This window comes from Diadema antillarum, unplaced genomic scaffold (assembly GCF_040938485.1).
Source record: "Diadema antillarum isolate AM-2024a unplaced genomic scaffold, OU_Dant_1.0 scf00000046, whole genome shotgun sequence".
In the NCBI taxonomy this organism is placed as follows: Eukaryota; Metazoa; Echinodermata; class Echinoidea; order Diadematoida; family Diadematidae; genus Diadema; species Diadema antillarum.
The window spans coordinates 852,332-996,510 of NW_027270935.1; the positions used below are offsets into that span (position 1 = coordinate 852,332).

The window sequence follows — 144,179 nt, forward strand, 5'->3', positions numbered from 1 at the left end:
TGCTTTTACTTTCGAAAGTAGATAGCAATAACATTCGGCTCTGGAAGATGTTAAAATAAAAATAATGTCATGATGATTGCTTTTACGTTGGAAAGTGAATAGCAGTAATATTCTGCTCCGTACGAAGCTAAGATAACTTTCGGATGTTTGCTTTTAAATTTCGAAGTGAATAACAGTAACATTTAGATGCATTCGATGGTAAAATTAACGTTTCATGTTTAATTGCTTTGACGTACGGAATGAATAACAATATAGTATTCAACTCCGTACGATGATAAAATATATGCCGGATGTTTGCTTTTCCGTTCGAAATTAAATAGCAATAACATTCAGCTCCGGAAGATGCTAAAAGAAATGTCGAATGATCCCTTTGACGTTTGGAAATGAATAACAATAATATTCAACTCCGTACGATGATTAAATAGAATACAGCTCGTTATTCCGAAGGTTCGTTGAAGGCTCTTCGGTACGAAGATTCGTTATTCCCAAGGTTCCCGGCGTTGTTCCGAATTTCATTTTCTGATTAACTATTCTTCGGAATAACGAACCTTCGGAATAACGCCACAATTAATGTCCAGATTAAAGAACCCGTTTTCATTTTCGGATTAACGAACCTCTAGGTATCATCCTAGCAGGGAGGTGGAAGAAAGACTTTGTGTGTTTTGGATTAACGAACCTTTGGAATAGCAAACCATCGGAATATCGAACAGCACCCATAAACTAAATGTCTGATGTTTGCTTTTATGTTCGAAAGTAAATTGCAATAACATTCATAATAATCTATAAGCCTATTTGCTAAATCTTAGAACTCAGAATAACAGTAAGATGATTGAATGTTCTATTCATTTATTTTCGACATGACGCACTTCAGTAATATTTGATATTTGTTTTTCTTTGTAGTAGGACCGATGTAGTTTTTCTTAAGTTTTTCTTGATTTTTTTTTTCGGGCCACCAGAAAGTTAGTGTGGAGCCCTGATCAAGGTCATTGGCATGTTAGCCCGATCGGACGCCGTGTTTTTACCAAAGAGTATAGAAGCGCACGAATGTGATTTTTACTACGACTGGGCTGTGTATAGTTATGCCACTTGATAAATGTTGATGTACAGCGAGAGTTATCAACATTTAAATTATGTAGGAAGCGTGATCGTTCGTATTTTGTCATGAGGGTATTTAAAATTCAGATAAACATCTCATTTCTCCCATGCCGTGTGGCGGAATCCGAATGACTGTCATTCGAGTAAACCTATCAATGTACCCTACCACGCCACACTACATACATTGTAGCTAACACGAGTCCATGAGAGTAATGCGTTGCCATGCATCCACGTGCGTCCGTACTACCAGTGAGCGGTCAGTGCAGGTGCGCAGAGCACTTGTACAAAGTGATGCGTGCACCTGATACTCTGGCGTGAACCATGCAGGGCCGTATAAAGAGAGTGGCCATCTCGCTTTTTGGCTTATGTGTTTTAAAGCCTGTGATTGGTCAAAAGCTGGTCCCATGATCTACAGGCGCCATGTCGTTACTAAAGTGCGCTCATAATGCAGTGCCCACTGTTTACGACCCAAAGAGATTTTCCGCAGTGGTGGGGAGGAGAAAAATCTCTTTGTTACGACCACAGAACTCTGTGTTTACGACCCCTTTGGCTTCGTTATTTTGTTACGTCTGAGCGTACACGCTAACCCTGTTACGTGTAATACGCGCGGTAACGACATGGCGTCCAAATTAGCAGTTGGCCAGACTCTCTTTATATACGGCACTGGCGTGAACCTTAAACTCCTTCCACATGGATGAGAAGACCGGACAAGATCGACGCGACGGGTACAAGTGTCGATCACAAATCAATTAAAAGATGACTAGTATTCACACTGATTATGCCTGCATGGATAAGAATTTCAGCACAGCCTTTTTATTCACTTCCAATATGGGGTCTGTAGGCCTATATATTTCCGAAGTATACTTTCTCTCATGAGTCGATGGAATACTAGTACAAACTTACATGTATTCGTTTCTCTTTTCAGGCACAAAGAGAAAGAGGGAGAGAGAGGGGGGTGGGAAACAAACAATCAGAATACTGTTAGCGTTCGTTTAATATTGTACATTGTAGTTTAATACATTCTTAACTTGAAGCTATAATTTCTCGAATATTAATTCATTGCCTTTCCCAAGGCCCTCAGAAACTAAAGTTCATGAACTTGCGGTGTGTCTTGTTTATCATGTTTGGCACGTAAGGAATGCGCGCATACTACTAGACAGGGCGTGTATTCTTCTGCCATTTCTTTCTTCGAAGTCTGAAATGTAATAACCGTCGAGTAGGTTTATTTCATGTGCTTCACATGTTAATCATGATGCACGCATGCCTGAGAGCGTTCGTTCGTCGTGAACCTTCGAACTTGCTCTATACTCCGACAATAATTTCGGGAATTTCCAAGGCAACTGAGTAATATTTCTTTTTTAAAACCATTAATAAGAGCAAATGTAACCTGCTAATTGCTTATCGATAAATCGATAAAGTTAAAACTATCGTTCTTGTGCCTCACAGTGGTGTGGAGCGTATGCCGTTGAAACGTTCTTTTTAATGATGGAATAAAAAACAAGAACGCAGTTTGGTCGACCGTTCACAAGTCACCGCGGGGCAGCAAGATTTCTTGGGTTTAGCATGCTGTTCGCGCCAATATTTGTGTCTTGTGTCTTTCTTACGTGCGAAAAAGTTTGCTAGCGGATTACAAATCTCCCGAGTTTTGTAACCTGCTAATTTGTATGCGTGTATAAGAAGACATTGTAGGCTTCCTGCCAACCTCTTCAGAATATTAAACATCGTTAGAAAATATTTCAAATATTCCACCAAGTGTCTATACCAGATTGTTGTATTTCATTTCTAAAAATGCAAAAGCTCCCCCGTGTGAGAGGGGGACACCCCCTTCTCCACACATTACTAGTATAGACTTCTCTTCACTCACATAAAGTTGGTTACAGTGAAAGACGCACACGTCCATCAGAAGATGGTTGTAGCCATTCTCATTGTTCCCCGATCGATCAGTACACATTTTCTTTTCTCTTGTTTTTTTTGTTGTTGAAAAAGAATAAAAATATTGTAACAAAGTGTGAATTAGATCGTTGAAATTCAGATCTCGATACAAACTTTCCTCGCACCTTTAATCACCATCTATAAAGTTCTTACTCAGTGACAGACGCGCACGGGACTCACGAGGTGACAGAAAAATCACGATTTTATAGCCATGCCCACTGTCCCAGAGTATTAAATTTCTTACATTTTCTTTAAAAAAAAAATGTGTACATGATGAATTCCATAAAAATGGTGTTGAATATCATATCTAAAAATACAAATGCACCCGTGATGGTCTGTCACAAGCTCTGTGCTCTCTATTATGCTCCAGCTCTCCCTCGATTACGTGCTCTTCCCCTCCCGCACACGTAAATATGGATATAGTGCCTATACCTGTTACATGTATCTTTGGACACTGTTCCATACGAGGGTATGATTAACCCCCCCCCCCCCAAAAAAAAAAAAAATGCAATCATTACATGGAGTTTCCGCCAGATGTTGCTTACGCTATATGAATAAAAAACCGCGTAGATAAGTAACAATTACCATAGGTACTCTCTTAAATTAAGCTCTTACCATAGAGGTCACATCAGTCGGGTCACTAATAAAAAGAACTGTTCATAGATAATCATAATATAGGGGCCAACCCCGATTTGTAAAGCCTGATGTTCTTTTTTTCTATTTTGTTTGCATTTAATTTTACAAACGTATACAAACTGTTTCTTGACATAAAAGCCAAGGTGCTCCCTGCCCCATCGTAGGTTGTTTAACAATGACCCGGATATTCATTAACTCCTTGCGGCTGGAAGCTTTTGTGCTTGATGATGATATCAAAAGGTGGAACGGCATTGAGTCGCTGAGCTGCGCATGCATGACCAACGATGACCGAGCTGTGCCGATATAATGGGTCGGTTTGGAGATGGATCTTTTCCACTTCCCTGGTTCGATGTAGAAGGTAACATGGACATTATAGTTCACTTCGTCGTCAGAAAACGACTAACAGTTATTTACTGTTGATCACCAAATCCTCGAAGTAGTATTCAGAGTAATTTCACAGTTCAAAATTTAACTCCCTTTAATCTCGTAAGCAGTTTATTACATGCAATTCGGTAAAACGTGAGATCGTATGGGTTTTGCATTGTCATGATCATGTTGTTTATATCACTCGAAAATATCAATAAATGAAATTCTTGCCTCGTATTGTTTTCATTACAACCGATTGAAAATTTGTTTTATATAGACGTAAACTGTGAATTCGTGAATACAAATGAAAATTACTTGACTGGACATGCATGGGCACTTAAAATCTGATCTATCCACAAAGAATATACATGAAGATTATCCCGTATTAATTCTATCAAATTTTGTTAAGGACAGAATTGCATTATTGTTGATAACGGAATTCATGATGCCGTAATTACGATAATTTACCTTGCACTGAATCGTAATATTGCTGTTAATGATACGGAATGTTGCTATAATCAGAATAACGAGTGCCGCTTAGTTATTTCCGCGTGCAGTATATGTCGTATATGTTGTTTGTAACAATACTCCGTCATATTTTGAACGGGCCAAGACACAATCACTCGCCCTGCGTATTATACTGTACATAATTATGACATAGTTCACGATATCCCGCTCGATAAAATGATTGGATGAAATGAGCGGCAACTTCTTAGCACTTCTGATTCTTGAGCAGATATATAATTTTCTTTAAGAGAATATCCATATCAGCGTTTTAAGCTTCATGATTTAAACTACGGAAATTGTTCTGTCTGTAGGCTGTGTTATTAACAAGGTTCTATATCTGAAAGAGAAATTGCAAGAGACTTTCAGTTTGCCACTGCTCTGCGTGGAAGTTTCGTCCGCATTTGCACGCTGTCAGGGGCCGAATATATCACTGTCATTATCGTAACACCTCGTCTTCATCATTATCACAAGCGCCCTCGATCCATCATTATCATCATCAAAAGCATAAAAAAAAATTTCAACGTCATAGGGCTCGACACTAACGGTGGCCCGGGGCCACCAAAAACACACGTCGGGCCTCTAAAATTTCAGAAATTAAGATTTTGGTGGCCCGATCGGGCCACTAAAAAAAAGTCGGATGTTTGCCGATACTTTTGAAAATGAACAGCGGTAACAATCAGCTCCGTAAGATGCTAAAAAAAAAAAAAATGTCAGATGTTTGCTTTTAACTTTGGAAATGAATAACGGGAATATTCGACTCCGTATGATACTAAAACAAATGTTGGATGTTTGCTTATACTTTTTGAAATGAATAACGGTAAGATTCGGCCCCGTACGGTGCTAACATTAATGTCAGATATTTGATTTTGCGTTCGGAAATGAAAAGGATTCTTAACATTCGGCTTCGGAAGATGCTGAAATAAATGTTGAATGTTTCCGTTGCCGTTCGGAAATAAATAAGAATGATATTCAACTCCGGATACGATGATGAAATAGATGCCGGATGTTTGCTTTTATACGTTCGAAAGTAAATAGCAATAACATTCAGCTCCGGAAGAAGCTAAAGTAAATGTCGAATGATCCCTTTGACGTTTGGAAATGAATGACAATAATATTAAACTCCGTATGATGATAAAATAAATGCCGGATGCTTGCTTCTACGTTCGAAAGTAAATAGCAATAACATTCAGCTCCGGAAGATGCTAGAATAAATATCGAAAGATCCCTTTAACGTTCGGAAATGCATACCAATAATATTCAACTACGTACAATGATTAAATAAATGTCGGGTGTTTGCTTTTACTTTCGAAAGTAAAGAGCAATAACATTCGCTCCGGAAGATGCCAAAATAAATATCAGATGATTGCTTTTAGGCCTACATTCGTTTGGAAGTGAATAGCAGTAACATTCTGCAACATACGATGCTAAAATAAATGTCAGTATTTTGCTATAGCATTTCGAAATGAATAACAGTAACATTCAGTTGCGTTGCACGGGAAAATAATGTCTGATGTCTGCTTTGACGTTCAAAAATGAAAACAGTAACATTCGGCTCCGTATATACGATGCTAAACAATTGTCACATTATTCATTTCACTTTCGGAAGTGGACAGCAATAGCATTCGGCTCCATGCGATAATGAAATAAATGTTGAATGTTGACTCTTAAATCTGGAAATGAATAACGGTAATATTCTGCTCCGTACGATGCTAAAATAAATAACACATTGTTGTTTTTACATTTGGAAATGATTAACGGTATCTATCGGCTCAGTTAGGTGCTAACATAAATAGCGGATGTTTACTTTCACGTTCGGAAATGAATAGGGCCTAAGGATAATATTCAGCTCCGTAAGATGCTAAAATGAATGTCGGTTCTTTGCTTTTACATTTGAAAATGATTAACGGCAACATTCGGCTCCGTAAGGTGCTTAAATAATAGTAAAATTGGATGATTGCTTTTAATACAATTTTGTTTGTTTTAGGCTTTCAATACCGATGTAGAAATAAGGACGATACGATAAAATTAGAAGCTGAATGAATATTAAACGACATGTCTCACGTCCCGCTCAGGCATCTTGCACTTCTTTAATTTATGGTCTTGGTAAACACGACACGTGGTACGCGCCTGCCGCGATATAACGCATTGAAGAACCTGCATGGTAACGTACATAAACACGCATGCGATTTGTCGTAATTAATGTGGTAGCGAACGCAGGGATTTACGAAGACGAACACAGGGATTTACGAAGACGAATACACATGCTTCGTTGCATGTCTTTTCATGCTATTCTAGGTGCTCGCGTCGATCGACGAAACCATACTATACTGTTACAAACGACATGAACAATGCAAGTGGAGCTTCGTTTGTTGTATCGAAATGGATAAACAAGGTGCAGGAACCAAGATTATCAGCGGATTATCAAACTTTGCAACGCTCCAGAAGCACTGAAACAGCTAACCGCAGCAGCGACCCCATACGGACAAATACGTACCGTAAAGGGGTCGCACCGCAAGGCCTATCCTGTCACGGAAGCACCTGATATGGCTTAGCATTTAGGTGACCAGAGACCAAAATACAGGGTTTTATACTGAAATTTGTAGCCTTACTCTTAGATAAGATACTTACAATCACAGCAGGCGAAGTCGATTTACAATATGATCTGTTTTGAGAGCCCTGTGAAAGAGTTTATCCGAGGGTTTTAAAGTCCTACCGCATTTCGTATTGTGGTACGACTTACACAGCGCATGCGCGAATATGGATAAAACGTAGCACATACTATAATACGCAATGTATGCGTGTGGAAAAAAACCCGGACGGCTCGCTGAGATCTGAAATGAATATTCATGAGATGTAACAAAAAAGAACGCATGTTGGGCGCTGATTTACTATCGGGCCTACCGGCACTTATTAATTTCGTTTTTAAAGCACATTTTGAATGTGTGGTTCATTATTTATTTGCAATAAAGGAAGTGCACACATAATGAACATCTGGAGATATGACGGATTAAGAAAATAACAGGTGATTTTCATGATAGAGGGTATGTTTGTTTCTTTGTTTGTTTCTTTATTTATTTGTTTTTTCCCAGTCTGCAGGGGCAATGTCCCAGATGTCTCATCTATAAATCAAGTTTCCTTTCACACTGTAAAATGTTGTACATTCACAATGGGCTCCACTCACAAGCTCTGCTTCTTGGGGACTCATATTCATTTTTGCTTCATGTTTATTATCTGCTGTGATTTGATTTGAATACACTTCTGTTACATACATGTCTTGTCTATTTTCAATGTTTCAGGATTGTTTGATTATTTATTAAAGAGACCTTTCTTTTTTCAAAGACTTCCACCGTATGGGAATCCTTTCCTGTCTTTTTCTTTCGGGCATGTCACTTGCTGTTTGATTGTGTGTGTGTGTCTGCACGCATGTGTGTTTAATGATTATTTGTGTGTAACAAGTTGGATGAACTGGAAGCTAAATTTCTATGTACTGTGATATACAGATCAATAAAGTTGACTCTGAGTAGTCCTTCATTTTCTTCATTCATTCATTCATTCATTCATAGCAACGGGACAAGGAGTGTCTTCCGAAATTTTTATATCAGAATGTCATTATTTCCTTTTTTTTTAATCTGATTTTATCATTTTTGCAGTGTTCTCCTGGATTTTTTTTTTTCATTCTCATGAAATATAGATAAAGTTTTAGACTGGCTTTCATCTTAACGGTATGATGGATTGGTTAATGAAAAACTAGAAAGTAACCCTTTCAGATCCATCCATATGGTCATGGGGATTGTATTCCACTGCTCCCTATATATATGTCATTTTCAAAACATTTAGTGTCTTTTTTGCACTATTATCGACACTATATCTAATAACACTATACACTCAATTATAGCTTCATATTGATATTGTTATTTATACATACGAGTGTGTGATTACACCTTTTATGTATTGGTGATGGTAATGTACAAGCATATTCATACACTTATTCTCTTCCTTCTCATTCGCATTAGGAATAAAATAAGCACTAAATTATTATGTCATGTCCCTAGTACTCATTCTCATGATCGTGATACTATATACCTGGGGAGGGAAGGTGACAATAATGCAAGCCCAGTGTCACTTACATGCACACTGTATGAGTGCACTAATATGCTGTGCCTATCAGAGGCAATGATCTTAGGTCAAGGTTATACTACAAGTCCACCATTTTCCCAACATCTCTATATATATCAACATGTACAATTTCTGAATTTATTTTCATGAAACTACATGTACACATTGAAAGTATTATCAGGTAAAGGTTGATTCTGCATATAATAAATAAAGTTTGAGGCCATGCAATGGGCTAAAGATCAAAGGTAAACATTTTGCACCATACACGTATATATATTATATATATATATATATATATATATATATATATATATATATATATATATATATATATACATTTATATATATAGTTATAATGTACATAATAATATTTTGAAAAATGCTCAAGACATCCTTAATAAAACAGCACATATACATGTATTGCTTGATGATTTTCCCGAGAGGTTTATGTCATTAAGACAAAGTTCAAGTGTCAATAGTCAGTTTATAATGCAAAGATTATACCTATAGAACTGTGAAATTAAGCTAATTTATCCACACAAACATGTACCTTAGACATTGACAGATGTTTATGGACTAATTTGAACATATTCTGGACAAAATGATACGATACGGGAAATATTTCCGCTCTGAGTTGAAAGTCTAGATGAAACGCCAAAATGTCACTTTTTTCCGTCTACCTTTTAAGAATGGCTGAAAGTATTATTGTCATGAAAATTGGTGTACGTACAGACTGCAGAGTGTGATTATTTGCTTGTCATGAAACCACCTCACATTGGCAATATGTTGTGTATAGACAGTTTTGGAAGAGCGGGGTATACCGTTTTCATCATTGCGACATTTATGTTTTTTTCCTGTCACATATTCAGTATGTGCTAACCGCCTTAGGCTTGACTAACCACGTGCATGCGTTCCCCAGGTGTAAATCCACACTTGCGTAACTTTTGCGCTCCCTCCTCGTGTTTCTAGGCTGTATGAGATCAGCTAAGTTCGTCGCTCTGACCAAAGCTGAGCTAAAGCTGCACACGATGGCGGGAAAACTTTTTAAATCAAATGTAACAATTCAAATTCATAATTGTTCTGTCAGAGCCGGGGCAGGTAGCCAGGGCGACTGGCATGCTGCGAGTGCCCACTGTTCTTCTTCTTGGCGAGTGGTCACAGTCAACGAGCTGATTTGTCACTTTCAAAGGAGTTTCGTTAACTTGTACCGGTATGCGGTAATTAATGTCCGACTGTTAAGTGAGGTTACATTTTGTTTTAAAGTTCTGTAACTTAGCATAGCATGGCATAATCCAGGCTAGGGCAGATCCAGGAATTCCTTCAAGAGGGGGCGCCTTTACAAAATCAAAGGGGACGTACGCATCCCCTTTTTTCTTTTGATTTCTTTTGTTTTACATGTGTAACACAAAAAAATAAAGGGGAGCATGCTGCAGGTCACCGAGTGCGCTCCCCCTTGCCCTTCTTACTTGGATCCGCCAAGTACTGTAACTTAGCATAGCATGGCATAATCCAGGCCAGGGCAGATCCAGGAATTCCTTCAAGAGGGGGTGCCTTTACAAAATCAAAGGGGGCATACGCATCCCCCTTTTTTCTTTTGATTTCTTTTGTTTTACATGTGTAACATGTGTAACAGGAATTCCTTCACCAGGGGGCGCCTTTACAAAATCAAAGGGGGCATACACATCCCCCTTTTTTCTTTTGATTTCTTTTGTTTTACATGTGTAACACAAAAAATAAAGGAGGAGCACGCTGCAGGTCACTGAGTGCGCTCCCCCTTGCCCTTCTTGGATCCGCCAAGTAATCTGAGTGATTGAACTGCACAAGGAATCTGAGTGATTCTAACTGGACGTAGACTAGATCTAAATAAATTGGTAATCATGTAGAAATGCACACCTACCGTTCGCTTCGCCGTTTGTCAATAAAATTTTGTGCAGCTATTGGAGATGCTAAATTGAACCATATCAGAGAGTTTTCATGGAATTAGAAAGCCGAAAAGGTAAGAAAAATGAGAAATTGGAGTTGAAAAGTATGTCGGTCGCGAACATACAGTAGTCTACGATGTAAGCAGTCTAGCAGTGCACCGATTTCGCTGAGAACGATGTCAACAATTATAATCGATTCTGGTAGTCTCTAATTAGCCGCTTACTAACAATATCGAACTTGACTCGTGCGATACGTGTAGCCCCTATTTTCTTTTTCGTATTTTTTTAGTTAGCTCACCTGAGTCGAAGGTCCAAGTGAGCTATTGTGCTAGTTCTTTGTTTTCATTGCCACTATCATGATTATCACTTTTCAAATTATTGATACAGATTATTCATACCAGGATTTAGACATCAATCCTTTCTCTAAATATTGTGGCAAGTATTGATTTTATCATGACAAAAGTTGATAATAATAACTTAATTTGAATAGTGTTGAAGGGAATAGAATGAGGTTGAAGGAAAAGTGGAAGAAAAAGGTTAGGCTATTTATTACGGTATTTGGAGGGAGAGAGAAAGAGAAAAGATGAGAAGGAAGTTGAATTCAAAGGGGATTTGTTTCTAGTTATCTACATAATTTATAGGCCTAATTTGAATAATAAATTAATGAGAATAGTATTACAAAAAGTGCATGTTATGTTATACAATCGTGTATTAACGTTAATATTGTGGACTTCTCATAAAGTGCTCATTTTACCTAAAAAGAAACAGAATATTGAAATTGAAACAGTAATTTGTTTTTAATTGATAGGTTCAACTTATACAGTAGTAGAAAGTAATTGTCTTTATGATAGTATTTACTTTTCCCATTTCATTTTTTTAAATTATGTATACAAAAACTGCAACCCCAGTATTTGCTTTTGTTTAGTAGTAAAAATCTATTTTATTGTGCAATATTCATGATGGATAATTCCCATTATTTCATATATCTTTTACTGACATTTTGTACACATATTATTTGTCCATCATTTAGTCAGCAAAAATGTTGACAGATATACAGTCACACGCAGGAGAAAATTAACTAAAACGATAAAAAAACAGACGCATCAAGATCACTTTCTTTCTTCCACATTTTACTGTCGAGCCGACGTAATTATTGTGGTTAAACACCAAACAAGCGGCTGTATCACAGACTACTACGATCGATTATCATCGTTATATCGCTCTTCCACATAATCGATCATCCATCATGCTACGCTGACACAGCCATCGATCGGCGTACTTTTTAGTCAAAATTAGCTACTTTTCTTCTGTAATTGACTATGAAATTTCATGAAACCGTCAGATATGGTCCATCTCGACATTTCTGATAGCTACAAGAAGTTTTCATTAACAAATTAAGGAAGGAAATGGTAGATGTGCATGGTGTGCATTTCTACATGATTACCAATAAATTGAGAGTGCAAAGTCTTGCATCTAAATGAAAAGAATGGGAAGTTCTTCATCAGAGTATGTACATTAATAGCAGTACAGCAATTTACCCAGTGGCGTGATGACACAGGTGATGAGATGGGGATATGGTCCCACGACGGCCACGCGCATGCCGCCCTGCTGTTGCACAGCAGTACTTACTGCTAAACTCAACAAGTACAATTACAGGATCGGCCCTCGTCGAATCAGTAGATACTTACATGTGTTCGACGTGATTTCCTCTGCCATGCAAGGCAGGTACATGATGTCGACAGGTGCGAACTCGGAGTATATTGCTGCTTTATGTCTCCGGTATTGGGATCCCACACTGATATTCTGCCATCTGCACTAGAGATGGCAAAACAGCTTCCATTTCCAGAGAAGGCACAGCACCTGTGACCAGACGTCGCCATGTTGGTTCGCAAGATGAACCACGTTCAGATTATATCCCACGTGGCCGTGAATACGCATGCGTCGCCCAAGCAGCTGAGCGCTTATTACCAGCGGTAGCGAAAGACTCCTCAACCTGCTCCAACCAAGTAGCCAACGCAAGATGGACCCTGCTCTGGTTAGTCCCATGCTTACTATATAGTATTATAAATTACCCTGAATTACCTGCGACGACGCCCAGTAAGTTGAAAACTTGTAGAAGGTCATTCAAAAGATTCAATCCTGAGCCTAAGGAGATCCATGTAAATGTCTTCATTTAGCTTTCTATCTTCGATATAATGGAAATACAATGTATATTAAAGTGTAAATGCGCTGCGCCGGAGGAGCAAATACGAGTATACCTCACCAAAAACTTCATCCTATTAAACTAAAGGTCAATATTGTCATGATTCCGGGCATTACGAAAATTGTAGTTTACGCAGTTATTACATTTGGTAACTCTACACAATCAATGAATAATTTATGAATCAAGTTTATAACTATGGTTATAATTAAAAGCCTACAAGACAAATCAATCCTTCGCTGTTTGCTTTTAATCATCATTTTTATTCTAATTTTTAGTTGTTTATGCGTATGTACCACTTAATTGTTAGGCATGCCCAGAGAGATTGTGCTATACATTTTTTCTTTTAGGGGTGGGGTCCGATAAAAGCTGTGTGCTTTTTGGTCATTTCCGTATATGAATATTCATCGTGTGTATAGTGGGTGAAGGAAATTGATATATACTTTGAATTGTGAGTTTGATCTCTGAATGAAACCTTCCCACGGTGAGCAGTGAGCAGGGCCGGCGGAGCGTTTTCAAAAGTGGGGGGGGGGGGGGGGGGGGGGGGCACTTCCGCACTTCCGGGGTTTGAAAGGGGGGGGGGGCAAAATGGTATATCACCTATGTATTCCTTTGTGTGGTGCAAAAAAAAAAGTGCCCCCCCCCCCCCCCCCGGTTCCGCTGGCCATGGTGAGTTATTGCAAAGGCTGATTAGAACCTTCACCCATCAGGAAAGAAGAAGAAGAAAAAAAAAAAAGGTGAAGACCAATCCAATCGCCGGGTATACTAAGATAGTTAGGGTCGCTTATTTTCAAACTACGATTGATGATTTTTAGTTTTTGCTCTCTCTTTCTTATATAATCAAAATTATACCAAAATCCTGTTTGGCGATTGACGGAAGACTCTCGTCACATGTAAGTGCAGGCAGGAGCTAAAAGAGGGATGGGCGTGGTCGGCATTTTAGACCTGGTATCAGCGTTTTTACCAAAACTCAACTTATCTATAATTCTATAGGCTTTAACACGCCGGAATACTAGGTGAAATCAGGGAGGTTTTGTCTCACCTCCCTGGTGAAATAAGGGTTCTCAGAAGACTCAGAGGGGACTCGATCGACCGAATGTAATCGCAGTCTCTTCCATAGCAGATTGTAATTGGCAGGCTATATAAAGAACATTCCTTGAAATTGATCCGGAATTTTCACCGCAGTGATGATCACATATCATGAGAATCCTATTGTATTTTACAGTTCAACTGGTCTAATTGTTAGTGAACATCCGACATCGAATGCTAAATCATCTGAATTAATTATGTGTCAGTGTATCAACGTCCGATTCATATCTATAAAACAGCGCAGCTCACCTGTGGAAATTTGAGAAATTTAGGGAATTTCGCAAATAACAATTATTCTGCATGCAGAGTAAAAGCCTGATGCTAACAATTCTAAAACTTGTATCTATGACGTTCGCAGACGAACATAATTTCCTCACATGTTACGGAAATATGTATATTTTTTTGTTGGGTCTATACATCCGCACTCGCTATAAACAGCTTTAGAGCTTCACGGAAGAGAGAAAAGAAAGAAAAACCTGTTTATTCGTGCGTGCAAATCAATGATAGGGCCTATACCACAAACTGAACATCGAAGGCAAACTGTCGGCCTGTCTCTGCTGTGTCATGGTTCCAGTGCACTGCAGTTGCTGGTGCATTGTTTGTCGTGATCACAGAACGTATCTGCTCGCAGAAACAGCCTTTTACATTGTCTACAATCGACAGTATACTGTAGTTACTGGCGGGGCTGGAAGTACGTTTGTGAATCCTGCACTAGCCAAAGTGCATTTATGGCAGATGCTTTATTGCTGTGCATAGTACTTCTGAGGTAAGATTTTTGATTACGCTTTCAGTGAAGGTCTGATGCCGACGTTGAACACTCAGGTCTTTAAGCAGGCATGATAGCCTTTAATTAGACCTATAGTCGGTGTTGCAAATTTCGCAGTGGTGGTACTGTTACATGTTCATCACAAGATAATGATGATGCATGCTATACCAACTCAATTTGATCGCACTTCGCGGTCATCCTTTCGAAAGGCATGAGTTTTTGCTATCTATTTATGTTTCTATTTTGGAACATCATAATACCCTAAATTATATAGAAACTTTGCCCTGAGCCCTTGGCACACCATGGTATGAAGTCTATTAGGGATCCTTGAGGTACTATTTACATATCTCTGCCTCGACATATTTATTATACACGAAAATGTGGACAGCGTCGTTCATGGATGTTTATATAGTTATAGGGTATATAGATCCTCATTGACCATACGGATCTGTCTTCATTGACACTGTCCTCGTTATATTTTAGTCATGCTGATATAATATATGAACTTGATGAACTAAATTAAGGGACAGAGAAGTTTTATAAAACTGAGCAAAGTTCTATAAGCCGGTCAGTATAGGTTGCATCAACTGGTGACATGCACAACGGCAGATTATATATATATATATATATATATATATATAGTATCATTGTATTGATATACAGATATAATTCTTCTTATAATTACAATAAAATATACAGATAGATTATAGTTAGTACACCTCGTAGTAATGAAGACAGCATGGTGAGATTCCTTTGACCGCCGTCTACCTTTTCTGTGGCCGTCGTTTTTCAGTATAAGCCTCTTTAAGTTTAGCCCACAAAGTTAGAAATGCGGCCTCATGAGATTAATGTTCAAAAGGCACAATTTTGGTCACCAAGCGCATTTAGGAACAAGAAACGCTTCGATTTATGTGTGTGTTTGTGTGTTTTTTAATAGTATGTTATTATCGCAGTGTTTTGATGTACTGTATACTTCCACACTACATGGTGAGCAAGTTTGATGAGTAACCCGCTGTCCTTGACGTCACCGTTGCGCCACAGTAGCGAAGAAAAAAACAACAACCCCAAAAACAATAACACAAAAGGTTCAACGAGGTGTCCAACAATGAGGAAGAGGAAATGACGCGCCAAAGATTTGTTGCCAATGCTTTGCTGGCTCATGATTACAGAGTGTAATGTCATGCTGATACGTAAATGAATTAAAGGGGCAGAAATCGCTCATTCGCGAGTACTCCCGAACCCGGTCTAGTATACTCTCTCCATCTGTCACATCAAGGCTTTCGGAGATGATGATAATTAAGCTGAGTTTATAGTCACCCATTGTATGCGAAAATGAGTCCGCACTGAGAAAAGTGATTCTATCTGTATTCTGAAGTCGATCATTTAACAAAGAACTTAATCCAAGCATGTGATAGCTGATGGAACTCACAGTGACGAATGCGAAAATGTTTGCAATGAGCCTCGGGTAAAGCACGTATTTAATTCGTAATATTTGTGTCTGAATCACACATGGTATTGTAATGTAATGTGATGCTAGTCATTTGTAAGTCTGCTATATAAAACGTACAAAGATGACAAATTATACGACAGGGTGTCACGCGTAAACATCAATCTATAGTACCCATGAAAATGTCAAAACAATAAAAGTCCATTTCTGTATATAATATACCTTAATGCACTATTAAAGAGGACTCATGAGTCCTCATGAGAGGATTCATGAGGAATGGTCAAGAAATGCTTATCCGATTGTTGCCATTTTTGTACCATTCTGTAGGAAATATTTTTCTCTATCTTACGAAGTTTACTTATTTTTTGGGGTGGACTTCTTCTTTAAGAGCCTGGTGCCATAATATTTGATATTACATAAAACGGTTGGTCTCCGTGAGTAATGATTTTATACTAGTAATCATATCGCTAGCTCGGTTTATAGAGGAAAGGGATTGTATAATATTGGTGGAGACGAGAATTGGGCTTTTAAATTTTTGTGAGATACCAAGAAACCACTTATGAAATAGTATACAGAGCATACCATTTTAAGAGGAATTCAAAGTTTATTAGATTAAAATCGGTTTTGGAATTGCTGAGACATCCAAAAACAAAGTAAAACAAAGCGATCCTAATAAAAGGTGGGTCCCGCTTTTTGTTAGGAATGCTCTTTTTTGATATCTCAGCCGTTTTAAACCGATTTTCATCAAATAAATGTTGTATATCCCTCTTGGAATTATTATGCTCTTTCATATTTCATGAGAGGTTTCTCATGCAATGACTGCCTCTGTCATGCCTGATATGTGCTGTAATAGTACAATGTGCAATGAAAAAAATATTTTTCACATTTCTTATCTTTCAGGGCTAAAGACACCTCTCCATGACCAGAAATGGCGGTCACTATAGCCTGGCTCATCCTAGTGCTCTGTTCCGTCACTATCCTGGGACATCCCCAGTGTTTAGACTTCTTCCCCCCATTTGAACTTAACGCAGAGAGTGACCCCTTTTGCAACAGCTATAAAGATTTTGGGTGTTGCACCTTATCACGAAATAACGAGATTGAGCAACTGTACAGATCGCTCAGGGATCAGTTTTCTAGAGATGTCTCATCGGAGTGTGCAACGTTTCTCAAGGATGTACTGTGCCAGGAGTGTTCGCCATATGCAGCTCATCTGTACGATGCGGAAACAACACACCGCAAGGCGCCTTTACCCGGACTGTGCGGGGAATATTGCTCATCTCGTTACCAGAAATGTTCCGTAATGATTCCACTGCTAACAAGTAACGCAAACCTCCTCGACGCATCCCGCCAGGGAGAGGAAGCATTCTGCAGTGCTGTACAAATCACTGATATGGACTACTGCTATCCAAACATCCTTGACGATTCATTTCTTAATGACGAGGCACGAAGGTATCAAACGGGTTCCGGGGAAGGGTGTGTTTGCTTCGAAGAATTTGCAAACGGGCTTCGTAACCCCGTCCTGGCAATTCATGCTAACGACAACACTCACCGGCTCTTCATCGCTGAACAGGTGGGTATAGTGCACGTGTTCTTCAGGAATAAAACCAGGATTAACCAGCCTTTCATGGACATTCAAGATGTGATTTTAACTTCGAGTAGAAGGGGAGACGAGAGGGGATTCCTTGGCCTTGCTTTCCACCCAAGTTTTGTCGATAATAGAAAGTTGTATGTATATTATAACACCATGAGCTCTTCAACTCATGTGACCAGGATAAGCGAGTTCCAGGTGATGTCCGACGATCCAAACAGGGTTGACATGGCAACCGAAAGGGTCATCCTGGACGTGGAGCAGCCAGCATCTAATCACAATGGGGGTCAGATACTCTTCGACGACCAAGGATACTTGTACGCTTTCTTAGGTGATGGTGGCAGAGGAGGTGATCCGTTTGGAGAACATGGAAATGGACAAAATCTGTGAGTTTATGGGTAAATGGAGTCATTCCCAAGGATAAAAGTTGTCTGTTAGAAGAGAGTAACATAAATATGTGCTAGAACATCAATGATACCTTGAGTGTTGATAGAATCAGGCAAATGTCGAGAAAGTGACAAAGCGAATGCTAGAAGAATGTCAGACAAAGGCATTCTTTGAAGCTGCTGAGGTTCTGATTCTTGATATCAGGAAGCATAAAATCAAAGAACTCCACCAGCTTATACTTGCATCATATGGCAGTCTGATACATTCCTTTCGTTTGTGTCACGGCTATTTAAAAATGGCCATATGAATGCATTTTGTAATTAATGATGCGTGAATGGCCTTGCGTTGTTTACTCTCTCTTGATAATGGCGATAGAAAACGTGACTTATACTGAACAGTTCTGATACATAGCACTGATAACCATACATTTTTATTATCACTGCGATATTTTTATACTAGTGCTATGTATTTGCGGAACTATTACCAGATCAAAATTATTTTTATCATCACCATGCACTGTAAAAACATCGGTGTTAGATTTAACACCACGGGTGTTAAATCTAACACCGATCAAACTTCAATAGAGGACCACACCCACAGGTGTAGAAAATGCACTGTGATGGTGTTGAAAAGTGTTCACCTGACACTTCGTGGTGTTAATTTGACACTGTACCTGGTGTTATTTTGACACTGTACTGGTGTTAATTCAAAAATGACACCACATGGTGTTGATTTGATATTTGTTGGTGTTAATATCAATGGTTTAACACCCGTCCAGCTTCAATAAGAGACCACACCAGCTGGTGTTACTTTGGTGTAAATTTATTTTCACATTTTTTCAAAAATCTAGTATTTTAATGTAAAATTATTCATGATCGTCTTGTTTAAATTAAAAATCAACAAGAAATGCAGTTACTAAGAAACTCTTCAAAAAACAGTTTAAAATTTGGAAATGACACCCGGAGTTGTTAATTTAACACCATAAATGAGCACCGAAAATTTAACACCAGCTCGGTGTTTACTATCTAACACCGGACTTTTTGCAGTGTGGTGATGTGAGCAATCCCATGCAACTATTATCATTAAGGAGGTGAAAGTGTAAACCAGCGTCTGTATACTTGCGGGTTTTTTTTTTTTTTTTTTTTTTTGATCGCAGGGAAAAGTTACTGGGATCTGTCATCAGAATAGACGTTGATCGTCAAGAGAATGGTCTCCAGTACGCCATCCCGAGAGACAATCCCTACGTGAACGACTCCAGCAGTGAGAGGCGCCACGAGATCTTTGCCTACGGAGCCCGCAACATGTGGCGGTGCTCGGTGGACAGGGGGGATCCCCAGACGGGTCATGGAAGGGGTCGTATTTTCTGCGGAGACGTGGGACAGTCGAGTTATGAAGAGATTGACATAATCGTAAAAGGGGGCAACTACGGATGGCGGGGAAAGGAAGGATTTGCCTGCTACGACCAGTCATTATGCAATGAGTTAGAAGGTAAGTCGCGGACGGTGAAATATTGTACGAAAGAGCTAGAGGGACGTATCTACAAAGAGAATAAATTCGTCATAATATCTGAGTCTTGATGGTAGCCAAGGAGTTAATGACGGTAATGGTTACGCCTGATGACCCGATGCAGTAACGTTCGACAATCTTGACTGTATCATTATGTAAATTCCAGAATACATTTGCGGCATGTCTCATTATGCGCACCCATAGTATCACTCGTACGCTATCATTCATCGGTCGCTACAGGCCGTTAAACATGACAGTTTAGTCAACGATGCCCTGCTGTAATGTCTTCGTAATCTGATTTTTGAACTGAAATTCCATTTTAAGAAAAATAACAACCTTGCTTGGTTTTAATCACAGTTTCTATTAATTATAAACAAGATCAGCTCATTCTCCAACACTGAAACTTTAACCTGTTTCCACATATTAATATACGTACAAGGGCACAACAGATACCAAAGTATTTAGATATGAACTTTGACATTGTTTGTCTTTCTTTTTCTCTACCCCCCCCCCCCCCGCTCTGACGCGTTTATCAGAGGATGAAGTTCTGCCAATTCATGCCTACCCACATTCAGTGGGGAAGTGCGTGATAGGCGGCTACGTCTACAGGGGCTGCCAATATCCCAATCTCCATGGGAAGTACATCTACGGAGACTACACATCAGGGTGTGTACTGTCAACTGGGTTCATACTAAGTTAGTTACGTAATGATGATAATATCAATGATAGCGGCATTGGGTAAAACATCTTGTCTATAAAATAGTGGACGTATAATAGGCACTCGGCGGGATTCGACCTCGGGACATCCGATTGAAAGTCAGCAGGAGTCTTATCTTCTGATGAGGCTCTGCGGGTGCCACCAAACCGCCACCATAAAATAATTTATTTTGGCGCCACAGCAGTGCATGGCGCCTCTTTCGGTGTTGATGTGTTTGAGAAAACGGAAAATCGTGATAGCGAACACAGATTGGTTGTTTTGCCTATACGCAGTCACCGATGTTTTTGTTTGTCGAGATTGTATCATCTGACTAAAACTATGCAATGATAACTTGCTGTATCGTATGGTTACCAATGTATCTATCAGGTGCAAGTGTTTCTGTACTGTGTGTACTGCTGTGTTTGTGTTTGAAAAGACTCAATAACTGATCGCGACCATTCTCAATGTCAAATTGACTTTTTAAACAGTGAAAAAGTCTAGTTACAAACAATGTTATGCTGTTTGTCAAGATCGAAATTATCGAATACTCTCATAACAGTATGGTATAAATCGTAACTAGAATTTAAAAAAAAAAATCTTATTGATTCTTGTATACAAGCGCGTTTTGCGACATTCTAATGCTCATAAGTTACAGTGACAGTCTCAGCAGTCAATATTTGTCAAAATCAGTCAAAATTCTGCACAGACAACAACATATCATCCGTGCCTTTATGCCTACTTGCTAATTCTAATATTACTTTCACTGAAAGTAATAAACAATGCAATTTTTAACATTCTGTGTTCTTGTTTTCAAAAGGAGACTCTTTGAGCTGACCGAAGATTTGACGTCAGGTGAATGGAATAATAAGGACTTATGTTTGGGCGACAACACAGTGTGTACTGGAAACATGTTGGGTACTTTCCCCAGAAATATCCTCTCTTTTGGAGAGGACGAAATGGGTAAGTTCATCTGAATTACTTTTGTGTGCTCGGTATTTTTATCTATCCATCGCTCAGCATTGGTCAATAACGTAAAGTGCACCAAGACGACACTCGACAGTCAATTTCTAGAAAGAGCAAATATTTTCACACACACACACACACACACACACACAAACAAACAAACAAACAAACACATGCTGCACGCATTATACGATACCTTGTCTTTTGTTCATGTTCCTGCACACGCGGACATGCCATCACACAGTGAGAAAATACCTGCTTACCGACATTATAAATTAACTGAAGGAGTTCATGTCTATCAGCTCGATACATGGTATTATCTTACAGAGCAGGAGTTGTATTAACACAATCAGTATTTCGCAGTTGACCACAATTACAGTATCACCTCTTTCCACCAGAAAGACATAGATCACTATCTACCTATCTACTTCCTACATACAGTTTGTCATGGATGTAACATTGTAGTAATCGCGAAAAACGCGAAGTGAGATTGGAAGTGCGGTCCTTGGGAATCCGAAATCGTGTTTTTGTTTTTGTTTTCATCATAGGTGAGATCTATCTACTGTCAACTAGCTCTGCTCGTACAAACGTTGACGAAGGAAAGGTCTTCAGAATCATAGATCCTAGAAAGTGAGTATGTCTTCCTCCGTTTAGGGAAACAGCATAGAGTATATGAAAAAGTCAGTGAAATTAATATCACGTTACTGTGTTTTATTGAGAAAGAACATTGTCTCTACATTTGACATTGAAAAAGGGAAGTATGAATGACTTCAAGTATATATTATGTTTCCATGTGAAATAATTCAAGAAACATACAGTACAAAAATACAGTACAATTCACATACTTCATGTACGTGTACATGCACAATCAGTGTGTAATACTGCTGACGAGAGAACAGAAGCACAACATACAAAGTTTTGTTTATTGGATACCTCTCCGAAATAGTCTTGCAAAACTCTGCGTTCATTATACTTGTACTTTGACTATTTTCGCCTTTTACCTCATTATAAAATTATATAGGTATGCATTGATATAATTTTCTTTGTTGGTGATCTTTATTGAGTCTCTTTGTATGATTTGATGGTGTGCTGTATGTTTCTTTGCTAACTGTCAGACGGGGAAACCCCGAAGAGTGCCTAAATGATATCAGGGAAGTGCCTGTCTTCGGTCCGACAACGCCGTTCGAACCTACTCAAACAGGTACTGATTAAGACGAGCACACATTCACATGTGAACCGTCAAAGTTCAACTCATAGATTAAAGAGCTTTTTTTTTTTTCATTTTGAAACGTATTCATTAATTCTTGTGTGCAAATATTGGAAAACCAATGAGAAGTTATTCCTTAATACTCGTATTCTTGTATATTATAACACTGGCTATAATATATAATTTTCTTTTAAAGCAATAGTTCTCTTTTTAACTGTTTTTGATACATAGATACATGCCTTTCATCATGACGGTGATGTCTATTACCGTCAAGACGTAAGAAACAAATTTATTACTGTATCAGAAAAAAAGTACATTGTACAATTTTCCTGGAAACACGATCTTCACTCAATAGATATGAATCCATATGCATGTATACAACATGACTCCGAACTCTGAAAACTTGTACCATAAACAGCGTGAGTTAAGAATGCAGATGTATGATATCTTGCCCCGCATTCAAAAAGTCATGCGTATTATTCATTTCCATCAGCTCCTGTTATCACTTCGACCTCCTTTCATCTTATCTCAACTCCTGCAACAGGCAACTCAAACCACGTGACTCCGATGTCCTTGATGTGCGTTCTCTTTTTATTGGCATACATCGCAAATTGCGTATGACCTCGCATCAATTTATGATCTTCAAGTCATCTTTACCACGGAGCAGGGTATCATTTACATCAGTTGTCACTTCCGATAGGGTAATATTTTGCTGCATCTTTGGTATTCATTTACTGTTTGTTTGTTTGCATGCTTGTTTGTTTGTTTGTTTATATACAATTATTGTAAAGTGATGAAGGATTTTTGTTGGTCGTATAGTGGTGAACTTCGAAATATATATAATAAAATTTAATACAGTGTATAGCATTTGCATCATGCGATCAGTCAGCGTTAAGCCCCTACACTGATATGATTTATAAAATTATAATTGCTGATTATCATAACACAGAAGAATCTGTTGGTAATAGTTGAAAATTCCCGTGCATTTATACTGTAATGTGATGATGGATAACTTCTATGTGTGAAGGTTTTCTAATTATTACCATTATACTATTATCATAATACTGTTTTCATTGCTTTTAATTGTCTTGAAATCTTGTCTTGAAGCAAACAGTACTGTGTCAACTTTCGTAATGTGTTTGTCTCTTGTGAATATTTAATTTTCTTTTCACATAATGATTTTGACCAAAATGATAATGATTATGTGTACAATATGTTTTGCGTCACTATATTTCTTCAAATTGGTGACGCGGATTCAAGTCCATGCAAGGCTATATAGTTCCTTCTTTTTCACGATTCGTCTTGGTGTAATGATATTGATTATACAGATTGAGCATAAGATCTTGTCGACTGAGAGTAACAGAAAAACCCAAGAACATCTGTAACTATACACTGTCATTCATATTGTTCTGAAAAACAAATATGGATTTATATGCATTGTAGTACACCTACTTGAATATTTCTGTCTGTGCAGACTTGATTTGGAGATTTTAATCGCGTTTACAGCATATAAGTTGGCTCCTTAAGCAGGTACTAAGGGTCAACAACTTTGTCGGTTTGTCCAACGATTTCGCGGTTTTCTCCATTACTGATGAAATGTGCAATTGAGAAAGAGGTAAAACAGTACAGAGGAAATAAAAAGTGAAGTAAAATGACATGACTTGTGTACGTAATGAGTAATTCTTCCTTCCCTCCATCATGTTTGTTGTTATTCATTCATCTATTTATTCGTTTAGTCTTGTTCATAGGTTGGCTCCATCAGTGAGTTGAACTACTTATTCGTGGTGGAGGCTCTGTATGGACAATAAAGACATGTTTTCATAAACTAAAAAAATAGCATAATATCAACAAAAAAAAAACATATACATAAAATAACACACACATATAAATTGAAACAATACATGTTGGATTTAGGATTGAATTTATTTATTCAATACTCCATTAAAAAAACACACAAACAAACAGAGAAAATACACAACATATAAGTACAAATACATTGTATTCAAATTCATGTCGTCAAGTGTGTACAAAGTAACTGACATGACTGCAACGGATACAAAAAATAAACATCAACCTGAGAAATTATGAAGCTTTCGGAACTTGACAGGAAGGCGGTGCCTTAACATGAATCCAAGTCCTTTAACATGTACCAAACGAATATCATATAAATTACAAAGTTACAAACAGCAGCAGCAGCACATTATTATCTAATCATTTAGAATCTGTGACTGCAAAACATGACGGTGTATACACTGTAAAAAATTTGTTTAGTTTCTAAACACCTAACTAAACACTTTTCTGTGACAGTTTAAAAACACTGCGACGTGTTTATATATTAAACATGTTTATGAACTAAACACATGCTGTGTTTATTTTCAGCACACCCTAGGTGTTTATCACACACACATGTTTATGTTTTAAACGGTTCTGATGTTTAAAAACTAAACACCTGCTGTGTTTATAGCCTAAACACCAAACGTTTACACCGTAATCACTCACAGTGTTTAAATACTAAACACCGCACAGTCACATAATCACCCACAATGTTTAAGATCTAAACACTGAACCAAAAAATAAACATGACGCACTGTTTACAATGTAAACACTGCGACATGTTTATTTGCCATTTTAGTGTTTATTCTCAGAACACATGTCTGATTTTTTAGATCGATCACAAAATTGCATACACTAAACATGTGACATGTTTACATATTAAACATCGCAATTTCTCAGTGTTTATATGATACATGTTTACACCTTATACATGCTGAGTGTTTATATGAGACATGTTTACACATCATACATGGTAATTTCCACGTGTTTATATGAGACATGTTTACACATCATACATTCATACATGCTAATTTCTACGTGTTTAAATGAGACATATCATCATGCATGTTAATTTCCATGTATTTATTAATGTAAAGTGGATTGTTTCCACTTTTTTTGCATGGAATAAGATAAACGCATAACATTATATAGAATTTACCCAGTATGTACCAAATCATCAGCACACTTACATCGCATAATACCAGGGAAGACCTGGGTTAGCTTTCACAAACATTTTGGCTACAAGAGTTAAAGGCAATTCTCTGAATGCAAGTTATCAAAACATCAGTCAAAGCTTGGGCAATATCTGATGAATAATAAGTTAAAATCCTTTAAAGGGGAAATCGAGTCCAATAAACAAGTCTGATAAAAAAGAGTAAAACCTTACCAGTTTAACAGTAAAAATTTGAATGAAATCGGATGAAAAATAAGGAAGTTATCAAATTGTGAAGATTTGCTAATTTCTGCAAAGCAGTTAAAAGTGGATATGAATATGCAAATGAGTGAGTTGACCATGCCATAACCTCACAATTTTCCGTTGATCGCGTACCCTCCAAAAAATGATGAAATTCAATGTTTATGTTAATGAAATGTGAAACATTATGGTATTGCTGGTTGAATAACTTCAGAAAAGTGATCAATTAGATATATCAGGACTTGAGCCTCGGGAATAATTGCGTTTGAATGAAAAACTTGAAATTAAGTAAGTTGTGAGGGGATGACATGCCCACGTTGCCATTTGCATATTCATATCAACCATTCAAGAACTGTTTCCTCAAAAATTAGCGAAACTTCAAAATGTCATAACTTCCTTATTTTACATCCGATTTCGATCAAAATTTTTTTATTCTTTCTTATCAGACTAACTTGTATTTGGACTGGATTTTCCCCTTTAAATATTGCCATGTTACTGCTATACGACACAATACCGAGTTAAATGCAAGATACCTGGGAGTCACTGGCCTGTACACGAAGACGTAAATGGAATTCTCTCCTATACACACAGTAAAGTTTGTATTTGCAGGAAATGACACATAACTCATTCTGGAGAAAAAAAAAATATTGCATTTAACAATTACTTTTCAGTCACATGTAATTCTTAGCCTACTTTCAAGACTTGCCGTCTTTCTACTGTATTCAGAACTAATTCTTAGTATTGTAAAACAAACGAATAAACTTGTTGATTGTGAATTGCAACTCAACGCTTCGGAAGCTTGACATGTATGTTACACCTCCAGGAACATAACTGCAGTCTGTGAACAAATCGATGCCGACCTCGAAGATTGCATCAATTATTGACAAAGTGCTTTGGGGTGTACCCGAACCAAATTAGGCTCACGGCAAATTATACCATGCACAACACTATGGTCGTATTGGTACTGATCAGGGAGTGTAGATGATGCACTCATCATAAAGAGACCTCCCCCCCCCAAAAAAAAAAAAAAAAATAAATAAATAAATAAATAAATAAATAAATAAATAAATAAAATAAAATAATAGTAATAATAATAAATAAATAAATTAATTAATTAAAAAAAATAATGTTTTCACTGTATTTAGCCTGTGGTGAACATCTGCACTCCCTGATCAGTACCAATAATGGAACTTAAATACATACATGATATTGTTCTTTTCACTGCGACGTTCATTGAAAGTACATGTAGGCTAACAGTACTGTATTGATTTTTCACTTTTGCTATTTCGAGAAAAATCTTAGAATGTTAGTGGTTTTCAAAAGGTGAGTGAGAAAAAACTTCTACCTTGCTAGAACCTTGGAGAAAGAAGTCAAACTCTATGGGTATACATGAATAGTCTATTAGAGTCTAATCAGTCTCATCATACTCTGCATAATCATGGTATGGAGGGCTACTTTCAATCTCGACACAGCAGAATTTTTGGTAAAGACAAGAGGATAATAAATGAACAAAGAAAAAATAATGCATTGCAACTGGAGGTGGGAGGGTATGCAAGGCTGTCATGAACACGCGATGTGATCAGCAAGACTCCTCCCTTGTCAATTTGTTTGTCAGTCAGTTGCAAGACTCCTCCCTATTCTCCATGCATGTTGTACTACATTTCTGATACCTCTCTCCATGTGACCGATTTCAAGAATATCTCAGAAAGAAAATATTAACTACCGAATGCTGCATTTCCTATCAGGTCTACAAGAAAATTGCACAGAATTCCAAACAAATGCAACTACTGGCCTCTTATTTGCGTCCAATATCTGCTGATTGTATTTTAAGCACCTGAGGGAAAAAAAATGAAATGGCTGATATTTTGATTTGATTTGTTTTGATTTCTATATTCCTTTTTGCACAAGAATATAATAGAAAGCCAATAGAACAAAGTTCTTGAGTAATATCTTAACAGTGAATTACAAGGATATTGGTTGATGAATAAAATGAAGTGAATAAAACTGTTTTTCTTAGTAGTGCAAAACGATTTCGAGCAAGTGTCTTTACATAATAGATAACATTACAATTTTACGTACCAGCTGTTAAAATAAGACAATTACACATATCTATGAGCAATAAGAATACAGGTGACCATTATCGTAAGCACAGAGGACAATAGAATCGCTTTGTTTTGGATATCCCTGCCATTTCAAAACCAATTTTCATCAAATAAGCATTGAATTCCTCTTCGAATTATATAGGCCCCCTACCTTCATATTTCTTTAGAGGTTCATCATTATGTAATACACGCATACACGCACACGGAGAACTGAAGCCCCAGCGCATTCAAAACCCTATCAACCCCCATATGATTTACTTTATTCTAGTATACAGGTTTAGATGCACACTGTCAGTGAAGAAAAAAAAAACAATAGAAAGGTTGCTCTAACAGGTGGGATGCTTCCTAATAGGCCTGTAGTGCATCATGACGATGTGAGACATCACATGGCTAGCGGGAAAAAGATTATTAACATTCAAAATCATTATCCATGGTTCATTTCCTTCATATGGCATGTAGGCCTATAGATATACTGTATATCAGTATATCTTGCGATGTCCTTGTAATCCTCAGATGTTTGCACTTTTAGACGGGTTGTATAGAAGTAAGCGCATGCATCTTTCATTCTAATCCAGACAGGTTTGGCGTGATCCCCGATCAATTCTTCCATGACGTACTGGTGCTGGTAAAAAGAAATGATTACACAAGGAAAACAAGTCAGTTGGCTTTGCAATACAATGGACTTAACTGCTCCCATAGATTCTGAAAATGAATGGATAGCAAAGAAGTTGACTGAATCCATAAGCAAGTTCAAATTAAAAGGAATGACAGAATCCCTTCATCACATTAGCACATAGTGTCTTGCGTCAGTTTTTACTTACTTTGCTGAATTTTCTGGAAATAATTCAAGTATTTTTTGTTGTTGTTGTTTCTTCTTTCTTATTCATCATCATTATCAAGCAGAGTTACGACCATACTGTATCCTTTGTCTCTTGGGTGAAGATTTTCACATCTGTAACTTACACTTTCAACAATATTTGCAATAAATAAATTTTCCATGTTTATTTTAGCTAATGGATTGAATTCGGGAGTCGGGAGTAGGTAATCCCCCCCCCCCAAAAAAAAAAAAAAAAACACACACACACACACACACACAAACAGAAGAACTTAAAGCATCTAAAATCTGCATTTTATAGAAACTCATTTACATGCCCTTTAAGTACATAATATTCATTGATTTGGCTCTGCAATTTTGAGTACTTACTTGATTTCCAATTTCCACATGGGCAGTATACAGTGATGTACTATCCCCAGTCGATTTACTCTGCTGACTACACCATGCCTCGTTCTCTGCCAGCAGAGGTAATGTCTTGCAGGATTTATACAGTACACGTCAGGACATCATCGTCACCCACTTTTGTGCCATCGCCATCCCCTTCCAAGACATCCAAATGGGCTTTACATTCAATTTTCACCACCTGTTGAGTGAAGAATTTACAGGGAATAAAACTGAATTTCACTCAAAATATAGTCACTAACCCATCGTCATTCACATGAAAGATACTAGTACTTCATAACTTCGTAAAATTAAGGTAGATACAGTGAGTTTACCCGCTAGGCCGAGTTTACCCATAACTACGGTACCGGTAATTTGCAGAGTGTAGGCCTAGATATTGTAACGTTAACAACACTAACACGTTACAGTTAGAGCGTTCCTCGTTCTAACGTAACTTAGGCCTAGTCGTTAGATTTAGAAATAGAAAACTAAAACAAACGAGCAAAATCTTTAAGGGCGTAGCTTATTTCCACGCCTACAACAGTTTTACATTAAACGAGGGCGATTTTGCAATCAGTCTTGTTATTCACCGACTTAGCAGACTTAGCAGACTCACCGCTTTCATGCAGGCCGGCCAGGCTAGAACTTTATCCCTTCGACGCCATCTTAGCTAGATCCGCTCCTTTATGCAGTGCATGTAGCTCAGTCAGCAGTGCAGTCGATTGATGGAGTCGTAAGTGCAGTGTACGTGTGTGGACGACCGGCAAGCCTAGAACGAATGCGCACGTACTGTAGGCCTACGCACATCACGCTGCTGGGGCATGCAATCGCAGCACCAGCCAGCCAATCAGACAGATCCATCCGTACAGGTACGTACGCGCGCGCACATCTCCTTTCCCGCCAATTGTGCATTGATTATGGTCATAATCATGCATAGCACGAGTGGGCGCTAGAAGCGCACGCACAGGGCACCACTGCGTGCGTTGTGGCCGCGGCCGTCATGTCACACATGCGCTGCTGACTTGTAGAGTAGGGGAGAGCGGGGAGAAGTGGGACATTATTTCAAGTTCGCCGATTTTCTTCTTATATCTTTTTATAGAAGAGATGATTACACTTCCTTTCGGGCTTGCATGAAGGTTCATATGGTAGGTAACATAAAGAGCTATAAACTGGGGGTGGCACTGTTTTCAATTTTCTGCAGTTAATAAAAAGAAAAAACCTTATTTTGGGGGAGAAGTTGACCCACCCGTGGGTCAAGTGGGACAACGGCAAGGGAGAAATGGGACGGTGTTTGTAAAGTGTGTCATCCTATAGAAATGTCGGAAATGCCAAAGTTGGAAGGCGTAATGAAACATTGGTAATGAAAACAGTCAAACATGCTTTAAAATGATCTTTATTTTAACAAAACAAGTTTGAACAACATGTTTGAAAATCTGAACTGTTTTACATGTAATGCTATTATTAGGGACAAATGGGACACGTTGTCCCAACTGTCCCTCACATGGCATATACATGAATATGTACGACTGCTCAGTAACCACGCAGGCATTTGTCAAAAACAAGTTATATTAGTTGCATATCAATAAGGCTCACCACCAGCTTCAATTGTGTCCTTGAAATCATGAATACAAAGACAACAGGTTAATTAGCCTGATTTCAAAAAAATGTCATATTTTGGGGAAAATTTTCAATAGCAATTTATACATACTTAGAATTTGCCGAGCTGCATGGCTTTCTTAGTGTGATGTATGGTTGCTAGGGGCTTATTGTAGATATAAGCCAATCGCTGATTGGTTGAACAGTTTTTGATTCAGAGAACGTGTCCCACTTGACCCACGTCCCAACTCACCCCGCTCTCCCCTACGAGTATCACAGTGTTTATGTTAAACATGTGCGGTGTTTAGAACGTGTTTACGAGGCGTTCTAAATGTAAACGCGTCTGTTTATCCTGACAGTAGAAGTGTTTAGGCCTAACCAACGAACATTTGGGTAATGCCCTTAACCATGGACGAAATCATTAGCAAAGGCAACTCCCATTTTTTTCTAGCAGTTAAAATATAGGACTGTACATGCGAAACCAAAATATAAATTTATTACAGTTGTATTACATATTTTTAGGTTATCCTTTTCCCTAATTGATTAGGCATTTCCATGAAAGACCTAAAACATGAATTATTTCATAGTGCATCTTGATGTCGTAACAGTTTCCACTTTCTCGTGATAAAAGGAAACTAGAAATTGCAATTTACACACCATTTCCAACACTTCTCCATATATATATGGGCATATTGAGATTAACATAACGTGACCAGAATAAACACTCCAACTAAACACTCCAAGCTAAACACTTTAACTCTCAATACTTTACACGTGCTATACACACCGGGTGTTTAGATGTTAAACAAAGTGTTTAGATTTTTAACACTGTGTTTAGTTCATAAACATGTCGCATGTCGCATTTTTTACAGTGTATGATTTGATTTGAATTCTACATTTGATGAATGTAATGTGACTCCCATGCTTTGGCAAATATGTTTTATCTTCTGATCAGACCCAAAACCCGCAGAAAAAAGTTTCTACAATGCTATGATGTCGAAAGGCACGTCACGAGGTCGACTCCCACGAGTTTAGGCCTATACAGCCCATGTACTCGACACTAAAGACAAAATAGGCCCATGAGTCGGACACTAAAGGAAACAAGGCCCACAAGTTCAATATTATGAACAAAAAGACACACAAGACCGATACATTAAGCCCCATGATGATAATGTCGGTCCCATGGAACTTAATATTTCATTTATTCATTTATTTTTATTTTTTATATGTTTGTTTTGTTTTGTTTTGTTTTTTGTTGTTGTTTTGGGGTTTTTCTTTTTGCCTAGCGTCGAACTCATGGGCCTTGTTTGCCAAAGTGTCGGACTCCGTGTCGGACTCATGGGTCTTATTTGCCTTGTAGCGTCGAGTTCGTCGGCTGTATTTGACTCGTGCCTGGGTCTCGTGAGATGACCCTGTTTGTCAACGATGTTACCTTTTCAAATACTGCTTTAGGCTTATATCATTGCTTCCGGATCATCCGTGTGTGTTTGTGTGTGTGTGTTCCAAGGAACCTGAGTGATTATTGTTATTCGAGATCTGTACATATTCAACAGAGCAATAATATAATAAGAATTTCTTTATTTCAGTGGCGTATCTAGGGAAAACGTCGCCCGGGGCAAGCGCGAAGATTTGCGCCCCTAATTTCTGAAAAAGTGTTCAGCCCCAACCCCATCCCGGTAAGGACTTTAAAAAAAAAGTCCACGTGATATGCTTTTTCAAGCACTTAAAAGGGGTCTTTTGAGGGTGATTTAAATGTGATAAATTTTAATAAATTTTGGCGAGCGAGCGCAGCGAGCGAGCCGAAAATTTTTGTATCTCAGCTTACAAAACATGGGATTCTTGTCATTTTTTGTTTATTAAATCTTGCAATTCTAATCAATATTTGCAAGATACAGTATAGTGACGGCCATGTACATATAACGATTTATACTAACAAACTGAGGACTTGAAAAATACTCTAACATAGTACGCGCGAGTGAGCCGAAATTTGTATATTTCGGAGCCATCATCACGTTTTGTTCTTATCTTTTTTTTTGATAAATTTTGGCTAGCGAGCTTAGCGAGCGAGCCGATTTTTTTTTTTTTTTGTATTTCAGCTTACAAAACATGGAATTCATGTCATTTTTGCTTATTAAATCTTACAATTCTTATCAAGATATAGTGACGGCCTTATATACACTCAGCAAAAAAGAAAAAAAAGAAAGTAAAAACTATTTCAAGTTTATCTTTCTCATAGACTATATCAGGCTATAAATGGTGTTTTATACCACGTTAAAGGTACTTTAATTAGCTATTAACCTAGTAGGTCAATGAGAATGTTAACTTTACGCATGAGTGAACACCTTCGTTTTTCTCTTCCAAGGCACAAAAGTAAAAATTGCAAAATGGACAAGTTGTTATTCAAGCGTATTTGCTCTTCCATATAATAACGAGAACAAAAGACAAATTCAGCACAATAGAAATGCAAATTAATTTGCAGAAATTAACCTATGATCTCAATAATGTCTCTGAAACCTCCAAAGATAAAGAAAGACCAAAAAAAATAATAATGGAGGAAAATGACGAATCTTCTGTCAAATCCGCAGTCAAAAGACATAAGACAAAAATTATGTTTACAAAAAAAAGTTAAATTTGAAAATTTATTCCAAAGTTAAGAAAATTTGAAATAATATTTGGTCCTTGAATTTGTCTCGTGCATTCTTAAATTCCTTAATCAAAAGGTAAAATGAAGAAATTCTGTCGATTTTATCACCTTTACGGCTTACTCTCTATGTCATTCAAAATTTGAATTGATGGAAAGTGCTTATATTCCACCTTCAGGTTCCCCATCATGTTTTTGTTTTGAATATGCAGGGAAACAAGGGAACGGAAACTTTGCTGTTTCATTCATGTCTCTCATTGCGTTAAATTGGTCTTTTTTATCATTTGCTATCTTGGAGGGCATTTGCAAATGAATTTCAATATGTCCAATTCTGCAATTTTTACTTTTCTACCTTGGAGGACAAAAACGAATGTGTCCACTCACGCATAAAATTTCCCTTTGTATAAACCTACCAGGTTGATAGCCAATTAAAAAATCTTTGATATGGTATATGACAAATTGATTTTTATCAAAACCTTCTATGAAAAATATTAACTGGAAAATGTGTTTACTTTCTTTGTTTGCTGAGTGTATAACACTTTTACCAACAAACTGAGGACTTGAAAAAATACTCTAACTTAGTACGCGCGAGTGAGCCGAAATGTGTATATTTCCGAGTCATCATTACGTTTTGTTCTTATCTTCTTCTTCTTCTTCTTTTTTTTTTTTTTTTTTTTGATAAATTTTGGCGAGCTGGCGAGCGAGCTGGCGAGAGAGCCGAAATTTTTTTCAATTTCAGCTTAAAAAACATGGAATTTTTGTCATTTTTTGCTTATTAAATCTTGCAATTCTATAATCAAGATATAGTGACGGCCTTATAGAATTTATGCCAACAAACTGAGGACTTGAAAAAATACTCGTAGTACGCGCGAGTGAGCCGAAATTGGTATTTCCGCGTCATCATCACATTTTGTTATTATCTTTCTTTTTTAAGCGAAAATTTTTGTATTTCAGCTTACAAAACATGGAATTCTTGTCATTTTTTTGGTTTACAATTCTTATCAAGATACACGGTATAGTGACGGCCTTATAGATAACGATTTACTCTCTAAAAAGAAATCGAGTGAAAATTTTCACTCTAAAAAGAGTGAATACAAAAATAGTGAATTTCGAGTGAAATTGGAGTGAATTTTGAGTGAAAATGCTCATTTTCACTCATTTTGGAGTGACGTCAGGGATCACTCGAAGATTTTGGAGTGATCCCTGACGTCACTCCAAAATGAGTGAAAATGAGCATTTTCACCCACTCCAATTTCACTCGAAATTCACTCTTTTTTGTATTCACTCTTTTTAGAGTGAAAATTTTCACTCGATCTTTTTTAGAGAATATACCAACAAACTGAGGACTTGAAAAAATACTCTAACTTAGTACGCGCGAGAGCCGAAATTTGTATATTTCCGCGTCATCATTAAGTTTTGTTCTTATCTTGTTTGATTTGGTCTTTTTTTTGCCCCCCCCCCCCCCCCCCATGTTCGAAACCGTTGGCGCCCTCTTTTGATCCAATCGGCGATCGCTTTAGAACGAAAGAAATTGCAGCCGCTGCTCAGTGTAACATTTTGCCTGCTAAATATAAAATGACATGTATGAACACAATATACATTGTCATTTTGTTCGTGTCATCATCACGTTTTGTTCTTTTCTTTTTTATATAAATTTTGGCAAGCGAGCGCAGCGAGCGAGCCGAAAATTTTTGTATTTCAGCTTACAAAACATGGAATTCTTGTGTGAACACAATAAACATTGTCATTTTGTCCGCGTCATCAAGTTTTGTTTTTATCATGTTTGATTTGGTTTTCTGCCCCCCCCCCCCCCCCCCCCCCCCCCCCGGTCCGGGCGAGGTTTTTGCTTTCTTCTTCTTCTTCTTCTTCTTTTCTCTTTTTTGTTTGTTTGTTTCTTCTTCTTTTTTTTTCTCGTTTTTTCGTTTTTGGCGCCCCAAAGGAGTGGCGCCCGGGGCACGTGTTCCCCTTGCCCCCTCCCCCCGATACACTGCACTGCCTTATTTTTACGCTGAAGACACTTGAAAGGATGTGTTGCTTCACGGGGACAAATCGTTGTAGACTGTTTGCAGCCTTGGTAAACATAGGTATATTAGCCAAAACTGTCGCCCGAGTGTACACGTGGAAGGTGATAGAAATCACCCTGCCGAGTGAGACCTGTACGAACTAAATGGTTTCTTTTTCGCATGCATTGTGTCGAAAAAGTTGTTTACAATTCATACGCAGGTTAAAGGTGAACATAAAAATTTCAACGTTGAAAACATCGCGATGGGAACTGTAAATAGTGTGGGCGTATGCTTCATTGCTTCTCGTTAAACTCAGTTGTTAGTGGGGAAAAGAAAATAAAAGAAAAGAATAGAAAATGTCTCGCTTCATGATGCGAACCATCTATGCTATTTGAAAAGAGCTTGATTCTTTATCATAGGTCAAATGTGCATTCAGTATACTTGGCAAGTCTGGTATACACTGTACATGGTTCCTCGTATAGAAGCCTACATTGTCACTACCGCAGGCTTTTGATATTGATATTATCATAATGTAAAGGATGATAGAGGTGCCCGACCATCATTGTATAAACAGCATTCCGTGCTGCTACTTGGGCTTCGCTAGGTATTAGAGAAGACGGCAGAGATCATTGTATAGGAAAACGCCGCACAAAATGATTTGATTTGATTTGATTTCTTTTTTGTATGCCATTTTTTTTTCAAATACATAAACTTTTTGCAATTTCATTAACATAGTACAAAATAACGGGAGTATACTTTCAACATTTATCATTATTTTCATCAATTATACAATACACCTGTAATATAATTACATGAGTTACATCTTTTGCTCTTTGATTCGTTTTTTTCTGTTAGTAGAACAAAACAAAGTCCAACGCCACAACCCGGGCTGTATACTTTTTTGTAACCCATCATATAACACAAAACACGCATAATGATGAACAAGAAAAACTTAAAGATATATCCAAGAATATTTCACGATAACACCCAATTGAACAACTGCTCTTTATTTCTTTTCCCATCGTTTCCCTCATTTCTCATGGTAGATGTAGGTGCCTTGATTATGGTAGGTGCCTAAATATGGTAAAAAATGGTACATGTAGGTGCCTAAATATACTCTCAAATGGTGATTGTGAACACTAAATCTGACAACTTTCAATCGTGCGGGCTGCTGGTAGGCAGAACTTTTGCCCGTACGTGCCGACCGAAATGCGACACGTGGAACGTGAGAGAGAGCAGGGAGATGTTCTCTTCCCACCTCCCTGGAGAGAGTCAGCGGCCACCTGTTATAGTCACTTGGAGACAACGGCAGACATTTTACGTCGGACACATCAGTAGCTATCGGAACTTTTAAACGTCATATTTTTTGGCCACCCTGCTATCACAGACTGAGTTGAAGTTTTGGATTATTGCTGGTGCTAGTGTCTGTCTCTTTATCTTTTCGTAAGAGGACCTGCGAACTATTTTCTATACAGACCGATGCAGTACATGTACCAAGCCTATAGATCACTTTACTTTTTTATAATTCTTTATTCGAATTCCGTTCAATTTCATATCACAAAATTCACGTTCACAGAAACAAAAACAAAACATTATACAAAGACAAACTGTATTATACACAACACTGTACCAATTAAATAATTCCAATCTTACACTATATGCTATGACAAAATGCAGTGACACAAACTTTGTGTAAAATAATGTCAAATGTACATTGTGACTCTTTTTAACCGAAGAAACGAAATCCGCTTTTTGTTTTGTTTTTTTTTAACAAACATAGGCCTAATTATATTCTCGCAAATGCCCGCAAAACGGGGACATGATAATTTGCTTAAAGATTAAAACAACTGTGCATATTCCATTGTTTCTCAAAAGAAAAAAGAAATCGAGGCCATTTGCGAGAACACACATGCACACACACACACACCACCCATACACACGCCAACATGCAAGTGACTAATTGACAAACACACACACGCATGCACATGTACACATACACAAGTCATGATTGTAAAGTATGATGTCAGAATCATACATTAAAAGGGTATAAAATCAAAGTAAGAGGGTATCGCGAATTTATTATCGTCTATACAGTATTATGACGGGCCAGTTTAATTTTTAACAATATCTCCTCTTCTTTGTCCACACAAAGTGGATAGTATAGGTCAGTGATTCTGATGATCCATTTTACTCTATCGTGCTTTATGAGAATACAGGGGAAAACTCTTCACCAGATTTTCTGGTGATTTGTTTAGATTTATTCTTTTTCTGTCCGGTCATCGACTTGGTATACCACGTATATAGGCTACACTTGGATAATAGTCCTTTGTGTTTGTTTATTCCTTTGTCAGTTTGTTTGATTGAGAGTCTCTCAACCTCTGATTTCTTTGCCATCAAGCTGAACTTTCATTTTTCCTCAGGTAACCCTAACATTTGTTTGATTTTTTTTTCATGCCTTCTACCATATAATTATGCTGAATGGATAAGTAAGGGGAACTTGCTATTCTGTGAAAAAGACACACTTTATTTATCAGTTATAGACTAAATGTCGTCGTGAACAGTTTGCAAACGAATATTCTTTTTGGGCATACAATATTAACAACAAATTAAGAATCAGGCCAATGTTCAGTTGTCCCCCTTTCCGTATCAGCACATTATAGGTATACGTGCATGTTATACTCGACATGAACAACTGCCATTGAATTTTTGGGAATATTTACTTGACATTCAGCCCAACGAAAGATTGAATAGGAGTTCATTGTATATTGGAATTCAAGCTAACCATTTACATTACAAAAAGACTTTTCAAGGCATGGGTACAATTTCTACATGCTTGGATGGACCACGGTGACCTGACTAAAGCATTTCAGTCGCTGTATTGCTGCATTCATTTACCTCCACTACCACCAGTTTGCGCGGAACCTGCAAACGAGGTTATGCCTTTCAATCTGCTCGTCTGCACATCTGTATCCATAATCAGAATTCTACACGCCATGACTGTAAGTTTGGTTTCGTTAAGGATCACCTGTAGGGAGAAGATTTTCTGTATTCTTACCGCCTATTATTACTCTGTGTGTGTGTGTGTGTGTTGTGTGTGTGTGTGTGTCTGTCTGTCTGTCTGTCTGTGTCTGTGTGTGTGTGTGTGTGTGTTCGTGTATGCATGTGATCTATCGTTATTGTGAGAGAAAGAGAGAGAGAGAAAAAAAAAAGCAAGAACATACTGGTACATGATATGTATTATTATTATTGCATCAAACGTTCGTGGCGCGTCCTGTATTATGGATAGTCACGGTGACAAGTTTTGCCCTAAGTGGGAGTAAACCATTCATGTTACATGCACATGTTTTCGATACTACACGAGAAACAAAATCGAAGCTGTATTTCCTGTAGCTAAAACTTGATTATGATAATCGAAGGCACCAGGTTGATACGTGGTGTGTATGGTTGATGGAAGTTTGAAATGCATGTCACGCGGAGTTTGAGCTTTGTATAAGTCTGAAAAATCATGTTTTTAAAAATAATTGTCATTCAAGTGCAAGATATACCTATGAAAAACTGACATAGATTTGCTAGCCCTAAGGGTGCCTTGATGTAAAGTCTCTGGCTGTTTTGGATTTCCAAATGTACGAATAGCCCAATAAAATCCACGCATGATGCTTGAAAATGTTAGCATAGTAGACCTAACGTCTCTTATAAGAGGCACGAAAAGGTGAAACAAGGAAAATGCAGTGGCACTATGCTAACATTTTAAGGTACGTCAAACTTTTCACCTGCATCCAACAACTGACGCAAAACAATGATGAGGGCGATAATAATAACAATGATGATAATGATAATAATGATAATGATTATAATGAATTAGTAATGATAAAAATAATAATAATGATGATGATAATAATAATAAAATGATGATGATTATAATAATGATAATAATAATGATAACGATTATAATGAAATAGTAATGATAATAATGAAAGTAATGAAATGAGTAGATGAAAATTGTCGTTAAATTTTCTAACGATTTACACTGAATTTCACTGTCTCCGATAAACATTATTGCATTTTTATGTGATACCCGCTGTCACCTTTCTAACAGCTGCTCATGCTGCTTTTTCACTTAATGTCTCGTCGAAACAAGATTTCTCTGCTCATTTTATTCTGGTATAGACGAACCAAGTTCTCCGGAAAACATCTAACATGTTCACCCTGGAGTTGGTTGTTTTGGCGCTTTGCTGGACTTCTGTATGGGGTCATCCTCAATGTCTCGACTTTTACCCTCCCTTTGAACCTGAGAAAAATATAAAGTCTTTTTGCGACAGCTACAGCGACTTCGGTTGTTGCACTGTGTCGAGAAACCGGGAAATTAAGAAGTTGCATGAATCTCTGAAGGCACGTTTACCACGCGGTATCTCCTCAGAGTGCACGGATTTTCTCAAGGATGTATTGTGCCAGGAGTGTTCGCCATATGCAGCTCATCTGTACGATGCGGAAACGACGCACCGCAAGACGCCTTTACCTGGTCTGTGCGGAGACTACTGCTCCTCTCTTTACAAGAAATGTTCTAAGATCATTCCTCTGCTAACCGATGACGATGCCATTCTCAACGCATACAATAAGGGTGAGGCAGAGTTTTGTAAGGCTGTGCAAATCACCGATATGGACTATTGCTATCCAAACGTCGTGACAGATTCTTTCCTTAGTGGTGAAGCGTGGAGCTCCCAAACAGGTGGCGGCGAGGGATGCTTGTGCTTTGAGGAATTCGCAAGTGGACTTCGCAATCCGGTATTGGCAGTTCATGCCAATGACCACACCCATCGCCTCTTCATAGCAGAGCAAGTGGGCGTTGTGCATGTGTTCTTCAGGAACAAGACTAAGGTCAAGGAGCCTTTCTTGGACATCCATGATGCAGTGCTGACGTCAAATAGAAAGGGTGATGAGAGAGGGTTCCTTGGTCTTGTATTCCACCCCAAGTTTGTTCAAAATAGAAAACTGTACGTGTACTACACAACCACTACGAAGAAACCGTCGCCATTTGTGGTGAGGATCAGCGAATTCCAGGTAATGATTGACAATCCCAACAAGGTTGATATGACAACCCAAAGGATCATCCTAGAGGTTGAAGAGCCGGAACCCAATCACAACGGAGGACAGATGCTCTTTGACGACCAAGGATTCTTATATCTCTTCCCAGGCGATGGTGGCAAGGGAGGGGATCCACACGGAAAAATCGGGAATGGTCAAAATTTGTGAGTAGAATGGTTCTTATTCCACCTTATATCTTTGCTTGCTCTCCCTGTTAAATTTTTGTTTATGTTGCGCAGACCAAAATTTCATCCAAGCAAGGGTATAATAGATGAGACACTACTGAAATTTTCTCTCATTATAATAGATGGTTATATGACTGAATCTTAGAATCTCGTGAGTTCGCTACACCTGCAAATATAGAAGATCATGATTAAAGCAGTGGTAACAATGGGTTATAATCATATTAGAAGAATTAGCCCTCTTCACTGTTTAAATAGATATAATGAGATTACTTTCATATATGTATATATATATAATTATGTATATATATATATATATATCGATATATATATACATATATGTATATATATATATATATATATATATATATATATATATATATATATTATGCAAGTAATCCCTCCCTCCTATTCTCCTTCCGATGTATATTGTAATTATGTATGTACGGGGGCTGCACGTAAATCAAGCCACGCTTATGCTGTAGCCCCACTGTATTATTCATTGTTGTATGTTTGTTGTACATTTTGCTGTACATTGCTGTGCAAAGGCAATGAAGGAAGAATATTCTGTGAACAAATTATATTTATGTTTGTATTATGAATGTGCATGTGCAATGATGACACAGAAACCAATAAATCAAATCAATATATATATATGTATATATATATATATATATATATATATATATATATATGTATATATATATATATATATATCATATTTATTGTGTTGAAACACTATCCAAGCATTGTCGTTGTCCATTGAAGTGTAGGCCACTCCTATTTCTTGGTAAAGGGAAAAACGACCTCATATCAATTTCTTTCCCTTGCAGAACTATGCTGCTTGGCTCTATCCTTCGAATAGATGTTGATCGTCAAGAGAATGGTCTCCAGTACGCCATCCCGAGAGACAATCCCTACGTGAACTACTCCAGCAGTGAGAGGCGCCACGAGATCTTTGCCTACGGAGCCCGCAATATGTGGCGGTGCTCGGTGGACAGGGGGGATCTCCAGACGGGCCATGGAAGGGGCCGTATCTTCTGCGGAGACGTGGGACAGTCCAAATTCGAAGAGATTGACATTATCGTGAAGGGAGGGAACTACGGATGGCGGGGCAGGGAAGGATTTACATGCTATGATGATAAACTATGCGACCACATGCAAGGTATAGAGATAACAAGCTGTTATATCCGTATGTCGAGTTTGGAAAAATCATTTGATCATGATCGGATGTCATCATGTGACCTTGTGTAGACATCGTATTTTGCTTCTACTCTTGTTTGGTTTTGAACCAAGTTCGGGACCAACTTCGCACGAAATAGAAAATTCAATATTCGTACGGTCATCTTGTGTCAATTTCGGGACAGTGTGACGCCACAAAAAACTTGAACAAAATGGGTATATAGGTGCAAAGCTGTGGAGATGGTTATTGCTTTCCTGAAAATTAATTTTACTCATTTATGATTCTTTTTGAATGGTTGAGGAAATTGTTTGGATCAGGGAAATCTTAAACTAATCGACATGCTTGCAATTCAGAACATAAGCTTCAGTATCAATGATATCAAAATATATTCGAATACCATTCACAGTATATTGGAAAGCGACGAACAACACGAGTGAAATCATTATACAAATTGTATTCCGAAATTATCCATATCTATATTTAGATGAAGTTCTACCAATCCATGACTATCCACATACTGAGGGAAAATGTGTGATAGGCGGCTACGTCTACAGGGGATGTCAGTATCCCAATCTGCAAGGAAAATACATCTATGGAGACTATCCCACAGGGTGAGTATAAATGTATTTTTTTTTCTTCCGAAGAAATCACTTTGTGGTGTCTAAGGCATCATTATGATATTTGAATTGACTCGTATACAAATACACGCACATACATGAATGTAATTATGATTTATGTATATATACATATACACATATGAAAATTCTAATGTTCTTCATGTTGGGTATTTATTTCCTTAAAATGTAAACATTCGCACGTTTCCATATACATGTAGTCTTACATCATGAAAGGAATGCATCATGACATACACGCAGCAGCATACTGTTTCACAAGAAGCATTCAAAAATACACTAATGTAACTAATCAAATTATTTGGTGTTTTTTAATCAAATTCAGTTTCTGATCTCTTCCAGTTGCACTTCAAACGTACGTTAAGTCTGATTTCCTCTTTCAAAATTGAACAGTCTTTTGTTGTTTATCTCCTTTCGTTGCGCTCTTTGACTTGATTCATACAGAAAATGAACTGACCGTCTATTACGTGCTGCAGTTGCAATTTATTTTCTTATGATCAAATATGAAACACTTAGACATGTGCTAATTTCCTCTTTTTGATATTTTGAATCAACTCCTCCATGACGTTATTCTCCGTCTGGAAGGTGTGAATAATAATGATAATGATCAACAGCGCTTAGCATAGCGTATAAAGCCCCCGTTCCACTATCACGATTTGGACCCCGATCTGTCCCGATCTAGCAGATCGGGAGAGAGCGGCAAAAGCGTACGGGGATCGGAAGTATCGTAGCAGCAGCGTGTGGAGGTCGGGGTTAGAGCGGTGATTTTTTTCAGATCGGGAAGAAATTTTGAACCGGTTCAAAATTTCTTCCCGATCTCCCCGATCAAAATTGACATATTTTTAATCGTACGACAAGCGGGGAGAGCGTAGTGACAGCGTAAACGCAGCGGGGAGAGCGTAGTGACGGCGTAAACGCAGCGGGATGAGCGTAACAAGGTCTTTCTGAGCGTAGTAACATCGGCATAAGAACGGGAAGTAATTTTAGCTGTAATTTTCGAAGAAGAAGAAGAGATGAAGAAAAAGAAGAGAAGAAAGCAGCAAAGCAGCTACCCAAAAGGCGAAGAAAGAGAGACTGCACGTGATGCTGAATGAGGAGGAAGGGGACATAGCAGAATTTTGAAGAATATGAAATCATCTACAACAGCTGGAGGAAGACGGACTATAAAGCAAGGACATCAAGAAAAAGCCTTGGAAAAATCAGCACGTCTTTGTTGATACAATGCATTGCTGCAATAGAACCGTGAGTTGAGGAGCCTCTTCGAGGTCCACAGTTTATTTCTTCGGTTCTGCTGCAGACCGACAGTCGAATCGGGGTACATCGGGGCACATCGGGCACTTTTCAGCTCTCTGAACAGGGTTAAGCGGGGTTCCCACTATCGTGCGATCCATTGCGAACGCCACGATTGGACATTCGTAACTGATCGTGGAAAATTTGTTGAACCCGTCTGAAATTTCACGTTTGGATACGAGGTTATGCGAGTCAATACGTGTTGGTACGCTTTGATGCGATATGGTCACGATTGGTCTATTTCAAGCGATACGATCTGTCACGATCTGGTCTGCCGTTCAAATACGATCCGACAGGATTGTCCGGATTGAGTTCACGATTGGTACCGATCTAACATGACCATTACGATCCCCGACCTGGTAGGTGCAGCAACATACTGATACGTTCCAATACGAACACCGCGAACCAATACGGGCTGCTGAGATAAGATACGATATCTTTTACGATCGGGATCAGAAGCGACCCCCATTTAAGGCGCGATTGGACCCGAATGGGAATATTATAGTCCGGCTGACGATGGATTTCACTGTTTCCCTTATTATGCAGAGTGATTAGGCCTATTAATTTTATCCACAACCATTGATGATGGCAAGGCTTGACAGGTTGACGATGATGACAACGTATAACCTTTGCAGTATTGCTAATGACGATTGTTATCAGAGAGAAAGCAGCACCCAGGCCAGCCATAACCTCAGATATTCCCTCGTCTAACATTAAACGTAAAGAAATTTATAGATTATTAAATCGATATGCTCACTCTCCCCCCTCACAAAAAAGAATGAAATAACGAACCCAAATACATAAGATCAGATGATTACCCCTCTTCCCCAGAAAAAAAAGCAGCAAGACAAAATGACCTTTCTCTCCAATACATGAAGAAAATAATTATTTGATGAAATGGAAGCTAAGAAAGAGGATGGGATCATTTTAAATATTATAACATAGTATTATGTGTTATATACGCTCGATATAAGAAAGTTGGCCGAATGGATAGTATTGCTTAAGTGTTCGATTACATATTCGCAAAGTGTATGTATCATATGCCTTTTTATTTCAAAATGTCGCGATCTCATGGGTTATTAAAAGTTTGGTTTATTCGGCTTGATTTACTGTTTTACTTAACAATGTTTAACATAACTGATACATACACATAACAGAAAAGTGACTCCCTAATCAAAATGATGTCACTTTCTAACAAAAAAGGAGGTTTTACGCAAAATTATTTCGCAGGGGTATATTGCTACACTTATTGAATAACTAACTGTGAAAAATAATAAGAGTGATCTTCATTGTCATAATCATACGGGTAATCTCACATCCACGACAATGGTCACTTTTACATTTGCAGTAATAATGAGAGTTGAAAATAACCATTTTCCTCTAAAATTATGCTCTACCAAACATACAAAAAAGACATTGAATAGTGTCAAAATATATGCAATGGGGTCAAACGATGGCTGATGAAACAACAACTCTTAATTACTATGTACAATACACAAACAGCAGGATACTGCACCCCCAAAAAATAGTCTGTAATATACTTTTACAAATTAACCATTTGCCTTTGATATGTACCCATTCAAGCACGATTCATTAAATTATTCTCATCTTTGTACTGACGTTAGTCAATACGTGCAGACAAACAATTGCCATTTTATTTTTGCTCATTTTTTTTTGTTTTCGTTACAAAAGTTATCCCATATGCTGTTTTGTGTGTCTGTATAATGGTAATAACAACTCATTCATGAAAACATCATTAACATAATGTGTGAAAACATCTAAAAATCTGTAATACAACTTTCATTTTATGAAATCATTAAAAAAATGATTTTGATAATGTACCTTAAAAATTACGACAATTAAACCCCACACCGTCATAAAATTTACCGTTTGGAAATAATAATCTAAAGATGCAGGCTACCACCTATCAGAATACAAAATAAATCAATTTATGAGTAAAATAAGGGTAAATGGGCCAAAAATGACAATAATAATAAGCGGAAGTGAAGTGAAAAAGTCGATCCCGATCAACACGATTAAGAAGCACGATTAGAAGAGATTTGCTGCGTTTGGATACGATCCTAGACGATCTGATGCGATGATCACGATCAAAAACTAATCGTGTTAATCGTAGAAAATTTTTGAACCGTCCAAAATTTTCCTACGATTAACGCGATTGCCACGATTGACCTTAAGATCTGATACAATCTGATAAGACCATCACGCTTGCTGCACGATTAAGACCACGATTGCAATCGTGGCGCCAATCGTGATAGTGGGAACCCCGCTTAACAGCGTGATAAGATCGTATAGATCTTTCAGAGCGTAGATACAGCATGCTAACACCGTCCAGATCGGCTCGGGTTTTACCCGATCCTTCCCGACCTGAGAAAATTGTCAAATCGTAGCGAGAACGGCATAGTGGAACGGGGGCTTAACACATCATAGTGCATAATCGTCTCTTTGTTATGCGCTTATGACCCCTCCCCCCCTCCCCCCCCCTCCCCCCCCCAAAAAAAAAGTTATTCTATAAACATTCGGAAAGCAAATATACACCTTGGTTTCCTTCTGCTTCAGAATTGGTACAATGCGTTTAATTCTTCCCTTTCGGAATTCCACCAAAAAGGAAAGAAAAGAATCTACAACGCTATTCACCATTGTGTAGGATTTTCAAGGATACAGAATTACCTCACGACTGCCTGACTGCTCTATACACACTTATGAAATGAGAAGTGAATGCGTGATTCACTCATTCATTCAATCAACTTCCATCTCTAACAAAAGAAAAAATCCACACAAACAAACGGTTAATTCTTCCCTTTTGGAATTCCACCAAAAAGAAAAGAAAAGAATCTACAACGCTATTCACCATGTGTAGGATTTTCAAGGATACAGAATTACCTCACGACTGCCTGACTGCTCTATACACACTTATGAAATGAGAAGTGAATGCGTGATTCACTCATTCATTCAATCAACTTCCATCTCTAACAAAAAAAAAACCCACACAAACAAACATGTAAGTATGTTTTTCTTTTTAATAGAAGACTAGTGCATACATTGACAGTTATGTGCAAACAATTATATGCATGATTAGCAAGCAAGGTGAGAGGAAAAACAATAAAAAGCATTTTTTAGAACGAGAAAGAATGCTAAAAAGCGATGCTTGTAGGGTGCATTTCTCATTTCCAATATTTGATTATTTTAGTCAACTTTCGTATAACAAAATCTTTCCATTTTCATAAATCTTCAAAAGCATTCCTTTTTCACATTTAGTATACCTTCTGAGTTGAGAATTTTAACCTCTTTGTAATCTTTCCCGACAAAAAAAAAAAACCAAGATATATTTCATGCTATATTCTGTGAAATATGATTCCCAATGTTCAAACCATTAATACTAAACCTCACAATATTATAAATTTGTGTTTTAGCCAATCATATTTGTGACAAGCATTTTTGGCAAAAATGGTATATCATTACTTCATTTAGCAAATAAGAGATTCAGCAGAGATAGCAGAATCACCTGCAGATTGAATTATAGAAGTCTGGATTATTCAAATCAGTGTTGGATACTTAGATACCATTTTGGATTTTATATAATATATTCTATCACGATGCACCTCGGATCTGTAACTCTCCTTTCTATGGCAATAAGAATAACAACAAAAACTAGTACCGATCTATAAATACGAGCAATGAATTCAAAATAGTCCATATTCTTCTGTCTTTTTTTTTATTTGGATGCTCATTACATTCGCAGAGTTATCATCAGCTCATTAATTAGCATGGAATGATGAACAAGATTATAGATATCTGAGGAATTGAAAAGTGGAAACAAAATCATGCCAGTTTCTACCCAACTGGAAATTTGGAGTATAAGTGTACTAGGGCTCTCTATGAAGGTATATAGAAAGAGGACAGCCGATCAAAAGAACAATTTGTATTGCATTCTTATTCCCTGTTGCATGACAGAAAACTGTTTGAACTGACGGAAGATTTGAAGACAGGAAAGTGGAGTAACGAACAATTTTGTCTCGGGAATAGCTCGATCTGCACAGGGGATTTGAAAGGCTCTTTCCCTCCGATCATACTGTCGTTCGGGGAGGATGAAGCAGGTGAGATGCGTTTAATAGCCCCCCCCCCCCCCCCCAGCAATATTATCATCATCATCATTATTATATTTGGCAGAAGACATACAGTATAAAATCAAATACAAAGATAAAAATAACTAATCATTGCAATAACACAAAATACTTAGACACTGGATGCACCTGACAGGGCTGCCAGGCATTGGGCAAAGTTAACCTATAATTACTAAAGACCACGGACCGCCCTAATCTATATCCCATGCAGTCAGGTGCATACAGTGTTGCAGATTTATGTAAAATGGATAATCATAACATAACATAACACAACATAACATAACATAACATAACATAACATAACATAACATGACATAACATAACATAACATAACATAACATCACATTCATGGCCATATCTTTTCAAAAATTACTCAGACCAGAGTACAAATTGTGTCAAAACGAACGCTTCGATATTTTCACGAATGTTGAATCGCAATCTGGTTACTCGTTACTACAACATTATGAGTGGCACATTAATATTGCAAAACATGCAGATCGCTATCACTCCTCCCCCACTCCCCTCCCTCACACACTCCTATACCCAGGTTACGAATCCACAATCGCGAGGGGAATTACCCCCTCCTCTGGCATCAAGTCCCCTCACAAAAATATACGGTCAACCCGTGATGCGGACTTTTCATTATTATCCTTTAGTTATTCTAGTTGTTGTTCTCATTTTACGACTTGAATTGCTGAATGTGATAAGAAATACCTATACGTCCGTCAGATAGAATTTTGGAAAAAAAGAAACAAATAGGCCTGCATCAATAACATCCTTAATATCATTTTATTTTTCATTGCTATATTTTGTATACACAATTCTTCGCAAGGGGTCTTCTGTAAGAATGATAGCCAAGTTGTGACTGTAACCATTCTTATATAATTGGAGTACATATTGGGTTGGCATGTTATAATTCAACTGAAGCAATGCAGGATACCGGACCGAATATGAAAATTTTGAAATTGATCACTATCATTATGCGGTATTATTTTTATTGCAATCCATTTTGGTTTAAACTTCCCTCGGTAATACAGCCCCCCCCCCCCCTTCTCGAACCAAATTACGGTGCTACAGTGCAACAATGTATAGAAAGGATAGACAAATCGGTTACAGCTCGTTATATTCCGAAGGTTCGATATTCCGAAGGCTCTTTATTCCTAAGATTCGTTATTCCGAAGGTTCGTTGTTCCGAATTTCATTTTCGGATTGACCAATCTTCGAATTAACGAACCTTCGGAATAACGCCACAAATTTTCGGATTAACGAACCCTTTTTCATTTTCGGATTAACGAACCTGTATAGGTATAGGGAATTTACGTGTTTCGGATTAACGACCCTTCGGAATAACGAACCTTCGGAATAGCGAACCTTCGGAATAACGAACAGCACCCGACAAGGCTTTGTCTAAAGAAGAATCTTGTGCTGGTGTAGCTTGGGTATTTGTTTTCTCTTTCAAAAGGTGAAATCTACTTATTGTCAACTGCTTCTGCGAAAACGGATACCAACGCCGGAGTAGTTTTGAAGATAGTAGATCCGAGGAAGTAAGTTATGTAAGGCTTATGTTCAGCTCCAATTGCCTGCACATGCATTGATGTTTCTTGCTCTTACTTTGCGATGAACATACCAGACGCAAATATATTGCAAATGTACATTTTGACAGAAGATGAGGGGTCACAGCAATTATTGATATGAAAATAATGACACCTCCTTTTATAATCAAAAGATCAACTTCTGTTTGTTAACATGATATTTTATTCACGTAAATTATTTCCTTTTGAATCCATTGAACACCGAAGGAAAATATGAACGCCGAATATTACATTTCTATTGCGTGTCAAAATCTAAAGAATTATTGATTAAAATTATCGCTTCAGCCACATGGTAAATCAATAAACAGTGAGTGAAGCAAAGCGCTTTTGTAGCTGATCTCTACCATTGCTCTCTGGCGTCAACAGTTCTTATTGTCCCATTACGAGTGCTGAAACATGTTACGACTGTACATTTTGCCTTATTTTTTTTTTAATTTCCTGTGGATCAACAGGTGTATATTGACAAGATATTAGTGACCGTGATGGGGAAAAACACACACAAAAATTGCATATATATATAGATGTCATTCTCGGTCTATACTGCCTTTTATTTAACCCCATCGAAGGCGAGGAAATCCAGAGAAATGCTTAGCAGACCACGACAAGAAAGCAGTTTACAGTTCCTCTGCTTCAAGTGAACTTGGTAAGTTTTCATTAATTTCCTCTGTCAAGAACTTAAAGAAAGAAATAACTCAAACAATGATAGACTCCTACATCGTTAAAGGTGTGCCACAGTGGGTTCGTTTTTCGGCGTATCTTACGATAAAATCAGAAGAATAATTTTCTAATATTCTAATACCCAGATTAACCTGTACAATGTTAACTCTGCTCTACCACATGGTCACTGATCATTACCCCAAGATTAACCAGGTATACAATGATGATATTGTGGGTAAATATTGTATGCAAGCCTGAAGGGAAAATGTCTTGCAGCACGTCTCAAATAGGATGTACAGCATTTGAATTCTATTGATTTCAATATTTCAGTTCAAATTTATTTCATATTTCCATTTCTCGATGATGAGATTACAAAATTATTGACAACAAAACAAGAATACAAAATATATACAATCATGTCTTTTGATTGTAGAAGAAAAAGAAAAAGAAAATATACTTGACACTAGTAATGTACATGGTCATATCGTGTGAAAATGTCACTAGTAAGTATAAGAAATATGATGGGGCCTACATAAAAGCTTTAAAGCTTGTAAAACTGTAGGTATATTGAATCCGGGACAATTTTGTGCAGTACTACCGTAAAATGTGATTTCGTAAAAACAAAACAAACAAACAAAACCCTCCACATTCGACCGTTTACACAATTTACCAGCACCGTCACATGTCAATTGAAGAATCTTGCAAATATTATTCTCTTCAGATACAGTATATTTTCGCCAATGCTTTGCGAACCTGTACACGGAACACTGTAGGACGGTAATGTCTTTCTCACAATCTCGATCAAGTTATATCGATTCATAGAACAACTTTAGATAACATTCATCATCAAAATCATTTAGGAAGTGCGTTTATTGTATCTTTGCAGTCTCAGGTGGAAGAGTACTACTACCTCCTGATGGTGGCTCATCCCCGGCTCGTTATTACCACCAAGGGTGGCTCTCCCATTATACATGCGCCCTCATTGTTTCAGTCTGTACACTGTTTATTGTCGTTTGCAAGCGGAAAATTTGTTCAATAATTTGTCCTGTAAGGTCTCGTTCTTCGATGGGTAAAACATACAAGCGAGTCGAGAATTTGAAGGGAATTAAATAGAGTGCCCTTTGCACCCTCATATATCAAATTCATATCGAGAAGATATAATTCTTATATTTTAGAGACTTACATGACCAACATACACTTACATGGAATAGGGCGTAATGATATATCGAATTGCAAAGTGAGTTATTGTTCCGGTTTAATGACCCATGTTGCAATGTGAATTGTGTCTTTCATCGTACTAAAAACGTATCTGAAAGAAAAGTTAGATTTCTGTGAATGTGCACGAAAGAACCAATGGTTACTTATATGCAAAAAGTTATATTCAGCTTTAATTTTACCTTATCTTAATTATGGTATCATAACTTGGGGGAACAATCATCCAACTTATCTTCCTTCGAATATAATTGCCACATAATATTTGGAGAGATCTCACACCCATGTTTTGTTTTGTTTTGTTTTGTTTTGCGATCTTGATCATTATCATCATGACCAATCTATGTACAAACTCATTAATGATTATTATCGTCGTTTTCACCAGCATGTTTGCGAAAAACCACTCCGTCTATAAATACCCAACTCGTCATTCTGATGAACTTTATTTGCCTTTAACTAGGACTATTTTTACACAATCTGTATTTGATAGACTTGATGGACTTTAATATCGGAATAACCTCTGTGATATAGTTAAAAAGTGTCTCCAAGTTTAAATTCTGACTTGTGAGAAGAATTTAAAGAAAAACTTTTTGATCATTTACAAGAATCTATCCGAGTCTCATCACCGAAATTAATGTCTTTGTATATTAAAATCATGGAAATAATGGTAAAATTGTGCTGGAAAATTGATTTTCTATTTTCTGTCAAATATCAAGCAATCACTGCTGAGCGGCTCCAACCATCCATTATCCACCTAGGCAAATTTCCTTCTTTTTTTTTTGCAATTTGATTTTTTTTCTTTTTTTTTCCCTCATGAGGGGACTGCATACTACAAGCTCTGCTTTTTAACAATTTTGTTTCTGCCTTTACCATAATGATATAACATTTATTTGTATCATTGTTGATAATTTACTTGTGTCTTTATTACATGTTATTATATCGCATTGTTGTACTGATTTCCTGACATCTGTATATACGAACATTTCATTGTATTCCTAATTTTGTTTATTGGAAATGAAACAAATCAACTTGAACTTGAATTATAACTCTTATATTGTTATAATCTTCCATCTTTTATCTTTATCTTCACACCACGTAATTATTTTTTTTTCTCTCTCTTTCTTCATTCTCTCTTCCTTCATGACAGTGACTTATAGTGTATAGGGATTTGTCCAGGGTGTTTGTTTCGGGTTAGTTAGGTTTCCATATCGTAGTTTCTCTTGTAATTCCGCTTTTTATGTATAACAGTATAAAATCAATCATTATGATTGTGTGCGTGTGTGTGTGTGTGGGGGGGGTTGCACCCTATACGAGCATTGCTTTTTAGCATATCTCTCCATTTCCACCATTTCTGTATGCTTAAAATATCATGTAAACTAATATTGTGATGTAATTTGTGCATTCAATTTCTGTTAAATATTTACATATTTCTGTTGGAAATGGAACAAATAAATGAAATGAAAAAAAAATGAAAAAAAAATGCAAACACGTTATACGGGTAAGGCGTGCCTCCCACATTGAACATCAGCCGGTCTTCCACACTTTATCTTATATCCGGATGTCATGCCATGTCATGTCATGTCATGCAATGATTGTAACGTATATAAGCAAATACCAGGAAGGTGAATACCGATTAACTGCACATTCAAATTTATTATGTAGAGTTGAGTGCATTGTGTGAATAAAGCTTGCATTTTTATTAAATCTTTTACACTTTGTATATGTGATATTACACAGTCTTCTCTCACCGTGCCTTTAATGTTATGCAGCACATAATTCTTGACTTCTACTACTACTCTGAAAGAAAATGATGATAATAAGAAAGAGAAATGGCGGATTTATAAAGGAAATAACGGTGTATTTTGGTACATTGCACTGCCGCATGTGCAGTCCAATCGACAAACCGCGAACGCTATACTTCTACACAGAATGCAAAAATAACATCACTATATTATACACTTGACAGGTATAAAAATCACTGGCACTTGACTCGTAATATCACAAGAAACCAACGAATATATTTTATCTGATATTTTGATATCTCCAAAAAAGCTTTTATTTCCAACGAAAATTTTAGCAAACAAATTATATATGAACAATGATCGTAATCATGATAATGATTATGATAATGCCATAGTAATAATGAACATTAACCGCGCTTGATACAAAGTTTCTAAGCGCCTTACAAAAATACAATCAAACATATAAATTTCAAATATTAAGATATAACTGAAAAAGCTTTCTAAAACTAAATTTCTTTTACACATTGTAAAATAATCATTGCACTCAAAACCAAACAACATTCAATAATATTCAATACCCCCCAAAAAAATAAATAAATAAATAAATCACACGTTATTATCATGCGTACATCAATATAATTTATTCAGGATATAAGAAGAAAATGTATATCTTCGTGACACACCTTGGAAATTGGCAATCTAAGAAAAGCGGTATAAGAAATAATGACTTTCGTGTAATAGTCGAGCTATTCAATACACTGTACATAGTGGGTTGATATACATTCCTTTCACATGATTATTAGTAAATTTTAGATTATAACCATAAGTTCAAACAAAACCCTTTCTTCTAGATACTCTGCAAATAAATCGGGTCAAACATGATCCTCTATCAAATATCATTGTTTATACGAGCTTCATATGATTATGATATCATATACTCTCTGCCTTGGGAGTTTCTGGTTAAAACTATAATGGACAGAGGCGACTCCAAAATAGTACTCAACTTCGAGTTCACTGAGGGTGCAGCCGGAACTGAATATTATTGGAGGTACCGAGGCCCATATACATAGATAAATTATATTATTATAAACATTCCTACATAAAGTATAGCAAACGAGGAAGAGGACCGTGCAATGTGGTCGGTATACAAATCATCGTCACCACCATTATCATTATCATTGTCATCATTATCATCATCATATGGAAGGGTGTAGATGGTTCTGACTTCCTGTCGTTCCTTCACATAATCCTACCTATAAACTTGTAAGTGCTTGTCCAACCTATATACTTGAAAGTGATTAAGCCGAGATTACTGACGAAATAGCTTATATAGGCCTGGGTATGAATATACGAATTGACACATCCATTACCAGGGTCCGATATCTATTCGCAAATTTGCAGTACATACATGCATGCCATGACGTGGAGTAACACTCTTAGGCCTATGATAAAGCAATACCATCTATACATATTACAGACAACTAGCTTCAGATAGTGCCCTATAAATCCTATTCAAATCATCTCGCCGAAAAAAAAAAAACTATCGAAACGACCAAAACAAAACAAAACACCAAACATTCCCTATACACTAACGGTATACGAGATTTCATAACTGGGACAGAACATGAGAATGATTATGTACATAGGTCCTTAAAAAGGGGAAATCCAGTCCAAAAATAAGTTAGTCTGATAAAAAAAGTAAAATCTTACGAGTTCAACGGTAAAAATTTGACTAAGATCAGATGAAAAATAAGAAAGTTATATGACATTTAGAAGTTTTGCCCATTTCTGCAAAACAATTCTTGTACAGGGGATATGAATATGCAAATGAGTGAGCTGCCCTTGTCATAACCTCACAATCTGCCATTGATTGTGTATATTTATACCTCCCCCCCCCCAAAAAAAAAAATAAAAATAAAAATAAAAATAAAATAAAATGAATAAATAAATAAGTAAAGAAGAAGAAAATGACGAAAATTCAATATTTCTGTCATTGAAGTCTGAAACGTGATGTTATTCCTATTGAAAAACTCTAGAATTAGTGATCAGTTAGAATATGTTATATAGGGCACCCAGAATTTGAGCCGCGGGCATAATTGCGTTTGAATGACAAACTGGAAATTACAACATTTTAGGTACAAACTATATGGCAAGTTGTGAGGGGATGACATGCTCACTTTTCAATTTGCATATAGGCCTATTCATATCGACCGTTCAAGAACTGTTTCCTTAAAAATTGTAAAATAAAATTTTACCGTTGAACTCGTAATATTTTGCTCTTTCATAATATGATTAGACTAACTGATATTTGGATTAGGACATTAACAGCACCCATGATCACACTGAAATGTTCGTGTCCCCTAACAACGCGGCAGTCGTTCATCCTCTTCTTCTGTCCATCCGAGGAACTCAAACTGTCAGTCCCGTTGTTTGCTTTTCTTACAGGCAACAAGACACTTGAGAATTATGCTTCCTTGTATGATATTCACGATCAGCATGACAATAACCTTAGAAGAGAGAAAACCCCGTCATTTCCACTGTAGTCCAAGAGCATTAGGTCAAAAAAGGCCTAAACCTGGACATTTTTGGTAACAAGCTGATTTTTTCAGGATAGGTCCAGAAAAATGTCTAAAATAACATACTAAAAGTCCTCATGAATCCTCCTTGAGCGTTTTCCGCAATCCAAGACGGCGTCCAAAATGGCCGCCATTTCCAGAAATTCTTATAACTTTTCAACCAGAGAACCCAAATACAAAATTTAAATGTCTAAATATATGTTTTGAAGCATGAAGAAGTCAATAAAACACATATCAAGAGATGTTGATGCACGCAAGTACCGAAATCCAAGATGGCGTCCAAAATGGCCGCCATTTTCTGAAATTCTTATAGCTTTTCAGTCAGGTAACCCAATACGAAATTTATATGTCTAAATATATGTTTTGAAGCATGAAGAACTCATTGAAACACATATCAAGAGATTTTGATGCACGCAAGTACCGACATCCAAGATGGCGTCCAAAATGGCTGCCATTTTCTGAAATTGTTATAGCTTTTCAGCCAGGTAACCTAAATACAAAATTTAAGTGTCTAGATATATGTTTTGAAGGATGAAGAACTCAATAAAATACATATTAAGAGATGTTGACGCACACAAGTACCGTAATCCAATATGGCAACCAAAATGGCCGCCATTACCTGAAATTTTTATAACCTTTCAACTAGACAACCCAATACACAATTTAAGTGTCTTTACACGTTTCGAAACATGAATAACTCAATAAAATACATATTAAGAGATTTAGACGCACGAATGTGCTGATTTTAATGCTCGAGCTCTTCCTTATATGGAAAATGGGGTGCAAAATGTCCCAATCTTATCTCACAATTATGTAAATAAATGTCAATATAATTTATAAGAAACTTTTTATTTAGAATATAGTTCTTATGTGTAAAGTATACAAATAAAAGCATTTGCATGTTAACGGCAAGGAGTGTGTCCTCGTTACGAGAGAAATATTTCACCAACAGATTTGTTGCTAAACTAGAAGGCAATATCCGTTTACCACATGGTCTATTTTCGTCACCTTAAGCACATGAGATGAAAATTTAGTGCTAGCCCCTTTTTATTACCAATGCGTTTGATGTCTACCATGAGGTGAGTTCCAGTTGAAACTGTCAGTTATCACTTGAGAAGTAAAAATTCTTTGAAGAGTAAAGTTATTTGTGCATGGAGGAGGGATACTCCTCTACCTCACGAGGGACCTTTTTTTCTTTCTTTTTTTTTTACTCGAAAGTGAAATACATAGTGCAAGCGTTTGGTAAGATATTGAATTATTTCCATCAAAGAGTAGGAAATTGGATATAAAGTAGTATTCAGGGAAATGGGCAATATGATTATGGAAGGGTGTGGGGGGGGGGGAGGTCCTCTCCCCCTCCCCCCCCCCCCAACATGAGGGAGATTTTGCATTTTCAGACCTGATATTCAGACATCCTGATGCACCCTATTGGTGAAATATTAGTTTTTTGTTTCCATCAAAAAAGGAACAAAAAGATATACAATCATGGAAGTGCGCGGTTATAGGGTTGCCTGCTCCCACACGAGGGAAAATTTCATATTTTCACAGAGCTGTTGCATCCATTTGGTGAAATACCCGATATTTGTTTTCTATTTGAAAACGCGAGGAAAAATATATATTCAGGAAAGTGTCGATCGGGGAGGGAGAAGTGTGAAAGGAGAATACTCCTTCCCATACCTCAGAAATTTTTGTATTTTCCAATTTGAAATTCAGAGATTTAGCCCATTCTTTGGTGAAATATCTGAGATTTGTTTTTGTCCTAAAAGTAAGAAAATAATACTTATGGAAATATGCGGGGGAGGCGTATGAAGTGATGCACCTTCCCACAAAATGGAGATTTGTTGTTTTTTTCAGGTTACGAGTTTTATGGTGCGCTCTGTTGATGAAATACTAGATTTTTGTTTTTTATTAAAAAGTATAAGTAGAATAAAGACTAGTATATTCAAGGCAATGAGCTAGTAGATGATGGGGGGGGGGGTCACTTTCGACTGGAGGGAGTTTTGCATTTCGATGATCGTCATTAAACGGCCTAATGCACCCTTGGTGTTATATGGAGAAAATTATCCATTCTCGAAGAGTAGATAATAATAGTCTCATTATCCCCATCCCCCATCGAAAAGAGGGAGCTTTTACACTTGAATAGAAATGAAATAATTATATCATTTACACACATTTGATGGAATATTTGGGAATTGTTAATCAAAAGGGGAATTTAATATATATTGGGGGAAGTGAGCGGTTGAAGAGTTAGGGCAAATTACCCTTCAATATGAGGGAACTAACTTTTGCATTTTGTAAGTGAAAGATCTAGTGCACACTTTTTGATGACAAATTCGGAAATTTGTTAATCTCAAAAGTGTACAAAGTCTATAAAAGGGGGCCGAGCGAGGGACGTTTAGCATTTTTATGATTGCAACTGAATGACAAAGTGCAAATACTTCAGGATGAATATTTGGAAAATAATGATTGTGCAGGCCACCACCTTCCCCAAGGAGGAGGGGGGGGGGGATGCATCCAACCCAACCTATACCCGTTTTGTGCACATTTAAGGGAAAGATTCCACTGGACCTTCTGAGTTGTTGAATGTCGAACATTATGTTGAACTTCTTTGTCTCTTGAAACAGGCTAAAAACAGCAAATTTTGATGAACAAACGGCGGCCATTTTGGGCAACATTTGGTTTTCGGGAAGAACTCACGTGGTTTTATTTGTACTTATGTGCTTCATGATCTCTAAATAAGTATTTCGTTGGGTTCCTTATGTCTTAAAATATATATTTATACATTTAAGTGCGTATCGCAATTACGTAGTTGCAGGGTTATGAGAAAAACAGAAAATGGCAGCCATTTTGGACACCACTTTTGATTTCTGGAAGTGCTCAAGTGCTTTATTTGTGTTTCAAAATCTCTGAATAAGTATTATATTTGGTTCCTTGAGACTCAAGACGTATATTTCGACATTCCAAGTGTGTACAGTTAAAATCTACTTGCAAAATCATGAAAAACAAATCAGGAAATGGCGGCCATTTTGGACGCCATCTTGGATTACGGTACTTGTGAACTTCAACAACTCTTAATACGTACTTTATTGAGTTCTTCATCCTTCAGAACGTATATGTAGACATTTAAATTTTGTATTTGTGTTACCTAACTGAAAAGCTATAAGAATTTCAGAAAATGGCGGCCATTTTTGGACGCCATCTTGGATTTCGGTACTTGCGTGCATCAACATCTCTTGATATGTATTTTATTGAGTTCTTCATGCTTTAAAACATATATTTAGACATTTAAATTTTGTATTTGGGTTCTCTGGTTGAAAAGTTACAAGAATTTCTGGAAATGGCGGCCATTTTGGACGCCATCTTTGATTGCGGAAAACGCTCAAGGAAGATTTATGAGGACTCTTAGTATGTTATTCTAGACATTTTTCTGGACTTATCCTGAATAAATCAGCTTGTTACCAAAAATGTCCAGGTTAAAACTAATACTCTTGGACTACTGACAGGGAGAAGGGTACTGCATGTTGCTCTGTAGAACTGGCATACCAGGGGGTGTTTCCACAAAGGATCTTAGATGATCTGCCAAGTATCTTACGCCGTTGGCCTTCCCTGTTCCGTTTGTTCCATGTTTTCAGTATCCATTTCAAATTGCAATCACGGGAGTCTGCAGAAAATTCCTATTTAACCGATTTCATTAAAGGGATTGTATAGTTTTGGTTGAGACCTAATTTCAGGTTTCTAACATTTTTTGGTGAGAAAATGAGAAACGTACCTCTTATGAAATATGAAAGAGCATGTAATTCTATGAGGAATTCAAGATTTATTTAATGGAAATTGGTTTTGAAATGGCCGAGATATCAAAAAAGAGCGATTCTAATAAAGTGTGGGACCCACACTTTATTACGAACGCTTTGTTTTACTTTGTTTTTGAATGTTTCGGCCATTCCAAACCCGATTTTCGTCAAATGAACTTTGAATTCCTCTTAAAATGATATGTTCTGTACTAAGTGTTTTCTTGGTATCTCGCAAAAAGTTAAAAGCCAAATTCTAATTTCCACCGATACTGTACCTTTCCTTTAACATACTATTTATCGGTTGTATAACTTATATGAAAAAGGTCTCCATGATATTAATTATCAAGATAATTTTTCAAGTTTCATGATAAAATATCATTTAGAGGGCCGTGGAAGGCGCTGGGGTGTGGGAGTGGGTGGGTTGATAGTGCTCGTGGTTGAATGGGTACGGTCAAGGGTAAATAGTTATATGCTCCCCCCCCCCCCCGCCCGAAAGTCGTAGGTTTGTAGGGGTGTGAAAAAATTTTCCAGGTGTGTGTGTGTGTGTGCAGTGGCGTATCTATACCTTATAGGGAAAACGGCGCCCGGGGCAAGCGCGAAATTGCGCCCCTAATTCCTGAAAAAGTGTTCAACCCCAACCCCAACCCGGTAGGGTCTTTAAACAAGTCCACATGATATGCTTTTTCAAGCACTTAAAAGGAGTCTCTTGAGGGTGATTTAGATATAATATATTTTGATAAATATTGGCGAGCGAGCGCAGCGAGCGAGCCGCAATTTTTTGTATTTCAGCTTACAAAAAAATGGAATTCATGTCATTTTTTGGTCATTCAACCTTCCAATTCTCAGATATCATGACGGCCTTATAGATAACGATTTATACCAACAAACTGAGGACTTTAAAAATAAGTGAGCAAGTGAGCCGCGTCATCATTACTTTTTGTTCTTATCTTGTTTGATTTTTTTTGCGCCCCCCCCCCCCCCCCGGTACGTTCGAAACCGTTGGCGATCTCTTTTGATCCATTCGGCGATTGCTTCAGAACGAAAGAAATTGCAGCCGCTGCTCTGTGTACCCTTTTTCCCGGCTAAATATAAAATGACATGTATGTACACAATAGATATTGTCATTTTGTCCGCGTCATCATGACGTCTTATTCTTATCTTCTTTTTCTTTTCTATAAATTTTGGTGAGCGAGCGCAGCGAGCTAGCCGAAAATTTTTGTATTTCAGCCTACAAAACATGGAATTCTTGTCATTTTTTGGTTATTCAATCTTACAATTCTAATAAAGATATAGTGACGGCCTTATAGATAACGGTTTATACCAACAAACTGAAGACTTTAAAAATACTCTATATTAGTACGCGCGAGTGAGCCGAAATTTGTACATTTCTGCGTCATCATCACGTTTTGTTCTTAACTTTTTTTTTGATAAATTTTGGCGAGCGAGCGCAGCGAGCGAGCCGAAAATTTTTGTATTTCACCTTATAAAACATGGCGTTCTTGTTATTTCTTCAAATCAAGATATAGTGACGGCCTTTTGGATAACGATTTATACCAACAAACTGGGGACTTGAAAAAATCTCTAAATTACTACGAGTGAGTGAGCCGAAATTTGTATATTTCCGCGTCATCATTACGTTTTGTTCTTATCTTGTTTGATTTGGGGTTTTTTGCGCCCGCCCCCGCTTCAGAACGAAAGAAATTGCAGTGGCTGCTCCGTGTAACATTTTGTCTGCTAAATATAAAATGACATGTGTGAACACAATATAGACATCACTTTTGTTCTGATTTTCTTTTTATGCCTCCGCCAACGAAGTGGCCGAACATTATGTCTTTCGGGTCGTCCGTCCGTCCGTCCGTCCGTACGTCCGTCCCGTTTTGTTTTTGTCGATATCTCAAGAACCGTGTGGTGGTTTTACATCAAACTTGGTATGAGGGTATATCCTGGGGGATAATACTTTGTTGGATTTTAGGGTCACGGGGTCAAAGGTCAAAGGTCACAGGTTATTTTATGGAAAAAATGGTTGAAAATTCATGTTTTTCTCCATATCTCGCAAATGGTTCAAGGTATCTTCATGGAACTTAGTATATATGCTTGTTCCAATGGGCAGTGATTATCTAGGGAAGTTGGGGTCATGGTTCAAAGGTCAGGGGGTCAAAGGTCAAGGTCAACTCCTCAAAATATCACTACTTTCCTTATATTTATGCAATGCCTGAAGGTTTTTTTTTTTTAAAACTTGATGTATACATGTATTACCCAATATATATTCTGTGGGAAGTTTCTTGCCAAAAGGTCAAAGGTCAAAAGGTCAAAGGTCAAATGAAAGTGCTGAATCGCACTTTTTCCTACATATCTCAAAAGTAACTCAAGGTATCATCATGAAACTTACATATTAATGCATGTTCAACCTAACAGTGATTCTCTTTGGAACTGTGAGGTCAAAGGTCAAAGGCCAGGTTTAGATAATGCTATTTTCCCATTTGATACTGAAATTATACTTTTTCTCAATACCTTGAAAATTACTCAATGCATAAACTTATAAAAGGGTCAAAATTCAAGTAAAAATCATCAGTTCCCCAAATACCTGCACTCTGACATTTTATCATTCATCCAGTTGAACCTAGTTCTAGGAAAGTGAACATTCAGCACATTTGTGTCAAACCTGTCATTTCAATATTTTGCCAATTGTGTGAAACTGTCATCACACATTGTCAAGACATTGTACTATAGACCTATTAGTTGGCGAGCGAGCGCAGCGAGCGAGCCGAAAATTTTTGTTTTTCAGCTTACAAACAACGGCGTAGCCAGGATTTCATCTTAGGGGGGGGGCGGTTAGTCTGCGAGGGAGCGAAGCGACCGAGCCCGAGCGAGCGGAGCGAGCGAGGGGGGGAGGGTGTGGGAGGGGGGTGTCCCCCCTCCCACGGTAAGAACTTTTTGCATTTGGATGTTGTAAATGGTGCAATTTGATGCATGTTTTTGCGCGTTTTATCGACGTGAAACAGTCCCACTTGTTTATAGTGGCAGTTCATTTTGATGTTATAGATTATCATTGAACAATTTGCCTATAAAATGGTATATATTTTAGATTCACTTCTTGTATTAATTCTTTTCACTGAATATCATGAACGCAACTGAACCCGAGCGAGCGGAGCGAGCGAGGGGGGAGGGGAGGGTGTGGGAGGGGGTGTCCCCCCTCCCACAGTAAGAACTTTTTGCATTTTGATGTTGCAAATGGTGCAATTTGATGCATGGTTTTGCGCGTTTTATCGACGTGAAACAGTCCCACTTGTTTATGGTAGCAGTTTATTTTGATGTAGATTATTATTGAACAATTTGCCTATAAAATGTTATAATTTAGATTCACTTCTTGTATCAATTCTTTTCACTGAATATTATAAACGCGACTGAACCCGAGCGAGCGGAGCGAGCGAGGGGGGAGGGGAGGGTGTGGGAGGGGGGTGTCCCCCCTCCCACAGTAAGAACTTTTTGCATTTTGATGTTGCAAATGGTGCAATTTGATGCATGTTTTTGCGCGTTTTATCGACGTGAAACAGTCTCACTTGTTTAAGGTAGCAGTATATTTTAGTGTAGATTATTATTGAACAATTTGCCTATAAAATGGTATAATTTAAATACACTTCTTGCATTAATTCTGTTAACTGAATATCATGAACGTGACTGAACCCGAGCGAGCGGAGCGAGTGAGGGGGGAGGGGAAGGTGTGGGAGGGGGGTGTCCCCCCTCCCACGGTGAGAACTTTTTGCATTTTGATGTTGCAAATGGTGCAATTTGATGCATGTTTTTGCGCGTTTTATCGACGTGAAACAGTCCCATATCTTTGTTTAAGGTAGCAGTATATTTTAGTGTAGATTATCATTGAACAATTTGCCTATAAAATGGTATAATTTAAATACACTTCTTACATTAATTCTGTTCACTGAATATCATGAACGCGACTGAACCCGAGCGAGGGGGAGGGGAGGGTGTGGGAGGGGGGTGTCCCCCCTCCCACGGTGAGAACTTTTTGCATTTTGATGTTACAAATGGTGCAATTTGATGCATGTTTTTGCGTGTTTTAACGAGTTGAAACAGTCCCACTTGTTTAAGGTTGCAGTATATTTTAGTGTAGATTATTATTGAACAATTTTCCTATAAAATGGTATAATTTAGATACACTTCTTGTATTAATTCTTTTCACTGAATATCATGAACACGACTAAACCCGAGCGAGCGGAGCGAGCGAGGGGGTAGGGGAGGGTGTGGGAGGGGGTGTCCCCCTCCCACGGTGAGAACTTTTTGCATTTTGATGTTGCAAATGGTGCAATTTGATGCATGTTTTTGCGTGTTTTAACTAGTTGAAACAGTCCCACTTGTTTAAGGTTGCAGTATATTTTAGTGTAGATTATTATTGAACAATTTGCCTATGAAATAGTATAATATGAATACACTAGTCTTCTTGTATTAATTCTTACACTGAATATCATGAACGCTGTCTGTTTCAGCAACCAAACAGAAAAAGCATGCACACGAGGGTGTAGATAGGGGCATATCCCCTCCCACACGAAGGTGATTTTGCGTTTTCAGACCTGAAATTCCGCGATCTGGTGCAAATTTTTGGTGCGATACTTTTTCATCGAAGTGTTAAAATCACGGAATTTAGCTCTTATTCCGAATGTGCACCATCTGTGCGTATGTATAAAGTCTAGTGAGGTAGAGCTTATAGGGGAAGGGGGATTTCCCCTCCCGCTCGCGGAACTTTTGCGTTTTTAGAATTGAAATAAAGCGATCTGGGTATAGCCACAGTCTACTTCTTTGCATGGCGGGGGGCGAGCAGGGAGAAGGCGTGGGCGAGTGTTATCTCCACCCTTCCCTTCCCATGGAGCTTTTATCTTTTTAAGGTTGAAATTGAGATATCTCGTATACGCATATTTGATGGAATCAACATTTGGGAAATCACCAAAAAAAAAAAAAAAACAAAACAAAAACCTGATTGGGGGGGGGGCTGAGGGAGGAAAGGGTCGATTAAAAGGGGAAATTCCCCTTATACATGAGGGAACCTTCAGTTTTCGGAATATAAGTGATACGTCTTGTGCACTCAGAATTATTCAGAATTTTTTGTAAATCTAAAAAGTGTACTTAGCTAGGGAAAGAGGCACAGAGGGGGAGGGTTTGGGAGGGGGATACCCCCTCCCAAGCACGAGAGATTTTGCATATTTTGAATTGAAATTCAACGATCTGGTGCACACTTTGAGTGAAATGTATGTGCATGCATACAGTATACACGCATTTTTTTTTCCGCCTCTCAAATCCCCGGTCCAAATCTTAGGGGGGGCGACCGCCCCCATCGCCCCCCCCCCCCTGGCTACGCCAGTGCTTACAAAACATGAAATTCTTGTGTGAACACAATAAACATTGTCATTTTGTCCCCCTCCCCCCCCCCCCCCGACGTGTTTTTTTCTTCTTCTTCTTCTTCTTCTTCTTCTTCTTTTTTTTCTTTTCCCTTGCTTCTTCGTTTTTTGTTTTTTTTTCGTTATTTCGTTTTTGGCGCCCCCGTGGCACGTCACAGTGCCCCCCCCCCCCCCCCATCGATAGCGTTTTTTTTAAAGACGGCACAGACTGGGGCATGGTTAGGGTTAGGGTTAGGGTTGGGGTTAGGGCTAGGGTTAGGGTTAGGGTTATGGTTAGGGTTTGATGGTTAGGGTTAGGATTAGGATTAGGGTTCCCCGTTAGGTTTAGGGATAGGGTCCCCAATAGATTTTTAGGGTCCCCAATCTGCGCCGTCTAAAAAAAACACGCCCCCCCCCCCCCCCCCGATACGCCACTGTGTGTGTGTGTGTGTGTGCGCGTGCGTGTGTTTCAAAAAGTGAGAGAGGGGTGGGCTGTGGACCCCCTCCCTCCTCCGGTTCAGGGGGCCGATGTGAAGTACCTCCCTCATCTCCCACCCCGCCCCGGGTTTGAAGGACTAAGGTTTGAAGCTCACACCAAACGCTATTTGTTTATGTGCAGTGTGTGCTGAATGAGAGAGAGCAGTCGCGGTAGGCTTGGTCGACTACTGCAGTGATCGTGATCGGTGTCGGTAATTCCCTACAGCAACTTGCAAAACGCATAAAAATGGCGATTCAAGGAATTCTCGCCGTTATCGAAACTATAATGTACTTTGTTGTAGGTATAACAGGGCTAGTGGCGGCTGTTACCGTCGGCATATCACGGGTAAGTTTAGAGGAGAATTTGCAGAATTGAGATTATGATAAGCTCCTGGCTATGGCTGGGCCGGGCTGCGCATTTTGTGGTGGGGGCGTAACGCTTGACTCGTCGGTATCCGTTAGTCCCGTCTGCTGCAATTTGTGTTATTGAAAGAGGCAGTCACCTTGCCTTGAACCTTGAACCTTGAACTAGATATAATCCCGATGGCAGCTTGTCCATAAAGCTAAACTGGGATGGGTGTACGACAGTAGGTGACAGTGTAAGAAGAGTAGGTGACAGTGAAAAAGTTGTATGTGCAATAACTGCACATGCACTGAGCTGATACTGCTTATCAAGTTATACTGAGCTACCCTACCAAAATTTCAATTCTGGGGGGTGTTTCATCAACGTTTGTCAGCGCGGCGCTGACAACTTGAATCACCACAGTAACAGTCAGTGACCAGAGCATCTCAGCCAATCAAAACCAAGGATTTTGCTGAAATTGTCAGCGCTGACAACGTTGATGAAACACCCCCCTGAATTTTATGCTTCAAAAATGAAGAAGAAGAATAAAATAAGCCAATTGCCATGATTGCATTCTTGACTCTAGTGACTCACAGCACTAACACATTAATTGAACTCTAACGTGTTATTTCATTGTCATTGAAGCATTCTTTAATACTTTATCTTATATTCTTAATCACGTTTGTAAGACCATCTGTTTATTAGTGGAAAATTGAGCAAAGAAAATGGGATTCCATCGGGATTCGAACCCGAGACCTCCGGATGCTAGCCCGGTGCTCTACTGACTAGGCTGTAGAAAGCCCTAGCTAGACTAGTCCAGTGTTTGTCCCAGAAACCCTAAATTCTCAATGCTCGAATGGTCAGAAGCTATACCTGGCCTTGGCTATAGCAGTGTGTTTGTGTTTAACACACACATACACACTTTAACCTAGGCATAAACCCGAAGGATAATTCAACTTGGTGATAAATGCGAGGGATCGTGATGCAGCTTTTTGAGTATGTAACAAACGCAAACAGAAAAACTGACCAGAAATGAATATTATTTATTAGTGAAAAATTTAGCAAAGAAGATGGGATTCCATCTGTTTAATTAGATCTAAATCTCATTCTGTTTTCTGCCAGTTTTCAGTAATATTTCTAATGTTACCCATTGGCATTTGATTTTGAAAACTGGTCATATTGCAAATTTGATAATTTACAACACTTTAAACAGAGTACAGCTAACGTCAATTACCGCAGAGTCCCCACTTGCTTGTATTTCCTATGCACTCCCAGGTTGGCGAACTAAAGGATAGACACTGTATTAGTTCGCCGCCCTTAGCGCCCCACGTATTATTAGCACATGTGTTGTACACACACTTCAATGTAGGATGCATTGTGCATCATCGTGTTTGAAAAACTTTGTTAATCTGCCATCTGAAATCCATTCGAAATCAAAAACATTCTGGCATTAGAAATGGTTTTTGTCACCTGTATGGTAAAATACATTTGGATTACAATTATTTGTGTTTTTATGGAGGAAAAAGGTAAGTTAAGAATGTCTTTTGAGAGCAATGAAAATACGTCGCCCCAGCTTATCTCTGATCGCTGTGTATGTTTACACATGTTATGTGAATGTCTGGAGACTTAATGGTAATCGACATAAGAACTACAACTACTAGTGGACTGCTCGTGTGCTAGAGTCTAGATCTAAACATACATGGGAATGTGTTTGCAGCTGTTGCTAAATAGAAACAATGACCAAATGTTCGATAAACTTTTACACTACATTTTTGTATAGATATATGACTAATCCAATTGTTTTGTTGTGATGGTTATGTTGACAGTGGTGATGATTTGATGAAAATGATTGAAAAGTAATCACAATATACCGGTAACTTAAAACAAAATATTATTGAAAAGTATACAGTGATACAGCAGTATGAATGAAGGAGAAATATGTGATGTTAGATGGTTGTCAGTGATGTTTTCCTTGAATCTTGACAATATAATCCTGATAGCAGCTTGTCCATGATCTTGTTTCTTCCTCCTACTACAGAATGCCTTCAGTGGAGAATGTATTTTGTACAGCAAGATCACATGGTGTAATGAAACAGCCATGGGCTTCACAGAGCTCGGAAGTCATACTTCCTGCTCCTTCGCGGTGGTAATCCAGTGTGTTGCATCATTCTATGCCATTGCTTTTGGTGTCTACTACATCCTTATCCTACTGAACAAAATAGAAGGACTGTGAGTATAGTATTACAGTAAGGGTATTGAATTGTAGTCTTAGTGTTTCCAGAATTTCAATCATTGAGACTTGTAAGTCAGTTTAGCAAGTGGTTAAATTTGTGATCTATTCTCCTAAACAAAGCATAATGACAAAATATATTAATGTCATCACAAACGGATGCAGTAACATAAAGTTATTGAGAGTGATCTAACAACCTGGAAGGGGGGGGGGGAGGGGGCAGACTTAGAGAGAGGAAATTTGAAAATAGAATTCATTCTTTCTTTGTGAACAATATATAGTCATAATTTCTAAACATTGTTATTTAACTCATTGTGGCTCAACATGTCAATGGAGCAGACATACCACATCGATCAATCCAATACGCCAGCTGTACCCTACCATAGTTCAATGGATCTATAGATGTTGTTTTCATTTCAAAGAAACAAAAGAAAAATTTGCAAATATACTTCATTCCTCACTAGTGATCTAATGATGATCTGTACAATGGCCAACTACATCTCTTGTTTATTCGAATGGTTTAAATCTTAAAACTTTCAGCAGAATCTCTCCCAACATCTAGTGTTTGTGATGACAAGTACCACCAGAGACCAGTCTTTTCTTTTCTCTCTTATGTGACTTTCATTCTAAGCAACTGTATCATTCCAAAGTGTAAATTCTCCTCCCATGGGTAGTTTGTTTCAATCCCCCCTTTTTATATTTTAAAAAATCAGTCTCAATAATAACTGCTTGGCACTGATTTCCTCAAAGTGAGACGTGAATTAATATTCTATTTATTATCAACAACAACAGCTTGCAGCAACAACAAAGAATTAGAATATCTGTTGACGTTCCCAAAGTCCAGGGATTCCTTTGCAGTGGTGGATCCAAGCGGGGGCACACCAGATGCATGCCCCCCGTAATTTTTGTAAAAACATAAGAAATGATACAGAAAAATGGGGGGGGGGGGGGGGGTTGCGTGAGGCTATACACACAGTGAGGCTTTACTGTAGCCCAGGTAATCTGACACTGAACACAGATGATTGGTGTCCTTCAGTTGATTTAAATGGTATTTGTTGTGAATCCAGCCACAAACTGGTTTCATTCGTAATATGTTTGTTGTGTTTGCCATTGTTAAATGACCCCTGGAGCGTGTAAGCTTATTATACCACTATGGAGATAAAAAAGTTTTCACAATGTAGTTGCATAAAAGAAAGAAGCTGTGTTCAGGATATTATGCCACTACTCTTTTTGAAAATGTGTAAGTGTTTGCCTCTTTGTTAGAGTGCATCAAAATCTTACATGTAGTGTCATGGTCTAATTTCAGTACCAATACTGTTAGCTTTCATATCGTGCAAGCTCTCAGTTTGCTATGCAAGCAGGATATTCCTGTTTTTTTTTCCCAAAGCATGTTTACAATTACCACATGGCCCCTCTATGGTAAACGCTATTAAACAGCTCATACACCAGAACACAGCAGGAAGTTATGTGCATGCCCTTCTGTATGTAAACAGCATCCAGAATCACACCTCCCACATACTCTGTTTACACAAGCGACACAGTCTTCTCAAGGCAGATTAGTGTGTGTGCATACAGTGGGGCAGCTTATCAAATCTGGTGTATATTACTACTTGTACAGTCAAATCACTGCTTCACTGTAAGATACTTCAGTGATACACAGTGATATACATATTATTATAGGGCCCCAATTTTTCTCTCTTTCTCTTTCTCTTTCTTCTTTAAAACAACAACAAACAACACTTATTGAATAGAATAGTAAATCCTTTATTGATTGATTGATTTATTACACTTATAATATCATAGATTGAAATACCTGCTTTTCATCTAAATTTTCCTTTATTTTTTGCCTGGCAGATTTTCAATCCTCATAAAATTGGTAAAATGGCAGTTCCCAGATAAGGTGTGGCATTTTAAAATTACAAATGCTGCTTTTAGTGCAGTCAGTTTCTTATTAAATGAAATGATAAAGAGGATGTTGTGAGGCACTTGTGCTCCAGGCTTACATAACATCTGTGAAAGAAGACATGCTTTTTTATGTGTACATGTGTGTGTGTGTGCTTTCTTTTGGTGTTTCCCCACATTTTACTTCAAACAGTAGAGATGGCAGTTAAGTCTTTTCCTTTGCTCATGTTGGTATATTTGAGTCACATTATGGATTTTAAGAAGAGAGTTATGAGAATACCCCTGTCATCTCCCATGTAAAAGGAGGGGCTCTCCTACTAAGGCGGTGGGCTCTCCATACTCTCACAGTCACACATGTCAGCTGGATAGTGCCAGCCCCCACTTACATGCACACTTGCATAGTCTACCTGATTACAAGTATAAAGGAGGCTACCTGTAGAACATATAATTTCGCACAATATCCTTGCAAAAGAATATGAGAGCATGTATAAGGCAAAAACATCTGATAGCTCTCTCGAACCTCTGCAATTTTGATGTTTGTGGCAATTTTGGTGTTGGCCTTAAAGCATCCAGTAGTATACTGGCAGGTCTGCTGATAAATTACTCCTTCTGCAGCAGGTCACAGGCAACTGGCTCAGATGAGCTTCTGGCTTGTTGCGCCATCTGCAAGCTGTTTAAACACTCCTCCATTTCTTGAGAATCTATTGTTGTCTGCTCATTGTTTTGAACACTTTCCGGTCTACCTCAGACAGGACGAAAACTGTTTTGAAGAGAAGATAGAGGTACGGACTCGTGATACATGGAATGTAGTGAGACAATAAGTAACCACATGGCTGTAATTTCATTTCTCTACCACAGGAAGTTCTTGACGTTACCAAGCATTGTTATCAACGTGGCTTTTGCCCTACTCCTCTTTGTGGAATCCTGTGTGGTTAGTGTTGGATTCAAGCAATTCTGCAGCGGACTGACCTCAAGTCCAGGCACTGTCTCCGAGTAAGTATTCCAATCCACAGACCATTCCCCTATCTCCTTGTGGTGAAAACCTGCCAATTGATTTCTCGTAATTTCAACATGAAAGTTTTAGTGTGTAGTGTGTAAAACAAACTGCCTGATTCTTATGCCTCTTGGTAGATAGGGTTGTAAGACCCTGTCTTCTTTTTCTTTTTCTTTTTCTTTTTTTAATCTTGCATGTAGGTCAGCTATCTGTTACTCTTTCTGTTTGTTTTACAACCTGATGTCTTTCCAGCTTTGGACTTAGCATCTCATCATAATGATTTATACAATGTGTGTGATCAATTTTGTCCAGGCATGCTGTGTGATTTATACTTTGTTTGAACTCGATCAAGTGAGTCAAAATGAGATTGATAAAGATAACTACACTCCATGTTAGTGTTGACTTCAATTCAGAAACACAATGCGTAGAGGCAACAGAGATTTACAGCTGCTTTTCAGTTCGACTAACAGAAGAATGTTATGTAATTTTAAGGTTTGTTATATTTTCTGAAATTGATTACAATCATATATGAAAAGACAGTGAGGACATGGCCTCTCAGCTCTTCCAGTGATTTATTATATTGAGGGTAGAAGTATTCTCTATGTCAATAAAGGAGAAACTATAAACATGTCCCTATCTTTACTACTGCATTAGGATTAATATTTATCTTTATCACTGTTATCAAGATAATAGCTGCACATGGATAACCAATATAATTTATCCTGTCATAGTCATGATATTAGAACTCAACAACATGGCACTCAAATTATCCACAGCCATGATGACATGAATGTACATTTGAGGTAAAGTGTGAGTTAAAAGTGCACTAAGGGATTGTGCCCTCAGTGATGCTTTTCAGGTGTCAGTGTTGGTACATGATGTGTTATAAGCTTTGCCATATTATGGTCAGAAGGGAATGGGGAGGACAAATTGGAAATTATATTTTAGGGGCTCAGCAGAGTAGAGGAATTTTGCATATTCTGCAGAATCATTAAATGTTGTTATGCATTTCAAGCAAAGATATTCAAAAGAATTTATTTTTGCACTAATTTCTTGTTGCATGAAATGCAAAAAATGTTCCACACCACAAAAACTTCCCCATTTTGACAAAAGTGATTATTACATGGCCCTAAGTTAAAGGGGAAGAGTCAATTTATGGTAGAGAAAAAACAAAACAAAACAAAAATCTATCGCTATGTAAACAGGTGCAGTAGGAGTCTTCATACATGTAGTTGACTGCTCTACAGATCTATAAACTTTGAACTGTGAAACCTTAGAAAATTGTGAACTTTTGTAGCATACTGTTCCAAACATCAGTTTACTATTCAGCAAAGCAGCCAACAAATTTCAAAGGTCTTTGTTATTGTGTACAACTGTTTGTTTTTTGTGTGTGTTGTTGTTTTTTGTTTTGTTTTTTGAGGGGGGGGGGGGGTCAGCCATCATTTTTTTTCTTTTTTGTAAAGATAATCTTTGCATTATATTTATTCTGTTTGTTTGTTTTTTCTTATTTGTGTACAGTTGCTCAAAAGGGTCTTCAGTTAAAAACTGGAATATCCAAACACCCTGTGCAAATCCTGCCCTTGTGTACAAGGAACATCCCTCTTACAGTGGGAGTTCATACTTTGGATTCTTCACTACTGCTCAGGCAAGTTTAGCATCTCACAGATTACCGGTGCTCACTTCTTGTCATTACTCAATATGTCTCCTCTTTTCCTTTGTAGCATTCCTCTATCTTCTCAAATAGCAGGAGTGACATGTGATATTCTGTGAGAAGACAGTGTAATTGTAGATATTGCTGTGTTGGTTAGGATGTTAATCAAAATTCATGGGTTCTGCCACTTCCTCATCATGCATGTTTGTGCCATAAGCAACTTGCAATGATATTGTGCATGATACAAGGAGTTTGGCGTATGTTTGTATGCATGTATGTCATATGTACATATGTAATGGATGTGGTTTGCAAAAGAGGACAAAGTAGTGATTGGTGAGGCGATGTGATAAAGGGATCCATAATAGTTTTAAATTTGTGACTGATATTAGTGCTTGTAATCTATCATTCTCAGGCTTTTTGTGCTTAAGTATTGTGCATTGTTTGATGGAGACAGATTTATGACTTCTCTCTATGAGTCCACATAAATTTTGATTTCTCTCTTTTTTTTAATTTTGTTTTGAAGTCTTTTTGACCCTCCACACCAAAAAAAAAAAAAAATACAACAACAACATATGAATAAATAGATAAAAAGCCCTCTCATGCAATATCTGCCCATTACTAGAGGGTTGGCATTGAATGAAAATCCCCGTGGTCATATCCATCTTTAAAGCTTCTACAGTCATATGACAGCAAGTAAAACCAGTAAAATTTGAAAAAAAAATGAGCAAAATTATGATATCTGGTTCACTGCCACAATGCTTTTGAAAAAGTGGATTAGATTCAAATCAGTCTTGAGCAGAAGTTTGTTTTTTTTTTTGCAATTGACAAAATTTCCTGAGAGAGAAAAAAAAGAAGAAGTTATGGCTGTGGTTTAATCAAGAATCAAGTTAGAAGACTATGTACACGATACTTCCTGGTGCCTGGCTATCATTATCTGGTATTCTTCAGAAAGATGTGCCGATCACAGCGTGCATACCATATTTCATTTTCATGCCAAAAAGGGTTCTCAATTCCATTACTGAATATATTTAGAATATTTGTGGTGTAAAATATGTGTGTTTGTGTTGTGTGTGTGTGTGTGTGTGTGTGTGTGTGAATTTTGCTCTGAGCCACAAAACTTATCAGAAATAACTACACATGATTGTTTTTGAGACATCAGATGATGTACAAAAATATGCAATTACTGTACAAACAAGCAAAGTTCATTGATGTTGGGTCAGCAGATAACCAAAAACAAAACAGTTTGGTCATTCGAAAGTGTCAACATACAGTCTTTGCTTCCTCAGTATTATTTTGAGTCATAGTAACAGAAAGCAGTAATTAATCAATGTAGCAGATACCATACACACAGGTGATATCATGGATTTGCAATTTAGTAACCTAATGACTGATCATTTTGAAAAACATCAGCCATGTGTTACATTGTTTGTTGATATGTGGCTTTAGTAAGTAACGTACTAACACATAAATTTGTGATCAAGGAATGGACATGTGGCATATTAAGTATGAGATCACAGACGATGAAGGTTTGCTCAGTGAATTCTTGCTGCGATAATTGATAAAGTCAAAGAAGAGCGAGAGAGAGAGAGAGAGAAAAGTGAGGACATTTATTTGTAATACTTTCTATTCATATCAGAAAAGAGGCAAAAGAAACAGACTTTTAAAGAACTGTCCTTGCAGTTTGCCAATGAGGTTTCAACTATTAACTTGAATAATGTTTGGGAGGCATGTACAAGTTGTATAGGAACCAATGTATTGGGGAAATGTAACCAAAAATTGTTCTTAAAATACCACAAACCCCATAGGATATTACTTGCTTCCCTTTCCTGGTTGGCACTGTGTTAAATGCTCTGTAATCAGAGAAGTGATGTTCATGGTGCAATATCATGGATGAGTATATTCTTTCACAATGATAGCAACAAGGTCCAAGCTTTGTGTCCCAGCCTCTTCTCACACAGTACATTTTGTAAAAGGAAATCTTGTCATGCATGCGTGTTCCTGAAATGTTCTTTGAAATGTTATTGTTGTTCAAAATTGTGATGCATTCTTCAGGACTCGACTATGAAGTGCACAATCCCTCTCTACATTATCTTCAAATTCCATACCAACTTGCACCACCTAAGCTTGCAGAAATATGCATAATATAGCAAATTATTTTCTTCAATATATTATGCAATGTGTATTATGTGAAATGTAGCATGTGGTCACACAGTCATGTCTCTTGCTGTGTGTAGTAATGTTTAATGTGTTGTTAGTGTTAGTTATGATTTGGTTATCTACATAAAACAAAGATGTTTGGCTTTTTTTCAATATGTACATTGAATGACAAGTTTATTTTAAAGAGTGATAAATACATGTATGAAAAGAACTTTGCTAATTTTGGTGTTCATACAGTTCTGAGTATGGAAAGAGAAATTAAATGTTTTACCTTTGACATGCGAGATATCATGATAGTGCTTTAAAAGATAACAATGTTAATAGATTCAAAACTAGTTTAATTGCACAGGAGATTTTATGTAATTGGGCTGGGTAAAAGATTGCTCAAATATGATTAGATTATGTATTGCCTCTTTTGGAAATGACAAAAGACAATGTGTTATGCTGCAGAAAATATCATTTTGTGTCATTGCTGGCTCAGGTCTCTGGATATCACTTAATACCGGGTGTCCCAAAAAAAGCGGAACGGTGGATTTTGAGTACCTTGCGGTCTAAAAGTTATATATCTTTTGACATCATTAGAAAGAGCATCTTCCGCAGAAGACTATGATACCAAAATCATTAAATTTGGTGCAGTACTTTTTATTCTACGCCAATTTCTGAAAATGCAGTCATTGTCAAATTTCGCCGGATTTTTGCGACTTATGAGATAATAATTTGAGCGCGACACGCGATCCATACGGTGAACATTGTGTAAGCTCGGTGATCCATGTCAACAAAAGATACAGCTTTCACATTGGGCACGGGCCAGGAAAAAACAGTGTGTGTATGTGTGTGTCTGTGTGTGTGTGTGTGTGTGCGCGCGCCCAATATGAAAGTGTTATCTTTTGTTGACATGGATCAACGAGCTTACACAATTCACCGTATGGAACGCGTTTCGCACCCAAATTATTATCTCATAAGTCGCAAAAAATCGAAAATGACTGCATTTGCAGAAATTGGCGTAGAATAAAAAGTACTGAACCAAATTTAATGATTTTGGTATCATGGTCTTCTGCGGAAGATGCTCTTTCTAATGATGTCAAAAAATACATCACTTTTAGAACGCAAGGTACTGAAAATCCACCGTTCCGCTTTTTTTGGGACACCCGGTATAATTAGAGAAAGATTAGATTGGCTGCTTTATACATTCATTAAATCTGCACAAAATCAGAAATACATAAGCGTACGAATTGAAAATGTAAGAGAAAAACAGGAACTTAGACCTTCAAAAATGTGTTTGCAATTTAAAGGGGAAGGCTAGTAACTGATCAGTGGGAATCAGTGGAAATGCTTGGAGATGATTGTTCCAATCCTTATGGGATTCATTCAAGAGTACATTATATATCTATTGTTGTGTGAAAATTATTTTCTTCAGAATGGTCTCATATTCAAGTCATGTGCTGTTTGATGTTTTCAGGTTAGCGTGCCTGGTCAGTGATGGGGCATTAAGCTGCACATTACTTGAATATGAGACCGTTCTGAAGCAAATCATTTTCACGCAACAATAGATATATAATGTACTCTTAAATGAATCCCACAAGAATTGGAACAATCATCCCCCAGCATTCGCACTGATTCCCACTGATCAGTTACTAGCCTTCCCCTTTAAGAATCAGTCATAATTGAGCAATTAAGAAGTTTTTGAAAATTCTGAAATTGAAACTAAAAATATGTTTGAACAGCAAATGGCTAAAATGAAAGGGAATGTTTTACTCTCCCTCATAGAAACACTGACAGTGAATGTTAAAATTTATAGTAAACAGATACAGCACAAACCATGGAAATACATCTGAGACTTGGGAGGTTAAAAATCACTTATAAAGGTGGCAAGTGAGAGACTTTTGAAAATTATGGAACATACACAGTTATACATGAACAACTAAATGCTGAAATTAAAGATAAGTTTTTAATCTACCATACATATGAGACAATAACAATGATTAGTAACAATCATATATTTTTAAAAAAAAGGTGACAAAGAAACAAATAACAAATACATTATGTGGTTTTGGGACTGGTAAGGAATATTGACAGCGGTCAACTTTACCACACATAAAGTTTTGCTCCGTTACCCATCATTCTAGGGAGCCTCATGGTTCTCCGTCCTCTTTTGGCTGATAATATCCTTTCTATCCATTTTGCGTCGTGTGAGGGATAAAGACCCACTAGCAACAGGCAGCAGTGAAGAGCGCAGACCCATGCTGTCGTAGAAAACAGTCGAGTAGGATATGGAGAAACATAAACGGTAATCTTAAATGTGCATGTCCTACACTATTATCCCACCCTATGGGCATGCTAGCATGCACTTCATATCCCAGCAAGTTTATTCATGTTTTGTGTGAATTTTATTTTTTGTGGTTGCTTTCGTTTAGTGTGGTCTTTTGGTCCTTATTCTATCCTGTTGCTTGATCTTGCCTTGCATAGTTTATAAATCAAAGTGTTGGTTAGCTTACTAGTTTGTTTTTGAAAATGCTTGCTGAATTGCTTGATCATCATTTGTTACCCGAAAGAATGGGATTGATACAAAAGTGCCAAGTGCTGCTTTGGTTTTTCAAAGAGAAAAAAAAAATGCACAGACACACTCACATTATAAATGCTGAAAGGGCAGTACTCAGTTTCCTTCTGTGACAGAGAGGTAGCAAACTATAAAGATGGGCATACAACCTATATACACTATCAATGAAATACCAAAGTTTTTTTTTTTTTTTTTTTCGTCTGAAGTTGCTGGGCAACGTGCGATATGTGAGCACACACACACAAAAAATAATAATGATAGAAAAGCCGGAAGTTAAGTTTTTTAAACTCTGCAGTTTTCCTCAACTTAATGAACCATCGCATTGTCTTTATTGCAACTGATTGACTGATTGCCCTTCATCAATGTCTATACTCACCGATTACTCAGTGCACTAGAGTAAAAGCAGTGATGAAAAATCACGTATACATAGTATATGTATACTCAGGTGGGATTTTAACTCACATCCTCCTGACAGGCATTATAGCCACTAGACTACTGAGCTTCCACCCTATAGCCAGTGCCGATGATGTGCTTTCAGCCCAGAATCACATGATGAAGGGAGAAACAGAGCTATAGATTTTCAGTGAATTCATGCTTGGGATCCAAATGTGGGCCTACTGTATACAATGATATTTTCATGTACAGATATTTTCGTGAATGAGGAGGGCACAGACATTTTCACAAGATGTTGTTTTTGCAAATTGACATGGAGGCCTTCACAAGTGCACTATGACCTTAGCACATGATGACATTTTTGCATATTGTTAAATTCGCAGTCCAATTGTGATTCGCGAAATTCACGAAAATAACCGGTTATCATGCGAAGCAGTAAATTGTACATTACATTTTCATCGAAAGATCTTCTCCAAACTTGGTAGGTAGCATTCCTAGGAGGATAGGATCTCATTTTGCTCAAAAAGGCACCATCCCACCCCCCCCCCCCCCCACACACACATAAAATCTTATAAAATCTTCTTCTCTAGAACCAGAAGAGATATATATAGCTTTAAGTCCTTTTTTTTTTTACACTGCATATTTTAACTTGAGTATGGTGTATGTGGCAGGTATTTTTACCAGTTTGAAGGAGTATGCAAATGGACACCATGCCCTCAGCTCTCAAAGCTGTCCCCCATTCCCCCAAGTTTACAATCTTCTGAGGTAAGAGTCAGCAAGAATGCGTAGAAGGTGAACTTGCGATCTTGGACTTGCCCATGAATACATTGTACAATGTATGTTTATCTTAAAGCTGCAACTACCCCCCCCCCCCCCCCCCCCCCCGACTCCACCATGAAAAGGGGGTGATTTCATTCAATGTCACAGGGGCAACACAGGTGATAGCTTTGTTTTAGCGTATTCATGATCTGCATATTCCTAGGTGGCACTCACTTGTACAAAATAATGTAGCAAGCACCTCACATCAGAGCTACCAAGTCTCACGCATTCTGCTTGAGACTCAAGCATTTAGGGGCGATCTCACGATCTCACGCATGACACCCATTTTTCTCATGCATCGGGCGAAGTCTGCAACTTGGGCCTATAATAATTAGCATAGCTCAAAAGATTAAAGTGATAGTTGCAATTGAAGGTACATTTTCCTTTTGTCTTTCAAAATAAGTAAAAAATAGTCACTTAAGTATGCACCTGCTAAAAAAAAAATTGAAAAAGCTCCCTACCGTGGGAGGCCACGGGGGGGGAAAAACACCTCCCACACCTTCGCTCCCGCGCACATTCTCATGCCGAGATGCCGAGTCATGAAAATCTCACTCATACAATTTTGTTGAACTTGGCATCCCTGTCACATCAGAAAATATGCACACAAAGAGTCACATCATGTCAGTTCCTTTGGTAAAATAATACAAACGCTGCACAGTGGCCCATGATTGATTCAACCATTGACACAATTACTGTATACCATATGTGGTATGCTATGTACCTGGTATTTCATGTGCACAGCATTTCATGATAATGGGATTTGTAAACACTATTCAGTGAGTGGCTGAAATCACGATCAAGACCCATTGTGACAAAATGAAAAGTGATTATTATCCCTTTATGAGAGGAAAGTGAGTTGCGTGGCACAACAGAGGATGAGATGCGAGATTTTTGTGAGTCATTAATTTTGTTAATATCAGTGGACTCATGAACTTCATGAAATATGCCTTGTTTTTATGGATCATTTATCACATAGTATGTCATTATGGGAACGCAGTGGGATCATTTCTGTTTTGACCCTTTCTGTGCCTGGGACTTTGGACAGTGTGTACAGTGCTATGGGGTCTGTGCCAAATCAAGCAGTTGTTGTTAGGGGTAGATCCAGGAATTCCATAAGGAAAGGGGGGGGGGGGTGCAAACAATATTTCTGGTGCTACTTCCAGGTTTCATCTCATTTTTTTCTTTTTATTTCTTTTGTTTTAACAACAAATAAAAGAGGGGGCACGCCCCCCTCTGGATCTGCCACTGGTTGTAAAGGAATGGAAATAATGATAAGTATACAAATGATGATAATATCTTATGATAGTAACAGCTTAAACTTGGCATCAACACCATCTAGTAAGATGTTCGTGGCACAACAAACATGTGTAATCTAGGATTAGACAAAAGGTTCTGTTTTTCAACAAAATTATATCCAACATCTCTGATATGAGTTACATTGTACACTGCCTTCTCATGTGCAATGTACCATACAGAGAACATTTTTAAAGAGGAGCGAAGGCATTGTGAATGAAATCTGTGTCGATTTCTCTTAGATTTAACAAACAGTAGAGATTAGTTGCAATTACTAGTGTTATAATGTGTATTACTGCCCATAGAATACGAAATACTGCTGCCTAGTTACTGTACATGTGTAGGAATACATGTAACATTGTCATGTATGTCTACCTTCAATTATGAATTACTTTGTCCTCCCCACAGCACCCAACCTCTTTTTCTTCCTTTCTTTCACAATTTCTGGTAGCTGTGGCATAGTGAAACTGAATTTGATTAATGAGTGAACACTTTCACTTTTGTAAACATCAATGATGTCAGTGATACTGTGGAAATGAAAATGAAATTACAGTAACTTAGGTAGGCAAACAAACCTGAATATACTTGTTGTCTTGTGACTTGATGTGCAGTTATGTCTTTTTTTTTCAAAGAGAAATTTTTTAGGTGGTGGAATTGCTGTTTTGTTGACAGATAAAATCCCTTATAGAAACCTGATGCATATAGCAAAGTGAATCTAATCAATAACTTTACAGAACAAAACAAAAACAACAAACATGAAAACCGGTCTGTAAAAATTGTCATCCCCCATTTTGAAGCATGGTGCAGCTGTATAGGTCTGTTATCTCCTTTGATTTAAGATTGCTTTCACTGTGGCAACACTTAACATGGATCTCACAAAGACTCGTGCACTGTTTTTATTTATAAGTTGCAGTAGCTGCACGGACAGTATTACAGTATGTACAGTATTTTCTTTTTTCATTCCTTTGTTAAGTTTAGCATGATTATTTTTGTATGAGGAATGTGTGTTTAGGAATGTCTGCATGGATACTACATGATGAAGATGACAACAACAACAACAACAACAACAACAACAACGACAACAACAACAACAAATCCTATCATGACTTCACAACAATAAACTGAGTGTAATATTCTTGGTTATGCAAATGCACTTTTTTATTGTTCACTGGCAAGCATGTACAGTAGCTTTGAGACCTACTTTGCCAGAACTGTGCTTCAATTTACTTTGAACATGCACCTGCAAATGTTTCAAACATTTTGCCAGTCAATCATTTTGAATTAAAAAAAAACCACAACAGCAACAGCAACAAATCAGCACTCAATGGACAGAAATATGTGACCCGCTACAACAAAATGATCCTAAAGTCGCGCGAGGTCGATTATTTGAAAATTGCATGATATAATCCTCTAATCTTTCTGCTTTAAATTGATATATAACACATTTTATAAAAATAATCGGCTGCGGAGATATCAATGTTTAAAAGAGAGCATGTCGAGACGTCTGGAAAATCACTGTTTCGAAAAAAGCGCCCTAAAAGTCTTCCTTTCGACGCAATCGCGGTCAAGGGACAAGTCAGTTTTCACCTCTGGACAATAGAAGGTAAGCCCTAGCAACCCCCGAATAGTTCATTCAAGCACATCAGCGTCGGCGGTCTCCTCACCAACCAATCAGTGACCAGGATGTGAGAAGCGGCTGAGCATAGCGCACCCCGCCCGCACGCACCAGTCGACTGGGCAGTGTGCGAGCTTCACGCTTCGGTTAGCAGCAAGCAGCAAACTGACCAATGAGATCACTCTGGTCGTTGTTAGGGGCGGAACCTATTTGTGGCGCTCAATCCAAATTTTCGAACCAGTTTCTGCTTCGTTGAAACGCCAAAAAACATGGCTCAGAAAAACGCTATTTTTTATCTTTCCTTTGATCATTTTGCTTCAAAATTTCGACAGATGATAGAAGACATGTTAGACTCCAATGATATATCAAAACCAGAAAATCGTAAGTTTTGACCAATTCTAATGCTCTGACTTCAAACTCGATTTTCACGGCTTTGACCGTGCGCGACTTTAGGACCTTTTTGTTGTAGCGGGTCACATATGGCTATGATGCAGCATCTTACAGGGACATCAGAGTTTGTCTTTGCCATGTCACTATAACATATAAAAAATGTTTGATGACAAATTAGGTAGGCTAGAGAAAGGAAATGAAGGAATTAATGAAGAAGTACAATGTAAAGCAAAAGGAAATAGTAATATTCACTTAATTTAGTAGAATTGCTAACTACTGTGCCCTCATTGCTTGGCATTTTGGTATGAAGCATGAAAGATTTTAAAGCCATGAGTGCAAGGTACAAAGTGTCTGTCATGTTGACCCTATGTATCCCACTGTTGAGACTGAGATCCAGAGCCCCTGTGTATAACAGTGTATGTACAGGATGGAAACTTTGTTCCTCTTTAACCCGTCGAGGACAGTTTGATTTTGCTACAACACACATTTCCCATAGACACCTGCCCGAGTATACTTGGGACTCGTCCTCAACGGGTTAATTGGAAGAATTACCTAAATGTGTGAGAAGACGCCTTGTAGCACTTTTTTTTTTTTTCATTTATAAATGCAGGAACTCGGGGTATATGAATACACAGATATTGCAATGATATTTCTTTGCTTCACTTGGTTTAATGTCAATCACATGTTGTATGTGAGTGTGTTTGTGTGTGTGTGTGTGTGTGTGTGTGTGTGTGTGTGTGTGTGTGTGGCTTTGAGTGCCACGAGATTGCATGTTGCACAATAGTTATGCATGCCTGAAAGACTCAAAGCCCAAAATCAGTGTGGGAATTATATTATATTCTGAACCTTATGCATAAAAAAATGTTACCATGGCGACGTAGAAGCTTGCGTGTTTGCTCAACTGTTCTATGATCGGTTAGAAATGTTAATATGTCCACTACAAGTGGATATTGACAAAAGAACTTAAAAGCTTACAAGTTGTAGATATATGGCAGATATCAGGGGCTGTTAGTTTGAGATATCCTTACAAAATACCATTTTGTGAATCAATTCATGATTTCAGTAACATGCATACGCATTTCTTTTCACCTTTGATAAATAACATGAAATACAGTATTTGGGCATAAAGTCTTAAACTGATTTTCAAAATTTATTCGATGTGTGTGCATCTAATCTACCAGTTTTCAATGAATAATTTGAATTTGTTTTGTGCACTCGTTTGTCAAATAATTTCCATTTGGAAAAAAAACTTCCTTGTATAAACCATTCAAATTTTTGCATTATTATGCAACAAAGGACTTCCATGACAACTTTCATATTTGTCAGATTTGATGTAGAGGTTTGCATATAACAGCAGCCACCGAAATGTAGTATACATGCAATTGTGTCATACATGTGCAAATATGAATGTTCATTGTAGGATAGTGTAAATGCTGTGTATACACAGCAGAAAGATTGAAGTTCACAAACTCGGCTACATTGTGAAACTAAAATATTGAAAAGCATTAATAAGCATTGTACTTCATCCTTCTGGTTTCACAGTGAGGGCTAATAAGTACACTGGTACCGGTACTCATTTATTTTTTTCCCTTTGCTGGCACTATAAATCAATCTTAAAGAAGTGACAAGTTTGTTTGTTACAGTTGGTGTATATATGGAATATACACCAATTTATTTCCGTCAAAGTATTTGCTTTAGTTTTGTTTGCTTCAAAGTTTTCAGTATTTGATTCACATCTGGCTCATGATTACCAAGTTGGAAGCTAAAATTGCATAAGAGTTTTTAGACCAAATTATACCGACTGCAGTTTATTTGAAAATGCTATGATACCTTGCATTTTAATGCAAAGTTCGTAATTTTTTTTTTTTTAAGGATCGATGAACTTGGCCATATCACAGGATTTAAATCAAAGGGTGTTGAGAATGTTTTTGATGAAGAGCTCAGTATATTGGTGTTTCTGATCCAACCGTACTGCCTGCATCATTGACGGCCATCTTAACTTCTCTCATTGCAGAGTGCATCATGGTTCTCAGTCCTCTTCTGGGTCATCATCGCTGTAATCTCCATCATCCGTCGGGTACGGGACAAACCCACGCTGGACCCGGGATCAGACAAGGCGCCCATCAGTCCCAACGTGGTTATCTAGACGGCTGAAGAAGGACGGCCGAGAAGGAATTGATTCTTTGAAACTCCTTTTGTTTAGCAGCACCATACATTTATGTATAATCCCTCCCAAAAGCCCATCTTGCATACTCATTCCCCTTCTTTTTTTATTCTTTTAATGAGCACAGTATGATCGGCGTATTTGATAATATTTAAAATTAAGGTCACCTTGCCTAACTTCAGTATCTTTTCATTGTATGTCCTTCACCTTTGACACATGCGATCAAGAGTCAGTCCATTTCACTCGCGACCTTATCTAGGCATGACATTTTAACGAAAGTTAGTGCGAGTTCCACAATTTGATGACGTGCTTGCCTAACAGAAAGTCATGTACAATATGCAGATGCCAGCAACAAATCCTGGAGCTTGCAATCCTCTGAGCAGGAGTACTGCAGCATTTGTCTCAATTGTGATCGCGTTGCGTGTCTCACCTATAGGCAAGCTGAGTCAATGCATGTGAAAAGTTGGACAAAAGACTGGATTCTATCCATCACCATTATGGCCATATGATATTCTGATTCGAGCATTTTATAATTCTCTAGACTGTAGGCTTTCTAATGACATGTGACTTGTCCCACCTCATTTTCTAAAACCTTCCCAGGAACAGTTAAGAAAGCTGGTCGCTAAATTATTGCACGTGTAAAGAAAAATGGCTTTGAAGTTCAAAATGTAAGAGATTGTGCACATGAACACAATGAGTACCTTCTAGATACCATGGTACCATGCTTCATAAAAGCTGAAAAGTTTTGTGATTTCACACCATTCTTAATCTTTGAAATAGGAACATGAAACACAAGTATGGTGTCAGCATTACATGGCAATGGGAAGAATGTGTGTCATTCTTTATTTACTTCATGGAATGTTATGATCTTTTAGTGTCAAGCTTGAATTAGCTACAGTGACAATGTTTTTGCTGTCATATGGTAGCATTAAAAAACATCCTGCATTCAGTGCCTTTTGTATTGCAGCTAGAAATGTGTGGTACGTGGCAATTTTTTTTTTTTTTCCAAAAGATGTGCAGTAAATATCCCGTATGAAGAATCAGCATTACTTTTACAAGAATTGGATACTTATAAGTACTTCAAAACTTTAGAAGTTTAAGAACAACAAAATTCTTCAGCTTATGAGAGTAGTAAGGGCATGAGAATTTCCTGCTATGAAAGGCAAATACTATAGATGCCAATTACATACTGCACGAGTATAATAATAACATGTGAGATGATTCTGCAATTTGCGATTGAGAATCACAGTCACAGAATGAGAAATAAGTACCAGGTATGTCCCTCTTCAAGAGAAATTTAGCAATTTCTTACCTTGGATATGATAATGAACATTTTTTTTTTCTTTTTGCACGTGGCAATATATTCATTGGCAATTTCATGAATATCAGTTGCTTCCCAAAATTTGCCAAAACAATAACATGGCGAATTATTCCACATCTATATGTAGAATGAAGATGGCATGTGCAAATGAAATTTAATTTGAGTAGAGAACTATACATGATGTACATGCTAGGTCTGCCTCTATTCATCACTTTCACCAGTTTTCACTGGCAATATCAAAATTTGAGAAATGTGATATTTCAGTCTTGTAAAAAAAAAGTTACCATGTGGATTTCTTGTCCAATACTCAGATGTTCACCACCAAATTTGCTTTCAAATGCATGTATGCATAAAATTGTTTAGACTCAAGAAATTATTGGAACAGAATATAAAATTGAGAATATCACACTTATTAACAGTGTGCCAATTTGCCATGTATATAAACCGTTGATGTATGTATTATTATTTTTTCTATTTGAAAAATAGGAGGAAGTATCTGATGCAATTCAACAGATGCTTTATATATATTTTTGTGCTTATGTTGGAGCTGGCAATCCATCCATTTTACACATCTTCTTTGCTTTCTCTTTCTCTTTATGTCTGTGTATTCAAGTCATGTACCAGATTTGAAAGCACTAGGAGTATGCATACTGCCCCCCCCCCCCTCCCCAGAAAAAAACCAGCAACCCAACAATATCAAATTCAAGGTCTCCGTTTCTGTTCATAGGGTTATACATGTATGTGCACCCCATAATTGGTAACTGTCAAAAAGTAACAAGCAGCGAAGGATTTTTTAATGAAACGCTATGAAATTTTTCTAGATGTCTACTCTCTTTGAAATCATGCACTTGATATTTCATATTGCATGGGGCTGATCCTTTCGTAAGTGTGTGTGAAATAGATTAGATTCCTTGCAACTTGCCACTCTTTCTTTTCTACATTCATGTCTGCTCATTAGTGCAGCATATTTGACATTTAGAGAGTGACTTTTTCTCAAGCCATTCCATTCCATTTTGCTGGGAAGGTTCCAAGGTTGGTTGTCGAAAATGAATAAAAAGCAGAAAAGGTCACCTTTCATGAGATGACTGATTAAATAGGATTATGACAGGATTCCTGAGCCTGTGTGTTTTTTTTTTTTTTTGGTTGAAAACTAGGTAACTTGCACAACACCACAAATGCAGATGCCACACAACTGAAATGCTGGTTTCTCATCAGTTTTGATGAGCCGATGTCTTGGTTGTTTGGGGTTTTTTTTTTGCAGGTGACGATTGATGTGTGAATCCTAAATCCTTGTAATGCTGTTTTCTCCCCTATGGACACAAACTGTGAAGTTTGTGGCAAGGAAATAGAAAGTCTTGGTTTATATTCTTAATCTTACCTTGATTCTCATTCCTTGCTGGATTATAGTTTGCCTGTAAAGCCAAAAACACTCTTCTTGGTTTCAGTGATGCGCATCACTTAAATTTGCGTAACAAAATTAACAAGAAGTATTGTGACTGTCTTTGTGTGCTTATTACAGAAGCAATGTGTCATTATAATCATATGTACTAAGTGAGGATCTTACTTTTGTAAAGTGCCTATAATATGCCTGTCTAGTGAAAAATGTGTAATGCAAAAGCAACTCAAAAATGCCGCCAAGTATTCTTGATGTGAGAATCTGAGGAAATGATCACAAGGTAAAAATGTGAAATAATGTTTTCGTTGTACAATCTGATTTTGCTTCTTGCTTATATTTTTAGCTTAATTTCTTGTATAACAATTACAAAGTTGTCGCATATATTTTTGTCTTTTTATAACTATGTTCTTTGATACAACAAGAGTTAACTGTAACTGTTGCTAGTTTTAGATGCATGTATGCTCATTCCCCGACATGCCCATTTTGTTAGTACCTTTCAAATATACCATGTTTCTTGTGTTATTAAACTTATTGTGTATACAGCATTCATGTACATGTGCAAACATCACAATGTGTAATGCTCTGTACACTTCAACATGTTCATTAATATTTGAAAAATATTATGCCAAGACATTTCTGATGCTGACTTTACGCAGAATAGACGCTGTTGTGGCTTTCACAAGCTAAATTCAGACAAGACAATTCTGCAGCAACTCGTGCATATTTCACAAATGACATTGTTTACAGAACAAAAAAATGATACATGGATAAGAATTAGGGAGGTGTCAAATTTGTTCCACATGTTTAATATTTTTCAGTTGTGAGTTCAGCTTGCATTTTCAGGTATCTTAACATGGTACTATTACTTTAAAGGAGTTTTCTTTTTTTAATTGTTACTCCTCTGCCATGAGATGACTTGGGCAACAATGATCATGGAATGTTTAGCTTTTTCTCTCGTGCAGAGTTTTGCATGCATCATGATGTGGTACTTAGTAGTTTATTGCATATTATTCATTCTGACTGAGTACTACAGAATTACACTGTGCACATTATAATATTTTTTGTGCATCATGCTTGTTTCCTGTGTAGAGATGCATGTCAAAGTTGCAAGTGTATTCACAGAATTCCAAAGCTGGTAGAGGTAAGAGTTTAATTCAATATAAGTGTCATTGTAGCAATACTTACCTACAAAGAGAAAGCTAAACGACAGGCTTTACATACATAGATTTGATGATATATTCACATAATTATATACAACATGTATACTTACAAATCTGTATGCTTGGAATCTATTTTGTGCAAGTGGCATTGTGACATTAGCATTTGCACATAGGAGTATTGTAATTTGGTACAAGTAAACTCCATTTGTAATAATTTATATCAGTATGTTAGCATTAATACAACTCTTCCCTCTTTGATCTTCTACAAAAAGTTTGAAAGTTTCTACCGAGACTGCAACCCCCCATTTTTTGTTGCATTCTTTGTAATTTGTATTGATGCGAGTTGATATTTTCAGTTTGACTATAGACATCAGTGATGAGCACATGAATTACAGTGCACTCCCGTTATGACAAACATGGGTATAACGAAGTTCTCGTTACAACAAAATTGAAATTCAGGTCCCAAAATTATCATCTAATTTTCTTTATATACTATATTGTTCTGCTATGATGAAATTTTGATAAATGAAAGAAAATTGATGGTCCCGAGGCCTTGCAATAATGCCATATAGCGCAGACATACCTGTCAGCATAGCGACATTTCTAGTTTGTAGAATGGTACAAAATGACAAAGTTATTGGGCACAAAGTGTACTTAAGCACAGAATAGACCATTTCTGGCAATTTTTTGGCTTTAAAAGTGGTAAGATATTTTTAAAAATTCATTTCAAGGACCATAACATGGTATCTGGCGGTATATTTTACACAAATTTAAATGTTTTATAGATTTCTCTGCCCCCCACCTCCAAAGCGAAACAAAATTAGTCCTGAAAGCGTATGTATACTCACATCCTCATAAGTACATATGTACTATGATGTAAATATGCAGTTGTGTGCAAGGCTCTGTAAGGTAAGAGGTGAGATGTAATATGCATACACAAACTTTTCAGCATATTTGTACTATCGAACAAACATCAAAAGATGTAGAAAAGGTTTGGTTTCTAAATCTTGAAGGACCTTCTACATGCTGTCTGACTTTATACACTACAGATACAAATAGTTTGAATATGTTGCAGTGATTGTGTGCTTGCAATGAATTTTGTGTAATATCAGCTGTTGCAAATGCATGGTGAGCACATTGTTAGATTCTTCTAAGATTTTGAAGTTCATTTACATTCGTTTTCACGTTTTAAAACTGAGAGAAAATGGCCATGTTTGCATTCAAGTCTCCTCTTTACATATATCTTATGTACACATTTTTTGAGATGTAAAGTTAACATTGCTTTTGTAGCATGTGGGAAACAGTGTTTTGTCACATTTGTACAAGAAGTGAAATTTTCAGATGCATCACATGCATTTCTGATTATTTTTTGCTAGTCACCTGGATGTGTAATTTTTTTTCTCACTCATTTTTAATCTCAGTTGTCTCACGATTTCAGACATAAATATTACATTTTTTTTTTTGCAATGTCTGAAAAGACAAGTGTAGCATTTGGCATACCGCAGCTATTCTTTTCTATTCACTTTTGCAATTGTGGTGTTAACCTTTAGGCACACCATGATGAGTAAAAATAAACAAGCCTCTCCACAAACTACTTTATCTCTCTTACTTCTTTAGCGTGTCATCTTTGCACAATTTCTGAACACATTGCATGCCTAAATCTAGATGCCACATTGGCAAAAACACTTGACAACATGCTAGGGAGTAGCAAAGGAGAACTGGTTTTATGTACAGAAGTTTATTAGCATCCTTTTTATTCAGGATTTGCCATGGAACCAAACATTTCCATTTCATTGGAATCATCCCCCACCCCCTTTACAGTGTTTGGTGTACAGTGCACTCCTGTTATAACGAACACGGTCATAACGAAATTCTGGTTACAACGAAGTAGAAATTCAGGACGCAACATCTGCTCTGTTTTTTTTAATTTTTTATTGTTCATTTGTTTGGATGTAACAAACTGTCAATATAGTGAAAGAAAACTGTTATAACAGGAGTCCACTGTATATGAAATCAAAGGGTACAGGGGAATCCCAGTGGAATTCCATCCCTATTACAGAATGGAGAAGAAAAACTGTGTGCATTTATGACCATGTAATAATACATGTACATCAAACAGCCATTCTACTTACCACAATTTTTATTTGATGAATTTTACATATCTCTGTCAAACTTTTCAGCACTCCCGATTTTGATAAATCTTTTTAATTATTTCTGAGCTTCTGCATTACAATGAAAGTACACGTATATGAACAGAGTGTTGTGAAAAACACCATATCAGCGCAAGAGCACAAATTATGTGTTGATACCTGCACTACACACATAATCACTCACCAACATTCTGGTTTTCTGGCTGAGTAGTAATATAAATTCATGACGACACATCCCAGCGGGTGGTCCCATTAAATCCCAATTCTGAAATGCTGAGTAAAGGTTGACATTGAATTGAATATACAGCCTTTCCCCTACACAAGTCCACTTCCATCCTTTCCAGTAATGACCAGTGTTCTATTTTTGAGAGGGAAACCCAAATCTACATTCAGGCTGACTTTAGTTGCCAAGTAAATTGATCAAACCGACCTGTGAGAGTCTCAGGACTGTACATAAAAAAAATACATCTTATGAAATCTCAAAGTTTCACATAACCCTATGACATCACATTTTTTTTTTGCAAATATAACAGTGACTGATATCACTGTTAGGGGGGAAAAAAAAGATGATACATGTATTTCATAATTCTACACATTTATTGTTTCTCTGCAACTTGAGTCAACCTGAACATGGGAGTTTCACTTTCAATGCACAAACCCTTTTCCCCACATCACAGGAAGTATACTATGCAGACTGATACAGTATATCTTACAGCCATGGGAGCTAAGCAGAGAGCATATCAAGAGGTGTCCACAGTTCGCTCCTCAGAAAAGATCGTGGCATTGTAGATACATTGTGTACGTAATAGAGCTGTGCCATATCAACATGTATCTCATGTCACACTGGCCCACCTCTGAACTCGTGTCATTGATAACAGAACATAGTCCTAGCTCAGCACGATAAAGCAAGGAGTATGTAACCTTGTGCATAGGCTGAACATTACTGGAGTCTTTTACTCTTGAGATCCAACACAAATTTTGAGAAAATTTCATTTTGAAGAAACACAAAACAAAAGCAAACAGACGTACGGACAACCCCCACACAAAACAAAACAAAACAAAACAAAGTTTTTACAGTTATGTGTTCAGCATGCCTGGTGTGGCACCATTCTTGTAGGATCATACAGAACCTTTGAGAAATCCTTATGAATACCACCTGCCACTTGCTTAGATGTGTGCCCTTTCTTCTATGTATGAGATAAAGGTCATATCAATAACCTATATTTGCTGCTTCTTCACATATTAAATCCCTGGTACTAACATGTCAATGCCTATAAAATCCAATTAACATTACCTTTCTGATACACAACATGCAAACAATTTCTCATTTGAATCAAAAAGTCCACATCCTCATTTACATGTGAATATATACAGAGCACATTTGGGTTGGTGGCTTAAATACATGCATGGTACTACTCTACAGGTAGAAAAGATATATGTACAACTAACTACAAGTTACAGTTAATCTAAATGTTGAAACTGACTCGACAGTCTCATGAAATGAATGAGATTCTCTGATTCCCGGCAAATATACAATTATGTAGACTACAATTAACAAGAGAGAAAAAAAAAAATCATTGAACCAGCTTACACACTTGAGCTGTAAAACACAATCTTACAACATACCATTTGGGATGGCAATGTTTCATTTTACTTACACATTCTGCACATATCTCAAGTATAAATTTTTCAAACTGACATTCATGAAGAAATACTGGCTAATTCACTTTTTTCTTACTAAGTAAAATTTGTAAAATTACTATGAATTTCATTGCATGCACTAGAAAGCTGGAATGAAAAAATAATGATGACAATAATAATAATAATAATAATAATAATAATAATAATAATAACAATAATAATAAATCTACTGGTAGAAAATCAGGAATGCTAATATGTAACAGCATTGATGTAGCTATGTGGGACTAGCACAATTATCTCTATAATCCCTGTGTTTCCAGTGTGGACTTCATGGTTTGAACTATGGGGTTCTTCTTGTAATTCTTTCTGTAGCACATCGCATATTGTTACATTGAGCAGAATCACTCAAGTTGTGCTGGTTTTGTCCTCATACTAAATGGCGTCTTAAAATCTGAAACCAGGCTCTTGCCAGGAATCTTGTTTAACAAAAAAAGGAAACAAAATCATTAACTGCCAATCATATCCTAAATACATATACTGTAAAACCAGAAATTTCCGCGTGCATGAAACTATCGCGAAAATCGTGAGGAGCCAAGATTTGTGAAATCAAAATGCACATGAAAATGTTTGTCTACACAATGCATTGAATACCAGTGGCAATTCATGAAAGTTTCATGCTGTGAATGTTTCTGGTTATACAGTCACCTTAAAAAATTAACAAATACACCCATGACATTGTACCACTGTCTGCTCTATGTGACCAAACAAATCTCTAATTTCCTTCTCTCTCTCTCTCTCTCTCTCTCTCTCTCTCTCTCTCTCTCTCTTTTATATTTTTGGCTTTTGAACATGAACATGAAAACAAAGGCAAAAGGAAATAGAACAAAAACAGGTTCATCTCTCAATCCACATGAGTATGGCAAAGGTGTTATGATGTAGAGAGTGTTGAATTGTGAAATACACTGGTTGCAGTTCCACCATCACTCATTGAGTGTCAGTGTATCTAAATGGAAAATGAGACATAATCATTCCAAGGAAAACATCACCAGAAGCTATCACACATATTTCAAACATGAAGCAGCTGACCAGCAAATGAGTCACTTTCCTGATTTCTACACTCCGCACCCAAAACTATTCTAAACAAAAAGTAGAAAACAAAAATTGTTCAATACAAAACGATAAATCAATCATTAGATGGATTTAACATAGATTTCTAGAATTAATGAATCATCACATAGAACAGATATCATGAAACCTGAATATACAAATATACATAAACTGATGTACAAAAATATCAATGTGACATAAATCCCATCTTGTCACTTGCACATGTGGAGATGCTGGATTCTTCTGAAGGTTACATTCATGTCTTTCTGAACATAGTACATGAATGAAAGAGAGAGATATATATTTCTGTAGCCATTGGACATTATTCAACCATACAGGTAAAAAATGAATGAAAACATTTTTTTTTTTAATCCTTGCTTTTCCGGACACTACAGGCAATAAGTGAGTAACATGTACACATACAAGATATTACAGCATTCTGGGTCGACAGACCTTGGCTTAACAAAGTAATGTATTCATAACAAACAATGCATTCCATCAAAGGATTCACAAATAGGTAATGTGGGCTGGTGCCAATAGGGCGGCGGCCATCACTGTCCTTACATTTATCTTGGCAATGTTTGGAATACGATGGAAATGGATGGTACTTTTCATTCCCTCATGAGGTAATTAAGAGCTAGAGAACCTCGGAAGACTCCAATAAGTTACCTTCCACAAACACAGTCCCAAGGTGTGTGAAGCAGCAGTATTTGATCTTATCAATGGTCACATGGTATAAGATTCACCAGGCTGGGATTAGAGTGGAAGGCTTGTGGACTCAAGTCTTAACTGCAATCGTCCTTATACATGGTGGCACTTACAAGCACTTGCTGTCAATGTACCAACGTGTGCTAAAATTGTGAGTGAATTTGCCCGATGTAAACTAAGATTATTATTTGGGCAATTAAACTTTGGGGGGGGGGGGAGAAGTATTATGATACAAATTATATATATTATCGGCTCAAGTTTGCTAAGAGATCATGAACCAGTAAACATTATTCTCATGGTAGTGATGGGGGCATTAGAGTTTTATGAAATATGTGCAATGTTTGAGGGCTAGTCATTTTCCAGTAAGGGCAATTATCTCTTTTTCTTTTTCCTTTTTTTAAAACTAATTTGCCTCCTGGGATATCGAATGATCTTTTACTTTATTTCTTCTTTTTTTTTAAAAACCAGTCTGCCATGTAACTTGAAATGATAAATCAACTACTGATAAAAATAACAAAGATGAGTTCATATGAAAATGTGTCATAACTGTGTACTGCCTTAGATACCCCTGTTTTACAATGCCAGTATAAAGGCCTCATAGCCAAAAAGAGGTATGTTTCAGCTGGGGCTGTTATAGCTGTTTACAATTGTCTACAATGGCGTGTCAAATACCCGTGCAACCTTTCTCTCACTGACATAGTATACATCATGTTCTAAACATCTCTCTACAGGAGCCTCTGGTTATTAATACACTCAGCACAACTGGAATTTCTGTGTTATGTGGAGATAGTAGGTTTGACTGGGTAGTACCAAAAAAGAAAAAGAGAGAAAGAAAGAAAGAAAAAATAAAGAAAAAAGTACCATCAGACAAACACTATAACTCTGATTAGCAATCAGTTTCCTAGATTATGCCAGTGCCAGTACATGTAGTTAATGCTAATTTTTCTTTTTCTTTTTCTGTCTAATGTTGAAATTCTCCATACATAGTGTCCAGAATTTATTAACACTATAGAAAAAATTACTATCTTCATCCAGATGAAGCTTTGTCATACTCTTGTTTCAAGTATTTTGTCAGATTGCCCGACAACATTCGAACCTCACAGAGGTGGGCGGGGACAAGGAAAAGTGAGCCGTGGTTCAGTCGTCAATGACGATGGGGTCCACTGGAGGCCGCACCGAGGGCGACTTGGCCATCTGGACTTGCTGGGACAGGACGCCAGGGTTCAAAGGTCGTACAGCCATGGTCCATGGACGGCGAGCCAGGCGGCGCTGGGCCTGCACACTCAGCTGTTTCCTCAACTTCCTGCTTGAAGAGACAGGAACAAATCCCTGGATTACGCATCCATGAGAAGCTACACAACTCACCAGTATCCACTGCATATTTAAGAGCTGCATACTATAGTTCAACATCATTTTGAACATGTATGTTCAAAATAATGAACATTTTGGACTCATAATTGATGTATGGACTCATAATTGACACGACACATTGATACATTTCTCTGCTACACTCATCTTTTGAATTGCAATAGCTTCTCATACCTTGAGAGAATGAACCATGTTTCATGGTGAATTCGCAAAATGTTGAGGTGCAGCATCATTTCCCCAATCTTGACTGAAAACAACACAAAGACTACATTTTTTGTGTCTGTTTGTTAGGTCTATCATGATATTAGCCGGGTTCACACGTACAAATTAGCGGGATGACGATCGCGATGCTCATCCCGAGTTTTTTTGCGAGCGTCCACACGTACCAAATTAGCGGGATAGCGATCGCGATCGGTATCCCGCTAATTTGGCGAGCGTCCACACGTACCAAATTATCCCGCTAATTGCCGATAGAGATAACAGCAAAGCCTGCAAACTGGGTCACACAGCGCCCTTCTCTATCACTGCCTGCGCGCACTTACCTTTGTCCATTGTCTTTTATGCGTCAGTGGTGTGGTTCGCGCGCTGTTGTTGTTGTGCTCCAAAGAGGTGAAGGACCTCTTCGCAGAGGCCTCGCTGTTGTGATGTGCACATAGCATGATGGGATATAAAAACTCGAGATTCTAATCCCGACCGTTCACACGTACCAGCGCGCGGCCAATTATCCCGCTAATTGAGGAACCAGCGCAAGATTTCTTGGGATTAGCATCGCGATGCTTATCCCGCTAATTTTCGGGTTTTTTCTGTCCACACGTGCAAAAAACTCGGGATGACGATCGCGATGCAAATCTCGAGATTTGTATCCCGCTAATTGGTGTACGTGTGAACCCGGCTAATGTCACTGTATGACAAGAAGTATGCGACAGGTTCGCATCCCAATCTAATCCCTTCTTTTTCATCTGATATATTTTAATAAAGACTGAACTAAAATTATTAGAGTTATCATAATGGTAGTTCATCACAATTAATGACTATCGTGCAATTATACTCTTTATCTTCCATGTTTCATTTCCTTTCAACAGAGGATTTGAAACACTTTAAAGAGTGTGAACAGCATACAGGCTGAACTGAACAAGTAGTGAGAAAACTGCAGTGTACACATGCAAACAAAAGTAAAATGTCTGTATCTGTCACAGCTGTTGGTTAGAGCCATCTTACCTGGTATTAGAATCAGCATGGAAGAAAACATCATCAGGAGCATCCATCCAGCTGATGGGACGTTTCTTCCTGGACAGAGGGTCACCCTGCAAGCAGAAAAAAAACCAAACAAACCAAATTTCCAAAAAGCGTTTACAAAACTGCACGCCACAACTTTCATCAATGGTATATATGCATTGCTCTATCACAGTAGCTCCTACGATGAAGTCAATGTTGTGACAAATAATTCATAACAATAAAACACACTTTAATGAGGGCAATTTCAAGGCACAGAGGTCTTGCACATCTCTTAACTTGGGAATTTTGGTTTTGGAATTTCTGCATTTCATATAACTCTTAACGAGAGCGACTGCAAAGTGGCTCAATGTTCTTTCTTAGGGAACAAAGTTATGAAACATGAGCTAGCACATATCATCATCCTTGATCCTTGATGGGACTAGACTTCTCAAAACACTTTGGTGCTTACACATGTAAAACATCAAGAAAACAGCTCTTCATACAAAGCCTTGGACTGGTATGGCTGATATTCCAGCAGAGAATAAAAAAAAGAAAAAAAGAAATCAAACAGTAAATCCAATCAAAACAGTCTACACCAAAGGAAAATTGGAACGACATTACCACAGAAGGACAAAACTTAAATGGAAACTTTCACAATCAATTTCTGTGAACTGCTATGCAAATGTCTACTGAAAATATGAAGGCTTGTATGAATTCAGAACTTTAAACTTTAAACTGACGGGGAGGATCAAGAGTGGACTAAATTATTCAAAAGAATTTCTGCTGGATGAAGTGCTGATGAAGGAATTGAGTGTGCTCTATATGCTTATCCTTCATTTGTTGGTAGAACAACAAAGAAAGAGTCGCACCAACCTGACCCACCTCTCGCAGCTTCCCATCTTCGCCGTATTCACCTGTCAAAGATCAAACAAGCACAGCATAAGACCTGGTATGCACTCTTGGGAAATCTACTGGGGGTGCTAACTACTCTGAGTGGTCCCGATGAAATCAGATCAAGTAGAGTTAAAGGGGAAGGCTAGTAACTGATCAGTGGGAATCAGTGGAAATCCTGGGAGATGATTGTTCCAATCCTTATGGGATTCATTCAAGAGTTCATTGTATATCTATTGTTGTGTGAAAATGATTTGCTTCAGAATGGTCTCATATTCAAGTAATGTGCAGTTTAATGCTTCCAGGTTAGCGTCCCTGGTCAGTGACGGAGCATTAATCTGCACATTACTTGAATATGAGACCACTCTGAAGCAAATCATTTTCACACAACAACAGATATACAATGAACTCTTGAATGAATCCCATAAGGATGGGAACAATAATCTCCCAGCATTTCCTCTGATTCCCACTGATCAGTTACTAGCCTTCCCCTTTAAGGTATGCAGACAAACCTTCTTTCCTACATGTTCTTAATAGTAAGCAGAGTTTATACGCATTAGGCCACACAGTTACCCCAACAGAACTTCTTAATAAAATAGCTATCAAAACTCATGACCCGAAATGAAAAGTACTGGTAAAAATAGTACTGGACCCCGATAATGCAATACTCTTTATCATCATTATCATTTTACTCATCATACCTAATTTCAACAATTACATTATTGTTAGCATGGATGCATATGTGTACTAGCCTAGTTTTTTTTTTTTTTTTTTCAGCACTATTATATCTCTCTTTAACATGGCGTATAGCAAGTCGTCCCTCTATTAACTTTCACTATTTTTTTCTAGTTCCATCCTGTGCAACAACATGACATGTTCAGTCTATCACAACTTTAAAATATATTTTGCAGCATTTTTCAGGTTATACACCTACAAATGATTGATATCCTTCAAATGAAAACATTTTAATGACAAATTTCATGCAAAATGAATGCTCCCTATCTTCCTGACACTGACGATGTGCATGCTTGCAGCTCTCTTTGCTAGAGACAGCAAGCATGCAATCTCACTGCGTTACAAGATAAAATATTCATAAGTTCTATGGCCACCCCAAAATTATCAGAATGCAACAATGTAGAAAACAAATGGGGCAAAGAAAAGAAACAAGAGAACTTGATTGACAGAAGACTGTCTTCCAGACATGGACTCACTTCTCCTGTACTGACGAGGGGCCGTGACAGTGGTGCGCTTTGTCTGGGGTCCAGCTATGTTCCAAGTTAGGAGGCAGAAATATATACATAGGTGACATGTATGAGAAAATCGAATGGAATATATTGCTACATCAGAGAATAGGGGGGAAAAAAAAGGCATCTTGAATTCAAACATGTCAGAACATACTAAACCAATAATGAAGCTGTTTAAATGCACACAACGTTTCTAATGAGAGTTATCAGTCAGTGTGGAAATAATCAGTATAGTTATGGTAGATGCTAAACAGTAAGATCAATGATATGCCCATACAAGATTAAAAAAAAAAAGAAAATCACAGGAAGAAAATGTCCACTGCGCAGGTCTATGAGTGATCTGGGATTAGCGAGATCTTGTGCTTTGCTCAGCTATCATTCCAGAAATCAAATAAGATACACTATCAGTGCCTTAGCTTGATTATTTTTCTAAATGTTTTCACATCACAGTATCTGTGCTTTGTTCCATAATTCAAACAAACATGCCACTGTTTTATCACATGGATGAGAGTGCAAATCCTACAGTCTAACTGATTCTACCTTACATGATATAACACTCTACTCCACCTTAGGCCATAAGATGTGTAAAAAATTATCTTGGATCAAAGACCTGCACGATGACTCTCACAGCAATCAAGATCTATACGCCACTTACCTCCATTGTCTTCAGCAGGTCTCTTTTTGATGAGTGTCGGGGCGATTGTTCCCACTGGGTTACTGGGTGTAGGGCGCACATTTCCGTTTGGTGTAGGTCTCTCTGCATACAGAAGGCAACCAAATATCGGCAGAAGAATGAGTATGATAGAGTTTGGAAATGAAACAAGCAATTAACATAGGTATAACTGATGACTAGCAATATTCTCCTTTTTCAGTGTAATCACTTTCTCTTTCTTGAGAAGTTTTTGGAAAGAAAAAAAGATGGATACAGGCAACTGATTTTCTACAAGATATCCGTTTTTCTTTACTTTATCACATATAGCATGAAATGTAAAAGTAAAACTATGTGCACTGTTTTGTGCATCATATGCTAGTATAGGCTATTTTAGCGATACACAAGTTTCTACACACCAGGGGCAGATTTCTTGGGCTGTGATGTATCTGATGATGATGCTGAGGTGTCCAGCTTGGACATGACAACGTCCACTCTTGGCCAGACCTTCTTCTTGAGTTTTGGCAGCTTAGGAGGCACCCCGGCCGCAAGCTGGTTTTGGCCTGAGATGGAAAAAAAAGCAGAATGGAGTTTAAAGTGCACATCAATGTCTGGAAAATAAACAATCAATCATTACAAAGAATTGACACAAGATATACTTTTTTTGTATTGACCAATACACGAGTTATTAGGCAATGACATAAAGACCTCATTAAGTTTTCATATGTCAAAATGGCAGATATTACTGTTCCAAATCTCTTATCAAAATTTCTTTTTTTACCTCCACCAAGGAAGGAGGAGGTTAAATGATCATCGGTATTGGTTTGTCTGTTTGCAAAATAACTCAAAAAGTTGTGAACAGATTTGAAGGAAACTTGCAGGAAAACTTGATAATGACACATGGAAGAGATTATTAAATTTTGGTAGGGATCCGGGAATTTTAATGGATTTTTGAAGGATTTTTTTATCTTTTTGCAGATAAGGTCAATGAAGCTGGGAGTTCAAGTTGCATGTATTTGAGGTTTGCATACGCGCTCTTTAAAGCGCATTCTCTGCTCAGGCAAGGCGCCGCATAGCTGCAAGCTGATGACGTAAACAAAAGACTTCTATTACTAGTACAATTGTATTGGGAAATTGGGCGATTTTCAGCATGCATGTATAATAAAAATTGGGTGGAAGGTCTGCTCTCTATATGAGTGTTCTTCTAGTTTTAATAATTTGTTTGACATCACTGTTATTTATCAAAGTCAACTTAAGCTTGGTTCAGACTTCGCCCTTTACACTGGAAGACTTGGCAAGGACTTACATTCCTGTTTGACAGCAGCGACGTTGATGGGGTCAAAGGGTGACCTGGCAACATGAGGTAGGTTGAGCATGCTGGTGCACAGGAACCGAGAGAGGCGTGTGAGGGGTGTGGTGACCAGCATGAAGGCCTGCCTTGTCTTCAGGCTCAGGGCTCTGGGGTTGCTGGTCCGGATGGTCAGCCCATGCACCGTCTGGCAGTGGCGAGCCAGGTGTGCCTTCAGCTTGAATTCCTGTCACATGTTCAAAATTTTGTGGCATGTGATAACAAAACATAACGAAACTTCTTTGCATTCACCTTGGAATCAATGTGGTGCATAGATTGAAGGCTTACAATGATCATTCAGTCATTCAGCCATTCAGCTGAAGTTCCTATCATGCTATAGCCATTTTTGGAATATTATCAGAGTAAATGAAATATCACATGATTTAGGGAAGTCTAAAGTTACAATATGTACATGCTGATTTTATGAAGCAACTGCTGAAATTTGGTGCTGTGAAAAAAAAAGGAAACAGGGCCTTTTGACAATCATGCTTAATATGCCTTCAATTACCATACAGTATCCTAAGGGTACAACCATAGCCAACATTCACTATAAAATGTCAAAATATGATTTTCCCTGTATTTACACATGGATACATCGACTTCTGAAAATTAAATAAAAGTTACATTTGAATTCGGCATTTCAGAAGCTGACCAAAACCTTTGACCCTGACTTTTACCAGATTTTGTCCCATACCTGATCACTTAACTGTCCTCTAGAGCTTGAAAATATGTTGAGTCTGATGAACCAACCAATGCAACATCACTGTGCGATCATTGACAATGTGGAAATTGAACCAACATTCAACCCTCAAATGGGAAAAATATTTATTCATTTAATAAGTATGATAAATATTGTCTGACTATGCAATGTGTTCCAAATCTCAAACAGAGACTGTAACTTTGCGCTGTCACTCACCTTGCCACATCCACTGATTGTGCAGCAGAATGGACGATGCATGCCTGACAGGGGCATGGGAGGGCGCTCTGTACGGTTCCTCAGGTTGCCAGGACGTTCTCCGTCTGGGCAGTGGTAGGCATAGCATGATAACATTCTGATAACTATTCCAGCATTTACATCAACATCTCCACAGTATACACATCAAAAATATAGAAGAACTATTTACTTCACACAAGTGTAATGGAGCAAAATATACAAAACAAAGCAGACCTTTAAGATGTCCCATTGTTCCAGAAAACAGGTTCAATTCAGTACAACTTTTGAATCAACTTCTGTTTGACACTAAAGTAATCACTGACAATATGCGAATGAAAAGCCAAGTATGGTAATTAAAAACTGATATTCAAATCAAACTGCTACACAAATGCACACTAAAGAGTAGTCATGTCAGTAGCCTTTCCACGTGCAAACGTTATATAAGTGACATTAGCAATTGTCATTTGATCATCACTGTTAAAGAATGACAATGAAATTCTCACCAAGTCTTGTAGGCATTTTCAAACCACCACATTTTTTCCAGTAAACCCAACATGTGGCGCAAAGTCGGCACTGCATGTTAGCTGGACCCCAGGAGTACCACTGGTAAGAGGTGCTTGCTGTGTGTATAACATAAAAAACATTTTGTCAACTTATATATGTATGATAATGGATTCATGAATCATTACACTCTGATGGCATTCAAGGTGGTCTACAAGGGGTTTGAGCATGTCACTGCAACATACTTGAATTCTTGTGCAATATCCTCAAAAGCCAGCAATATGCTATGCAACATCCGCAAGAATTGGCGACATGTTTGAAATAAAATGTAATCAAACATGTTCAAAACTTGAGAAACATTAGACTACCATCGATACCTATAAGATTTGTGTGCCAAACATGAGATAGAACATCAAATGTAAGCAGCATATACTACCCCCTAGGGAAATAAAATATGAAATATTGCAGGCTACGTGCTCGTGATACGCACTCCACGCACATACAATTCCACGATATTCTCACATTTAGAGCTTGCAATATGCTCAAATTTCAATGCATGACTAGTACAAAGATAATTTTTTTTTCCCTCACAAAATGAAAGTGCAATTTGACGCATATCATGATGTGAAAATAATGCTTTCATACTATACTATGAAGAAAAGACAAAGCCCACTTTCTAATTTCTGCTCAAAGTGAATTTGCTTACCAGTACATCTACACTGAGCCATTGATGTCAGTAATTTATTATCTTAACACAAATGGAACAATCTCGAACAAATGTACATACTTGTATACACGATAGCATCTTTTACTAACAGGGGATGTCATTCAAATCTATAGTCCAGACACTTTGCAACAGTTTGCAAACATTTATATAAGGGCAGTACTAACACATTCAGTATCATTTCAAACAAAGGTAAAAAAAATGATGAAAAAACTAGATATATCGCTACGGCTACTGATATGCCTCCGCCATAATGCATGGTTCTCCTAATAGGTCTATAGTACAATGTCTTGACAATGTGTGATGACAGTTTCACACAATTGGCAAAATATTAAAATGACAGGTTTGACACAAATGTGCTGAATGTTCACTTTCCTAGAACTAGGTTCAATTGGATGAATGATTAAAATGTAAGAGTGCAGGTATTTGGGGAATTGATGATTTTTACTTGACTTTTGACCCTTTTATAAGTTTATGCATTGAGTAATTTTCAAGGTATTGAGAAAAAGTATAATTTCAGTATCAAATGGGAAAATAGCATTATCTAAACCTGGTCTTTGACCTTTGACCTCACAGTTCCAAAGAGAATCACTGTTAGGTTGAACATGCATAAATATGTAAGTTTCATGATGATACCTTGAGTTACTTTCGAGATATGGAGGAAAAAGTGCAATTTAGCACTTTCACTTGACCTTTTACCTTTTGACCTTTGACCTTTAGGCAAGAAACTTCCCCAAAAATATATATTGGGTAATACATGCCATACATCAAGTTAAAAAAAAACAAAACCTTCCGGCATATTGCATTTTAAGGAAAGTAGTGATATTTTGAGGAGTTGACCTCGACCTTTGACCCCATGACCTTTGACCCATGACCCCCAACTTCCCTAGGTAATCACTGCCCATCGGTACAAGCATATATACTAAGTTCCATGAAGATACCTTGAACCATTTGCGAGATATGGAGAAAAACATGAAATTTCTTTTTTTTTTTCACAAAATAACCTGTGACCTTTGACCTTTGACCCTGTGACCCTAAAATCCACACAAAGTATTATCCCCCAAGGATATACCCTCATACCAAGTTTGATGTAAAACCACCACACGGTTCTTGAGATATCGACAAAAACAAAACGGGACGGACGGACGTACGGACGGACGGACGGACGACCCGAAAACATAATGCCTCCGGCCACTTCGTTGCGGAGGCATAAAAAAGCATTTCCATTTCAACAGAAAGACTTGACTAATCCTGAAGCTCTGTAAATTTTTTTCATACATTCAAGAACCCCAATTCTGCACAGAAGACATAGCATTGGCAAGGAACTCACCGTGACAGCTTTCACAAGCTCTGGCTCCTGGCTGTAGGGGTGGTCCCTGCCCTAGGGGATTACCCCCTGCTGTCAGGCCAGCAGGTCTGTTCCCAAGGTTGGTGGCCATGTTGATTTGGTTTGGGTTTGGCTTGTTACTACAGGGAGAATCACAACATTTGACATTGCTTTATATTTTAAACCAACAGTTTTGCTTTAAAAAAAAAAAAAGTAATGAGAGTGAAATAAGTACATATCAACTTTTCTGCCATAGTCTAATAATGATGTCCCAGAGAGCAAATGAAGGTTTATTCTTATAAATATTGGTAAATAAATAAATACGACAATACAAATAAAACAACAATGTTTCTCTAATCCACTGGCTGTACAGATCATTGTGATCTAGCAGAAAGCCGGCATGTGACATTGGCCATGCTACACACTGCACTGTGAGACAAAATCTTTGGAAAACTGACAAAAAATTTAATGACCAACACACACATCAGTTGACTGTATGCTGCACATGCTGTTACTGTCAGTCTCATAAAATATATGGCCACATTTCAGTGCTTGAATGCAGTATGTACTTTTAGTTTATGAGCCTCATCATTCTCATTTTCTTTGTCGTTTTTTTTTTTTCAACATTGCTCTTACAATATCCAAACCACTTTTGGACATGAATACCTTAATAAAAACAACATTAATTCATCCTTGATAAAGATGAACACATAAAAGCAAACCAGCAACATCTAGTACACATTAATTAAAAGTTTAGCATATTGCATAAGAATCTTGCTATTGGCACTGCCATCAAAATGTAACACCAGTGCAGTATTTACCCACCCTAAACAGAGCAAAGTTTCACACAGGGGCTCCTCATCTGACATCTTGAATATGTCTTTGCTGTTTAAATGGGAGACTTTCAAGACATTGACTGGAAACTTTTACTATCAGCATGTAAACAATCAGACTTCTTTGTTATCTACTCGTTGCCTGTTCTTAATTTTGATATAACTGACATAGGAATATGTCTTCAGCGAGAAAACATTAATCCAGCCAAATGTTTATAAAATGTGAGTATACTGCATATGCTTCAGTCACAGCTTGTCATGGGATTACGCAAAGTGGAGCATACTGCAGTAAAACTAATGATTAGAATGCATGATGATGCCAGTTTATTTGAAGCTAATACACACAGTGTGTTGGAAAGGAATACACCATCATGCTTTACAGTTGTCTTATTCTGTTAATATCTCTATTTGTTTCTGGCATGGAAATATCAAATCTAGCCTCGAAGTTACTCACTATGTTTGTATACATATATCCTCATTTTGGCAGGAAACATGATGTTATGTTTTGACAAGTGGCTTACTATGTTGGTATGTAAAAACGTTTCTACATAAGAAATGCAATATTAAGATATCAAAGTGGCTTACTATGTTGGTATATAAACTTGTTTCAGCTTGCTCTCTGCCTCGGCAGCCTTCAAGCGCTTCTGCTGGACATATCGGTCTGTAGTCTTCCACATGTAGTAATACTCCACAATGCTCTTGAGAGATTTCCAGGGCAGCTACAAGATAACAACATAACGTGACAATTAGTGATTTCCATCCTCCAATATTTTCTCTCTCTCTTTCTCTCCAGTTTATACCTATAGAACACATACATTTTGTCCCACCATGTTACAACATGCTCCAACAGATCAAGGTGAAGACTGCAATAATGTATAATTCTGTTTTTCTGCAGACAATTTATTATGATATATCATGCACAGAAACCATATTTCATCAATTTTAGTGCAAAGAAAGGGTGGTTTGGACATGTTACGGTGTCCTAAATTCCCCCTTGTTGTTCATGAGGTGCAGACTTCTTCTTTGCAGGAAGCATGTTCTAAAAAATCCCAACATGCCAACAGGGTAATGGCTCTTTTAACTGCACATGAAATAAAATGGATGAGGTCAAGAGAGTTTTGGCCTACTGTTGCTACTCTAAGGCCTTAAGCACAACAACCACAAGCATAAATATTTGCTCCCTTCTCATCATATTGATTTCTTCTCATCTCATTGAAACAACATGGATTACTTTCCTGTGACAAACACATAACTTGAAGGATGAGATTAAATGCTATTGTATTTCACACCAATAATATACAACATCATCAAGACATTTCACACACACACAGATACAAACACAAATGCAAAGCACATATGAAGGAGAGAATTATTCTCGGCAGAAGCCTCTGATAGAAAACTCACAAAGTCCTGTCTGATGTCATTGAAGTCTTTGCCGTATTTCTCCAGGGCTTCCTCAAAGAGGTTTGCCTCTGATGCCGACCACTCTTCTAGCTGATCACGGCAGATAACTGGCCCACCAGTTGGCACTAAAATGGCCATAGCTTTGGACAAGTCATAGCCTTGCTGGTGCAGTACATCCATGGCATGGAACTGAATGTGGCGAGGGAAGAAAAGGGACAAAGAAACCCAATCAAATTATCCTGCACAAAGGTGCAATGGTAAACCATGTGTCCTATTGAAAGTTTTGATGCTATCAAAACCAGTCGGAAGAAACAACATTTTTGCACTCTCCCTGTAATGATTTCAGAGCATTTAGCTTGATATTTACTGGAATTTTTTTAAAGGACAAGTTCACCTACATGTACAAGTGGGTTGAGTGAATGCAGCAAAATTAGTAGAACACATCAGTGAGAGTTTGAGGAAAATTGGACAATCCGTTCAAAAGTTATGAATTTTTAAAGTTTCTGCTCAGTAACAGCTGGATGAGAAGACTACTATAGCTTGTGATGTCACATGTGTACGATATAAAGAAAGAATAAAGAAAATTCAACATATTTTCACTTTTCTCGCATAATAGAAGAATACTCGACTTCTCTCTTTCAGAAGGCAGGGGGAATAATATTACCCTTAATATATTTCAGGAACAAGTTGAAGAAATGTGCACTTTATTCAAAAAGTAAAGTTTTGTGAAATTCTCTTTTTATTTTCCTTATATTGTTGTACGCATGTGACATCATACACTGTAGTACTGTAGTCTTCTCTTCCAGCAGTGACTGCGCAGATACTTAAAAAATTCATAGCTTTTGAACAGATTGTCCGATTTTCCCCAAACTTTCACTGATGTGTTCTACTAATATTGTTGCATTCACTCAATCCACATGTACATGAAGGTGGACTTGTCCTTTAATGAATAGTGCACATTCCCTCGACTTGTTGCTGACCTATGTTTAATAAGGGTAATATAATTCCCCCTGGTTTCTGAAAGAGGTAAGTCAAGTGATCTTTCATTATGCTATAACAGTGAAATTTATTTTCTTTAGATCGCTGGCCATACATGATGTCACAAAGTGTTGTAATCTTCTTACCTAGTGGTGGCTGTACCAAAACTTTAAAAATTCATAACTTTTGAATGGATTGTCTGATCTTCCTCAAACTTTGCTGATGCTGATCTACTAAATATTGCTGCATTCCATGAATTCACATATAGGATATTTGGGCGTCGTTCTCCATTAAAAAGACACAATATTTACTGGTAAGTCATAACCTTGCAAATGCTAACAATCTTACAATGAAGGAGAGATAAAAGCAATAACACTGAAATGGGTAAAAACAAACACTAGCCATTTAGGCAAATAAGGTTAAAAGGCTATAAAGTCAAATTTCACATGGTAAGGTTCATTAGACGACTAGTCACTGATCATACATGGGTTCTACAACATGAAAGATATGGTTGAAGTTTCTCAGTTGAGGATATTCACATTCTATTTAGACAGGTTTTTATAAGTTTAAGTGACAATTCAATTCCGATGAACAAGAGCTTCAATTTCCAAGAAGACCTAAACATGAAACACTCTTAAATAAGGGAAATAAAACCAAAGGGGATGTAACATACCAGTGTGATATCCCTGGATGCTGCTGCAGCACTCATGTGCAGACTTGGTTGGCGAATGGAGCTACTGCAATCCAGAGCCCGACCAAATGTTCCAACAGACCTAACATATACATAGATTGAGGATGCAATGTTTTCAGTGTGGGTCAAAGAGCAGTCACATACACTCAGACAAAACATGAATATAAATCAGGAAGGAATGCTCAGTAATTTTTTTACTTGTTACAAACAATCAAATAAGGATAAAGTGATAAAGGGCAGGGCTTTAATACAACATATGGATTAGGAATATCTAAATCCAATACAAACATTGTACTTTGTCACTGAAGACAATACTGTTTATATATCACTGCATGTGCCTGTAATTTTTGGTTTTCACACAAGGGTATCATTTTCTTCAAACAGTGTACACACAAAATCATGTGCACCTGCATGGATGCACAAGGATCAGAGATTCTTGTCCCTTACCTTGCCAGAACAAGGAATTGGTCAATATGCCTGTCATTCATGCTGTGTTCCGGGTTCCAGATAATATCCTCCAGCTTTGATAAGTCACGCTCGTCACTTTCCTCTGAAGCATTGACATATTAACGCAGACATGACATCAGCATTACATTTACAATACACATGGAAGAAACAGATTCCATAAATAAGCTGAACAGGTGCAAAACAGAATAATGCTCATCAAGGAGGGAAATTTGACAATCTGTTGTTTCCCAAATTGTTATCCCTAAGCAGCAGCAGAGAAAATTATGTTGTGTCTATACCACTTGATCAATCTTGCTTCTCCTGAAAGTCAATTTGATGGCGAATGCCTGACATTCTATGGGCTCACTTTAACCCTAAAAAGACTGGGGTATTTTGGTAGCTGGAAAGACTCGGCCGTGGATCACGCGATCACTGCGAAAATTTGCACAACGGTAGTGTGCGACGTATTCTACAAGATCACATACTTAGATTTCTCAAAATAGTCTTCTTTTATTTTATATCAATTAATTATGCTAATTTATGCAAAAATCAGACTTTTTGCAATAAATCAGTAAATAAAGTTCCAAAAGTGCACATTTTTGGTCCAAATACTCTTTGTGGCATTCTTAGCCAATGTTCTTGGAAAAAAAATTAGGTATCAAAATTAATTTCTTATGTATTTAATTGTTTTATGAATTTCTTATGTATTTCTTTGTTTTTTGACCTTTTGTTTTTGTCTTTTTTTTCAGCAAAATTTGTCAGACGTTTTTTGAAGAACAATACTGCTAAAACAAATTGATTTCAGCCATTGAGAGTAAAAATAAGCATATTCATATGAACCATGTGAAAAATATCAATTTGCATTCACTTTGTACACAAAGTCACATTTGGGAGCCATTTTCAGTCCGATGTGCACATACAAAAAGTTACATAACATCAGAACCATAACCCCGGGCGTCACAAATTTGGTGTCAAAATGTGCGGGAAACTCAAAAGAAAAAAGTAATAGAGCGTTGCGGTGTAAGCAAAGCGCGTTGCCGAGTAATTGCACAAAATGTGAAGGGGGGGGGGGGCCTTTTAGGCCCCCTTCCCCAGTCTTTTTAGGGTTAAGTTATTATCATTATTATTATTTTGTAACATGCTTGAAGTAATGCACAGGATATCTGTTGAAAAAAATCTGTGGGGAAAAACACATGCTAGATATATAGCACTATCAAAAGAATGTGTACATGTCTGTGAGTTGTTTCATACTTTACGCACAAAAAAAATCTGACAGTCTCTTACTTCATTTACAATGAAGCAGACTACCAGTAATGTAACCCTGCGTTCACACTGGACCCTACATCATGAGGACAGTCAAGAGATGTCTCATCTCTTTTTATGACTGACCATCCACGCTGCTATTTCGACGGTCCCCAAGCAGCTGGGGCAATCGAGGTTTGACGAGAGCCCTGCCACTTGACACCAGTTTCTGTGCATGCGCACATTTGATGAACACAGCTGGGCACCATCAATTATGGCCCAAGATAAATGTCCCCTCCAAATTTTGTCCCCCGACCTGACTTGCTTCACGGGAATAAAGGGAGAAATCCCGGTGAGCATCCACACTATGATTTTGGAGGGAAAGTCCTGTGGTGCTGAACTTTCCCTGCAATGCATGACCTAGTGTGAACGCAGGGTTTGTCATACCATACTAATCATGGCCTGCATCAAAATAAAGTACACCAGATATAATTACAAAGCAATATCTACCATAGACAGATCTATGAAGTGAACAGACGTTTGTCAATTTAAAAGCCTATTTTCTTACAGCTCACAAAGGTAATGTCACCATCAGGGTAGACATTGATGCTTTCCATAAAGTTTACCCTCTCTCTGCATATGGGTGATGCAAAAAGATTAAAAAGATGCCCTGTTAAAAGCTCACCCTCTTTTAGCATGGGGGTAATATCAGCCTGGTAGCGAGACCCAACTCTAATCTCTCCCTTGTCGGCCAGCAGCGTCTTCTGCTGGGGGTCGTACACCAGTGAGTAAAAGAATGCATCCTGAAATAGAAGCATCAGATTGGAAGATGCAGCATTAGTAATAGTAGGGATCCATATCCTTTCCTACCTAGATATACACTTCAATGTACTCTAAACCATGAAAAGGCCAGTAGAAAGTACCAGTACACGTGTACCTCTCTCACACACACACACCAACACACACAAAAACACAAAGATGGAAACAACATTACATGAATATGGATACAGGAAACCACTGTATGCCTTCTTCATCCTCGGAGGAGGAAATAGCAGCTATTGCATAATTTCTTGGTCAACTTCCCAGAACAAGAGTATTACACCAGTATGGCTTTATAGGAAATACTCTGAGTGACTTCACATGAATTTTTCTACGTACAGATGTAAGTCTTCATTAACCAATGCATTTCTACTGAGAGCAAACCACTTGTGTCTTATACAGTAAATTCGTACAATCATCAAACACCACTTACTTTATAACAGACCTTGAAGAGGTATCTAGAAAAATCAGTAATTTTAAGAAGTGCTATAAGAAGCTGTTTCTGCAACAAAATGTGGAAAAGTTAATGCTTGACATTCAAACGATTGTTTTCTGTTAAAAAAAATAATCACAACAGGTGATTATGACTAAAAAGGCTGCTGTCTGCTCACTTCAGAAAATTGATTTGAAACAGGTGCAAATGAGTTACATACCCTTTATTATCAAAATGCTCATAACTTGATTGTGTACATGTTAATCAAAGTGATGTTTGTATTCCAATGCTTTTGTTGAAAGGGCTATCTAAGTGGTGTATACCCATGTAGTGATTACTGTATTTCTTTTGGTAGGTACAATCTTACCTCTTTTGAGAGGTATGACAGGAGGCTCTCGGTCTCATTGAGAAGTGTGACAGTGCACTTCCCCCTGATGTGAGTGGCAGGAAGGGTTTCAAGCTGTCTCGAGAGGAAGAGCTCTCGGTGCTTCAGCTGATGGCGCTGCTTCTCGTTCAACTCCTCTAGAGCCTCCTCCTGCTCCTCCTCCACGGTCACTGAAACATGGGATGACATTGGTATCACTGATATCTCATTGATAAAAGTGTGATGCATTGGCATCACTGATATCAAGGTAATAACTTCGACCATAAAACTACACAAATCATCTCCATGAAGAGTCATTCATAAGCAAACTAATAAAAAGTGAAAGTTACCACTGCCCTCTAAACATGACTCAATATAGAATTACATGCAAATATACAATGTATATGTTCATTATTCACCATTTTCACCATCATTCTGCGACAGGTTATCTTGAACCCAGTACCATCCAGTGTTTCTCGAAATTACAGGCATGTGTCACTTGACATTGCGGAATTGGTTAGTTGTATGCCACCACAAATCAACCTGAATTTAAAGTTGCTTTACTTTAGCAGTTTGCAACTTTGCTTTTGAATTGGCATCTTGTGACTTTTGACCTTTGAACTCATGAGTCAACATCTCATAGTACATCTTATGCATGTCATACATGCTCACTTTAGGTTATCTCAGCTGTTTTTCACTTATCACAGCAATGAGGAACATGCAAACACTGAAAGATGGATAGATAGACAGAAGGATAACAAGGAAACACAGAATACATGATGTTCTAAGCAACAACACATTGGAGGGAAGAAGAACTGGAAGCAACATACTTTTTATTTTATTATCTTTCTTTTTTTTTAAGTCAAGCTGGAACACAGAACAGAGGAAATCACTTTCGATAGGTCACAATTAAGTCATAGTGCACTGTATTTCATGTTGCATATACTAATAAAACAATCAATTAAAATCACTTTTAAAGCCAAAAGGCCTTTCTATTCCTCAAATCCGGGGTGTTCAACTTTTCAAACTTGGGAGCATCTTACTTGCATGTTTGTCAGCCAGCTGAATGAGTGAGTTTGGAATGTCACGACGGCGATAGAAACATACAACCTTGGCCTCCACATTCCCACTGGCAGTCTGTTGACACAGTATGGCAAGATGAATATCTCATTAATACCACTGATCTTTAATACTGTAAAACGAGAAATGTTCGCGTGCATTTTAATTTCGCGAATTTCGCCAGCGCCAAGATTCGCGAAATTAAAATGCACGCGAAATGTCTTATCTATACTATATGCATTGAACGCAAGAGGAAATTCGCGAAAATTTCTTGCCACGAAAAAGGCCGTCGGCTCCAATTCGCGAAAATTTCGTGCCGCGAATATATCATGTTTTACAGTAATCAGCCTCAAATTTATCATTATCACCAACACCATCACACTCTGCACACACATCTCAAAGAAAGACATGAAAGGTTTCACACATTATAAAATGACAGGAATATTACCACTTATAATCCAATTTCACTTCATTCTTCAAATTTCAAATTGAAATGTGGAGTATATCAAACTCATACATAGTTACAATTCAAAATATCCTTGCACAAAGAATGATCAATCAAATTACTTTCATTTATCGCCCTTGTTCCCAACTTCTAGTGTAATATCCTAGTGTAAAGTGGACAATCAAAATAATACATTTCTAGATATAAGACTTTGGCACAATATAGTTCTATGAGACTACATCAATTCTTGGAAGATGATCCACCTGCGTTATTAGATTTTGTAAAGTACAATAGTAATCATGACCAAAGTGCTCACTTTAGATCAAGTGATAAAAACCTTTGCTGTATCAGAATGGGTAATTTGATGTGTCCAAAAAAAAAAAGATAAAGAAAAGCAAATCTCCATGCAAAAAAATAAAAAAAATAAAAAATAGATAAAATTCAAATTTATGAAAAACAGGAAACACACAAAGAGCTTCCCACTCCAGCAATTACTCATTCCCATCCTGCATTCAACTGTACACACATAACTGAGTCTAAAACACATTACCTTGTTCAGCTCTTCAATCCTCCTAATGAGATAGGGCTGGGATGATGATGTCTCAAAGTAGACATAATCTGCACAAGAGAAGAAGAGGTAGGCATTTTTCTGCATAAGAAATTGCCATAAAATGTGTCCAATGCAATGAAAAATTAAGGCAACAGGTATGTGAGTGCTGAACAAAATCAAGTGGATGAGTCACTTTTTTTATATGATGTCTGACTAATAAATCTTGCACATGTCATTGCTTTCATATAAAATGACCCATGGATATTTGTACTTTCTCATGACTGCATGCTCTTTTTTACTGTTTCTCTTATATTTTTTTTTTCTTTTTGCCTTGTTCTAGAGAGCAGATCCTGAAATTTGAAAATGTCACAGATCAACTAAAAGTACATATAAACTGACATGGAATATTACTTCAGTGACAAAACAAAGATTGACAGTAATTACTCGGATTCAGCATTAAACACATGTAACATCACTATGAGGAATAACAAGAAAAAACGAGCATACAATGGTGTTTAATAGTGAATACACTATTTAAACAGAGAGTGCAGAAGCACTCATACTTTTTTTAAACCAATTTTAGAAACACCAAGATGAGCGAAATTATCAACAGCTCAAGGACATGGACTTGTGAATGACTGCAAAGAAGTCATGCCATATATTCACAATGAACTTACTGCCCTTATGCATTAAAGGCAGTTGAATGTAGAAGAAATGAAAGTTAAGTTGTTGTAAGTGCCTGCTGGATTCACAAATAATACAGTAAAAAGGAATTACATGATATAATAAATCTTAGAATACCTCCATTTGAGATCAACTACATTGACCTTAACACAAATGCCATTCGAAACAGATCCTCACGAGCCGAGAGCTTACTTCAACACAATACACATCTAATTAAATTCAACTGAATAGCAAAAATAAATAAATAAAACTAAATAAATAAATAAAAATAGCAATTCTATATCATGATCATGCATTAACTGTAAGCTTGGCAATATGAGTCTTGAGACACTGTGAAATCTGTCCAAACTGTCTCTTGTTCGCCTGAAGAATTATACAGGGAAACCACATTGCTGGGAGTGTGGGATTCCCATGGTACAGTCCACACAGAAATTTGAAACCAACATTCTAGAATGCTTCTCGATGGTCTATGAATTAAGAAAAAAAAAAGAGAGGAAAAAGCACTTGGAGAGTGCAGTCCTCCGCCAAGCAGCTTTATTCCAACATCAATATTTATTTACAAATATTGGGTCTATATTGACGATTCCCATCCAAACATGCATGCTGAAAATCGCCCAATTTCCCAATGAAAGAAGCCTTGTGTTTACCTCACAGCTTCCTGTTGCGCGGTGCCTTGAGCAGAGCACGCTCTTTAGTGCGCGTATGCAAACCTCAAATACGCGCAGCTTGTTGAACTCCCAAGTTCATTGTCCCTATTTGCCAAAAGATAAAAAATCCTCCAAAAATTCATTAAAAATTCCTGGATCACTACCAAAATTAAATCATCTGTTCCTTATGTTATTATCAACTTTTCCTGCAAGTTTCATCTGATTCCGTTCACAACTTTCTAAGTTATTTTGCACACACACACACAACAACGCTGGCAGTGGTAGTGGTACTGCTGTGGATCTAGTGGTACAAACAGCAAAACCTCCTTATAGAGGTAAGAATGTCTATAATTATCCAATGCACCAACAAGAATAGTGACTCATTCACCAAAATGTCAATGTTCAAGATCAGTAGCATCACACCCTAATGGTATGGAATTCCATGTCTTCTCGAGTCGAATACAGTCGAAACATTCGCATTCGAAATGTGCAGAATTTGTAAAGTGTGTACAAGTGGAAAAATAATCTGTACATATTCACTTGTAGTGTTTTCTACATCTACTTGTGATTGTCTACAAAGCGGTGAAAACTAGAAAGCTGCAGCTCATTTCATTACAAAGTTAATAAGTTTAAAGGTTTAACGGATTAAGCGCTCAAGCGCAGTGCTCAATTGGTTTCCGAACTGGCTGCAAACAGGGTCTAAAGACACATATTCATCAGAAATCTCACTAATATGTCAAAGCAGTATCTAATTAGTGATGAATTCCTCTGTATTGACCAAGTACATCTTCCTTAAGTGGCTGGGAAACAGCGCGTCCCTTCTTTGTGTTCAGCTCCTACTGCCTGGTTGAAACAAAATGGTGACCGGGCTGGTTAGCTTGTTTGGCACGTGAAACAGTTCACCGATATCTCTCTTTTCTACGTGAACGCACTTACCCCCAACCCTGTACATGTTGGCCGCCATGGCCAAAAGATCACCCTCGTAGATATTTCGACGCTAAATTTCGGCAGAAAGCTGTCTCTTTTCGGCGGAAACCGCAGAGGCGCTCACATTCGTCCGATTTCCGTCCTCGACGACGTCGAACTTAACTAGTTGGTTAACGCGGTTTAACACCAGAGGGCGCTATACAACTGAAAAAAAAATTGGGAAACACAAAGTACTGTATGCGCCGCAGCACGTACAAATACAGTACACACGGATGGATATGTTTCGCTTGGAGCACGCTTGGGTGAGCTAGCCCGAACAGTGAATGAACCCGGAGCTGAGGCGTCGAGCGAGCGGAGACGGACCGGCGTGTAATCATGTGATGCTCTCTCTCTCCCCGCTGAAGTGCTGCGGCTTCCCACGGTCATATGTGAGCTGTCCTCATAGCCAGCTGATTACAAGTACCCAACCCACGTTCATTGCTGGTTTATGGTAGTGCACCGACATTGATCAACGTTATCAAGGGCCAAGGAAGGCAAAACTGCAACGCAAGTGTAACCAAAGCAGGCAAAGCGGAAGCGTCTAAAAAGCTAACTTGCCACTGTCGGACACTGTATCACCTGGCTTGTTGTATCACATACATAGGCCTAACAAAGTTACTCAGTGATATATTCAAGGGTCTAATTCGTTATTCTGTATTAACCCTAGTGAAACTGCCTCTTCGGAAAGAAGTGTTGATTCAATTGTTTGTAATTGCAAGGCAACACAAGTCACAACATTGGACACAACATGGTGGAGGTATGTGTATTGCTTGAAGGTTTGCATGGCCATGGAGATGGTAAAGTAAATGAGGGTATATGAGGGAGAAAGGTTTGTGGTAGTGTCATGTGTCGATGTGCTGATGTAGTCTTTGGTAGGAATCGTGGCCTGACAAAGGAAGACAGACACTATAGTATATAGAGTATCTAGGAAGAGGAGAGTTGAGGAGGGAAGTGACATAAATTAGACAGGGAGAATGTAAGGAAGGCAAAAAGTGAAGAGTGAGAGGCAGCAGAGAACTGGAAGTTGCCCTAGTAACTTGTTAGTGGAGATGGAAGGAAAGGGAACAGAGAGGAGTTGTAAGGAAGAATGGAGTGAAAATCAGTTATGGTACTAAAAGGTTCAGTAATCGGGAGGAGAAAGATGAAATGGAAGGGAGGGGGAAGAGGGCAAAGTTGAAGCCAAAGGTTGGAAAATCATGATAGGAGAGAGAGTGAAGATTCATGAAATCAAGGGGGGGGGGGTGGGAGTGAAATGAATTCAGTGAGCGATGTAGACTATGAAACGCAAAATCAGAACGGCAAATGGAGGAATCACAAAGGAAAGAGGTAAGTCAAGGAAGGATGAGACTAGGGTAAGAGAAAAGAAACAGAGAGAGAGAGAGAGAGAGAGGGAGGGAAAGGAATGAAAGCTAAGACTAATTGGAGACTGAAGGGTAGGGTGTTGAGTGGATCCTGGGATAAAATGCTGTGCTTATCAGCTTCTCCACAATTTCGTAAAATCCTAGAAATGTAAATATTGTCAGATTATTAAACAGTTTAGATGCATCAAAGATTGCATAACATATATAATTTGAGTTTACCACACTTACATTGGGTATATCTCCTCCTGTTCGTACACCAGGCATACAACGACATTCTGGTGAAATTAGCCAGCCACAGCTAGCTGTTAGAGCATGAGGAGTTCTCAAGCTAAGGTGGCTTCTAATCCTCCTAATCCAATTTAGTGAAAATGTGTTTCTACACACACAGGGAGTAGGAAGTAAATATTGGACTGGTATCTAGTGGTATGTTACTTTTGTATGCATCTAGGTATAATATGGAGCAATATTTACATTAGTAATTTCATTACAGCTTGCAGGCTACTTTGCCCAAGTCAACGTTACACCAAATATCAGCTAAGGCGTTGAAGGGAAGCTCTGGCCCAGATGGAATTCCATTGTGTAAAGTGTATTAAAAAAAAAAATCAAATTTAACATACAAGAACAACACTCTTGTACTGTAAAGTCAAAGGATTTCTCTGGTCCCTTAAAATGGATTTGACTTACACTTGTAGGTGGGGTGGACTGTATTTATTGCTTAAGTTGGATAGCAATGTCTAATGACTTTGTGGAGATCTTGAAGTATGTGTGAATACAATTCTGTAACATAGAATATAGCTAAATGTAATTTTGAGGCCAAAATAGAATTTCCCCCTATCTCCTGGATTACTATTCCTTATACGTTTGTTTTCATCATTGAATTGATGCATGGACCCTAAAAGTATCTGATGATGAGCTTCAGCTGAATAGTGTTGCATCATGACATTAGTGTGAATTTAGGCATGTTATGATTAATTGTAATACCATCTTTTTCTCTTATTTGTCAGCAACTGAAGAGATACCTATGGAATCTGTTACAAATGTGAGTATTCAATCATATGTTTGTTTGTTTGTGTGTGTTGTTGTTGATTTGTTGTTTGTTGTTGTTTTTTTGTGTGTGTGTGTTTTTTTTTTTTTTTGGGGGGGGGTGGTAACAAAACTCCAATACTAAAATAAAAAGCATTCATCAGTTTATCATTACATTTAGTTTATGTGTATGACCACCTTGAAAGTGAGCTTTCCTGGATTAAGGGGCAGTATCACAGCTGTACTTCAGGGTGCTCACTGCAGCATAGGTTATTGACACTGACTCTGTGTTAATATTCAATGTTCCAAGATGATGCCCATTCCCATATTGCTTCAATGGTGTGATATTCAGAGAGCCATGTATTTACAACTAAATAGATATATTTTGTGCCACTGCAGTGTTAAGGCATTTCCTCCTCCATAATCTGGTCTTGTGGATGAGAAAAGGGGGATGAATTCAAATGAAAAATGTGTTTTCATTGCATGTCAAACACCACTGTAGAAGGCCGAGTCAAATTTTTCTCTGGTGTTCTGAAAGAAAATTTATATTTGCATGCAGGATTGTATTCATTTGCTGTGATAGAGGTTACCTATTGAAATCCAGAACTGTAAATGAAACAAATTAGTTTTCAAGAAGATGACCAAATGCATCACAAAAAACTTGTTACTTTCAATTTGTATAATGATTGAAAAACTGCGATAATTCCAAAATAAATTATTGCACAGATGAGCATATTCAATCTTGATCAATCACACAAAACCAAAAATGGAGAGAACCCTGCAGAGTCTAAATCTTACCATGAAAACCTTGAGAATGTTGACGTGGATGATGCATTCAAGCTTGAAAACATTTCTTATTCCACTTGTAATCAGTGCTAGGTAAGGAATGGAATGCCTCATCCGTGTCTTACAGTTACCACTCTATACATATATGATATGTCCACCCAAATCTCTCATGTAATTGCTGTGTAATGTTTCCACTATCACCCCAGGGTGGAAGGGCTGGAAGCCATTGTGATCACGGACAGAGATGGGGTTCCTGTCATCAAAGGTAACAGGTTATGTCATCATAACATTGTCATTTAAATCATATCTAATCATCTTCATAGTTATTTTGATATTTAAGTTTCTGTGACACACAGATATGTGATAAAAACTTAAAATGGCATTAAAACGTTTTATCATGGCGAGGAAAGCGCATGTTTTAGAAACAAGACACCAAACATACGATGACTAACCTGTTTGGTGTCTTGTTTCCAAAACATGCGCTTTCCTCGCCAGGACAAAGCGTTTTAATGCCATTTAAGGTCTTGATCACATATCTGTGTGTCACAGGAACTTAATATCAATATCAATATATATATATATATATATATATATATATATATATATATATATATATATATATATATATATATATATATATATATATATATATATATACATACACACATCACACATGCACAAACACACATGTATACTCATGTGCACCCTCTAATACATAAAGAGAGTATGCTTGTAAAGGTTAGCTGTTTTCTTCACTGATTATGATATGATGAAATAACGTCGGTGGCCATGATGATGCTGGGATCTGAAGGCAAGATATGTCATCACTCAAAAACATTACTTTAGGACTTTGAAATTGTGCCCCATCAATTCAAAGGACAAGTTCACCTTCATAGACATGTGGATTGAGTGAATGCAGCAATATTAATAGAACACATCAGCAAAATTTTGAGGAAAATCGCACAATCTGTTTAAAAGTTATGAATTTTTGAAGTTTCTGCTTAGTCACTGCTGGATGAAAAGACAACTACAGCCTGTGGTGTCACATGTGTACAACAATATAAAGAAAGTATAAGGAAAATTAAATATATTTGACTTGACTCGACACTTGACTTTCCTCTTTCAGAAGGCAAGGGGGAATGATATTACCCTTATAATACATGTGTATACATTTGTGACGAGTCAAGGAAATGTGCACTTTTTTGTGAATTTTGTGAATTTCTCTTTATATTTTCCTTATACTGTTATATGCATGTGACATCATACACTCTAGTAGTCTTCTCATCCAGCAGTGACTTTGCAGATACTTTAAAAATTCATAACTTTTGAACAGATTGTCAGATTTTCCCCAAACTTGCACTGATCTGTTCTACAAATATTGCTGCAGTTACTATATGATGGTGGACTTGTCCTTTAAGGTTACATGTGAGTTTATCGTTAGTGGTCTGGAGGTGGTGAAATTTACTCTCTCACAATCGTTAAGTTTCAGTGACTACTACTACAGGAATCTCAGTCTTGGCTTGTTAGTAAGATCTGTAGAAATGTCTGTTCATGCAGTGTTGGCTTAGTTGATCATGTGATAATTGTGTATTATACAACAGCTCTTTATAATCATTCTCCCTCTCTCATTGCTGCTCACTGTGCAGTGAAATCAGACACCACACCTGAGCTCTCCATGAAGCCCGCCTTTCTGGCCACATTTGCCATGGCTGCTGACCAGGCCAGTAAACTCGGTCTCTCAGCCAATAAGAGCATCATATGCTCCTACACTTCATATCAGGTGAGCATATCATTTCGGTGTGTCATCGACTGGCTTGTCACGAAAGCTGGATGTGTCATCTTTTCAGTGTCTTAACTGTATGAAGATGTAACAAAATACACTTTACTTTCATGCTTGATCAGGATTCCTAAGAAATGATTTCCAAAAATGGAAATAACCTTGCATTGACTTCATTGGAAGGGTATACACAGAAATGTAAAGTAGATATGTTTTTTTTAATTTTTTATCATATACACGTACAGTATGTTTTGTCTTCATCCAATTTAAGATATTGTGCTTTCAACCAACCAAAAAAAAAATACATATTTCTTCTGAAATTCTGTTCAGCATACTTTGTTTGCAACAAATCCTAATTTTTTTTTTTTTATTTGCCTCCTTTATTTGTTTTGTTTTTTGTTTTTTTTTATGTGAGCCGATGTTTCCTGGTCTGCAGAGCTCTGTGTTCACATGTATGGTGTTGATGACAATGGAATAATAAAATCGTCCTTGCCACCTCTGTTACAATGAAAGATTGCAGTTTAAATCACTAGGTCATTGCTACCTGTGTTGTTTTTTGAACAATATTAGCACAGTGGTAGTTACATGGCTAACAAGTTTTTGTATGTTATCATAAATCAATTTGTTTTCTCTCCTACAGGTGGTACATTTCAACAAGCAGCCACTCTTTGTCAGTTTGATTGCAAATGCAAAAGCTAACACCGGTGAGTTTATGTATATTTTTTGCAAGTTAATTGTGCTCCAAAGAGTACTGTAAAAATGGAAATTTTCGCAGTGTTGAAATTTTTGCGCATTTCGTGCAACCAGAAACTAGCGTAAAAATAAAAGCACGCGAATATTTTTGCTTGCCATGTGTTCCAGTAGTTGATGTCTTGATTCCGCGGAATTAAAAACATGTGAAACTCTTCTTACTCGGCTAAGGGTGAATAATTAGTCGCGCGAAAATATCCACTTACTGGTACACTGTATACAGTAATTGTTTGTAGAATCCATGCCCATCAAGTATATAAAGCACAGCTGCTTCTTTTTAAAGAATGACAAATTTTCTTTTCTATGTTTATCACATGCTTTCAATGCAGAAATATCTAAAAATGCTTTCTCAGAGTCATGTTAGCATGCTGACATGAGTCTGCATGTGTCGACATGTTCTCCTGTCATTTTCACATCATTATCAGTCTAACATTGTCATATTTATGCTTGGTTTTTATATCACCTTCACTAATCTCATATTTCTCCCTTTCATTGCCATAGGACTCCTGATGGATCTTGAATCAGAGCTTGAAAGTTTGCTTCCAGAGCTGAAGGCAGCTGTAGATGTGTAGAATTCGTTACATCCCAGAAGGCAACAGGAGGATCAGCGTACTGACATATTGAAATACATGGCTCATAATTTCGCTGAGGACTTTGAAACAACCTGTTCAATGCTTCATCTTCTATTGAATATTTCTCAGTGCTTGGAAAATGCTTCCTTGCATTTGTCATTGCAATAACGAGCAAGTCTCGGGCATGCTTTCTGCTCGTCAGAAACTTATCCTTGCAAGGTACCTGTTAATTTTGAATATGTCTGTAAACTGGTTCATTTCTGTGCTTTTGAGAGTCAGGCAAAGAAACCATATAGCCAGCGAATGGTGTCACTCTTAGAGTGGTGTTGAATACTGTATGTGCTGTATATTTCATTGCATTTTCATTTTCACAAATTCTAGTTGTCGAACAATAATTGATAAAATCATTTCAACAACTCCCAATCATATTGCCTCTCATAACGCAAATGCTTTGAATATCATCTCCCAGGTGGGGAATTGCCCTTTTTTCCCCCTCTGAAAAAGAGATGATACTACAAGTAATCTTCTTTCTTATGCCAACAATTTGATGCTCAATTGCAAATTCAGTCACTTGCAAAATATATGGCATATACAGTAGACGTTTGCAAAGCTTGTCATGCACAGTGCAAAGAGAAAACTGTGGATAGTGGGATGAAGGGATCTCGGTTGAATCAAAATTTGTATTTTCTTTCTCATGTAGAGAAGGCAAGCTATCTTTTATGATCCCTCTTCTAGGACTGCCTCAAGTCAACTGTCACCATTTTGTTTACAGTATAGAGAGTTCTTTTGCAATTGTGTTGTCCAGACAAAAAAAAAGTTGAAAAAAGGGTAGTACATGTACAAAATTTTAACAGCAGAGAACATTAATACAATAGGGAAACCTGGTTGTAAGAAGCTTGCTTGGGACAAGGTGTTGCTTGTGACAATATGACTCTTTTGGGGTACATTTAGAATGAGGTACTGGTTATACTGTATCTACCTTTTCCACAATACTTTTGAGTGAATTAGATGATGTTTAAGGTTAAATGCAGATGAAAAAGATGTACGAGCAGTGTGCATATTTCTTTTTTTTTTCTTTTTTTTCTTTTTCTTTTTTGTAGTGACATCAGATATCAAGTTCATCTGCACAATACAAGCTTCAGAAACCTCATCAGGCCAGTTCAGTATGGTGAAGGAATGGTTTTAAAAGTAGCAATTGCCGTACAGGTATCAAGAGCAGAAATGGTCAACTTCAGCCAGTACTGTTTATTTGATTTGATCAATTCTACATTTCCACTGAATTTTGATTGTTCACCACCTGAACAAGAAAAAATTTTGAGTATCCAAAATACACCATAATAAGTTTTCAATATGTCGGTCATTTTAGTGCAAGTTAAGAAGACCATGCGCTATGGCCTGAGAGCAAAGTCATTTTGCACTTATTAAAAAACTTTGTGAATGTGTTTTGTGAGTTAGAGGTGAAGATTATACTTGTATGATTCCATTTCTTCAGGTGGAGACAGTGAAGCTCCCTATGTCATGATTATGGGACACATACCATCCACATGCTGCCTTATATAATAAGATAAAGAATATCCTTGCTCTCGCCAGTCATGCAGCCTTTAGCCTAAAAACTGCTAAACAGCTAAAAATGTGTGTGAACTGATAGTGAAGTCGACATCCAAATAAAGTTATGGAAACTAGACATGCCAAACCTCCAGTAAGTCTGATCCATTAGGTCTGAGGGATGTGCAGCAGCCTCAGCAATATGCAAATACAATGGTTCTTAAAGGGTATCGGAACTTAAGTGGAGTGTCCACCTCATCCATGTTTGAACTGGCCTAAATTTGCAGAGAGGCTGACTTCTTAACATCTCAACTGTCAAATCATGTCTTTTTTTTATACCAAATGCCAAAAAATAAAAGCACATCAAACTCATATTTTCTTCATTATGTTTTTCTTCCCTCGAGTAGGGGTATTAATGATCAAAATCACAGTAATATATTTTTGGTGAGGAGTTTGCTTTTCATTGCATGCTGTTGACTAACTACTTGAGGTCATTAATGTACTAAAATATTGAGTTTAAAAGGTTTGTCATTACAGAAGATGGTTTCTTACACCTATAATGAAATATGAAGGAAAGAAACACCAAGTGTTCCTTCATACAAAAAAGGTAGAAAAAGTTATGAACTGGTTTCACCAGTTTGCTAAATGAAATTGTGAGAAATTTGCAGGTACATTCAGATTGTACAGCAGAATGGTTTGGGTGTTCCAAGACACTTGATCCATTAAGATATTTGTTAGCTCTTGCATTTGGCAACACTGCATTCATTATTTCCACTGATAATACATGTATGGATGCACTTTACTTTACAGCTGAATTGAGTGTTGTGCGACAGATTTGAGATGTTCTTGTGTAGGGGAATCAAGTCCTGGAAAACTGCACTTCAGTAACTATACTTTCTGAACATGATTTATCACTGGAGTTTCCAAATGTGATCGAGTGATTAAAGGAAAAATGTGATACAGTGAAAATAGCTAGGTTACATGATCCTTGAAAATTCAATCTAAATTCATTTCATCCCAGGGTTGTTGAGTTGTGAATTGCTGAGAAATCCTGAACTAATTGAAAGGTAAACTATGTTAAGATAGACTGGCTCATCAGAGTTTTCTGTTTGCAAGGTTCAGTCACTCTCAAGTTGAGCAACATTGTGTATGTTCAGGATGATTGTGTTTCCTGGAAGGCCAACCAGTATTATACAGACCATATTGAGGAATTACAAACAGGAATAGTCATGAATCATCACTATAAAATAGGCACAGTGGCACAAGATTTTACAGCAAAATGATGGAACTTTTATTTTACACATTATATCTCCTGCAATGGCACTTTGTTCCTCACCTCAAGCAGGAATGTATATTTATGTATGTTCTTTTTTATATAAAAAAGAAATGAGTAAAAAAATTGCAATAAATGATATGACTGTAATATATCTACATTCTTTTGTCTCTTCATTACTAGTTATCATTACATTGGCTTATTTGAATAGGCTTCACTCTGATTGATATTAATTTCCATGTATAATGAAATAATGATATGACGAAAGAAAAGTGCCGGTCCTGAGGACTTCGAAATAACGGGAGTCCACTGTAAACTCTTCTAAATGTCTGCCAATTTTCCTTAATTTGATCAATTTCTTCTTTTTCCGAAAAAGAAAATAATTCTTTTCCTGCAAAATTTTTGATAAACAGCTAGATGAATATATGTTCCAACAAAATAGTTCATTTTCTATAATATGCAATTGTACTTATTTTCATCGATTTGTCATTTTCTTCTTCACATCATAAAGTAGTGAAGCCAATTTGTATCTACTTCTAGACAAAACTACAAAATGCTTTACAGGATGGCCCCATTGTACCCCTGTAGGGTTAGGACTAAGCATGCCAAGGAGGGGGCGAAGTGATGGAACTTTCATCATAAAGACAAACAATTTGAGCATTGAATGGAGGTTTAGTGATGGGGGTTCAAAGTGATTAATCACACATTTGGGGCCAATACGTAATTAACCACATGTTCAGGTAAAGACCATAAGATACAATGTAATATGCACCATTTCACATGACAATAACAAGTAGCTCTACATTGCATTTTGACCCTCGTAATGTTCACATGCGTATCTGCCGTCAAAACTCTGCCATCTTCTGAAGTACTGTATAACAGAGTCCACAGTTAGGGAGCAACTAGCTGTTGTGACCGTTGCTTGTCCATTTCACTTGCATGTTTAAAGGAAATGAGGGGAGACCACAACCCCTAGTGAGTCCTAGTGACCACTGAGCTACCGTCCAGACAGCATTCTGCTGTGCCCAGCCTGCTGCTGCTGCTGCTGTTGCTGCTGAAGTGGTCCATCCACGTATGCCTTGACCGCTAGACTAGTCTTGGGTCCAGTCCTCCAGAGCTGTCCATCCTCGTCCGCTATGCTGGTCTCCACATTGATGGAATGCTGACCGGCGATGGGAAATGAGAGGAGAACTTGGCGGCTGAAGTAATCGTTGTGTGGTGTGATGCGGCACTCAATGTCCTTTGGGGTGGTCTGAAATGTTGAACAATTGCAAAGTTATTTCACTTGGAGGGCTATCTGTCTCTTGCTCTATTCTCTCTTTTTCCTTCTCTTACATCTCTGGTCATTTCTAGTATAACTACTTTTGTTTGTGTGAAACCCCCCCCCCCCCAAAAAAAAAAAAAGAAAAAAAGAAAAAAAGAAAAAAGACAGTTACAAAGGCCAATTATCCTGCTGAGTACTCCATAATAAGTGGTAAACATTGTTTCCTCATTTGAATATATCAGAGTAATCTTTTAAAAATGTTTAAAAAACATTTGTAAAAAAAAAAATCACAAAATATTCGGAGATGGTTGCAAATTTCCTTGTTTTCAGCTGACGGAATCAGCATGTGGGTTGAGCATGGTGAGGAGAAGATGTTTGATTTAATAGGACTGTGTGATTCTCACCTCAGGTGATTTCTCATCACTCTTGTTGCTTGATGTCAACACTGTGTTAACGGAGATGACGACCTGATCAACCTTCCTGAACAGTCCTGTCAATTAATGACAAAAATTGTTTAATGACGGGTTACGGTCAGAAAGAGCAGAAACGTATAGATACAAAATGCAGAAAACAAAAGACTACAGCTGCATACAATAAAACTGGTCACAAAATTAAATCTTGTGAATAAACAATATGATGAATGGATAGCAAGCACAGACCATTTCTTTGCAAAATGAAAACTCCATTCTTTGAAGTAATGAAATAATTAAAAAATCATGTAATCAAAAATGAAAATTTAATCAAAAAGCATGTGACTGTCCTTCCTTTCCAGTAGTTGTGCAAATTGGGACATTACCTTGTTTTGGGATTTTGTATTGTTTTTGTTTTTTGTTTGTTTGTTTTTGTTTGTTTTTTGTTTTGTTTTTTGCTAGAAAGTATCTGACAAAGTAAAGAAACTGCTCAGGTTCAGATATGACAGTTTCACATATATATCTTTTTAATCAATGTTTCTGCAAGGAGATCTCATACTGTATAAGCTGTTATTTTCGCGAATGAGGTGGTCACGGACATTTTCGCAGGATGTTGTTTCTCGCAAATTGACATGAAGCTGTCGTAAGTGCACTATTACACCAGCGCATGGGTGACATTTTCGCATGTTGTTAAATTTGCGGTCCATGTGATTCACGAAATACATGAAAATCAAACCCTCAAGAAAATAACAGCTTATACAGTACACATTGCTGTGCACAGTATTTGCCTTCCTAACCTGGTTGAGAGCCATGCTGGATAACACCTTCCACCTTCAGAGCCAGATGGGTGTTGGTTGCCACGGGAACAGGGTCTCCAGATGCACGAGGGGATGGTGAGAGATTTAGCTGTATAGGAGAGAACATTTTGATAAATCTAGAGCACAGCATACCATGAAACAGACACTGATTTTACACCATTACAAGGTATACCACATCACCTGGGTACCGTTTCATGAAAGTTGTCAGCACTGACAAGTTGTCAGTCTCTGACAATAACCATAGTAACAGTCAGTGACCAGAGCATCTCAGCCAATCAAAACCAAGGATTTTGCTGAAATTGTCAGAGACTGACAACTTGTCAGCGCTGACTAAATTGATGAAACACCCCCCAGATCTCCAAGCGTACATTTTCAGCCATCATAATAATAATAGTGACTACTTATATAGCACACAGGTCCACCTTTCAGTGCTCATCAAAATCATGGTACTTGAAGAAAAATATATGTCCAAGCATACGAGAATGGGAAATGAAATAACACACAAACTAATAAGCAAGCAAAAAAAGGAACACATTTCTCCTGGACAAAATTACCTGAAAATTAAGTAACAAAAATACAATCTCATGTAACATACGTACAGACTCACTGACACAATAGTATGTATTAAACGAGTCATTCATTAGCAACAACATCCTTGGCATATATTTCAAGTGTAGATATAGTATCACCAGGAGGTTTAAGTCCCATTTCCCTGGCGCCACTTTGGCATGGGTATAGTAAATTCTGTAGGCATGGGATAACACATGGATATTAGGGCTTGAATTAATTATTTGAAGTGGCATTCTTGGCAACCAATTACATCAGAGCCGAGTGGTGTTATTCAAATAGTCTCAAAAAAAGATTAAAGAAAAAAAATGCCATCGCAACAAACCTTAATGCTAGTGGACTGGAGTGCCTGGTAGAAATAGCGAGGGAATCCAAATGGCATCCTGAGCAGTGACAGGCAGGCATGCTGGATACATTCTGTGTGCTGAGATAGTCAGAAGCAAAAGTTATTTGTAAATTATGAGGGGATTTCCCATAGTCTTCCACAAAGGCCTACAGACAAATGTGAAATCAAACACAGCATAGCTGACTTCTTTTTGCAAGATCATTTTCACCCTATGATATATACCACATCAAGGCAATGTTGCGACAACACATTCGCCCAAACATCACCACTGAAAATGAAATGGCAAGGCCAAACAAATTTAATATCTTAGTGGCATCACTGTAAATGAAAAATACTTAAACTATAACTGCTGCTTCATAGACATGTTATTTTCAAGCATAAAAGCCAATTGTTGGCATTTGCATCTAGTATTAACCCATGCTATCAGATAATCATTACATTGCATATGCATTATTCACACTTACTGATAAAAAATCCCACAATTTGCTGGAAAGTAGTCATCTACTAACTGACTAAATCATTGTAAGCATCACACACAATCATGTTGAATGTATTATTTGCTCGTTTTTCCTTTGATTAATTAAAAAAGATGACGAAATTAATCAGAAAATAAGTGAGTGATATGACAGGTAAGAGAAAGGTCAGCTCACCTGATGGGAGACTGGCTTGCCTTCCGTCTCTTCTAGAACCCTCTGGAGGTCAGCCAGGATCTGATTGGTTACTCGGCTGCTCTCTGCCTGCAGGTTGCCTCCACGCTGGGCCAGGTCGCTGGAGCCCAGTAGGTCCTGCTGGATCATGTGCTTGCCACTACACAAACATAATGAGAGAGAAAGCATTAAACACCACACAAATATATCTCTATCTATCTATCTATCTATCTATCTATCTATCTATCTATCTATCTATCTATCTGTCTATCTATTCATCTATCTATCTATCTATCTATCTATCTATCTATCTATCTGTCTATCTATCTATCTATCTATCTCATTATTTACTGATCTTATACAGAATGACTTCCATCACCCATATTATACCTCATATCATCTTGTTCCTATTCTCAAACAACGAGTAAACATGGAAGTGGAAATCCCATGTTACAGTGCACTCTGCATGAGTCAAGAGTCATGGGAGCCAAAAATTGAAATCTGTGATTATTTGATACCAACATACAACAGAAACATGCCTAGACACCTGTTAATACAGATACATATTCATGCAAATTACTGCATGAACAAGTTAGAACTATAATCCTGAAAATCACGCCATTCAAAAAACTTTGACTCTTGCTCAAGTCGTATATAGCTCAAATTTAAGATTTTAGTTCAATCCTGAGGGCTTCGACTCATGGAAATCTTACTGTATCATGGGTGTCAGGCCTAAAGCAGAAAAGTGAAAGTGGAATTGGTCATACCTGTACGCTGAGCTGTTCAGGATGAGGGCATCAATGAGATAGACAAGCAGAAGACAATGCCTCTGAAGTCTGACAAGAAAGTCAAGGAATTTATTTCCATTTGCAATTTAACATTTCCTACCCATCAAAAGGACTAAATTCTGGTATTCAATTGTGTCAATGAATGGCAACCACTGTTCTGCATACCATATGTTGACACACAGACACAGCTGCACGTGGAGAGGACGCCTCTGGTGCATGAAGCCTGCTATGATTTACAGAAATGACAAGGAGAAATTTATCACGCATTAAAAAGCTCCCCCATTATCTTTCAATCAATGTCAAGTGTCACGCATGCAAGTAGGGTTGAGACAGGTAGGTTTTTTTTTGAGGACCACATAATCAGCACTCTCAAACATAATGCAGTATCTCTTCAGCATTACAGTAGAAATTATCTGTGGACCATAAATGTTTGAGAATACCTAAAAAGCATTATAAGAAACTGGCCTCTGATTAATAAGTAATTTAATGGTTAATGTTTACGTTTGTTGCTCTCATTCCCCCCAAAATTGCTAAGATCTTAAAAAGAAACTGCCCTAGAGTTTTAAAAAAATGGCAGTAATAATGTCACAACATTCCATTTGTGGTCATGAAATCAATTTACACATAAGACCTATCACCTTTCATTTCTGCTATACTGACTATATAGAAACTACACTTTAGCTATTTAAGTTTGAAGTTCATCGAAAACTTGATACATGCAGCCCTGAAATGAAAAGATGCCCTCAACTCTGATTTGATAGAAACTCATGAGAATATGAAGGACACCTTCTCATGACAGAGATTGGATGATGGAAAGGATACATTTTGATGCAGCTCAGAGTCGACATGTCGGCATCAAAGGAAGAAAGATAGAGATCGGCATAGTTGTCCGCTAGAGATTGGAGTCTGTCAGAGGACTTCTGCATCTAAGCACAAAACGCACGAGAAAACATACATAAAATCCACTTTACTGACAGTGAAAACACCACAGTACGCAGAATTTGAGCACCTAAGAACAGCATAATGTCACGATCATCAAGTATACACAAAAACTCTGAGGTTTCTTTTAACAGAAAAATATAAAACAGAAGCCAAATAGGAACTTATACTGTGGTTATCTCTTTCAAAATTTGATATGATATACTCATGATAAAAATGCTACATATCTTTCAGAGTGGGTGTAACTATTAAAGTGGTCTTTCAGGAAATATAAAGGCACTTCACACTGCGGTGGTAATCCTTTGTGGTTTTGGGGTCCCAATAGCAAACTTTTTTTAAAAGACCTTTTTACTGAATTTACTCTCCATTCTATTATAAGGTCTTACTTGAGTGGCCATGTGACCGCAGCGAAGAAGATCTTGGCCGGTTGTCATGGCAACAGCGGGGGCGATGGCAGGCGGTGGGCAGGTTCTTATACTGGAGAGGTTCGTCATGAGGACGAGGCAGGCATGCAACCAGTACGCCCTGAGACGGGCAAACTCTGTCTGGAATTTCAATGGGTGATTTGGAGTGGCACCGGCCTGATGAGGGAAAAATCGGACTTGGTTAAAGATGTTCACACAATTTTAGTCCAGTATCTCGTCTCATCCTCAGTTGATGAATGTTTACAAAATTCTTGATTGGCTAGAGCTTTCATTCAATCATGTAAATATAAAAATTAACATGTTTCATCCCATGTAAGCAGACTTTGGACTGACATGCTAGAAGTAGTGTGTGTGTGTGTCTTTTTTTTAATCAGTGTCTTCAAGGTTGCATATTAGGATGTACTATCAGCAGTGTCTTGATGGACAGATAACAGTGTCTTCATGTTTCTGAACATATGCACATGTAAAATGGCAAGAGCTATCACTGTAAAAATGATACAGATAACTGGATATTTTTGAAGCTGTTTTCTGTCATCAGTATTCATATCTCATCTACTCGCTAACATTTCTAAAGTGTGCACTGTAAATCACCTAACATTTGTCTTTGCACACGTGCTATCAAAAAAGAGGACACAAACAAGACATGATTTCCAGACATCTTCTCAATGCTGCTTTTACTCATTAGAACAACAACAACAACAAAAATGTTATAACAATGATGCTTGATCACATGACAATGATGTATGATCACATGACAAAGGGGCACTTCCAAGAGCATCACCTTGAGGGCAGCGAGTCCACTTTCATACTCCTGTAGCGCCCTCGACAGCTTGGCTGCATTGCTGGGTTCAATCTCCGCCTTCAGCTCCATCAGGTATGCCTCTGCCTGGCTTAAGACCTCCAGAGCTCCAAGCCAGTAGTAGAAATGCTCTGATGCTACCTGCATGATGAAGGGAAGGGAATGGAGAGCACACTGTAATAATCATCAAAAATGGATTAATCAAATTGTTAACTCCCCATATCTATCTCTCATTGATATCCATGGCCGGCACCACGTTTTTAAAAGTGTGGGGGCAGTTTATGTTTCTGGTGCCACTTCCAGGTTTCGTCAGCTAACAAGCGAAAAAAAGAAAAAGCCTTCAGTGCAACTTCTGCTGCCACTTTCGGGTTTCATCAGCTAACATGCAAAAAAAAAAAAAAAAAAGTCTTCAGTGCAACTTTCCAATTTTCTGATTCCACTTCCGGGTTTCTTCAGCTGACAAGCAAAAATAAAAAAAGGCCTTACCTGCACTCCCACTTCAAAGTTTCAGCGCTCTGGTACAACATGCAATCGTGGAACGTCTTACAAAACTTCCCACTCAAAATAGGGATATTTCCTGGACCCCCACCAATCTTCTAGATCTTTGGGCAGTGTGAACACTAGCAATCAAACTTTGCCAAGTTTGTCACATGAGCAGTCCACCATCTGTTTGCGGGTGGTGCCTGCAAAGCACACAGTCATTGTGATATACAGGTGTCACAATCAGTAGCTGTCAGATGGTGCACTGTTTCTTTTTTTCTTGCGTACATGCTCCAGTGGCCCAAACTTTGAGATTTTAAAGATGGAGAAGTTTGGCTGCTAGTGTGGATGGATGGCCAAAGATCGCAACTTCGCTTCTTTAACTTTGCAATCTTTTGCCAGTGACTGCGGTTATTTTTATGCATATCATTTTGCCCTTAAATCATCCACCTATTGTTATACACATTTATCAGTGAGTGAATCTGTGTATATTTCTTTTTTTATGGTCACAGTCTGAATGACATATTCTGCAAAACACATGGAAGGAATTACTCTAGTAATGAACCCCTGTATCCATTATCTCTCTCTTCTACTTATAGCATTTCATTGTCTGTCACTAGTCCTCCCTCTATAACAATCTCAAGAACATGGCAAGAAAGACATAAACTTCTCCATTTCAATCAGAACAACTGTATTCTGCCTTCAGATTACACAATAATTTGTTTAAATATACACGCTTGGTATTCTAGTACATTGAAGGGGTATACTTGAATGGTTCCCCCCCTCAAAAAAAAAAAAAAAAAAAAAAAAAAACTCACAAAGAACCAAACCAAAACAAAACAAAACAATCCCTTACCTGAGTAGTGAGATTCTTGAATATTTGACTTGCAGTTCTGTGACAGCCCTGTGTGAAACAGAGAAAGAAATTCTTGTAATCAAGGAACCAAGATTCATACAAAAACTTGTGGGAGTAGCCTTTGCATGGATGCCATTCCAATGTCTATCTGCAGTCCCACTCAAATAGAATTGGGCATAAGTTCATACAAATTTTGAATATAATGGCATTCATGAGTTGGAAATCTGGACCTCTACACATTTACCAATCCCATATGATCAGTGTTAATGTTGCTGTTGCATAAAATGATCATTGGTCCAACATGAGGTGCCTTGGCAATGCATTATTCTCTTTTGCCATTGTCTACCATTTGTTTGGGAATCACTCCAGTAAAGTTGTAATTCATAAACAGGAACTACCTTAAAATCTCACCTGCTGCAAGTTCTACTGCCACTAACAACACTCAGAATCCTGTATTGGCATTGGACATCCCAAGTTTCTCAGGGTAAAGAGATCAATTAGAACCTAGAAAGGAAATTGCACATTGCTGCCAGTATCCATGGCAACCAGCCACTCACCACTCGGGTGGCTTGCCTGGCGATGCGGTAGGCCACCCAGGGTCGGCTCTCAGTCAGCCTCACCACACTGTCCTCTGTGAAGGTCTGTTTGGAAGTCTTCTCTTCAATCAGAAGCAGAACAGCCAAAGCAACCTGACAAAGACGAAGAAAAAAAGGAACTCCCCAAAATCAGATCTGATCTTTGAAACATCGATGCTCTCATACTGGCAAAGTTTTTTGCAACCCTCCCCCTCCTCCTTCCTCCCCCCTTCCCCCCTTAAAAAAGGTGATCTTTGACAACAATGACTAAATCTTATTTATTCCTTTACATGCTAGTACAGTTTATTGACAAACACTGCAGTTAAGTACAGCCTAGATAAGTCCAGTGAAAAAGTATTTGACCAATCATTGGAAAAATCATGGATCTGACCCCATCTTCAATTTGCTTGATTGCATCTGTTTCATTTCTTTTTTCCATCATAACCTCATGTGTGAAACCCAAATATGTTTCCTCAGCATAGACTACACTTTGTAGGCATAACAAGTGTAATATTACATTACATTTACTTTTGCTTAACCCATTGAGGATGGACTGATTTTGCTCCAACACATATTTCCCATAGACACCTGCCCGAGTATTCTAGGGACTTGTCTTCAATGGGTTAGATATCAGGACTATTGTGGAAATAAATCAAAGGTCTCCTCACCAGGTAGCCTCCCTGGTCTTCTTTCACTCCACTCTGCTCCTTTCCCAGGACCTCTTGGAACTGTTCTTGGAGAATCCCCCTGTGGGCTGCCAGGACGTTGTGCTGGAGCTCAGCCAGGCTGGCCAGGCAGTGACACATCAGGATTGCACTCTCTTTGTCTGGTTTGCAGTGGAAGACCAAAACAACAACATGTACAATGATCTCTGCATGGGATATCAACGGTATGCTGTAAATTCTCTCAAGAATCCCGACTTACACTGTCTTCACTTCTGAGCAAAAAAATATACTTTCTCCTTTATCTTGAATGTGACCTGTTTCTGAAAGTTTGGCAAAGGTATCCTGCGCAGTGTATAATTGGGATTTTTTTTTGCAAGCATCTTCTTTTTGATACTGTGAAAGTTGTGTTTTTACTCATATGTTTGCAGTGAGGTTCAGCCATCAGCTGAATAAGCTCCATCTCTTACAATACTGAAAGGGAAAAAAAAAAACTCAACTGAGACAAAGTGACTCCAATCAAGTAAAATGCAGACATGATATCAGTTTTTGATGGCGTTTTTAAGGGCTTTACATCATCTTGTTCCAGCATCTTGAACTTAATAAACTCACCTGGAGCAAGGGATAGGTTGCTTGCCAACATCTCCACAAAGTCAGCTGTCTGGGATGGGTAAGTCTTACAGAGGCAGTGTACACTTTCTAACGTTATCTGCATCAAGGATAGCACGCAAACAAAACAACCAAAAATGAAGGTGGCAAGATCTGCAAAGGGCAACAATACACTGGTTACGTCTATCTCCCTCTATCAAGCTTCCAAAGGGAGACAACAGAAAGAGAGGATGTTAATTAAAAGCATATAATGAAAATGTTCCTATCCTGACTAGCAAGTCTGCTGATCGAAGGATCACTTTGCATACCAAATGCTCTTATAACTACTTACCTTGGCACATCCTGAGTTAAAATGTCAGGAACGTATACCTATAGATAGTTGTTCTCATTATCGTTATTGCTATTTCTATTTTGCTGGTACATAATTTCACTCTCTTGACTACAGAAAGAAAACATTTGTTGCAATATATGACTACATGGCATTCCCCTGAACACACTCACTTTCAGACTTTTGAGTGCAGACTTTGAGCTTTCCATCAGGCACTGTGAAGCAATGGTTTCCATGGCAATGCTGGCATCATTAACATCATCCATGACTTTCTCCTCCTCGGCTCCTCCCTGGCGGCACAGGAGGCGCGAGAGAACCTGCACAGCACGTGACGACACGCAGACCTCCCAGTGATGAAGGAGATTCTTGCACAAAGTCTTCACAGAACCATCTAGACAAGACAAGGAAGTCAGTGATTGGAAAGATCACACAGAACACCTGACATCTGCACACTGATATTCATAGAAATGTGGAAAGGAAATAAGGAAACATCTTCCCATTATTGGGGAAATTTCCCTCAATGAGAGCATAAATTGCATAAAAGCAGGAAACTCTTAGAAGGGCAAAATATTTAATGAAATCAGTAAGTACACTTCAGCACCTTTTAAGCATTCACTTGCCAATGTTATGTCACAATCCATCTTGTGGGGGCATAAAAACCCCCAAAACCTTGATAACAAACTGGTAAGCTCCTTTGTAAACCATTCTTCATCTGTGCAACAAACAAGCAGCCCAAAGACATACTATATATAAGAACATTCATGAAATTCCTGAAATCTCTATATAATGAAGGAATGTTTTTGAAAACAATGCCCCAAATTTATATCTTCATAAGAATCAAGTAAATGCATCTTTCAGGTAATCCTCTATTTGGTTTCATCACTCTCATACAAAGTCATGTTTTTTTTGAAGGAGATTCATTTTATTGATACATTCTAAAAACAAAGTCTACAGAGAACAAACAAAGGATGAGATACACCAAAATGCAAGAGGAAAAAAAAAAAACCAGAGAGATACAAAATGGGACATAATGGAACACATACTTACACTATATACATTCAAGAACACACCAAAATTTGTTTCTCACCTGCATCAGACGTGAGGAATGCAGGGGATGACGACAGAATGCGGAGTACATCCAAGCAGCCAACAACCAGCCGCCTCTCCCTGTCCCCACCACAAAAGAGGCAGAGAGTGTCTACATTCGCTTGTGACCAGGCGTGGGGTGCTCGGTGGGCCAGGGTCCACAGCTTGACGATGCATGTGGACTTGATGGAGTGTCGGATATCATTCTCCATGTAGCTCAGCAACAGGTCAACCTTACACATGAGAACAAAATGAGTGTTACCATTGGTGTGATGTATTGCAAGCCTCTTTGAGAAAGCAATCCATCAGGCCTACGAGCATCGATGTTGATGAAACGAAAGCATGAAATGCCTAATTCATGTGGTATGAAAGAACCTTTGACTCTCACAGGCACAAGTAAATCAAGGCCTTGTTTTTCTGAAACAGGACTAGACATCTGACACTTCTACTAAAGAAAGCCCTGCTGTAAAAAAACACAAAAACAAAACAGTACTCTATACTGAAAACTGCCAGATTGAAGACAGAGGTCAAAGTCTTAATATAGCCTCTAGCCTTCCCCTGTAAGTACTCATTATATATCTCCTCAACATAGACTTCCAGTCTAGTAAAATCTGGTTCCTAAAATACAGGTCTCTTAAAATTACTCATGATCCAGCAACCCATAATAGGGGAAAGGTTCTTTGGACACACAATGCTTGCAATTTGCTGTATGATAATGTATTTGCTGTATGATAATTTGCTGTATGTATGATAACTTGCAATGTGTTTTCCGTATCACTGCTTGAATGTATCAAAATTATAGTAGCATATTAAAGAGAACAGTCCCTTGGTTTGGTCATGTGCAGGTTTACCTGGTCAGGAATGTGAATGTGGGAGGCAGCGGCCAGGTCGGTAAGCGTGTCCAGGGTGATGGTGAGAAAGCTCTCTGATGGGTAGGACTCCAGGAGACGTAGGCACATGTGGCGCACCCTCCCTGACAGCGCACTGTCATAGTGCATGTGGCTAAAGATGGGGATCAGCTTCATCTTGATATCAATAGGCGTGGCCAGTCCTGGAGACGAAATCATGCATCTCATATGATATTCTGGTAGTGGGCTACTGTGATAACATACCAACAAGGCCTGGTAAAATTGATCTATACTTTTAAGTTGCAACATCAGGGAAAACATTTTTTTTTGGGAAGGGGGGCAATATTGGTGACTTCCCCTATATTGAGAAATTAATTTGTGGTCATATATTACAACAAAATTCTGCTTTCAGAACAAAATTTTACTTTGTATGAACAGTGCACTTCATAATATCAGAGAAATAATGCTAACTTCACAATATGCTGGATCGACAAGAGGGAAACTTTAAATGTACACGTATGCATCTCTGCCACAAGATTTGCTCTTTTGATTTGTCAGGGGTTCATGCAGTGTGCAACCAGCTCAAACCAACCTTCTATGAGCTCAACCAGCTTGTTGCTAATGCCAGTAGCAAATGTCTTGGACTCAGCAGCAAAGCAGGAAGCAGCAAAGATAGCTGCCTCTAACTCCACCTGGTCATGAGAGTCGAGGCCAGCGTGGATACTGTGATGGACTCGCTTTCGCTCTGCTATTATCGGAGCAATACTCCCCAATACTCTATTGAGAGAAAGAAAGAAAAGATGCCACACCATCCAATGATACTCAATTCATTCATGATTTTTTACAGATAAACTGACAGGAAATTTGGTGTACCAAACGAATATGTACATAAGAAAGGACAAGAATGCACTGGGGTTTTGTACAGTTTGTCCTAAAAATTAGCACTGAGTATTCTACGCTTATCTAACACACAAACATGCACAAATGTTAACAAGACCGTCAAAAACACTCCAATCAGCAGAGCTGTCACTATGTTAGTGGATATGACTGAATCTGGATTTATTAATGATGAAAGGCACATACAATACCTATATGGACAGATATAATAACACATACAAAAATACATTCATATAAACACGAAAAACATTACACTAGTATAAGCAGTAATTCAGACAAGTGTTCTTTTATCAAACCGAAAATGCATTCTGCAACAACCACATCTGTGCTCAACACAGATTATCTGTCACCTTTCCTGGAGTGGACTATAAAAATACATTTCATAATGCAAATACCTCTACAACAATAACACACATGTCACAACCTATTAGAGAACAAGTCCACCTTAATAGACATGTGGATTGAGTGAATGCAGCAAAATTAGTAGAACAAAGCAGTGAAAGTTTGAGGAAAATCAGACAATCCGTTCAAAAGTTATGAATTTTTGAAGTTTCTGCCTACTCACTGCTGGATGAGAAGACTTCTACAGCTTGTGATGTCACATGTGTACGACATAAAGAAAATATAAAGAAAATTCAACATATTTCCACTTTTCTTGCATTATGAAAGAATGCTTGACTTGCCTCTTGCAGAAGGCAGGAGGAATAATATTATCCTTAGTCATATGTCAGTGACAAGTCGAGGAAATGTGCACTCTTTTCAAAAAGTACATTTTTGTGAAATTCTCTTTATAGTGTATTTGCCTTATATCGTTCTATGCATGTGACACCTAACACCGTAGTAGTCTTCTCATCCAGCAGTGACTTTGCAGAAAATTCAAAAATTCATAACTTTTGGACGGATTGTCTGATTTTCCTCAAACTCTTGCTGATATGTTCTACTAATATTGCTGCATTCACTTAATCCAAATGTATATGAAGGTGGGCTTGTCCTTTAAACACTGCTGTGTCCATATAGTTCAGCTATACATAATTTTAACCACCCATACATGTAGGTGACTGGACCCACCTCAAGGTTATGGCCCGAGCAACGGGGTCATTGCTGTGGATGACAAAGAAGATTCGCCTGACAAACTCATCCACATTAAGTATCTTGTCCAGATGTTTGACACTCTGCTGGGAGACCTTCAGCACACACTGACGCAAAAAGTTGTTGCTACAAAGAAGCGAAGAAATAAATAACACCAATGTGAATTTAGTCTTACCTTTGTTGTTCAAGCAAAACAATTTCTGAAACAAGAGATCTACAAAAGATATCATCAGCTTTTTGTCATGCATCGATCTCAAGGAACCTCAACTTTTAAAAAGTGGCATAAAGTCTTATCTTGTAATTCTTTAAATGTTAAACCAATGACTGCATCATATTAAACTGGGTACATGCATAGATATAATGAAATTACACTTTTATTTTGAGTCTCAAAAGCACTTACATGTAGCCCAGATATTCTATGTGTTCATGTTACAATTTAATCATACAAATTACAATAACAGCTTTTCAACTTTGGTTTACTTTCATTGGGACTGCAATGAATAAGATTTTTTTTTTAAACCTTGGAGTACACACATCCCTGCAGAACGTATCACTTTCTTCCTAAATTAGACAATTTTTTGGCTTTTTTCTACTCTTTCTTTTTTTTTTAACTGCTTACTGCACATTGACATTGCTTTTGTTTGTGCATTATTCTCTCCATAATTAGCTCTACTAGTAATCAAGTATACAGAACTCCCAAAATGACTGAGGAAATGTCGTGTATTTTGATAATCTTTATAAAAATGAAATTGATATTTCAGAACTAGCTTTCTATATTAAACTCAAATTCACTGATAGTAATACAGTAAATCGACTTGGTCATATTAGTTGATTTTAGTTCATGACAACACAAGGACAACAAGGAATTTGGAAGGAGAACATCTGGAGATTTGAAAAGTATAAAAGTCCCCCCAAAAGCAAGAATAGTTTAAATAAATTGTGCATATTTCTAGATCTATTAATACATCACCTGAAAAGATGCACTGGATTGAAAAACAAAACAAAACAACAGAAGGTCTTGAAACTATACAAACATACCCATCTCTGAAAACATCAGCCAGTTTGAGAAAAGCTGAGTTGATGAGAATTGGAAATGGGTACTTTTCAAAGAGTCGTGGGAACCGTACGATGGCTTCACACTGTTCCCCTGCTTTGCTTGAGTGGAGACCTAAATGTGAGATAGAGGCAAGTCATACTCATAAATCTAAAGCAGTCCAGAAAAAGACATGTCATTGGCATCAACACCGCATTAAAAACTGTACTTAAAAATGTGAACAAAGCAGATATTTGTCAATCAATTGCTGCAATTAAGACACACCATGTTATATCACAGGATATGATAACAAAAACAAATGCGATCTCAGGGATCTCCTTCACCAGATAGATCTACTAATCGTATACCAGTACTAGTACTGTGTTGGGCAGAGTGCCCTCATCTGGCAACTGAGTGAGTGGTCTAGAATCTACTATATGACACATAACCCCAGGGCGCTCCTTGTGCTCAGTTATCGAACGCTTTGCGTTCGAAGGGCTGGTCATAGTTACATGACACACTAAAACCCCGGGGCGCTCCTTGTACACAGTTATACTGTGGGAGTGTAACGCTAGTCGCAGGTGATGACATACAGACTGCTTCCACACCAGGACAAGCAGGAAGAATGTTTATCTATTTAAATTGTGAACTATCTTTTCCCCTTAAAAAAAAAAAAAAAAAAAAAAATTACTGCTTGAAATTTAAAGTGAATTTAGATAAGTTAGTGTGTCGTTATATTGACAGTCTACCAAAGCACAAAGGCTTAAACATGTCACGTTAAACCTTTGTTGACAAATGACAGATAAATTTATGCATCTTTTTTTTTTTAAAGGTGCATAGTCCCGGTAGTGTAGAGGGCGCTGTTGATGATACTGCCGATCACCGTTAGCATTGATACGAAGATTACCGAAGTTGAGCTGTAATCAACTAGAGTACAGTGCATAGGTGTTGCTAAGTAACGTTGCCTTCGTTGTCTTCTCTGCGCATCGCGCAGTCTGTGATGTGCTTGTTATTATGACATCACAAAAGAAGTTTGCTAAAGCTGTCATCCCCTTTAGCCGAATCATGAGCCGAACTATTATCGGATCACTGACTACAGTGAATCGGACTTCTTCGGACTCGGGGAAGTGGGCCACATAGTGTATAAGCGCTAAAGAGGAGTCGATAGCGTAGGTCTCTATAGGAAACTTGCGCCATGCGCCCGCGTACGCATTTGACTAAAACACTGGGACTATGCACCTTTAAAGCAACAAACCATCACTGCACTGCCAGTGGCATGGCACCACCCGCACCCGTAAGATCTCTGACTCTGTCAACATAACAATATTAACATTTGTATTAATGAAATGGACTGGAAAATAAGGTTAAAATACATTCTGCTCAGCAGACTCAAGAGTTCACAACACTGGTCCAGTGCCAGTGGTGGTGAAACTGTAAAATAGATTTTGTCTAAAAGTGTAATTTTATGTTAGACCTAACGTTAGCTCTATTTAAATTAAATTTAAATTTAAAGCTTTAAACTTTACTCAAATGTTATTGTTAGGAGTCAACAAGCGAAGGCTCACCCTTGTCAAGTTCCAAAAGCGCCGAGTTTGCGTCATGTTCCTGTTCACCGTAGCCTACATCAGAACCAAAGCTTGTAATTCGTGATGTTGTGCTTGCCATGTCTGTTTTCTGTTGATAGAGCCAAATAAATTCGGCTTGAAATTACAAATCAACTTTAGATTACATCAAGTCAGAGGTTGGTTTTTCCGTGTACGTGTGTGTGTGTGCTTTCCACACGTTGCGATTACAGGTTGTACTTCCTGTATGTCAATAATAGAATTTTGTCAGACGTTCTATTGACGAGCCATAATATCAAGTGTAGCGTTCTCGGGGCAGAGCCAATGTACATGAGAAATAATTATAGAAAACGTCTGGTAAAACGACTAAATCATCGAGCCCGCGCCAAACAAGGGACGCGTCTTCTTTAAAACCCCGTTCGTGCCCGTGCAAAAGCGTGCTTGAGTACTTCACTGCCCCGACGCCGCCCCACCGGATCGTTGATGTGTCCCGCTTGAAAGACTAACGCGTGGCATGGTGTGCCAACTCGATAAAAAAGTGCTTGATTATATCTTGACTTCATGGGACTAAATCTTCTGAAGCCACAGTTCGCAATGTTTCCTTCAGTCTTCCTGCCAGGAGTCACACATGGAAGTCCAGTAACGTCCTCCTACACCTGGCGATGGAAAAGCCAGCAGTCAAGAAGAATCCGTGAGTCGAACATGCTATTGCCATTGCCAATTGCTAGCTCTAACGTAACACTGTCAATTTACTCCAGATAGAGTGCACAAAAGACTTGTCTTATTCTCTTAATTATATTTTACTAGTAAATCATCTGTGAAAGTATACATCTTTACTGGCGTTTAGCCAGTGATTCAGTTATTATTCTCAGCATTGTTTAGTGCTGGCAGGTCTAACGGTTATTAGTAATATAATAGTGAAAAATTGAGCAAAGAAAATGGGATTCCATCGGGATTCGAACCCGAGAGTGGGGCCGAGACCTCCAACTCCGGATTGCTAGCCCGTTGCTCTACCGACTGAGCTATAGAAATTGCCCTAGTTCAGTGTTCGTCCCAGAAACCCTAAATTCTCAATGCTCGAATGGTCAGAAGCTATAGCAGTGTGTTTGTATGCGACACACACGTACACACTTGAACCTGGCATAAACCCGAAGGATAATTCAACAACTTGGGGATAAATGCGATTGAGGCAGAGGGATCACCGAAGTGATGCATATGCGCATATGCAGCTTTTTGAGTATGTAACAAACGAAAACAGGAAAAACTGACCAGAAATTAGTAATATCAGTAGAGTATGGGCTGGGACTAGCGTAGGGATTTTGGTGCAGAATGTAATTTCATAAAAAATGTTGATTCCAGGCAGATTTCATGAGACTATTTAAATTAACGTGAACCTGCTCCCCAAAAAGCCTGTGATAACATATGTGTAAGTAATGCTGTAATTTGAAAAAGAAAAAGAAGATATCATGTACCACAAGAATTTCTATAGATCTACTAAATGCCATGTTTTATTGTTTATGGCCAACTTTGCGGTTCTCATGAGGTCAATCAATTGTGGTAGTTTCTACTATAACATATAACGTTAAACATTTAACAGTGTACACTTCCGTTCCATTATGTTTCTTTTAGTTTCATTTTTTTTCCCATCTTGCTGCTTACTGTAAAACATGATATATTCACAGCATGAATTTTTCGCGAATTGGAGCCAACGGCCTTTTTTGCGGCATGAAATTTTCGCGAACTGCCACTGGTATTCAGTGCATATAGTGTACAAAAGAACTTTCGCGTGCATTTTAATTTCGCGAATCTTCACACGCGAAATTCGCGAAATTAAAAAGCACGCGAACATTTCTCGTTTTACAGTATTTATGTGCTGCTGCTTCAATGTGATATAAATTAAGTCCTTGAAATGAATTTGAACTATCTTTGAAGAGAGAATGAATTTGCCAAAATTTTGGTCACTTCCTTTTTTCCCTCCCCTCCCCCCCCCCCCCTCTCTCTCTCTCTCTCTCTCTTTGTGGTCAAACTGAACAGGGTCATCTCTTGAAAATTGCCTTGGAAGGCTGGAATGTCGAAAAGAGAATGAGTACCTATTCTCAAGCCCGGAGTTTGTGGAAGGAATACCGCCATTTGCCTGTGAGTTTGCTGTACAGACTGGGATTGACCACCTCTTGGCAGCAGCAGATGAGGATGGACATGTGGTCATTTATGATACATATCGCACTGGACAAGAGGCACAAGTAAAAAGTAAGGTTACCAGGCAGTATTGCTGTTGTTGCTCATCCACAGGCAGCCTAGTTCTTTATAATGAACTTTTAAAGATTGTCAAATGAATCTGATAGAAGTTTTTGTTTTTGTTTTGTTTGTTATTTTAATTGTTTTATAAATTGACAAATGATTTGCAGTGTTCGAATTTGGAAATAAGATAAAAAATATGAATTTCAAGAAAAAAAAAGTTTTCAAGGCTGTCAAATTTGTATGTATTTCATCATGAAATTGGCAGTGCTTTCTTCAACAATCATGTGGAATTGTGTACAAATAGTATAAAGGAAGTACAACCTGCACATTGCTTTGTAAAGATTTTGATTTTGATTGAAATTGAATGGCGTACACATAAAGTTTTGGCAAATAGGTAATTTGCATACTTTTAGAGTAGATGACTTAAAATCTTGAATCTTGAGTCATAGTTTCATGTACACTTTAAAAAGCATATAAGTATATTCATTGCTCGTAGAGTACAGTTTGTACAAGGACACAAAATGTAACATTTGTTTGCAGTTTTCTGTGTGTAGATGTTGATTGAACAAAGAACATTCAAGTTACATACTCTATGTCTGTTCATTTCTTCTTCTTTTTTTTCATATGATGTTAGTTTGGTCAGCCCACAACAATGCCATCTTTGACACCGCATGGTCACCCACTGACCCCCGTCTGGTGACTGCGTCAGGTGACCAGACGGCTGCCCTATGGGATGTGAAGACATCCACCAAAGTAGCCTCGTTCCAGCAACACAAGTGCAGCCTCAAGTCGGTTAGCTTCCGTCCCTGGGATGGCCACATATTTGCGACAGGCGCACGCGATGGCAACATCATGATCTGGGATGACAGACGCAACAAAGGAGGTACATGCTGTACAC

The 144,179-nt window shown here is 37.8% G+C and overlaps 7 protein-coding genes across 7 annotated transcripts in view; 5 read left to right on the forward strand and 2 right to left on the reverse strand.

Moving 5' to 3' along the window:
• Nucleotides 1-12,588: 12,588 nt before the first annotated feature.
• Nucleotides 12,589-22,429, forward strand: LOC139715330 (HHIP-like protein 2). The gene is made up of 7 exons (XM_071626907.1): nucleotides 12,589-12,609; nucleotides 16,977-18,050; nucleotides 19,208-19,539; nucleotides 20,094-20,223; nucleotides 21,072-21,214; nucleotides 21,766-21,847; nucleotides 22,333-22,429. Exons 2-7 carry the CDS (start codon nucleotides 17,005-17,007, stop codon nucleotides 22,427-22,429), a joined length of 1,830 nt encoding a protein of 609 aa, XP_071483008.1. The 5' UTR covers nucleotides 12,589-12,609; nucleotides 16,977-17,004.
• A 16,997-nt stretch (nucleotides 22,430-39,426) lies between these two features.
• On the forward strand, nucleotides 39,427-60,176 carry LOC139715331 (HHIP-like protein 2). Its single transcript, XM_071626908.1, has 7 exons — nucleotides 39,427-40,475; nucleotides 41,327-41,658; nucleotides 42,161-42,287; nucleotides 47,571-47,713; nucleotides 49,203-49,284; nucleotides 49,899-49,975; nucleotides 60,157-60,176. The coding sequence occupies exons 1-7, from the start codon at nucleotides 39,427-39,429 to the stop codon at nucleotides 60,174-60,176; spliced, it is 1,830 nt and encodes a 609-aa protein (XP_071483009.1).
• A 5,222-nt stretch (nucleotides 60,177-65,398) lies between these two features.
• LOC139715169 (transmembrane protein 179-like) lies at nucleotides 65,399-84,473 on the forward strand. The gene is made up of 5 exons (XM_071626772.1): nucleotides 65,399-65,520; nucleotides 67,556-67,746; nucleotides 70,508-70,642; nucleotides 72,162-72,288; nucleotides 83,533-84,473. The coding sequence occupies exons 1-5, from the start codon at nucleotides 65,422-65,424 to the stop codon at nucleotides 83,662-83,664; spliced, it is 684 nt and encodes a 227-aa protein (XP_071482873.1). The 5' UTR covers nucleotides 65,399-65,421; the 3' UTR covers nucleotides 83,665-84,473.
• Nucleotides 84,474-94,302: 9,829 nt separating this feature from the next.
• LOC139715332 (metastasis-associated protein MTA3-like) lies at nucleotides 94,303-115,038 on the reverse strand. Its single transcript, XM_071626909.1, has 19 exons — nucleotides 114,899-115,038; nucleotides 112,632-112,699; nucleotides 111,621-111,714; nucleotides 110,581-110,768; nucleotides 109,647-109,764; nucleotides 107,720-107,822; nucleotides 107,255-107,354; nucleotides 105,604-105,792; nucleotides 104,785-104,918; nucleotides 103,370-103,506; nucleotides 101,318-101,434; nucleotides 100,797-100,900; nucleotides 99,839-100,067; nucleotides 98,952-99,095; nucleotides 98,539-98,640; nucleotides 97,851-97,904; nucleotides 96,622-96,662; nucleotides 95,752-95,837; nucleotides 94,303-94,468 (listed from the first exon to the last, which is right to left on the reverse strand). Exons 1-19 carry the CDS (start codon nucleotides 114,924-114,926, stop codon nucleotides 94,303-94,305), a joined length of 2,202 nt encoding a protein of 733 aa, XP_071483010.1. The 5' UTR covers nucleotides 114,927-115,038.
• Nucleotides 115,039-115,291: 253 nt separating this feature from the next.
• LOC139715180 (ragulator complex protein LAMTOR3-like) lies at nucleotides 115,292-122,066 on the forward strand. Its single transcript, XM_071626780.1, has 6 exons — nucleotides 115,292-115,685; nucleotides 117,294-117,328; nucleotides 118,305-118,363; nucleotides 119,745-119,878; nucleotides 120,516-120,579; nucleotides 121,127-122,066. Exons 1-6 carry the CDS (start codon nucleotides 115,677-115,679, stop codon nucleotides 121,195-121,197), a joined length of 372 nt encoding a protein of 123 aa, XP_071482881.1. The 5' UTR covers nucleotides 115,292-115,676; the 3' UTR covers nucleotides 121,198-122,066.
• Nucleotides 122,067-125,012: 2,946 nt separating this feature from the next.
• On the reverse strand, nucleotides 125,013-141,168 carry LOC139715191 (integrator complex subunit 7-like). The gene is made up of 20 exons (XM_071626787.1): nucleotides 141,047-141,168; nucleotides 139,487-139,616; nucleotides 138,428-138,574; nucleotides 137,055-137,239; nucleotides 136,466-136,665; nucleotides 135,616-135,847; nucleotides 134,702-134,919; nucleotides 134,204-134,300; nucleotides 133,598-133,755; nucleotides 132,912-133,043; nucleotides 132,355-132,402; nucleotides 131,001-131,159; nucleotides 130,181-130,375; nucleotides 129,678-129,781; nucleotides 128,835-128,903; nucleotides 128,071-128,227; nucleotides 127,400-127,498; nucleotides 126,487-126,595; nucleotides 125,684-125,769; nucleotides 125,013-125,267 (listed from the first exon to the last, which is right to left on the reverse strand). Exons 1-20 carry the CDS (start codon nucleotides 141,144-141,146, stop codon nucleotides 125,013-125,015), a joined length of 2,880 nt encoding a protein of 959 aa, XP_071482888.1. The 5' UTR covers nucleotides 141,147-141,168.
• Nucleotides 141,169-141,637: 469 nt separating this feature from the next.
• LOC139715334 (denticleless protein homolog) overlaps nucleotides 141,638-144,179 on the forward strand; it is a 9,076-nt gene continuing 6,534 nt past the window's right edge. Inside the window, exons 1-3 of the mRNA XM_071626910.1 lie at nucleotides 141,638-141,734; nucleotides 143,078-143,290; nucleotides 143,916-144,164. Coding sequence (XP_071483011.1) covers nucleotides 141,638-141,734; nucleotides 143,078-143,290; nucleotides 143,916-144,164 — 559 coding nt within the window. The remainder of the gene's footprint in view (nucleotides 141,735-143,077; nucleotides 143,291-143,915; nucleotides 144,165-144,179) is intronic.

Coding starts and splice junctions, on each gene's coding strand:
- LOC139715330 (XM_071626907.1), top strand. CDS start 17,005: ATGGCGGTCACTATAGCCTGGCTCATCCTAGTGCTCTGTTCCGTCACT. Junction 19,540..20,093: donor ATTATGCAATGAGTTAGAAG/GTAAGTCGCGGA, acceptor CGCGTTTATCAG/AGGATGAAGTTCTGCCAATT. Junction 20,224..21,071: donor TACGGAGACTACACATCAGG/GTGTGTACTGTC, acceptor TGTTTTCAAAAG/GAGACTCTTTGAGCTGACCG.
- LOC139715331 (XM_071626908.1), top strand. CDS start 39,427: ATGTTCACCCTGGAGTTGGTTGTTTTGGCGCTTTGCTGGACTTCTGTA. Junction 41,659..42,160: donor ACTATGCGACCACATGCAAG/GTATAGAGATAA, acceptor ATCTATATTTAG/ATGAAGTTCTACCAATCCAT. Junction 49,285..49,898: donor AAGATAGTAGATCCGAGGAA/GTAAGTTATGTA, acceptor ACCCCATCGAAG/GCGAGGAAATCCAGAGAAAT.
- LOC139715169 (XM_071626772.1), top strand. CDS start 65,422: ATGGCGATTCAAGGAATTCTCGCCGTTATCGAAACTATAATGTACTTT. Junction 67,747..70,507: donor CTGAACAAAATAGAAGGACT/GTGAGTATAGTA, acceptor TCTCTACCACAG/GAAGTTCTTGACGTTACCAA. Junction 72,289..83,532: donor GATTCTTCACTACTGCTCAG/GCAAGTTTAGCA, acceptor CTCTCATTGCAG/AGTGCATCATGGTTCTCAGT.
- LOC139715332 (XM_071626909.1), bottom strand. CDS start 114,926: ATGGCGGCCAACATGTACAGGGTTGGGG. Junction 99,096..99,838: donor CGCTGCTGTCAAACAGGAAT/GTAAGTCCTTGC, acceptor TTTCCATCTCAG/GCCAAAACCAGCTTGCGGCC. Junction 95,838..96,621: donor AGCTGCGAGAGGTGGGTCAG/GTTGGTGCGACT, acceptor TTCTGCTTGCAG/GGTGACCCTCTGTCCAGGAA.
- LOC139715180 (XM_071626780.1), top strand. Junction 117,329..118,304: donor CTATGGAATCTGTTACAAAT/GTGAGTATTCAA, acceptor CTATCACCCCAG/GGTGGAAGGGCTGGAAGCCA. Junction 120,580..121,126: donor AAATGCAAAAGCTAACACCG/GTGAGTTTATGT, acceptor TCATTGCCATAG/GACTCCTGATGGATCTTGAA.
- LOC139715191 (XM_071626787.1), bottom strand. CDS start 141,146: ATGGCAAGCACAACATCACGAATTACAAGCTTTGGTTCTGATGTAGGC. Junction 135,848..136,465: donor ACATTCACATTCCTGACCAG/GTAAACCTGCAC, acceptor CTCATGTGTAAG/GTTGACCTGTTGCTGAGCTA. Junction 125,268..125,683: donor GTGATGAGAAATCACCTGAG/GTGAGAATCACA, acceptor TCAACATTTCAG/ACCACCCCAAAGGACATTGA.